The following is a 143,132-nucleotide window of genomic DNA, read 5'->3' on the forward strand; positions in this document are numbered from 1 at the left end:
GGATGTGTATCTCTTCAGTTTTCTTCCTCCCCTGTGAAAGCAGAAGGGGACCTGAGACCATCTGCATTTCAGTTCCACTGCGTCTTAGGCCACCGTCGGGAATCAGAGGAGCGCGAAGATGGGGATGATGAGATAGATAGCCTATCTGGGAAGCTGTCATGGTCCATGGGAAGTGACATCTAAATCTAGTTGAATTCCTACATGATCATAGAATGCTGATCCACAGAGTGTACTTGAATATATTAAAGACTAAAAGAAAAATAATGAACTGACATAGGCTGTCCCTTCTCTGGACCTGTACTGTTGAAAGTTCAGTTCTGGACATCTTTACAGATTGTCGCAGGACGACCGAGAAAACCAAACCTGTGGCTGTGGATGGAACTGAAGCACCATTCCCGTGGCGATTGAGCCTTCTTTAGGGGTCGTGCCAGGATGTAGCTCTTGAGGCTGCATTTGAGAATCTTGCACAACAGCCATACGTTCTGCCTTCATATTTCAAATAAAGGTTCTGTGGGGTGGGGTGTAGCTTAGTGGGAGAGCACCTGCCTGGCAGGACAAGGTCCCAGCTTCCATCCCCAGCATTGCAAATAAAAATGATTTTAAAAAAAGATTTTATAATGTTTCATCTTCACAAGACAAATGAAGATGCAACCCTTTTCCTCCTCATCCGGACGCAAACACAGATTCCGCTTTGCTTTTCTCTTGTTATCTGTTGACTCGCCTGGTGGAGTCTATGCCCAAAGCTTTGGCTATGGGGATGGTGGTCCTGTTCCTACCTGGGGAACTTGAAGGAGTCTTTAACTAGCAAAGTAATCAAAAAACATTGACTGGGAAGGAAAAATAAATCCCTAGCTCTTGGAAAGGTGATGTTGTGATCTGTACCCCAGAAGGGAGTTCAGGATTTTGCAACTGAGACCCAGAGAAGCACAGGCAGGTGGCTGAGGCAGTGTTGGGACAACGTTGTTGTTGAGGATGACATATAATTCACAATTTCTTGGAACCAAGGGATATCTTACAAAGTCCCAGGCTGATGAGAATGTCGCCAAAGCTACAGATACCATTCGTTCCCTCTTACGGAGGAAGCAGCAGGTCAGGATGACATCAGGCTGATCAGCACTACTGAAACACAGGTCCTTTACAGGGAGAACCATCATCCAAGGCACAAAAATCTACAAGGAGTTTTCTTTAGTAGTGATACAAAAGAATATTACATTTTGTGGTCTGTACAGTGTAATAAACCAGCAATAAACCAACAGTGAAAGGAATATATGAAAGAAGACTCCACCCAAATATAGTGAAAGCATAAGGGATCTTTTTTCCAGACAGGACAGGTTTTCTAATAGTGAATGTGGCAGGGGTTCTGCCTAAATGCCAAAGGCTCAGAGGAGCTCTAATTCAAGTGCCTGAGGCTGGCAGCGAGGGCAAAGGAGACTGAAAAAGGGCTTCTCAGCTGGGTGTGATGGAGGTGGAGGCCAGAGGATCGAAAGTTCAAGGCCAGCCTCAGCAACTTAGTGAGACCCTGTCTCAGAATTAAAAAATAAATAAATAAATAAAGAGAGCTGGGGGTGTGGCTCAATGGTAGAGCACCCGGGAATCAATCAATTCCTAGTACTGCCAAAAAAGAAAAAAAAAAAATCTCTGCTTGGTTGCTCAGGGTCTCCTCCATGCCTTGGGCCAGCCACCTGCTGGCCTTCCTCAAGGGAAATCAGAGGCCCCTGGCTCGGGGCACTTTGCATATGCCTTTGCAATCATGCTGAATAACTTGAAGAAGGAAAAAAAAAAGCACTTTCTCCATCTACCTACAGGGTCTTGGTGAGTCAGTCGACAAGTGTGTGACAGGGGTCCCCACCCAGAGAGGGCTCCCTGCAGCATCAATGGGTGAGTGGGAGGTTCTGCAGCAATGCAAATCTGGGGGTGGAGGTTGTGTTCAGTGAAAACCAAGCAACAGAACTAAACCCGGGGGGTGGAGGTAGCCAGAGGCTTGGTGGGGCACACCCAGGGCAGGACAGACAGCAGCCAGAGGGGACTAGACACTCACTACACCCTACCATGGCTTGGATGGATGAACACACAGTCTGGCCACTCGTTGGGGTGGCAAAAGGGATGGGGGCAGCAGAGGGACAGGGACAGTGGGCCTCACAAGAGTTCGTACTGCTTGAGGTGCATCCTCTGGATGATGTCACGGCAGTCGTTGAAGACCCTGCGGATGTTCTCTGTGTCCACAGCGCAGGTGAAGTGCGGGTAGCAGTAGTGCTTGCCATCCCCAGTGGCTGTGCTGATCCTCTGCAAGAGAGAGCCAGGGCTGAGGGCCGGGTGGGCCCATGCACTCGGGGCGGGTCGGGAGCACCTGGCAGGAGGTGCCTGGACAACCCGGAGCTTACCTCTGCCCACAGGTGATCCCTGCTGAGCTGGAGAGACAGCACCCAGGTGCTGTCCAGCCTCAGGAGAGGCAGGCTAAGGTTTCCAGAAATGGGCACCTAAGCATGGTGTGCTGGAACACACGTCACGTTCTCCTCTGTCCTGTCTACTGCTCATGGTGCAACCCAGGGACTGGCCTTAGCTGACGTACTTTTAATAAGCTTATTAAACATCTGGTGTGACTGGCGGTCCAGCAGTGGGCAATGCACCGGTCACAAGGACTCCTGCTCACAGATGGTCTTCAGCATTTGCTGATGGTGCCCTGGGCTGGCAGTGGAATGTCTCCTGGCAGTCTGGGAGCACAGCACCTTGTTGTCCAGTAACTTGGGGGATGCAGGTTAAAGATCCCTGATCATGATGCCTAGAGTCACAGGCTCACGCACACCCTGAAGCTGCATGGGTGGATGAGAAGTGGGCTGTGGCTGAATCTGAAGTCTGAACCGGCACAAGTGGTGTGCTACCAAGAAGAAATTGGACACAGACACAGGGAGTCCACAATGAGGAGGAGGTGGCCGGCTGCAAGCCAGGCAGAGAGGCCTCAGGAGGAAGCAGAGGGACTTCAAAGCTCTGGCTTCCAGCAGTGTTTGGAGACCTGCTGTTCAGGCTCTGGCAGCCCAGGACTGCTCTGGGCTCCTCGGGAATCCCTGAGCCTCCTGCCCCTCCCCTGTCTGAGTGAACGAATCTTCAGGTTCTGTGACTCCTCCAGGGGTGGGTTAGACTAAATTTGAGCACAAGTCAGGCTTCTCTTGAACATTTTTTTTTTTTTTTAATGTGCGGGGAGTGGAACAAGTGCTTCACCAATGAGCTACACTCCCAGCCCCTATTTTTCATTTTTAAACTTGGGAACACCAAAACCAAGTGTCTGTGTGCGCACTCGGGCAGTGCTGGGGATTGAATCCAGGAGCAATCTGCCTCTGGGCCACATCCCCAGCCTTTTTAAACAATTTTTACTTTGAGACAGGGTCTGCCTAAGTTGCTGAGGCTGGCCTCCCACGTGCCATCTGCCTGCCTGTCTCCCGAGCCACCTGGATGACAGGTGTGCACCACCATATCTGGCTGGTTAAATATCCTTTGTGCCCTAAAGCACCAGGTGAGCTATGGGTGCACACAGCGTAAGTGCACCGAGAACAAATCAAAAGAAGGCTGTTTTCTGTAACCACCAGACTAGCTGGTCCTGTCCCAGGGCAATAAAAAAACTGGGGTAAGGAGACATTATTGTTGCAACTTGCAAATCTCGCACAGTTCTCCTCGCAGCACACCTGCTTTGATCACTGGCTTTCACTAAACACGAGGGTGGTAACTGGTCAAGGAGAACTGGCAGTCCCCGGCTCTCTGCATGCCTGGGGCCCTCTCTTAGGAGACGGTGGTCAAGGTGAAGGAAGGCTCAGGGGAGCTGGTGAAGCACCAGGCATCACCTAGGAGGCAGGAAGACTGCCATGGTGCTGGGGTGCCAGGATGCAGCTGTCCACCCCACAGCCACCACACCACTGGGAGGCCAGTCCAGCTCTGACTTGGCACTCCCAGCTGGTTTCCAGTCTGAGGGACAGGATTGTTCCCAGTGACGGGCAGGACCCTGGGGGACACCTGCCTCTCCCACTCCTGGCTCCCTCACTCCAAGTTCCTCCTGCCTGTGGAGATGGTTCCAGCTGACCCTAGGGGAGGAAGGGCCTTGTCGGAGACTCACCCTGGTGGTTGGCACCCTCCTTAGGCAATGACTGTAAAGTGCATCTAAGGAGGATGCTCACCGGGCGCGCACCTGGCTCTCAAAGTGGACTTCCCGCCACTAAGCCCCTTGCTCCTCTGCCCTTCCCAGAGGACTTCTAGTAGGACTAGAAATTTATGGCTCATTGGGCCTTAGAACCTAAGGCTGCCAGTTGAAGCTGATTTTTTTTTTTGGGGGGGGAGGAAGTACTGGGAATTGAACTCAGGGGCACCCAACCACTGAGCCACATCCCAAGCCCTATTTTGAATATTTTTTGAGACAGGGTCTTCACTGAGTTGCTTAGTGCCTCACTTTTGCTGAGGTCAGCTTTGAACTCGCGATCCTCCTGCCTCAGCCTCCTGAACCATTGGGATTTCAGGCGTGAGCCACTGCACCTGGATAGGTTTTTTCCCTTTCCAAGGAAGGAAAGGTTTGTCCAGACAAGGTCTGAATGCCCCTTATTTGGGGGATGGTGTAGTTTGTCTTTGGCACTGTGGATAGAACACAGAGCCTGCTAGGTCCGTGCTCTGCCCCTGAGCATCAACCCCTGACATTTAAAATGGTTCTTTTTTTTTTTTTTTTTTTTTTTTTTTTAATTCTGAGACAGGGTCTCACTAAGTTCCTGAGGCTGGCCTCGAACATGTCGCACTCCTGCCTCAGCCTCCCAAGTAGCTGAATTACAAGTGTGTACCACCCCACCTGGCTTTTATAACCTCCATCTCAATGCCCGACATTTTCATACTTAATTAACATTTAATTCTGATTAAAGCAGTGTTCCATGGGGCACTTTCTAATGTGTCTTATATTTTGAGGTCTTACAAGGTGCTCCTCAAACAAAGAATCCCCGGATCTGCTAGGAACTGAATTGTCTTATTGAAGATGTTTCCAGTATGTCCCCGTGTAGGGAGGCTCTGGGAATCTGACCACCAAACACCTGCTGTGGATTCAGAGCAGCAGCAGGCCCCAGATTTATGTATTTGCAGAAGATTTTCTGGTACCGCCTGTTCACTTCCTGGAGAACTCTTGTCTCTCCGGGCACGGATTTCTTACCATCCTTACTTTCTAAATCAGTGTAGGACTCAAAAGGCAACCTGCCCTTGGAGTGTGATGGCCAGGGGGGTAGGCAGGAGAGCTGAACTGTGGCCCAAGGGCCACTCCTGCGCTGGCTGGGCTAAGAAACTGACCTGTCCAAGAGACAAGGTCCACTGTCATGTGCACCTGCAGTCTCACCAGGAACATGCCCTTGGCATTCCTTGTGAGTCACTAGTTCCAAGCCAGGAAAAACTCACAGCTCGTTATTCAAGAGAAAAATAAATGTAGACATATATACATAGAAACAGCAAATTCGGCAAAATTTTATCAATCTGGGGTCAATTTGCATAGAGTAGATGGGAATTATTTGCATTTTTTCCATGTTTTATGTAAATCTGCAAGGATCTCAAAGAGTTGAAGATGAAGAAAAAAGAAAATATCTTCATTTGAGCGGGTCCATTTTTATGTTAAATTTTTCCTGTTACTGCTTTTGGTGGAGGAAGTGGGGTATCAAAGTATGAGAGCCGGAGTCGCAGCCTGTGCAGCAGGGTTCTGTTCTTTTCAGAAAGCACAAGTGAGTGCTGTGTTACCCTGGTGAGAAACCTGACCTCTCTGATTCTCAGTGTGTGCCGCCGTGAAGGGAGCGAACACACCTTCTCTCGTGGCTCATGATTTTTGGGAAGACTCGGTGAGATCATGAAAGGCTAAGGAATCTGTGAATTATAAGGAGCAACGTAACTTAGAAAATACTGCTTACCAAAAACAAGTCCCGGATAAAGAACTTGGCTCTTGTGACTTTAGGGTCTTCTCCTGCATCTGGTGTCGCTGCGGAAATTAAGAATGGAGATTTAAGTGGTGAAAGAGACACGTGGGTGGAAACCAAGGAGGAACCGGAGCTGGGCTGCCCTGGTTACCGCGTCCACCACGCCAACAGAAGGCTCTTTCCTTCTCCCCCAGATCACTGACATGTCGTTCTTGGGCCTCTGACAAGGCCATTCTTTGGCAGTGCTGTGGCCTGAAAGTGTGTGTCCCTCCCAAGTTCTCTCAAAGCTCCAAAGGTCGGTCCTTTGGAAGGCCATTAGGTCAGGTGGGCTCGAGAACCAGGGAGGTTGGGCACACCTTCCACTGTGTGAGGATGCCGTCAGAGGCTCCATCTGTGAAGCAGAGACCCCAAATCTGCTGCTTCCCAGCCTCCAGTACAGGGAGCCAGAAATTCCTGATGTTTATAAACCACACAGTCTCAGGTATCTTGTCATAGCAGCCAAAATGGGCTGAGGGAGGTAGATACTCTCCACTCAGATAAAACGGGCGCACCTCCGTGCATGCTGACCACAGCTCCAGAGCCGGCTCTGTCCGCAGGCCTGCTCGGACAGGAAGACTGGCAGCCCTGGGCCTTCTGGGGTGAGGGTTGGCACCGGCTGCTGGTGTGACTGCAGCTGGCTTCCACCAGCCCTGCTCTGAGGGGCGGAGGGAGGGGGGCTGCAGCAGGCACTCTGGCCCTGGGTCCTCCTGAGATGGTCTGTGGTCCTGGGACTGGCCCCCCATTTCTGCACGTGGGACATCTGTTCTCCTGTGACTTGGGCTGCGTAGGTGGGCTCACCACTCTGCCTTCTCTACTGAGGGTCCATGAGGACATGGCCACTCTCCTGGGAGCGGGATGGCAGGTCTGCCCTCCAGACCGGCCAGGCTTGGCTGGAGGGAGGGCTGGGCAGGCCATGTCGGTGTAGCAGGCAGAGAGGGCAGCACCCCCAGCTCTCAGCTCAGCTGTGTGGGGCATCACTGAGAGCTTCCAATCCCAAATGACCCTAGGCACACCCCCAGTCCTATTTTGTATTTTATTTAGAGACAGGGTCTCACTGAGTTGCTTAGGGGCTCGCCATTGCTGAGGCTGGCTTTGAACTTGTGATCCTCCTGCCTCAGCCTCCCAAGCCACTGGGATAACAGGCTGCACCACTGCCCAATGGCCCTTCCCTGTGTTGCACGGGAGTGTGAACCATTTACAAGTGGATCCTAAGCCAGACATTGTAATACAGGTCAAGCGTCCTGAGATGCCTCAAAACCGAAGCTTTTTGAGCATCAACATGACACAAGTGGAGTATTACACGTCTGACCTCAAGTAACAGTTAACAGCCAAAACACAGGTGTGCTACAAACCTGCAACCTCACCTCAATCCGTGGTGTAAGGTGGACATGAAGCAATGAGTTCCACGGTCAGACCCGGGCCCATCTCATGATGGAGGTGCAAACATCCCCAAATCATAAAGCCCCTGGGGTCTGAAGCACCTCTGTCCTGTCCCTGGGTAAGGGTGCTGAGCCTGTGTGCCAGCACTTCAGATGGCGCTAGAGGAGAGGGCTAATGGGGACTGGTGGACGTCTTAGTTCAGGAGGTGTTTGAATGACTGGACCAGAGAAGTCGTCACTCCTCCGTCACAAGGACGTGCTGGAGCCTTACCGTCTTCGGGGACGGTGTAGTTGGCGTACTCTGGGAAATAGTCTTCGATCTTCGATTTCCCCGCTAGGACTTTTTCGGCCAGCATGTCCTGTTTGTTCAGGAACAGGATGATGGAGATGGTCCGCAGCCACCTGGAGAGCAGGAGACACAGACTTCACCTGTGCTGGGTGAGAAAGCTCCGGGCAGGGCTGTCGCTCAGAGGCAGAGCGCTCGCCCGGCACAGGCCCGCCCTGGGGTCGCCCCGACATTAAAAAACATTGTGTCTTCCTGGAAATGTACAGGATTCATTTTTTTAAAAAATTTACTTATTAATTTTTTTGGTACTGGAGTTTGAACCTGGGACACTTGACCACTGAGCCACATCCCCAGTCCCTTTTTCATTTTGAGACAGGGTCTTGTTAAGTTGCCCAGGCTGGCCTGGAACTCGCAATCCTCCTGCCTCAGTCTCCCGAGTCGCTGGGATGACAGGGGTGTGCCACCGTGCCCAGTGATGTTCAGGAGCTACAACTGTTTGGTACACCAGTACCCCCTTCCAGCTGTAAGCCAGGATAAACACTGGGAGTTAGTGGAGCAGTTCAGCATTTTCCAATTCAGCTTCACTGGGGACATAAATTTACTGGTACCAAAACCAAGATTCATTCATTAAACAGAGACAGTAGGATTTTTGTGGTGTAATTTACTAATAAAGGGTCAGAAGACTGACACTGGAAGAATCATTAACAACAGCAACAACAACATATCACGACTCATTAGCTCAAGGCAGAGCCTGGTGTGCCCCTCACTGGGTCTCCTCTGGAGCAGTGGCCTCCTGGGGCCAGGATGTCCATCAGATCTGACCCCTTGAATCTCTACCACCAGCTCAGTACAGGGCGGGGACATCTGGAGGGGTCTGTTCTCTCTGCCTCATGAAACAGTATCTGAGAACTGGCTCACAAAGAGTCTAGCAAAGCAAGGAATCAGTACCGCCTTGGGGGCCCTTGCTTCCGAGCTTACTGGTCAGCCCACAGTCATCTATTATAAACTAAAGCACAGGCCAGGCTTGTGGTGCAGCCCACAACCCCCACCACTTGGGAGGCTGAGGCCTGAGGATTCAAATTTGGGGCAAGGCTTAGCTATTTATCTAGACCCTATTTTGGAATAAAAATCTTTTTAAAAGGCCTGGGGATATAGCTCAGTGGTAAAGCACCCTCCCCCCCCCCCCCGGGGAGGGGGGGCAGTCCCCAGGACCACACACACACACACACACACACACACACACACACACACACACAACAAAACCCCCAACCACTTCCACCACAAATGGAAATGGTGCATAGCTTCTTCCAGTTATAAACTACATAAGCTTTATAAAAAGGTTATTTTGAGAGTATTTTTCTATTATCTTAGATTAGTCTTAATTAAGATAATAACTTATCATCTTAAATTATAGAAAAATATTCAGAAAAGACTCAAATGTAATTACACCAGAGAAAATTACTATTAAACTGATCATGTTTTTACAACCAGGCTTTTCTTCTACTCTCACATATATTTATAAAATAAGAACATTTTTTTTTTCAAAACCACTTATTTTTGTTGTCTAGGTGCTGAGGGGGCACCCTGTGCATGCCAGGCCAGTGCTCTGTCTCTCCGCTGGTTCTGTGCCTGCTCCAAACTGCAGCACTGTGTCCTTCCTCCCGGGGGTGAGCAGCGGTGAACTTACAGCCACTCCAAAGCAGAGGCAGGGTTGGCATTTAGTGGCCCGATTTCTTTCCCATTAACTTCTTAGACCACAAAACTGAAGACAGTGTTGGACACTTGATAGAGATACTCTTCCAATGATCCAAGCCTTTTGCAGGGCTAACTTATATTCCTTGGGCTCCTTGGAGACACATCTCAATGCCATGTGAGTAAGCAGTGCCTGGGTGCTGGCACCCCGGCCACAATCACCTCGGCCACCCTGCAGTTGGTAGAATCAGCCTGGCTGCGGCTGTGGTTTTGAGATGCAAGGGCTCTTAGAGACCCTCAGTTACCTGTAGGTGCCTTTTTTTTTTTTTAAACTGGGGATTGAACCCAGGGGTGCTCTACCACTAATCACACCCCCAGCTCTTTTTATTTATTTTGAGACAGGGTCTCCCTAAGTTGCTGAGCCTGGCCTCGAACTTGCCATCATCCTCCTGCCTCAGCTTCCTGAGCCACTGAGATTACCATCACCACACTCTGCAAGTGGCCAGCAAATGCTGGATTCCTAAAATTTAAGCATAGAACAAAATCAATTTTGAACCCCAGATGTAATCTCAGGATTTCAAAACAGGTCTGAAAAATGTCTTGACAAAGCACATTCTGTGTTTAATTGAGCACTTCCCTCATTGTCCACACACTAGATGGGTGAGGGAGGCCCTTCTTAGGATGGTTCAGGGTCGATCAGTGAGGACAGAGTATGTTTCGGGGGGAACAAACATGAACACATTCTTCATAAGAGAAGACATGCAGTCCGGTGTGAGACTGCGTGGGCCCCGCGTGACCTGTTGTTCCAGATGCTTTCAAACAGGTCCAGGGACTCTCGGAGCCGGTTGGTGTTGTTGTCCTCCCGGATCACCATGTTGTAACTGCTGCAGGCCGCCACGTAGATGATGGCCGTGACGTCTACATGGGGAACAGAGGAAAGGGAAGCCTGTGGTTAGACCGAGGCAGTGGTCTGGGGTCAGGGTCAAGCACACGCCTGGTAGCAGCTCAGGCCAGGGACCCGGCCGTCCACTGACCACTGCATGCGTGGTGTCTGGTGTCAGTGTACACCTCACGGGTTGCCCCCGAGAGAGGTCACTTTGGGATGCTTAAGTTCTTTGTGAGATTTGTGTTTCAGGAAGAAGCACAATGATCTGATAAAAAATGCTGCAGTTTGGCTGGGCACAGCGGTGCCCGCCTGCCCCAGAGGCTCCGGAGGCTGAGGCAGGAGGATGGCAAGTTCAAAGACAGCCTCAGCAACTGAGGGAGGCCCTAAGCTACTCAGTGAGGCCCTGTCTGTAAATAAAATATAAAAGAGGGCTGGGGATGGGGCTCAGTGGTTGAGTGCCCCTGAGTTCAATCCCTGGTACCAAAAAAAAAAAAAAAAAGCAGTAGTTTGCATCCTAGGTAGGGGAGGATATCCCACTCAACGCAGTCCCACGGGGCTTGCTGAGCTGGCCCTCTCCCGGGTCCTGAGGGTGCGTGAAAATCACCGTTGAAACACTGGATCCATTTCCTTCTCTCGTCCCTCTGGCCACCAACGTCGAACATGCTGTGGGGAGCAAGGGGAGACTGTTGGGGGCAGCAGGAACCCGGGCGTGCCCACCTTCCTCCTCTGCTGTCAGAATGTCCCCGTTCACAAAGCTGCATCTGCCTCATCAGGGCCACGCGTGGGGCTGCCAGCTCTGTCCCTCCTCTGTGGCCCTGCACAGTGGAGGCTCAGGGAGGGCTCAGACAGGCAGCAGCCTGCAGTGTGCAGGGGCACATAGTAGGTGCCTTATAAATGCAGTGGTTTCTAGTTCACACCACATCCTACGCAGACGTGGGGGCCTCTCTGAGTACATGCCAAGTGCCCACCCAGGGTAGCTCAGGTGACCTGTCCTGGCTCTCAGACATGGTCTCTCTCCTCCCCTGGACAAGGGAGAAAGGCTCCCTGCCCTCCCAGCTGTGTCTATGTCCCTCTGGGCCACTGCAGGCCTCTTCCTGGGCCTGCAGTGGGTCTGGTCCCCTCCTGCATCAGTCCAGATCCCTGGGCCGCCCAGGTCTCCCTCGGGGGCCTCCCCTGCAGCTCTCCAGGCAGCACCCGCCCCTCCCCAGCATCTCTCCTTTAGCACCCCTCCTCCACACCCCCCAGGCTCCTGGCTAAGCCAGACTTGGGCTCTGGGACCACGCAGTCTGTACCAGCTGGCCCGGCAGGCTCATCAGCGACCCTACAGATTTCAGCCTGCTTTGCCTTAGCACATGCTAAGGTGCTTGATGAGCAGCTAAGCCGCAGAGCAGAACACTGTTCAGCAAACCCTGCTGCAGTGGGACGTCTCCTTGTTAGTAAGTCCCCATGCCCGGGACCTGCTGCGGTGTGGGTCACTCCATGACTGTACAGCTCTGACCACAGCGTGGACCTAGCCGGGCTTTATCCAGCCCACACGGCCTGACCATGTCCTGCTGGGTTCTCAAGAAATGCAGAGGAAGTGCACATGCCTGCCCGTGGAAAGTTCTGGGCATCGTGGGAGTCCCGCTCAGGGCCCTCACTACTGACTTGCCACTGAGGTGACGTGGGCAGGGGACAGGAGCATGTTCTCAAGTTGCTGAGCCGCACAGCAGATGTAGCAGAAGCTCCAAGGAGCCAGTGCGCTGGGATTTGAAGGCTGCTTTGACGGATCTGTAGGGTTTGCTTAGCCAGGCAGCATCCAGGGCTTGGAGGACTGGGTGAGCAAAGGCACTGTGGCAGGGGAGCTGGGTGAACTTTGAGGACAGTGACCTGGTACAACCTGGTGAGGTAGAAGACTGGCCAGGCCTATCCAGGTGGTCTGGGTGGGAAATATGAGGGGGCTAGGATGGGCAGTGCAAACGGCTTTGTGGATGGAGAATCAACTGAGGGTCTCAAGGGAGGAAAACAAAGAAATAGGTTCATTCAGTGAAGTTTGTGCATGGACAGCGGGAAGAGCCCCCCCAGGGGTGTGGATGGGGGAAGAGCCCCCAACGGGGGTGGACAGGGGGAAGTGCCCTTCAGGGGAGTGGACAGGGGGATGAGCCCCCGCAGGGAGGAGGACAGGGGGAAGAGCCCCTCAGCGAGATGGACAGCAGAAAGTGTCCTCCCAGTGGGGGGGACAGGGGGAAGTGCTCCTCAGGGGGTGGTACAAAAGAGGTTGCTGGCTTCAGTTCTCAAATTCCTGATTTAATCCAAGGGCCAGTCAAACCTGCGACCAGGGTGAAATGTCCCTTTCCTTTAGGGGAACACTTCAGAATACTACTACTTGAAAGTAGGTGGTAAGATGCAAGATGCCCACCCTGGCTTGAGATCAGATTTCACCCAACAGCCTCACCTGAAAGGATCAGTCTCGTTCAGGCCCCTCCAGCCCCAGGGCGGGGTCCTGGGACCCCGCCCTCCATCCCACCTGAGGCTCCCCTCTGAACAACATACTCACTGAAAATTCACTTTGTCCACTTGGAATCGTGTCTCGAAAATTCCCGATGTCAGCACCCTGCACCTGAGGAGGTCCTGGGAGCAAGGAGAGAGAAGCCAGCTCAGCCCTGCCCTGCTGTGACCATGGTGACTGACCCTTTCAAAGGACAATTTCTACTGTAAAAAAGCAGTAATAGCTAAAGACTCAGATGAACGCTCTGTCTTATCCTCCAGGGAAAATCCACAGTGAATGTATAGATTTGGTCCCAAAGACTTGAGAACTGTGCTTTTCTTTTCTGTTTTTTTTTTTTTTTTTTTTTTTTTTTTTTTTTTTTTTTGGTACTAGGGATTGAACTCAGGGGCACTCAACCACTGAGCCACATCCCAGCCCTATTTTGTATTTTATTTAGAGACAGGGTCTCACTGAGTTGCTTAGTGCCTCACTTTCTCTGAGGCTGGCTTTGAACTCCTGCCTCAGCCTCCTCTTTTTTCAAAAACATTCCCGGTGGTGAACATCTTGCGACTGCTTTGCCCCTGACAACTGAGTCACAGCACTCGCCTCTGGGTAGAGCACCTCTGCTCCTGTTCAGCTCTGGGTGAAGAATACTTTCGGAGAGAAAGTAACTCTGCATTCACAAACCAGGGACCATAAGACTCGATTACAGATTTGCTCCCTTCCTTCCTTGAATATCTCTTTTCTCTAAGATCTAAGATGACATGGTCCCCAGGGGATGGAAAGCCAGGGGGTTTCACTAAGGGGACATCTCTGCTTCCCAGGCAACCTCAGGGTCTTCTCTTCAGCTCCACCTTTGTGATGTTGATGAAGCGCTCACTGTGCTGCCGTTCTGGACCGAGATAGGTGGTCCTGCCATTTTACACAAGGAGGAGTGTTTAGGACAGGCCTAAGGGATCCATCTGAGGTTAGGAAGCCCAGAAGGCTGCAGATCATTTTAAGCCCTTGGAATTGGCTTCAGGGAGAGAGGGACCTTAAGGGAGAGAGAGGACCTCAGGCTTCCAGGGAGGGGAGAGGAGGGAGCCTCCAGGGGCCCCAGGCTCAGGCCCCAGGGATGCAGCTCTGGGGGGGCCTGAATGCATCCCCTCCTATCCTCCTTGGGGCGCACCAGCTCTGGAAGGCCTGGTGGCTGTGGAATTGAGCCACCTGGGCACCCGTCTCTGCACATGCCTGAAGCCTCTGTGCCTACAGTTTGCTCAATCCAAGGGAGACCGTCGGGCACACCTGCAGTGTCCTATGGGACCCCACTGGGCCCAAAGCAGAGAGGCCCCATCCACAAAGGGGAGTTGAAGCCTGGCTTTCCTGCTGCCTGGGCTTCTTTCCAGGCCCGGGAGCAGGGGCTCAGGCTTGGTGACAGGCTGAGGACACTGGCATGCACAGTGAGCATGCAGCAGGCATCTGAAGGATTTTTTTCTTAACCTGTTTTAAAACGGTCACTGAGTCTCTGGGAAGTTGGCCACAGGCTTGCACAGGGTGCTGCTTGCCTACCTGGTCAGTGGGAGTGTAGTCCACCAGGCTGACACTGTCGATTCTCTCCAAGAAGCTGCAAGAAAAGCCATGTACGCTCAGCGGCAGGTTCTGATGCCTGTCCCCTGGGTTGGGGACACATGCTCAGGGCAGAACAAAGTGAAAAACCAGCCTCTACCTCAGAGCAAAGCCTGTCCAAGGACTGACCTTTGTCCTTGGAAAGACCCACAGAGCACTCCTAGGCACATTCCCACCCTGCTAAGTGGTTTATCTACAAATAACAGGAGAGATCTGCTGCCCCAGGTGTCCCTGACTTAGGCTAGGTGGGGATCCATAGCAGCCCCCTAGCAGCCACCAATCAGCATGAGACAGGGAAATACCTGGGATGCCAGATGACCCCCCAGTAGTTTATGGTGGTTGATAACGTGTTGGGAAACCATGTAGTTCAGCATGTACACCCCTCTTGGCTTAAACCAATCAGTTCAAATGCATACCCCTCTTGTAGTAACCAATCTCCCTTACCCAACTTGTTCCTGCCAGTGAATGTGCTAATCATGTTTTAGAGTTGTTATTTGATTTTCCCGCCGGTGTGTGATGGTTTGCTAAAAGAGGTTACGATGTATGTGAAGTCCCTGCCTTCTTCAAAGAATGTATAAAAATGCTGCAAACCCTGGGCTCGGGGCCTCTCATCGTCACCAGTTGCTGTGTGCACGCAGAGGACCGAGCTAGCTCGTAATAAACACCTCTTTGCTGCTTGCATCGATCTTGGGTCTCTGGTGGTCTTTTGGGGGTCCCTAATTCGAGCATAACAAAAGCACACGAGGACTGGGCGGGCTGAGAGCTGAGGTCACCGCCCACCTTCCTTCCTGAATGCATCGGACTGGATAATGCTACTGTCCTGCCGAAGAGCAGAGGCCTGATTCTGGTGTGTGTGTGTGTGTGTGTGTGTGTTGGGGATGAACCTGGCTTCCCACAGGCAGGGGCAAGCACTCTGCCCTTGAGATAAAATTCTAAAAATTTTGAGAAAGGGATTTCCTAAATTGCTGAGGCTGACCTTGAACTTGGGATCCTCCCACTTCAGCCTCCCGAACAGCTGCGATTACAGGTGTGCACCACCATGCCTGTCTTTTCTCTTTCTTCATTTTAACCTCTACCTTCCCTCTTTCTTCTTCCCCAGTCCTACAGGGTTGGGGAAAGGGCCAACTGGAAAATGAGGAAATGGGGGGCCTCCTTTCCAAAGAGAAGACAGTAGAAGTCATCGTGATGTAAATAAAACATGGAAGTTGAGAGATGACCAAAGCCTGTGTGGGAGGAGAGTTATATTGTGCCCGTAGAGACACTGCAGAGCTAGGACCCAGGTGACAGGGCAGTGAGAAGCTGGTGGCCTCTTGAGAATGGTAGTGTGGATCCTTGTAGCTGCCACTGCCTTCCTGGCTGGAGGAGGGAGGGTCTGCCCCAGCTGAGGCCGGTTTGAGAATAAGAGAGGAGGTTGGCTCAGTGGCACTGGCCTCCAAGGTGGCCGTGGTAGAGAGCACGAGGGCAGGACGCCCCGAGTCCCCCTACCCCAGGAGGAAACATGAACAGAAGTCCCTGCCTGTGGCGGGCGCTCAGGCCTGGGGCTGACAGCCGGCTGCTCCCCAGGCCCCGGTGCTCTCAGCATTGACCCAGATGGCCCTGCTGATTTGACACTGGCACCTGGTGCTGAGCACTCCAGGCAGACTCAGCTCCCTGGAGAAGGGAGCAAGGCCGAAATTAAACTGGCACCCAGGATGCAGGGTGTAGGAAGCAATTGACTTAAAATGGATGCACTGGGGCGGAGGCGCCCGGGAGAATGTATTCAGATGGTAATAACCTGTATGAGCAGAAACAGTTGAGAGAGGTTGACAAAAAGCACATCTGAGGTTCTGCTCCAGAACGCAATTAAACACTGCCTTCCAGAGGAAGTGGTGGGAGAACCGTGCTGAGCCACTGTCCTGAGATGCTGGTGGGTCTCCCCCCACCTCCAGGGCAGGCATTGGGCTGCCTCCAGTTTGGCCGCCTGGCCCACGTCCAGGGCTGCCACAGAACGACCTCACTGGGGGCTCCTGAGGTTACATACAGAGGTGAGCCACAAAGGGGACTTGAAGTCACATAGTCTTGCACATGACCACATTTGAAAGGGTTATAACATTGTCTCCTTAAAAATGCCACTGCACTCTATGAAGAAAAATTAAGGAAATCTAAGAATTCCTCTTGCAAACCTTTGACTACGAACTACATACAGAGCTTCAAAACATCATCAAACTGTGAAAAGTCACTTCTGCAGGAATGGAGGTGCGCATGTGCAGTCCAGCAGCTCAGGAGGCTGGGGCAGGAGGATTGCAAGTTGGAGGCCAGCCTGTGAAACTTAGTGAGAGTCTGTCTCACAATAAAAGAAAAAAGCTGTGTGTGGAGCTCAGTGGTAGAGGACCCCTGAGTTCAATCTTCAGTAACCACACCCTCCCCCCAAAAGTCACCTGCATTGTTGAGAATGTAGACAATGTACCTTTTTCTCCTTTTCCCTTTGAAACCTCAGATTACATCCCCATGGAACTCTCTCCACCTGGCACTGAGGCATGCTCTGTTTAGCAGAGTGCACGGCCTTTCATTGTGATTCACTCCCTTCTTAGAAGTGGCGATAGGAGACACATGAAGCATGTGAGCTACACTCATCTTTTTTTTTTTTTCCTTTAAAGACACAAAATGCAAAACCAAACCAAACCAAACCAAACAAAAAATTGCAAAACATTCCTATATTGTCCAGGCTGGTTATTGAACTCCCAGGCTCAGCCTCCAGAATAGATGGGGTTACTGGTCTGTGCCACTGCCCACCTTGCACCAATCTTTTTTTTTTTTAAATATATATTTTTAGTTGTAGATGGACACAATACCTTTATTTTATTTATTTTTTTATGTGGTGCCAGGGATCACACCCAGTGCCTCGTGCATGCACGGTAAGTGCTCTACCACTGAGCCCCAGCCCCCTTACACCAATCTTAAGTGTTCAGTTTGATCTTTTTTCACACCCATGTCCATATTTCCTTTTATGTGCATGTCTCATCTAGTATTAGTGATGCTTAAGGGCAGACACTAAGTTTTTTAATCTCTAGAGAGAAGTGTCACGTAGCTGGTGCCTGATACATTTTGATCTGGTCTTTCACCATGTCCCATCATTCTGAATAAATACCGCTGACCTGTGTGTCCTGAGACTGTTCTGGTAAGAGACAGACTGCCAGCCCCAAGGAGAGGGACAAACATTTCCATCTGGACCAGTGCCGTGAAGGGCAAGAAAACAGGGCTCCCAGCACCATACCCGGGGCTCTACCTGTGCTCACCACGGCTGTTCCCTGCATCCACTGTTGCCATCAGGGAGCTCCCGGCACTGTCAAGAGAGCACCCCAGGGAGGCACACTTGCCCTGGTGCACCAGGAGCTCACGGTATCAGGTGCCAGGCCAGAGCAGACCCTGTGTGGTCCTGCATCCGGTGGAATGACATCTAGCTGTGCAAAGGTGGACTTCGGGAAACCAGGCAGGCATTTGCTAATGGATTAAAATCAGTTAGTTGTTTACAAACATTACAGAGGCCTGTTCATCAGTTTGTTCAAAGTCCCTGGCTTGTAACTTTTGTTAATGGTACCAAAGATTCGAATTTGGGTTTTGGCTACAGAAACACCTTCCAGGTGGTGCTTGTGTACTTCAGATGGAAGGAACCCCTCACTTCAGCTCTTAGTGGGACGAGCTGACCCTGATATCACAGGCAGTAAACAAGATTATCAAATGGACAGTGTGCAGACCTTGTGGTAGGTCCTGTTGAAAGGCATACAGGGTGGCCTGAGGCTTGCTCTGTTAGGAAAATAGCTTTAGTTAGAAAGGTCTTGGCAGATACATCTGGGTTGCTGTATTTAAATAAGTCAAAATTGAAGGAAAGTTAAGTTTGTGTACCTGTTTAACTCTATGTCTCTCCCCATTCTTTTTTTTTTTTTTGGAAATTGAATCCAGGGGTGCTTTACCACCAAGCCACGTTCACAGCCCTTCTTATTTATTTTTGAAACAGGTATTGCTAAGTTGCCAGGCTGGTCTTAATTCAGCACCAGCCTCCAGAGTTGCTGGGGTTACAGGTGTGGCCGCCACACCTGGCTTTCCTCAATAATTCAAACCTCAGGTTAGAAACTGCATTTGAAAGCAGGAAAATAAGACTAAAAGTAATGTTAGTAGTTGCATGAACTGCTTTCCCTGGTGTGTTTAAATTGGACCCAGTCATAGGCTACTGTCTTTGGTCTAGAGACATTTCAACAGAAGATCTTGTTGCCAGGAGAGAAATGAATTACAGTAGATGGGGTAGAGAGAGAAGATGGGAGGGGAGAGGAGGGGGGATAGTAGGGGATAGGAAAGGTAGCAGAATACAACAATTACTAATTGGGCATTATGTAAAATTGTGGATGTGTAACCGACGTGATTCTGCAATCTGCATTTGGGGTAAAATTGGGAGTTCATAACCCACTTCAATCTAATGTATGAAATATGATATGTCAATAGCTTTGTAATGTTGTGAACAACCAATAAAAAAAAATAAAATTAAAAAAAAAAATCTTGTTGCCAGGAAGAGACAATTACTGTAAAGAAGGGATAGACAAGGCTTCGAGGAACGTGCAAGATAATGCCATATTGACCACACAGGAGCTCAGGTGGGAAGACCAGGTTGGGGGGGGGGCTGGTCCGGTCCGGTCAAACACCAGGCTTTTTGAGCGAAATCTACCTCTGGATTCTTTTTCTTTTTTTGTGTGTGTGGGCTGGTGCTGTACTCTGAGCTACATCCCAGCACATAAGCAACTTTTTAAATAGGACCCATACTCATATGCAATAACGTGCAGTTTAAAACAATTTATTTAACAAAATCTCTGTGATTTACATCTTATCATTGCATCAACTCCAAAAGTGAGGAAATAATTCATGGGCCTGTAGTGGTGCTTTTGAAAATAATATTTGATTCATAAAAAATGTACATTCATATAGTATGAAATGAACATATTTTAAGAAAGTTCAAGCATATACAAGAATTGTTTAATCTTACAAAAAATATTTTAATGGGAATATCTGCACTACAAAAGTGTCTTCAACATACCAAAGAATTCAACACTAAGCTATTTTTTGAGTTCTAATTATAATTTTCCAGTCCAAAGAGGGTTTAAGACACATGCTGTACTCACATCAGGCAGGCTTTGCGAAACCAAGCGATGAGAGGACACCCGACCTGCTAAGGGCCTGTGACAGAAGACTCTGGGCAATCGACAAGAGTCCCGTAGAGCAGACTTCTGAACAACACCCCGGCAAATATACTTTAAAAAACTTACTATGAAGGTCAGTCCTCATCTGCCTATGCTTCTTTTTTCCTTAAACATTCATTCACACTGGAAAACATGTTATCTATGTGTACTTGGTGGTGAATCTTTCAAAGAGCTTGGAAAAGTCCCTATTTTCAGAAATACCGGAATTCTCTTAGGGAGAAATCTTCCAGTGAATGAAGGAGAATTTTAAAAACTTACAAGTATTTAACATAGTTTAATTTAATTGCCAAGCAAAATAAGTGCAATTCTCCCTGTTCTGAGCCCAAGCAGAGTGGAGAAGGCCTGCTTTGCTCTTCAGCCAGACACACAGCCTTGGGAAATGACCCAGCCCCGAATGCAGTTCAGACCCCCAGCCCTAGCTGGCTCCCCTTCCCACACTTCCAGCTGGCCGGAGGAACATGCCTTGTTTGCATGGCTAAGTCAAACATTACAACTTGTATTTTTAAGGTTTTTAAAGTTGTTACTTTAAGACAAATAACAAATGAAAATAATTAGAACTTAAAATAATTAGAACTAATTTTATTTCATTTTTGGTTGTTAAAATAAAAATGAAACCTATAAACATACAGTCCCAAGGTTTCCCCAGACCAATCAGCTGTTCTTTGGCAATGTTAGGTGTGTAAAATGACTATCATGCTAATTAACATACTTTAAGGAGAAGTCTGATTAAAGTGATGACATCGTGAAATAACTAGGAAACTGTCAAACATTACATCTAAGTCCTTTAAAAAACTCTCTGTAAATAGAAAATATAAATGAACAAATTTATTTTTCCCAATAAATTAACTTTTGTGGCATTTTTTCCAGTTACACAAACTCCATTATCACATGAAAATTTATAGAATGTAAACAGCAAGAGAATATTATTTTAAGATCTAAGATAATTTTAGAGTAAGTTATGAGAACAAATAGTCAATTGTAGTCTTGCTTTGATGGCAAAAACCAAACAAATCAAAATCGAAAGAAAGGCTATACAGAAACAGCACTGCCGACTGAACGAAGTGTTTATAGCTGTGTAATCAAAATAATCATCCCCTTCTTTAATTCTCACGGACCACCTGTCACTCGGTGTGCCACCAAACACGCGACACACGCGCACACACACACTTGGCCTCGGATGGGACCCTCCTCGGTAGGCAGCGTCACCGAGGGGCCGAGATCCACGCCCACCACTCAACCAGTTCTGTTAAAAGGCGGCTATAAAAATACACGTCACCACGAGCGGCAGCTGCTGGGCGGAGGCGGCCTCGCGGGCCTGTCCGCGGGCCTCCTGCGGCAGCCTCCGGCCCGTCACACCTGGTCGCGCAGGCGGGCCAGTCTCTGCGACAGCTCGTCCTGCTCGGCCGAGGCCACGCTGGTGCCCACGGAGCCGGTCTGGCCCTGCGGCAGCTCCATGTTGAGGTCGAGGCCCGCCTCGTCTGCCATCTCCTGGAGCAGCAGGTCCACCTGATTCTGGGGAGTGGTCAGCGTCGTCGTACTGCTCATCGTGTCCTCCATCTGCTGCGTCTGGACGTCCAGGGTCTCGAACTGGTGCTCGAACTTGTCCATCAGCGCGGAGATCTTCTCCAGGTTCATGGTCTTCAGCGTCGCGTCCATGGACTTGACCACGCCGGCCATCGACTTGGTCACCTTGCCCATGGTCACGGCCGTCTGCACGCGGGCGGCCACGGCGTCCACGCGCGCGCTCATCCTTAGGAAGTTCACGGCCTGGTTCTTCTGGCGGATGGCGTTCTCGGCGTGGATCCGGGCCACTTCCATGTTGCCCTTTTGGATGGCCTTCTTGATCTTGGCCTTTTCGGCCTTCTCCTCCTTATCGCACTTCTTGGCACTCCTGCTCAGTTCTTTGGCGGCGAACTTCAGGTTGAACAGGTGCTTCTCCATGTTGGACATGGCGGGACGCCGCCTCGGGGTCGGCGGCCAGGGCCCGGGCTTGCGCGGAAGCGAGGCGAGGAGAGGCAGGTCCGCTCCCGGCAGCCGCTCCTTTGTTTTGGTCCTACTTCCTGCTTCCACCGCGCGCGACGCAGACGGTGACGTCAGAACTAGGCGCCGGGGCGGGGCCTGCGGGACCGGGACTGCGAGCCGAAGGGAGCCAGGGGCGTGCCCTGCGTGGCGCGAGGCGCGGAGAGGAAGGGCGGGGTGACGGGTCGGAGGGCGCCGGGGGAGGGGTCTGCGTGACGCACGGCGCCTCGGGCGGAGCTGGCTGGACCGCCGACGCCCGCGCTGTGCGCGTCGCCCATTTACTGACCCGAGCGCTGGCTCCGCGTGGCTTGAGAAGCGTTAGCCCGTTTCCAACTTCACCGGAGCGGCGCTCGCAGACGCTGGCGTAGGAGTACGTCCTCTGACGTAAGCGGCTACGCTCGGACCTGCACGCCAACGCAGCCAGGCGCCAGGCCCGCCGGGCTTCGGCAGAGGGTCTGGCCGGGGCTGGAGACCCGCAGGAGACCCGGCGAGGTCAGCCGGTGGGAGCTCTCTGATTGACGTGGGCGCTCTCTGATTGACGCGGGCAGCTCCGCTTTCTCAGGGGAACCTGAGACGGTGGATGAAGGCAGGGTCCGCGCTGACCCACGGTTTGCGCTGCAGAGCGCGGCGGGTGGGAAACCTCAAAACCGAGGCGCTCCGACTTCAGCAACCATCACCCCAGGTCGGCCCGTGGCTGAGGAATAAGAAGACCTGGCTTCTGCTGACACGAGTCTGTCTTTTTGATGTTTTATAAAATACCCAAGGAACTTCAGTCACATTCCAGGTTGACAGGCAGAGGACGGCGAGGTCCGGAACCCCGCACACGGGCATGAGTCACAGCTGTCACTGGGTATCTTCCCCTTTAACAGTAAATGCAGCTTTTGGATGGCAGCAGTGCGCACCGTGACTTTTCCCATTAGAAAAACCCCTCCCACGTAGCAAGAACGAAAGGCAAGGGACGTCCAACCTGTCCGGATGACCTAGGCTGCAGGGAATACTCAGAGGATCCTGTTTACAAGTCATTTCCTCTAGAGTCTCCATATCTCTGGGGCTTCTTGGGCTAGTTTCCCAGTCAGTTCAAGGGGTGCCAGTGCCGGGTGCATCCCCTTGAAGCACAGCTCTGATGATATCTCTTGCTCCAGACATGCAGGTTACACTCCTATGGGGCATCCTGGCTCCTTTCTTTTGCTGCCCGATGCCAGTCAAACCAGGCGGAAGCATGGAAGCTGCTAGTCGGTTGAGTCACTGGACCAAGGCAGAGGATGAGACATGTTGCTCCTCCCCATGTCCTGGGTTTTCTGTCCACCACTTTGCCACCTCCTCCATGAAGCCTTCCCAGGACTCCCTCATGTCCCCTGAGTGCTGCTACTTTTTCTGTGTGGATACCACAGCACAGGGCATATGCCTGGCTCACAACAATTATACATGAGCTACTTGGACGCAAAGAATATTCTCATTTTGATTGCATGTGGACTACTACAAGTGCTCAGAACACCCCAGGCACTGTGTGCAGTAAGGCTTTGCTGATTCCAGCTGTCACAGATAGGGGCTGGGACATGACCCTAATTAGCAGCTTAACAGATTCCCCTGCCTCAAAGCAGAACTCTTTCTCCAGAGAAAACTTCTAGAAATGTGATATAGAAATGAGTAAGAGGGAAGAAATCTCTCTGAAGTGGGGATGGAGCGTGGAGGGCCCCTTCTCTTCTCACCCTCCCCTCCTTTCAGCTCCCTGGCTCTTCTTTCAGTTTGCAAAAACAGTTTAACAAACATGTTTTGTGGGGATTTTTTTTTTTTTTTTTTGGTACTGGAGATTGAACCCAGAGGCACTCTACCACTGAGCTACATTCCTAGCCCTTTTTATTTTTTTATTTTGAGATAGAGTCTTACTAAGTTGCCCAGCGTGGCCTCAAACTTGCAATCTTCCCACCTCAGCCTCCTGAGTAGCTGGATTTGCTGGTGTTCACTATGCGTACCTTCTTAATAACAAATTCTAATTAGGTGAGATGGTTTGGAATATAATCATGAGAGATGATGATGATTGTGACAACTACCATTTATTAAGGACTATGTGCCAGATATTGTTCTAGGTGCTTTCCACGACTTAACTCGCAGCCCCTGTGAGGTGGATACTGGTAACATTGCCAGCCTGCAGATCAGGGAAGGGAAGCACAGAGCCCAAAGGAATTTGTCCAAGACCACACATCTGGTTACATGGCAGAAACCAGGTTCCGTGGATGTGTGAGGACCAGGAACAAAACAATGGGGCATCTGTTCCAGGTAGGTTAGGGAAAACAGAGGATGCTCACTTGGCCTAAAAGAGGGAGGCGACTCAGCAGCTGTCGTGTTGAGAAGAAGGAGGGTTGTGTGGACTGTAGGGACTGCAGGGTCAATGTTCGCTGCAGTGTAGCTGCTAAAAGAAGGTGCCACCACCTGAAGCTGCTCATGGAATGCCCGGGCCCCACCCTGGCTGGACAATGTACAAAGAAAGGGGCAGAGTTCAGAAGCCAGTCAGAGACGGGGTGACAGACCTGGAGGAGAAGGCTCAGTCACCTTGGCCCCTGCTGTCCCCACCCTTCTGGGGAAGTAGCCAAGCCCTGCCTCTAGTCCCTGCCCTCAGGGGTCCCACCTTGCTAGCAGGATCTGGAGCAGGTTTTCCCTCTGAGCTCTCCATCTCCTTGGCCCAGGATAATCTGTGACACAAGACCCTTCGCAGCTCCTCAGGGTGACTCAACTCAGTCCTTGCCCCCAAAATCTCCTCATCTCCACTTAGCCATGGCACCCCCTCCATGGGTTCTTCAGGTCAGAGTCTTAGGAACCCCCTGATGAGGCCTCACCCACATCTGTGTCTAACGCATCTCCATCTCCACGTGTTTCCATTCTCTGCCCCCCGCTGGAGGTGACAGCCTTAAGCCTGTCTTACACTCGTGTGTGTGTGTGTGTGTGTGTGTGTGTGTGTGTGTGTGTGTGTAACGAGCAAAGGGAAGATTATTTGGTAATTACTGTCAAAAGAGACTTCAGGCCTATGACAGTTAAGATTGCTCCTAAGAACCTGCAGGATCTAATATGGGGGATGAAAGTGTAGTTCAAACCACTGGATAGCCGTGGCTGTGGCTCCCGGCACCCCTAGCCAAGCAGATCTTTCTCAGTGAAGAGAAGTAATGTTCTGTTAGACTGCCAACATTTCCAGAAAGCTGTGAGTCAAACCAGTTAATTATTTTCATTATAACATGTTAGGAAATATATGGTATAATTTGGAACTTTTATTTCCCTCTTTTTGAACCCATATAGGTGTTTAATCTTCAGATACACAGGTAGGATATGAGATCCGATTTCATTGGGAAAGAATGAATCATTTGCTAAATCTAAAGACATTAAAAAAAAAGGAGAAAATACAAAATTTAATTTTGTCCCATGTGTTAAAATATTTCAGGAGCCTGGGCTTGGGCTGAAGCTCAGTGGTATAGCATGAGGCCAGTACACGTGAGACCCTGTGTGTTTCAGATTCTCTCAGCCACCGAGTCCTCCCCACCACGACTGCACCCATGTGGCTCTGTAGGTGTCCTAGCTCTGCAACAGCCCTTCCTTCCCCCAGCATGGGGCATACTGGCTTACCACTTGTCCCTGTCCTTCTGCAACATAGCAGATGCTCCATGAGCTCCTGCTGAATGCGTGAATGCAGGTAAAGGAAACAGTTCTGTGTACACAGCCACTTGGTGACCATTTCAAGGACTGTGACTACGTGTATGTGTGTCATATGATACATGCATGTGTTGATATATCCCATATGTCACACACATGTACACATGTATCTAAATTTCCCCCATATCACTGTTCTTTTCCAGTGCTAGGGATCAAACCCAGAGCCTCAGGCATGCTACAGAAGCACTGTACCCCTGAGCTGCATCCCATCATTCATCCATCTACCATCGGTCTGCCTATCTGTCACCTTTTTATACAGGAACACAGCTGTAATTCAAAACCCTAAGACTCCTCAAAGTTTATACAATCTCATGGTCACTACACTCAGTTTATGTTAGCATGATGTCAAGTTTAACCAATAAAAGCAAGGAAGCATCAGCAGGGAACAGAGCCGAGGCATGACAGTGGCCGGCACTGCTTTGTCGCTCCTCAGAGGCCTGGTGACTCGGTTCTGGATGGAGAAACCTGCTCCAGGAGCCCTGAAGGCCTAGTTTGGCATCTACCACTATACTAACAGAGGGATCTACTTCTCTTCCCTGAACAACTTACTGATTTGGTAAGTTTGGGATGGAATCTAAATGCCCTGCTCCTCTAAGACAGTTCAGAATTTCTTTTGGCACTGAGTAAAAGCAGTGACCCCCTGACCCTGGGCCTTCATGGTGGGCAGGCTTTATTCTGTCTTCCTTGGAGTAAAGAAAAATCTGACTGGGCATGGTGGTACAAGCCTATAATCCCATCCCAATGTGGGAGGCCAAGGCAGGAGGACTGCAAGTTACAGGCCAGCCTCAGCAACTCAGTGAGACCCGTCAAAGAATAAAAAATAAAACAGGCTGGCAGTGTTGCTCAGTGGTTACAAAAAGGATACAAGACCGCTCGCCGAGGTTCCTCGGAGTGACTGAAAGCCACCTGCGCACACTGTGTTCACGTCAGACTCCACATCTGTGGAAATGGGAATCATGAGCATGAACTAAGGAAATGTGGTAGGAAACTGGAGACCCACGTGTTACTTGGTCTGTGAAGCAGGCCACATGTTTTCCTTTCTGTTCCTTGCTGGCCATCTTATTATGTCCCTTTTTCCCTTTAGGAAAGCTGTTTCCCTGCAATAGCTGACAGTTGCCTGGCCGTCTGTGGGCAATACCTGGTTCATCCCACCAACGGTTCTGACGCACACTGACCTCGTGACCACACACCCGAGGCTGGACAGGGCAGCACACTGACCTCGTGACCACACACCCGAGGCTGGACAGGGCAGCACAATAACCTCACAACCACGTGCCCAAGGCTGGGATAGGGCAGTAGACTGACCTCACGACCATTCCCTGAGGCTGGACAGGGCAGCACTGGCCCCCTGTGGTGCTGCTTTGCAGGAATGTGGAAGCTGATCCTTCTCATGTAATTTTCTTTTATACCTGAGCCTACAACCCATAAATTAAAAACTCAGCCTGCAGGGTCCAGCCCATTCTGCTGTCTACCAAAACCTCATCTTGTGCCCTGAGAGCTTTGACTACACCTAATGGACACAGACCCCTGGGAGCTGGGCCTCTTCCCAGAGCCAGTGTGGGGTTTATTGACAGTGGATGGAGTGGAGGGAGCAGTGTCCACCCACATCACTGCCCTCTGGGAATGTGTACATGACTTGTGACGTCCTTGATCAGTGCTGCACCTGCCCAACCCTGAGGCCCGACTTCTACTTAGTGTTGTGTCTTGGTTAAATTAAGCTTCAGAAGGGCAAGTGATTTAAAATGGCCACGGTCAAGGGAGAGGAGTGCCCGTTCCAACAGCCAGGTATGCCAAGAACCATTTAAAACCTTTTCAGTTCCTGTCCAACCCACATTACATACTGGGCTCCTTGACCATTAGTGTTCACAGAAAGGGGTCTTGGCCATTTCTTCCGGTTAAGGAAGGCCTGAAATTTAGTTTTTGAGCCCAAACAAAGATATTTTTGTTAATTTAAGCTAGTATCTTTAAGTTAGGAAGAAAAACAGTATTAGAAATCAAATATAATCTATCTTAGGGAGTCCTACTAGAAATTATCCTTTAAAATTTTTTTTTAGTTGTAATTGGACATAATACCTTCATTTTATTTATTTATTTTTAGGTGGTGCTGAGGATCGAACCCAGCACCTTGCATGTGCTGGGCAAGTGCTCTATCACTGAGCCCCAGCCCCAGCCCCAGCCCTGAGGTGATCCATTTTAACACCTCTAATTTGAATGTAAAAGATCCTGTAACAAGGCAGAATATTTCCTATCATTTCTGTACTATCATAATACACCATTACAGTTGCCAGCTTCCTCTGAAACATGAACACTGTGGTCTACAGAGAGTCAAGGGCAAAGTGCTAACTGCAGGAGGCCGAGGCAGGGGGATTGCAATTTAGCAAGACACTGGGCGACTCAGGGAGACTCTGTCTCCAAATAAAAAAGGGCTGGGGATGTAGCTCAGTGGTTAAGCACCCTGAGTTCAATCCCAGTACCCCCACTGCCCCCAAAAGTGTCAACTCTAAAATGATGTTGAACTAAGTCATTAGGTAGGAGGTATCTGAACTATTACAATGGAGATGTTTTCTTCTGTTACCCGGCAGAGGTGGGCTAGAATCTTCCAGTTCATGCCTGCATTCTATAATATCTACCAAGTTCTGGGTTAGTAGAGGTAAATCAAGCATTTAGGCAAAAGCCAGGTAAAGAGGGCACATTTCCATTAGTCCACTCACAGAGGTCGTGATCTCTCCCTGAGTTTCTTGTAATGAAAGTGCAACAGTGAGTTAGAAGATGCTTTTGCTAAAAGCACTGACTTTCTGTGTGGGCATGCAGATGCCCAATGGAGGATTAAAAGCAGGACAAAGCCTGGCATCTCTAATTGTATTTTGTAATTGTCTCCTTTATTACTTTTTTTTTTTTTTTTGGCACTGGGGATTGAACCCAGGGGTGCTTAACCACTGACCACACCCCCTGCCCTTTTTTGTATTACATTTAGAGACAGGTCTTGTAGAGTTGCTTGGGGCCTTGCTAAATTGCTGAGGCTGGCTCTGAATTGTAATCTTCCTGCCTCAGCCTCTGGAGCTGGGATTGCAGATGTGCACCACCATGCCCAGCTTCCTTTATTACTTTATTTTTTTTTAACACAATGCCTTTATTTTTTTTAATGTGGTTCTGAGATTCGAACCCGGGTCACGCCCGTGCCAGGCGAGTGCTCTACCACTGAGCCACAATCCCAGCCCCCTTTATTACTTTAAACCTCTAGTTGGGTTCCTGCTCGGCCGGTTCAGGGCTTGAGGAGTGTCATACAGGTTGATGTGCTCTAAGTTTACCTGACCTTTCTCGTCTTGCCTTAAGACCCAGAACACCAGGCTAAGAGTAACCGAGGTATCTGCAAGATATGCAGAGACATCCAACTGCCAGCCTTTGTGGCCTTTGGCTGTAGACCCTTGCAGCGGTGCCTGGACGTGTCCTGTCACTGCCCTAAACCTGCAGCCATCTTGGGTTCCAGGAACAGCACAGCCTCACAGACAGATGATGGAACCCCCCAAGCGGAGGCAGTACCCCAGGAGAGGAACGGAGGCTGCCCAGCTCATAGGCACCTGGCTGCTCCCTCAGGTCTAGTAAGGACCTCTGCAGAGTCTCCATGCAGAACCAGACCTGAGGTGATGACCGACAGGACCATGGCGTGACCACACTGCCTGGGACAGGGACCCCTCTGGGCCAGCTTTTGCTTGTTACTGCTGAGCTCCTGTCGGGGCCTGCAGGCAGCGCTGTGGTGCTGGACCCCACTCGCCTTCAACATGGCCGCGCTGATCAAAGGTCCTTTCCTGCTCTCCACCACTGCTTTTTCCATGTGATTTCTGGGGTGAGTGGTCAGGCCTGAGTTTTGGGGACCCCCAGAGCTGTGCCTCTGTCCTAGAACTCCAGGAGCAGAAGGGTCTCCTCAACTGAGGGACGAGGTGCCGGCCGAGCAGTCTCAGTGTTTTGGACGAGGGAGGCCTCTGGCAGATATCTCTTTGCAGGAACCACCTAGAAAGCGACACTAGTAGGAAATCAGAGCACATTGGAGGAGAAGTGTCTTTGAGAGTAAGCTTGGGGTTAAAGAGAACTGAAAGCTAACTGAATTCCAACCAGGTGGACACGAAACTGTGAATTCCGCAATGTCACATGCGTGAACTGAAGCAAGGCAGCCCCTCGCTCACTCAGGCCTCCTGCGTCTCCTGTTCTCCCAGCTGCCACCAGGACCTTGCCTCTGCCCAGCTTCATTGCCCTGTAGCCCCTCCATCCCCTTTGGACACTTTCAAGGAAGAAGGAGATGCATGTGGTCAGGACGGGGTAGAGAGCTGTGTTCTGAGGACTTCCACACCAGGGAGCTCCCAAGAGGGGCGCCCCAGAGACCAAATAGGGTCTGCACCCCAAATCCAACCCGCCAACAACTGCAAGTTGAAAATCCCATTAAAAAGGACATTGCCTCTGTCCTCAGCACACAGACACTCTCTCCCTGCCGTTATTCCCTGGACAGTAGAGTATGACCCCTGCTTATGGGCAGTCACACGGTCTTAGGTGTCAGAAGTCATCTAGTGATGGTTTGAAGTCTGCGGCAGGTTGTGTGTCGGTTACTGGCAGATACCATTCCATTTTATATAAGAACTTGAGCATCTGTGGGCTGGTATCTGAGAGGTCTGGGAGCTGGTTCGCTGAGGATCCTTCACTCATACCAGGTTTTAGAAGAAGAACCAGAAAGAGAAACTGACCTTTGAATCAATGTTTACCTTATGCTGAGTTTCTCACGTTAGGAAATCTGAGATGTCATCAAACACGTTCAATTGAGGGTAACACAGAGTTGCCTTTTTTGGCAAAACGCTGTCAAATCCTGTCTCTCTTAGAAGAAGATATATTTAGCCACCACATGTAGCTTAGCAGAGCCTCTGTTCCTTAGCAAATTACCGCCTGCCTCAGGGAGCCAGGAGGGATCCTTCCATTCCCTCCTCACAGAGGTGATGCCCAGCTCAAGGATTTTACTCATATCAAGTAGAATGAGAAACAAGGGCACCCCTGCACCCAACTTCCTCTTGTGAGTAGCAAATGGAAATTCTGTGCTTAGATTTCCTTAGGTGAACATAATAATACAGGAGAGCTTCGACCTCAAATGTAGCTTTCTGCCGGTATCAGAGATCCTGGTGGATCTGCAGAAACAAAGGTATTGAATTCTAATCACTGATGCACATACTAGCTGAAGGAAGGACTTTCTTTCTTCCTTTTCAAATGCTTTCTTTGATAGGAAATTGTTAAAGAGTAGCTTCCTTATACCCTACACTGTTTCAAAGCTTTCATTGCATTTCTTGGTCTTGTGAACACATTCTCACTTTCTCCTGGGAAGAGGGAAGTACTTACATGATCTACTTCCCATTTCTCCAAGGCAGTCAACACTTCTGCTCTAAAGGAAGCCACATAGTAGGGTATATCAGAACCTCATTCTTTTCACTTTGTTTTGTTTTGTTTTTTGATCCTAGGGGTGGTACTCAGAGTCTTATGTGCCAAGCATGCCTTCTACCACTGAGCCACATGTCCAGCCCTGAGAACTTTTCTGTTTTATGCCTGAATAATATTCCCTTATACAGCTGTGCTGTATTTTCATCAGTCGATGAATACTGTTTTCCCCCATTTTTGGCTATTGTGAAGCATGCCACGGTGAACAGATAACAGATAATGTACCAGATCTGGCTAGCTTCACAGAAACATTGATTTTGTTTATAGGAGAGTGATGAATGATGGTGTAGAGAAAGGCTAAGAAGCGCAGTTGTAATATGAAAATCCAGTTGTTGACAAATTCACGGCACAGCTGCTGTGGGGCCAGAGGCTGTTCTAGCACAGGACATGGATTCACCTGAGCAGTCTGTAAGGCACACTGGCCCAGCCAGAGTGGGGAGCTCACAGTCCCTGGTTAGACCCACATGTTCACGTTGTCTGGCTGTGAGAGGAAGGAAGTGCCCCAGCATCTCATGTTGGTGAGCCGTCCCTGCGTCAGGCCCTGCGTGGGGAACGAGTCCCGAGCCTGTCAATCACCTGCTCAAGTCTGAGATTTTAAGACATATATGTTCACTATAGGACCACATCTCGCATCTGCATTTTTACTTTTCTTTCTCCCCTCCCCCTCTTAGAAGAAAGTGTGCATGGATGCTGACGGTTTGGGCTCTAGCTCTGAACAGCACCGTGGCACCCTGACAAGTCACCATCGTGGAAGGGGTCAGGAAAGTCCCTACTCCTTCGGAGCACTCTGTTCACTACTGCTGGGCCTTGGTGTTGGCCAGAAAGACCCTGGAACCAGGCGGACTTAGATTAATGCTACCGATGTGTCCAAGAAAGCACACGATTCAGGGACTTTTCTGTGTGCCCAGGATCACTAGCCCTCTCCACGGTGGCAGCATTTCCATCACTCCAAAAAGAAACCTGGGCCCACTGGAGTGACCACTCGTCCGCTCCCACCCCTCAGCCCTGTGGGACCCCTATCTGCTCTGTCCCTACTCTGTCCCACTCTGGGCATTTCACAGCAATGATTATTTTTTCCTTTGGTGGTACTGGGCAGAGCCAGGGCCTCAAGTGTGCCAGGCAAGTGCTCTGCCCCGACTGCACTGCAGCCTGGATGTTTCATATACAAGGACTCAAACAACATGTGGCCTTTCAGTCTGGCTTCCTTGACTTAGCACAGCTGTTTCATCCATCAGTAGGATGCACGCACTGAAGGACAGCAGTGTCCTTCCCTAGGTGTGTGGCTGGCTCCTTCAAGGGGTGACATGGTGCCGCTGGTGGCTAGCTGCTTTGTCACCTGTTGGCCAGCCCCGGGCACATACGTGGCTGTCCCCACTCTTCCTTGCTGGAGCACTTGTCTGTGGGTTTCCATGTGGGTGTGAGCTGGCAGGTCCTGGGTGTCCACCAGGGGTGGGGCTGGGGGTCCCTTTCTGGAATGGCCATGCTGTTGGCCGCCAGCGTTCCCCCAGCAGCAGGAGGTGCTCCACAGCTGCCCAGGCTGCTTTCAGCTGTTTGGGTTAGAGCCGTGGAGGAGGTATGAAGTGGGGTTCTGGGTCCCTAATGCCCAAGGACACGGAGCATCTTCTCACGTGCTTCATGGCTATTTATACACCTCACTGGGGAGGGTCTACTAAGATGCGTCCTCTGCCATTTAAAAGGTGAGGCATTGGTCTTTTTATGATTGAGTCATGAGAGTTCTGATAAGAGCTCCTACAACTCCATCGCCATGCAGTAGCCTGACATGGAAAGTCAACAAGAGTCACTTCAGAATCTGGGCAAGTGGCAGCCCTCTGACAATCCACCTGGTCAATCCACCTGGGGGGCCGTGCTCGTCGTCGTCTTTGACACTAGTGCCTGGCACCACCTGGCCAGCATTGGAAGGTCACAGAATGCCTGTTGACGTTTTACTCCAAAAGAGTCTCTCAAAATCTTCAGGTTTCAAATGTGAGGTCCTGGCCACATCAAGTGGTAGTGTGGTGCCGTGGAGTCCTGTGTCGCCTTGTGTGACTTTGAGTTCTCCTCTGCCTGACAGGATCAAAGATTCCTTGGGGTCAGTGTGAGGACTAGTATGTTAACTCAGATCCTGTGCATGGAACAGCCCCTCCGTGGTAAGTTTCAACAAATACGAGCGCTCCTCTAGGTGCACGTGAAGCTAAGAAATACAGGACACGCCTCTTAAATTATTCTGAAACTGTATATTTGGTGAGCAGTTGTAGTTAGTGGCTTTCCATCTGAGTTCCCTGGGCTCCTTGGAAGTGTTTCAAAGGATTCTGCAAACATTTGAAAATAACTGAAGAAACCCCTCACATATTCAAATGCCTTATCGGTCTGTAATTTGGGGGGACCTCCAATTTATTAGCTGTGCTACTATGTGACATTTTTCTAGAGACTTCGGATCACATACACTTACATGTTTTCTTCCTCCTACATTTTACCATAAGCATTTCAAACACTAAACAACTTGAAATAATTTCAAAGGAAAACACTTGAATACCTTTTATCTAGATCCTGCCGTTATCATTTCACTGTATTATTATTATTATTATTTTTTATGTGCCTGCTGAGGACGGAATCCAGGGCTCTGCATGCTAAGCACGTGCTCTACCCCCAAGCCATGTCCGGCCCTGCTGGTTCTCTGTAGGACGCAGGCACTGAAGGACAGCAGTTTCCCCCCTAGGAGCAAGACCTAGAAAGGACAGAGGTGCACAGCCTGCTCCTCTAGCACCAGAGGGGCTGGAGCTCCCTTGGCAGGCCAGCTGCCCTCTTCCCAGGGGAAAACAGCCCACTCCAGTGCCGTAAATAGAGTACTGGCGGGATTTCACATTCATGCTATAGGACTGCGAAGAGTTGTTCACGACCGTTAAAAACTCAACTTGGAAGAAAATTTATAATGATTCTCTTTTTCAAATTTCAGCATAATTTAACTTAAAACATTCCTTGTGGCTACAAGGAAAACAAAAATAAAATTATTTTTCTGCTACCGCTTGCAACCAGCCATCTACACGTGCCAGAATACTTCCACACTGCCTCCTGCCCAGCAGGAATGAAGCGGTGTCCAACCTGGCAAAGGCTCCGCTCTCACCTCTGATCACTGGATTTCAATTTTGTTCCTATTAAAATTGGCTAAAGAGGTCTTCTTGTTTACTTGCAATGAGCAAAAGTGTAAACAGAGCATCCGAGATACCCTGTATTCACTCTGATCCACTTGGACATATTTGTTCCAATAAGATACCACTCTGCGTTGGCACTTGCTGTGCATTTTGAAATGCACAGTGTGGCCACCACACCCTGGGGAGCTTGGTGCCTGCAGGCTGCAGAGGGACCCCAGCAGCACCCGGAGGCTGGGTGCTGGAGCAGTCTGGCTTTCCCCACACAGTTCCACTTCTGGGAACGTTGAAATTTACAGCTCGAAGGCATTGAAAGGATGCTTTCTTTTGTTTGTTTTATTTTACTATATAAAACATGATGTTCACAGCTTTTTGCGTGAATCTAGCAACATACAGCAAATGGTAAACACCTTTAGAAGCTTGGTAAGATGTGCAAGGAAGAGGCTGAGGATTGAACCGGGCAACAAACGGGGTGGACTATACCCTTCAATCAAGGCAGTGTTTGTTCTGGGATATTTTATTTTATTTTTGGTACTGAAGATTCATCCCAGGGGGCTCTACTATTGAACTACACTCCCAGCCATTTTTTATTTTTATTTTGAGACAGAGTCTTGCTAAGCTGCTTAGGGCCTTGCTAAGTCACTGAGGCTGGCCTTGAACTTGTGATCCTCCTGCCTCAGCCTCTTGAGTTGCTGGAATTACAGGTGTGCACCACTTTACCTGGCTCAATCTGAGGTATTTAAAACCACTTTTTAAAAAAAAAAGTTTGTGGTAAGTGGTGTCAAGAATTTCTTCTGCATGTGTCAATTTCTTCTGCATGTAGGAGTTTTCAAATGAGGGTAGAAGAAATGAATACTCGCTGCAGGACTTACCTCTGAGATACCCAGTTCACCTGCTTTGCTTCGGCTGCTACCTTTGCTATTCATTAAGTACAATGACAAAAAGACTAATTATACTGCCTATAAGCAGTTCCAATTTTTTCAGATACAGAAAGTCTTGAAATAATGGGTAGACATAAAGGCCAAAATAAGTGCCAAGAGGAATATGTATGTGTACCCAGGTAGTTGTTATGAAGTTAATGAATTTAGTGTATACTGTAATATATGTATTTAAAATTACAGTTTCTTTGATTTTAAAATAACCAACAAAAATAATGTTGAAGCTGAAATTTCATTGGTGTTAATGATTTCCAGATTGTCCTGGAAGCCTAGTATTCCAGGACTTGCCAGCCCTCCTACTGGAGTTGGGGGCCGCAGTGAACATGGTTATGGAGACTCCTGACAAGTGACAGGGACACCTGTAGCCGAAGAGTAACCTGATCTTTTTCCCTGCTCTTTTCTTTTTTTCTGGAATATTCTCTCTGCAAGTATTCAAAACCAATTATTCAAATGGATGCGCTCCTGAGCAAGCTTACGTAGCTGAACAAAGCCCACGAACCTACCCAGAGCCGAGGCATTCAGAGTTACATCAAGCAAAGCCTGACTTTATGAAGCTATTCTGAAGATCCACGTTCTCTGGTTTTTCTCTCTCCTAAAATAGCTGTTTCCATGGCTACGTGATCACTCATTATTACACTCAGAGGAAGTGCATCTTGGGGGTAATTCAGTAGACTGGGTTATGATTTTCACAGCAGGACCTGGGAAATTCTGCATCAAATATGATCTCTGTTAATTTGCACTGCTTACGGCTTCAAAGACGCTCATTTTTACTGAAAGTACGAAATTTCAGATTCAGCCACATGATGATGGTTTCCACAGTCCTCTTGTGGTGGTCCCGGGGCTGGACAGAGCAGCTGGCTGGCTCTGTCCAACCACAGCCCCAGCTCAGAGACACTGCCTGGGTCAAGGGGGCCCAGCAACCTGGCTGGGGGCTGGTGTGAAGGACAGAGTCAGAAGTGAAGTGGCCCAGCCCCAGCAAAACCCATCTCCCTTGCCCCCCTGGGAAGGGAGGACTGGACAGGGAAGGACAGAACCACTTCTCGACAGCCACTGAGTCACCCACAGCCTCCTTGCACACGCAGCAGCCAGCGAAGACCTCAACAGCCTTTGACATCTGTGCTTTATGTGGCTTGGAGTCCCTGGGTGGTTGCCACCCACAGGCCTGGGGCCTGGTGCTGGGCGCTGCTGGTTGGCCTGTCTGAAGAGCAGGCCTCAGAGGCAGGTACACCCTCCCTGCCATGGGGAAGAGCACCCTGGGGAACAGGAGGCCAGAGTGCGAGGCTAGCTTCGCTGAGTCCTCAACAAGATGCGCCAGGCCCAACGTGACCACTGTGTTCCCGCCACGCCCCTGCCTGGGCTCCCCTTCCTCCTGCCATCTTTCTTGTTAAAACTGAGATATAATTCACATAAGATAGGACACAATACACCCCATAACCCCACACCCACCGCTTTGAAGCCTACAAGTCTGGTTTTAGGATATTCGCAAGGTCCTAGTTCTAGAACATGCCTGCTATCCCAGAGACCACAGGCACTCAGCTTCCCCTCCCACTCCCTGCACCACGACTCTCCCTCTGCCTCCGAGGAGGTGCCTCTGTGGACACTTCACACCCAGAGTCATCTACAAGTGGCCCTGGTGTTGCCTTCTGCACTCAGCACACTGTTTTCAAGGCTCATCCATTCTGCAGAAGGTTTATCAGCACTTCATTCCTTTTCGTTGGTGAATAATATTCCACGGTGTGGAATTTCATATGTGGTTTTTGTCCACCAGTCAGTTGATGGGTACGTGGGTTGTCTCCACTTCTGGCTGTGATGGATGAGCCAAGAACATGTGTCTTCGAGTCTCTGTGTCAGTGTCTGTTTTTAGTTCTCTTTGGTGTCCACCTAAGGGAGCACTGCTGGATGCACAGGCAAACTGCCAGATTCTCCCAGGTGCCTAGCTGACGGCTTCCCTTCCCTAGCCTGAACAAGATCCTGACATCACCCAGCATCTGCTGTTCCTCAAGTGTCCCCAGGAGCTGCGCCACAGGAGGCATGACCTCACCGGCCTCGGTACTGGCCCCTTTCTGGTGTGACTGCAGGTTTGGAGTGCAGTGCAGGCCTGTGGGGGACACAGTGCCAGCCCGCAAGTGACACACAGCGACTCAGCCACCCCAAGGTGCAGATCGGGTCTACCCCAGAGCCACTTAGATGAGGGGAAGAAGGTGCGTGGAGGCTGTGTGGGGAGGACGAGCAAGTGCAGAGGCCCATGCACTTCTGAAGGCTGTGGTCAGCACTGCCCGCCAGCAGTGTGCAACCCGGGGCTCTGCCAATCCAGCTGCAGCCACATGGACGACGTTTCCGTCAGTGCCAGATGTAGGCAGGAGTGGCCTCAAGGTGACAACAGAAAAACAGTCTCCATGTCAGTGACCTGGCAGATGCCTGGTGTCCCAGCACAGTGCAGACCTCGAGATGGTGGTGGGACAACCTGCCAGGCACCCCTGGGGGCTTGCGTGTCCACCACACCGTGCTCTGCTGTCACTGCTTTGGAGCACAGTCCTACTCACAGAGAAGGACTTCTCGGTATCATGGTTGGCCGTGTGCGGACGGCCAGCTCCGAGCACCCTGAGCCCATCAAGCCTCCCAGTTGCATGGTTTTCTCTCGTGCTTGATTTAACCTCAGCTGTGTAGAGCACCATGCGCCTGGAGCTGTTCTGCCCACCTCGAACACAGCCCAGGGTGTAGAAGGCCAGGCAGCCGGGTTTTGCGAGTGCACTCCAGGACCTCTGCACAGTGGTGACATTGCCAACAGGCCGTTCTCAGCACTGTGGCTAGGTGACCCACGACTGCATTTCAAGGTGCGTGCACTGAGCACTGGCTTCTGCAGAAGACCCAGCCCGGAGTCGGGCTTCAGAGCTGAAGGAGACTGGTTCCCAGGGATCAGAGCCTGATGGGCTGGACAGCAGGGGTGAGGATCGTGGCCCCAGGCTGCGGGGAGCTCCGTCCCTCTGCTGATCTGCCTGGCACCTCCCTCCTCTGACCCAGTGGAGGAGGTGGGAGACGGACACAGGTTCTACTTGAACGTTTCGTTTGGCAACTACACATGGGTCTGGCGGAGTGACTGAAATGCCACTGGCTTCTGAGCTCTCTCAACCCCAGAACCAAGCATAGAGGAGAATCAAGGCAATTATCAAGAGAGAAGGTTCTGGACTATCGTGATTCCCTCGTGCATTAACAGGGATAAGACGAGGGAAGGCGGAGAAGTGAGGAGTAATCCAGGATCCCCAGGTCTGGCGTGGGGCTGGTTCCCGTGGTTCTGCCGGGCCGGGGACAGAGGCCAGGACAGAGGCCAGCACGGAGGCCAGGACAGAGGCTCGGGCTGACCGTGTTTTACTCCTGACAAGCCTGGAAGGTCTCGGCCTGAGGCCAGGAGCCTCACTTGCAAGGCCTCCTCTATCCGTGGCTTCCCGCGGTGTGAAAGGCCAGAACTGAGAAAGTGAGGTGGCATCTGTGACGGGGCAGCCGTGACCCCACGGCCCTCAGTTTCTGACCCCTGGGCCTCGGTTTCTGTGCTGGTGACACATGAGCGAGAGGCAGAGCTTCTCTGGGGCTTCCTCTGTGCTGGGCACTCTTGAGGGCTTTGATGGCTACTGACTGAATCCTACCAGGGCCAACTGGGCACAGACGCCATGGTCTCTCCCACTGAAATAACCTGCCCCAAGCCCCGCGTGGCACCCCCAGGAGCCAGGGCTGAACCCGGTTGTCCCACTCAACCTTATATTCTCATTTTCTATTTAAAGTTGAATCATCGATTGTACCACCGTGGTGATGCACGAGTAAGCAGTCTGTTTATTTTCCTGTGTGTGTTTAAAAAGAGATTCCAGTGTGGGACTGAGTGGCACTCTGGTTCCCCTGCCAGTCTGTGCTCAGGGCCCACTGGCACAGGCGGACAAAGCACCCAGCAGCAGTGCACAGGGTGAGTGTCCCCATGGTGACGGGCTGAGCCAGCAATGCCCCTGTCCGCCCCCCTGGGCCTTAGCACCCGGTTCTGCCATGGCTTCTAAACGATTGGAAGGAACTACCGCCTGAACCAAGCCTCTGCTGACCCCCATGACATCTCAAGTTCCCCTGGAGCTCTGCAGCAAACCTCCCGCAGCAGCACAGGAGGTGAGACCCAGTGGGCGGCTGCTGGTGGTGGGCAGAGCCCCATCAGTGGATGCATTAATATTCTATGGGGAAGGAGTCAGCTTTCAGGGAGTTCAGCCCCTTCTCACTTCTGCTTGCTTTTCTTTCTGCCACGAGGCCCTTGATGGCACAGACCAGATGCCATTGCTTCATCTGGTGATTTCTGGCCTCCAGAACCATAAACCAAAACAAACCTCTTTCCTTTATAAATTACCCAGTCTCAGGTATTCTGTTACAGCAACAGAATGGATGATTCTCTCTGAGCTTCAGGCTCCTATAACAATGGCCTGCTTGAGGTCTCCACTCTTCATCCCTTTGGCATCTCAAACTTAAAATGCCCAAATCAGAGATCCCTATCCCCCCACCATCCCACAGACTTCTCCCATCTCAGAAAATGGCACTGTGCTGCCCAAAACCCTTTCCTCGTTTCTGCCTCTCGGCTCCCAGTGTGCAATTCCACAGTTGCCCTGACCCGAGCCACTCCATGGGCTCTGCCTCCTCCATTTTATTTTCCCCTATCCAGTCAAAGCCACTCACTGCACTGGAAGAAAACCCAAGTTCCTCGACATGGCCTCAGCCCTGAGGGCCTGGCCCTGGCCCACCTCTCACTTCAGGTGGCCACTCTTCCTGTCCCATCCATGCTGCTGCCTCCAGCGCCCACTCCTGCCATGACCCTTCCCAGCGCTTGTAGGCAGGACCTTGCTGGGTGCCTCATGCCCGCCCCGATGGTGCCTGCACCTCTGCAGGGAGGAGGGCGCGGTGGCCACAGGCCTGCTTGCTCCTGGGGATCAGCACTCACGGTGCAGGTTCCCGAGGGCCAGTCCTGGGGCTTAGGCAGAGAGGCTCTGAGCTCTTTGCTGTCCAAAGGGCCACATGAAACAAGTGTCATGTCCCCTATTTGTGATCAGAGCAGCAGACACTTCTAGAACTTCTCGGTTATTGGACACTCTCCTGGGGAGCCTCACTGTCCAACAGTAACAGAATGAATCTAAAAACAGCTCAAGACATAGAACCTAAACATTTAGGGAAAAGTAAGGAGTCCACCTGCGTCAGGCGTCGTCTCATTACCGCTTTCCCCTCGTGTGTGTCAGTTACCAGCTGGGTCACTGACGAGATGGCCGCGTCACTGTAAGGGTCTGGCCTTGATCTTGGGTGTGGGTATTATTTTAAAATTTAATTTGGAGACCCCCCTGCTCCAAAATGAAAACACAATGAGCCCCTGGCTTACGTCCATTACACTTTACAAACACGCCTGCCACCCCGTACAGAAGGGAAGAAGTGACAGATGACCACACCCTGAGGCCGAGCCAGCACAGCTTTCTGCTCCTGCTGGGCCTCCTGCTCCATCTGCCAGACACACCTCTCGACGCTGAGGCTGCCCTCGGCCCCTGGACCGCCGCCCCAGCTCCCGCCGCGGCGGCCCGGCACTTACTACTGTGCGCAGTCGATGAGCTGGTACTCGTTGGACCTCTCGAAGCAAGCCTTGACGCCCTCGTCGTCCCAGAGCTTCTTCACGTGGTCGAAGAACTCCTGGGAGAGAGAGCCGCAGGTGAGAAGGCGCCCACTGCCCGCCTCCAACGCCAAGGGCCAAGCACAGGTGCTACCTCGTGACAAATCCGCCCCCCACCCCCGCCATGCTGCCAACGTCTGTGGTTCCAGAATGTTCCCCCAGATGGAATCCAGAAGCACAAAATGCCGTCATTATCTAAAGTTCCCGGCACTCAGGATGAAGGAGGTGAGCGGCCACCTCAGCGTGGACACAGGCTGAGGTTCTGTCGCCGCAGCTTCTCCTTCAGCCCTTCCCTGTGAGCCGCCAGCACAATGGACGCGGTCCACTTAGGGTAAAATCTGGCCACTAGGTCCATTAAACTGAAACCTTTAAATTTACCCTTTTTGGTGATAATACGTGTGTGTGTGTGTGTGTGTGTGTGTGTGTGATTTTCCGTTCACCCCAGAGCCAGGAGGGCCATGCTGATCTCACCCACCAAGGCAAGCCAGACCCTCTGAAAGCAGAGCGCTTCTTATCTGGAGGTGGGGGCCCACTTGTGAAGTCCCCTCCCAAGTTACCCAGGCTGAATTAACCAGAGCCGGGCACAACTGAACACGTTAGGTGCGCCCTTCCCACCCTGGCATCTGACCCCTGCTGGGACCCCAGGAAGCACAGGACCACCTATGGTCTGTGTGCAGGGGTTGAGGCTGCGCCTTCCTGCCTCCACCTCCAGCAGACGCCAAGAATCAATCCTAAGTTCCCTGGGGGACAATAAGGGCTTGCTACATGTTCTTAGCCACAGTTCCATTCAAGAGTGGGTCCAGGTATTGTGAGGCATCCTACTACTTAGGAGGGGAGGAGGAGGGGGAGGAGGGGAGGAGGAGGAATGAGGGGAAGATGAGGAGGGGGGAGGAGAGGGGAGTAAGAGGGGGAGGAGGGGAAGGAGGAGGAGAAAGAGGAGGAGGGGGAATGAGGGGAAGATGAGGAGGAGGCGGGAAGGAGGGGAGGGGGAGGAAGGGGGAGTAAGAGGGGGAGGAGGGGGAGTAGGAGGGGAGGAGGAGGAGAAAGAGGAGGAGGGGGAAGGAGGGGAAGATGAGGAGGAGGGGGGGAAGGAGGGGAGGAAGGAGGGGAGGGGGAGGAAGGGGGAGGAGGAGGAAGAGGAGGGAAGGAGGAAGAGGAGGAGGAGGAGGGGGAATAAGAGGGGGAGGAGGGGGAGTAAGAGGGGGAGGAGGGGGAGAAGGAGGAGATAAAGGAGGGCGAGGGGTGGGGAGAAAAAGAAGTAGTAGTAGAAGAAGAAGAAACCAACTCTCACTTCCTAGAATGAAGAGCCATCTTTTGGGTTAGGAGCTGTATCTCTCCACCTGTCTATCAGGTCACCACCGGCAAATCCAAAGTCCCCACAGTTGAAAGAGGAAGAGCCGATCTCTGCCAGAGCCCCTGCTTATATCTTGTCTCCCTGGGCTTAGGCTTCCCTTCTGGAACGTTCCTCCGCTGTTTCCCTTATTCCAGGAAAGGCATTTGTAGCTTCCTTACAAATCCTCCGCACACCCTCCCCCCCCACACACAGACACACACACAGACACACACACAGCAGCCACTGGCTGGGAAGAGGGTCCTGGAAGAGACCCAGAACCCTGCATCACAGTGACAGGCACCTCCAGTCGCCAGCGTTGGGTCACCTGAGTTCTCTCCACGTGGCGGACTACAGATAAATGACCACTGGACCTCAACGTAGGAACCACAGTACACACAGCTAGAAGTCCACACAAGGATGGTCCACTATGATAGGTTTCCAAATGGCGATAAAAATGAGTGTCCACGGTAGGAACGAGCAGCCAAACCCGGTCAGTAAGAAGAGACCTGCCCCTTCGTCTGGTTTCCAGGCATCCGGAGAGGCCAAGAGGAGGGACAGGGGCACTTGTAAACCAGCGACCGGCTCTCCGGGGTCCCCAGCTGCTCAAGTGGGCCTCAGTGGGTCACCCCTGCCCACCGGCCACTCGAGTGACCGTCTATAGGGAGGGCCTGGACCTGAAGGTGGGGGCAGGGGCTGGAGGGGATGAGAAGCCCCCCGAAGGTCAGTGCTGTGACCCCGCCCCACGCGGCCCTCCTCCCGGGCAGTGGATGAACTGCCCTCCGACCAGGTCCAGGCGTGTTGACCCCTTAAACAGGGGGCGACCACTGCAGGCAGCGCTGGCCTGGCTGGAGGTGGCCCGGGTGTGGCAGGCCAGCACAGAGGTAGGGCTCCCGGTCCCCGCTCAGGGCCCACTGGGCTTCCCAGCCTGGTAACTAGGAGCCAGCGAGGGAACGCTCTGCAGAGCTCCCCGGCCTGGGTTCTGCTCAGTGCCCGTACCAGGCAGCCGTTTGCTTCCCAGCACCCGCTCCTGACTCGCTCTGCATCCATGTCCTGGACCTGAGAGTGAGATCCTCGTTGGCACCGCGTCCTGCCCTTGAGTTCTTAGGCGGGTCTTATTTTGTTGAAGGCCCTGAGCACGATATTCTAGCACACATGATTTCCTTTGTTTCTCCCAAAGATGGAAGAGGTAGATGGTCTTCTCTGTGTTCAGAGAAGCCGAGCAACTCAACCAAGGACAAACAGCTGGTAATGGCAGGATCTGTCTTATTCCACAACCTGGGTTCTGTCCACCACCCACACTACCACTACCACCCTTCATGAACACAGGAAATCACCTTCTGTTCTCTAGTTTCTGACCAGAGTTCTTTGAAGTCACTATTAATGTGATCTAGTAAACCCACTCAACAGGATACCCGCGTACAAGGGATCTAGTAACTAGCTGAGGCACCAAGTGGACATTCAGGGGGTTCCTGGAAGCTCCATAGAGCTGGGCAACCTAGATCCTTCCACAACTCAGGCCTATGAGTTTAGTTCTGGGGTAGGTGGTCACCCTCTCCTGCCCCAGGGGACACCCACTGTGAGGCTGGACACGCTGGGTTCTGCCTGAAACCTTCAAGGCAGAATTCATGGGATGTGTTCTCACAGCAATAGTGAAATAAACAGGAGCACTGTGACTTGAGACTCATCTTGCTTTTCCAGCAGAAGCTTCTGCTGGAAGTTTCTTTTGGATAAATGCTCTGGATAACACTAAAGAAAGCAGCGGCAATCTCTCCGGGCTTTGGCTCACTGGCTAATGCTCGTGGGTGCTGATGGAGGACTTGCGGGGTCTTTGGGATACCACATGTGTACTTTTAGGGTTCTGAAGTCTTTGTCGGGCCTGCTGCTACTGCTATGTCAGTGCACTGACTAAGTTTCAAGCTTATGGAAGTAGAGAGGATAAACCCGGGTGCCCTTCAGCCTCTGCGTCTGTGAACACAGCTTTCTTTAATCTCTGTCTTGTCCCCCTTAGCCTTCACCTTCCTTGTGTGTAGCGGATCTCTGAAACTGTATCATTGCATTTCAACATTATTGCTAAAGGATTCAGACAGCCCAATACCACTGTTTCCACCAAAACCACACAAACAAACTGAGAAAGGTTCTTTAAAGTCACTACATGTTCAGTCAGTCAAACAGCTTCCTTCGCTGTAAGCTGGACATGTGGCCTGGCTGGCGAGGGTCCAGTGGGCCTCGTGCCCCTGGAGGTTGTCTGGAGCAGAAGGCCGCTGAGAACTGCAAAGGCAAAGAGAATGCTCCCTTCCTGTCTGAATTCCTGAACCAGGACAGCGGGTTGCTGGGCAGAGCCCTCCTACCCACCCCTCTCCCCACCCCTCTCCCCAGAACTTGTAGCCCCTTCTCCAGGACTTCTCTCCCTTGTTAAGGTGGCACAGAAGCTCCGAATCACACTGGCTCTTTGGGGAGTGCCATTTCTTTTCTGTGATGCCTCTGCATACAAAAAATCAAAGCTGTCACTGAGGGCTGGGGTGGGAGAGCACATGATGTGTGTGTGTGTGTGGGTGGAGAGACGCTGTGTGTGTGTGTGTAACATGGGGGCCCTTGGTTTGATCGCAACACCCCCCACACCCCATCTCTCTCCACCAACACACACACACACCATCTCTCTCCACCAACACACACACACACACACACACCATCTCTCTCCACCAACACACAAACACACACACACACCATCTCTCTCCACGAACACACACATACACACACACACCATCTGTCTCCACCAACACACACACACTCATACACACCCCATCTCTCTTCACCAACACACACTCACACACACACCATCTCTCTCCACCAACACACACACACACACACCATCTCTCTCCACCAACACACACATACACACACACCATCTGTCTCCACCAACACACACACACTCATACACACCCCATCTCTCTTCACCAACACACACACACACCATCTCTCTCCATCAATATACACACACCCCATCTCTCTCCACCAACACACACACACACACACACCCCATCTCTCTCCACCAACACACACACACACACACCATCTCTCTCCACGAACACACACATACACACACACACCTTCTGTCTCCACCAACACACACACACTCATACACACCCCATCTCTCTCCACCAACACACACACACACACACCATCTCTCTCCACCAACACACACATACACACACACCATCTGTCTCCACCAACACACACACACTCATACACACCCCATCTCTCTTCACCAACACACACACACACCATCTCTCTCCATCAATATACACACACCCCATCTCTCTCCACCAACACACACACACACACACACCCCATCTCTCTCCACCAACACACACACACACACACCATCTCTCTCCACGAACACACACATACACACACACACCTTCTGTCTCCACCAACACACACACACTCATACACACCCCATCTCTCTTCACCAACACACACTCACACACACCCCATCTCTCTCCACCAACACACATTCACACACACCCCATCTCTCTCCACCAACTCACACACACACACACATACCCCATCTCTCTCCACCAACACACACTCTCACACACACCATCTCTCCACCAACACACACACACACCCCATCTCTCTCCACCAACACACACTCACACACCCCATCTCTCTCCACCAACACACACTCACACACACACCATCTCTCCACCAACACACACACACACATCCCATCTCTCTCCATCAACACACACTCACACACACTCCATCTCTCTCCACCAACACACACACACCCCACCTCTCTCCACCAACACACACTCACACACACACCATCTCTCTCCACCAACACACACACACATCCCATCTCTCTCCACCAACACACACACACCCCATCTCTCTCCACCAACACACATTCACACATACACCATCTCTCTCCACCAACACACACACACACACCCCATCTCTCTCCACCAACACACACACACACACACACCATCTCTCCACCAACACACACACACACACCTATCTTTCTCCACCAACACACACACACATCTCTCTCCACCAACACACACACACACTCCCCATCTCTCTCCACCAACACACATACCCCATCTCTCTCCACCAACACACACTCACACACACACCATCTCTCTCCACCAACACACACTCACACACACACCTATCTCTCTCCACCAACACACACACACACACACACACCCCATCTCTCTCCACCAACATACACACACACCCATCTCTCTCCACCAACATACACACACCCCATCTCTCTCCACCAACACACATACACTAACTTGTGGAGACTGGCCTTGAACTTGTGATCTTCTTCCGTCATCCTCCCGAATCCCTGACTACAGGGGAATGCCACCTTGCCCAGTTTAAAATTAGGTAGTTTTAAATTCTCCAGCTTTGTTTTTCTGTTCTAACATTGTTTTAGCTATTGTAAGGTCTTTTTAATTTTCACATACACTTTAGAATTACCTTATCAGCTTCCATAAAAAAGCCTGCTGCTATTTTGATTGGGATCACATTGACTCTCTAGGTCATTTTGGGGAGAATTGTCATCTGAATCATGAATCTTGTAATCCATGAACATGGTGTGTCTATGTATGTCTTATTTAAGTCTCCCAATAGTGTTTTGTACTTTTCAATGTATAGATACTTTAGATCTTTTGTTACTAAGGCCAGGTGCAATGGGACACACTTGTAATCCCAGAGATTTGAGAGGCTGAGACAGGAGGATCACAAGTTCAAGGCCAGCCTGGCCAACTTAGTGAGGCCCTGTCTCAAAATTAAACAGGCTGAGAATGTAGCTCAGAGGTAGAGCATCCCTGGGTTCAACCCCAGTACTGCAAGAAAAAAAAAGTCTTCCTAAGAAAACTTTTTGGGGTGTTTTTTTGAATGCCCATGTTTTAAAAATGTTATTTTTAGACGTTTTCATGGCTGGTACATAGAAACAGTGATCCCTGTGTTTGGTCTTGTCTTTTGTAAACTGCTAAGTTTACCCATAGTTCTAGTATTTCCAAAGGCATTTTCATCCTGGGGCAGAATTAGAATTCCACGGGGCTCTGAAGTATGGGGGCTCACCAAGGGACCCCTCAGCACCACAGCCAGCTCTCCTAGTCTTTGTGATTCTTACCCTTCATTTTTAAAGATTCCCAGAGCTTCTATCTTTTGTTCCCAAGCTGTAAGCTCACACACAACCATGATAAGTCTAAAGTTTCAGTGATCAGATCCATGAACCACAGTGGAGAATTAAGTCTACCCTGTTGTTATGGGAACATATAATTTTCCTTAAGTTATCTTTTTTCCACAAATTTTTTTTTTTTTTTACCTTTTGAGACTTTTCTTTTTGCAATACTCCCACTCCTACCCCTAAGATCCTCTCTGTAACATCCTAATTCTCTGAGAAAATTGCACAATCACAGCATGCCAAAGACACTCAGTAGAGAAACTTATTTGTGTGGGAATAGAAATACAATAATTAGATATTTTCATTAGGGGAAGAGACTGCAAGAATCACGACTTTAGACTTTGCTCCCAGACAAGGTGCTAAGTTATCTGACAAAACCCCCAGAGCATCAAGCTGGGATTACATAACATTTTAAGGTATTATTCTCCTCCTCGGTCTTCTCAGTCACTGTGGGTCTTTCTGCTTTGTGTGCTGCAAGGCAGAATGGAGAAAGGGGGCTCCCTCCTTTGGGGAGTGAGGTTGAATTCAAAGAGAAGGTTGGCATCAGCGGGTTTGTGTTCCTGCTGAGAAGCACAGGGTCGAATGGGGGGGAGTCATAAAATAGTATGGGGGTGGACTTTGGTGTCTGAGGGCTCCGTTCAGTCCCAGCTGTGTGTGTGTGGGGGGGTTCTTTGTGACTTTGGAAACTCAGTTTCCCCTCCTGTCTGGGGACAGCATGGAAAAGACAGTTTATCTGGCAGGTGGTGCAGTAGCAGGCTGAGCAGGTCACCACTCACAGAACTCCAGGTAGATGGGGCGACAGGCGGCGGGCACAGAAGTTGAAGGGAGAGCAGAGGTCAGCAGGGGCTCAGACTTGGGCCCTCTGCAGCCTGGGCACGGGGACGCTCCAGGAACATGGCCTTGCCGCTCTGGTAGAGTATGGCAAGGCCCACATTCCAGCAGCCTGAGAGGACACACAGGGAAGAGGCTGGAGTCCTGTGGCCTGGGGATGGACCACCTGCAGGGCATCTGTGTGAGGGACAGAGGGGCGAGCAAGCTGCCCTTGGCTGGACTCCCACTGCCTCCTGCAGACTGCTGCACTGGCCATGCCTCAGACCCTTCTGGAAGGACTTGGGCACTAGAGCCAGGCCAGGAGCAAGGACCAGACGAAGCCTGTCAACGGGAGGGTGACAAAGTCCCTTGTGCAGACTGCAGGGACTTTGGGATGGCCTGGAGGGCCCTTGCTGTAAACTGAGCCTCCAGGCCCTCCTCACAAAAAGGGACGCCCAGGCCCCTGGAGACCCTGGCTGAGCTTCCAAAGGTGGTGACAGGCTCGGACCCATCCAGCCCTGCCCAGCCCACTGTGACCTCCAGCTCACACCTGCCAGTCACCCTACTGGGAAAGGCCAGGGGACCCTGTGGAGCAGTCGGGTGGAGCCAGGAGGGACAGTGTGGGCACAAGCCATGATTTCTGTCTGCCAGTGGACAGGCCACACCCTAAGAGCCAGCGGGCAGCATCCTCACGGGAGGTATCCTCATGGGAGGGCCGAGAGCAGGTAGGCACACGACCCCACCGGCTGTGTGGGCCTCACTGTGCCCAGGAGACCTGACACGGGCTCCTGTGGGAGGACAGGCTCGACCCTGAACTCGGAGCTCCAGAAGTTGGTCCGCGGTGGGCCAGCTCCCTTGCCCTGGGCCCAGGACGAGGCAGGACGTCCTGGCGCAGGGTGTGGGGAGGACACCTGCTCAGCTCATGGCAGCCAGGAAGCAGAGCAGAGCCAGGAACAAAACCTGCCCTCCTCCAGGGCTTGATGCCCGTGACCTTCCTCCTCCAGCCACACCACCCCTCCAGTGGACAACCCTGAAGAGGCGAAGCTCCCTGGTCTGGTCACCTCGCCTCTGAACGCCCCTGCACTGCCCGACACAGGAGCTTTGGGGGGATGCCTCGGATCCAGACCCTAACAATGAGGATTTTTGGAAAATCTGCACATGGATGGGAAGTCATCGGGGCTGTGATGAAGAGGATCCGACCTCTGCCTTGGGGACAGGAACGCGGGGTGCAGCACAGGCCAGTCTGCAAGGCGGACCTAGGGAGCACAGGGGAGATGGGCTTGGAAAGAGGCCCCCGCGGGGCTCCTGGCTGGACGACCAAAGGTGTCCGGAGGGACTGGACCTGGGTGGGTTGGGGCTAAAGACTGGATGAATTTGGGGAAGGGTCTTTGTGTGGCTGATGGTTTAAGTCCTATGCTGAAAGAAGACACTGGGGGTGAATAAGGAAGAAGGGACAGTGGGACCCTGAGACCCTGGGACATGGAGCGCGGGTCGGAGGAGAAGACTTAGGAGAAGACACCAAATGTCCCACGAAGCCAGAGCCCACGTGGGGCGGGGCCATGGTGAGGTGGGATCCCACACACCACAGGTCACAGTGGGGCACACAAGGACCCCTCCTTCCAGTCAGCGACTCCAGTCAGAAACCAAGGGCGACTCCGGGGCCCGCATGGCACACAAGCCCCTCACAGAAGACGGGACTCTACTCGCCCACCTTCTAGGGCGACGACGAAATGGGCAGCAGCAGTGGGGGCTGGGCAAGGCACAGAAGCACGAGCTTTGGCTCCTCGACTGTTTTGCTAACTTGACTCTTACTATCAAGAAAATGCCATTGTCTTGTCAGGCGGTCTGCAGAGAGTGGACCGACGAAGGCGTCTGACAAATTACAGGAAATAGGAACGTTGTTCTTGTCATCTTTGTCTGAAGCTAGATTTTATTCCTACCACAAGGAAAATGGCCCTAACCTTTCAGGGAAGCAGGTGGCCAAGTTCGCATTTGAGAAAACAGAAGCTTCAACAGGGCTGTGCGTCGCGTTGGTGGTGGCTAAGGCTGTCCCGAGGACCTGGGCACTGCCTACCCTCTGACCACATGGGGTTTCCCCCAAAGAGCCTTCTACTCACAGATGGCAGGAAGCTCCCCACATCCCCACTGGGGTGGACCTGAACTCCCTGCGGCCAGGGCTGACCTCCGGCTCCCCCAACCTGCTCCGCTGCAGCCCCAGCATCTCAGCGGAGGGTGCCATGGTTTTTCCAGTGGCTCAGGCCAAACCATGAAGCCGGCCTGGACGCTCCTCCTCCTGTCATGTTGGACGTGTCTCCTTTCCATACTTGGAAACCTCCAGACACGTCACATGCCCTACCTGGTCTCTTCACCTCCACCAGTGTGGGCTGGCCCAGTCCCTCCCCTGGCTCCACCTTCTCCAGGGGGACCCTGGTCACCGAGGACCCTTCCTTTTTGTCCCTTCCCCACCTCCTGTCCAACCTGGCCACCTCCTCATCCTCCTGGCTCCCTGCTCCAGCCACAGAGGGCACTTCCTCTGTTTCCTGCACCCTGGGGTGCTCCCGCCAGGGCAAGGTCTCAGCACTTCCCCCAGGCACAGCCCCTCCTTGGCTCAGCCCTCCGTAGCCCCTCTCTGACCACCCTGTTCCAGGCCTGGCCTGCTCCCTTATCTCTGACCTCTCTGCTACACAGCAGGCCCCACCAGGGTGTTTCTCCTTTGCTCTCTGAGCCTGACTCTGACAAGCACTCACCATTGTTCTGGGCACATACCTGGGGCACAGTGGAAGACCGTCTCAGAGCGAGTGGATGGGAAGCTTTGCCGGGAGCTGTCCCTCTCTGTCCCCTGCTGAACCGCAGGGTCTGTCACCACAGAGCTGTGCTCCTGTGGTCGGACACTCACGCCACGTCTCAGTTGGTGACCTGACTGGTGGGGCTGCGCATTTTGACACTCCCTGGCCCGTTCACCAGGGCTCTTCTCCATGGTGATTTAGAGACTCCTGGAGTCCCCCGAGCAGAACTGGCCTCTGGAGTTCATGGGCAGCTGATGGGCAGGGGAGGGGGATGCACTCTCCTTTCCACACAGGCTGTGGCCCCTTGGGGTCTCAGCTGTGGCAGAACCAGGAGGAGCAGTGACGTTGTCAGTGCAGGGTCATTGAGGCCTCGAGGACAGTGGCCCAGGCAGTGGGTGGCAGAGGACAAAGTTCGACTTGCCCTCAGGGCCTGGGGGCAATCTCCAGAGTGGGTGACCTCCACCAGGATTCAGCCCCTCCTCTCCACCGGCAGCACTCTGCCCCCCAGGGTGCCCATGGGGACTGGCATTTCTGCCTGCTCAATCCTTATTTTGACCTCTGCCGGGACGATCTGCAATACCTGGGTTCATCTGTCGCCTTCACACCCCCCACAGTCCATCCCAGGAGCCCAGTCACTGGCCACTGCAGGGGTTGGCGGAACACCTACTGCCGTCACTTCATCTCTCTTTTCTCGTTCTGTCCACCAGCCCACCTCCCTTCCTACCTGTCATCCTGTCACCTATGCAAGTGTGACATAAGCACGTGGGCAGATGGACACAGCCTCACACACCGCTGTCCATCCATACCTGTGGGTTTGACATGGGTGGATTCCACAGCCACAGGTAGAATATTCTGGGGGAAAGGGCTGCATCTGCACAAAACACGCACAGACTTTGTTCTTGTCATTGTCCCTAAACGATATGGTATGACGACTATTTATATAGGACTTGCATGGTATCAGGTAGTCTAAGCAACCCAGAGATGATTTAAAGCATCTGGGAGGACGGTGCAGGTGACGTGCAGACACTGTCTGTTTTATATAAGGGACTGAACATCTGCAGATGCTGACATCGGGTGGGGAGTCCTGGGACTCAGCCCTTCACTCTCTCTTGGCTGTGTGCAATGACACCAGTTCACTGTGACCAAAGGCTGTGAGCTTTCCGATTTCTCCCCTGTGGGCCTGTGTTATCATTACTATTTTAAATTACATGCCACATTGGGACAGACTCATTTCTCTCTGTTTTTCTTTCCTGTGATGCTGAAGTGAACCCAGGGCCTTGTGTGTATCAGGCAAGCACTGAGCTACACCCCAGTCTGGATATACTGCTAAACTCAACGGGAAGCTTGTTTCTTTGACAACCCTGTCCAAAATGGTGATAGAAAAAGAATATGAAACAATCAAGTTTGGTCACACACTGTGTAAGACATTTTGTAAATGGTGGGCGCAAAAGTGACCCATAAGATCACACTGCCCAGTGACGTCCTAGGTGCTTGACCTGTCCAAGTCCACTCTATGATATTCACACACAGTAGAAAATATCTGACAACAAAATTTTCAGAATGTGTCTGCATCCTCAACACTATATGATGTAATTCAAGAAAGGAAACTTTCTATACTATAAACAAAACATTTTCTTCTAACCATCAAGGAGAGTTAAAATTACGTCAGTCCATAAAAAACCAAACCAACCAAACAAAAAAAATCCCAAAATAAACAATGATACAAATTAAAAGGTTTAAAGACATCTCTAAGCTATTCTAGTAGGAATTTATCCTCAGGGGAAAAAAAATCAGAGGGTTGTCAAAGCCAGACGCACATTCAGTATAACATAATCACAATTAAACGTCTTCAGTGGGGAGTTTCTCAGTGAGTAACGGGATACTCACAAGGAATAAATAGTACGTAGCCATCAAAAGTCAGGCAGTACAGGCGTATTGAAATGACAACAGCTTTTAATATGCATAAAAAGCAATTCTGAACAACAAGCAGATTTGAAATCAGTGGCCATGCTAGGATTCCGATTTGATTTAAAATTGTCCCCTTCAGGCGGACAGTAGGGGCTCTCCCAGATGTCTGTACTGTCTTTCTCTGGGGGCCTGGGGCCATGAAGGTTCCAGTTTCCCGTGGGGGTACTCCCCAGTGTTAAAGGCAAACCAGTCCTACTGTCCTGCTGCGCAGACTGAGGAGCCCAGCCGGCCCCCTCCCCTGTCCTTTGCTGAGCCTGTCCATCTCTCAGCAGGTGGCTTGTCTGCACAGCAATGAGGACTGCTTTACACCCATGTGAGAACTTCCTCCTCTCAGGTGACCACCTGGGTGCCCGTTAGTGACCCCAGCTTCCGTGAACCTCATAGCTGGGTCCCCTGCTCTAGGCAGGAGCCAGATCTGCCGTCCTGGGAGCTCTGTCCTCACCTGGGCTGGTGAGGTGGGGATCCTTCACTGTGCACTCAGAATGGCCAGTTCCTTGGGAGGGACGGCTCTCCCTAGAGCAGAGGGTCCTCCTGCCACCCCAGGGTCTAACCCTCAGGAGGTGCCGGAGGCTGAGCAGCCGGTGTCCGCAGCTCTCATAGGACGAGGGCGTGGACACCCAAACAGTGCAGGGCTCGGGTTTCCAGGAAACACCTGTCTGAAGGGGCCCCTGTGTTGGCTCAGTACAAAGCCTTTGAGAACATCCACTCCTCCGTTGCTCCCTTAAACCTGTGCCTGTCGGGGGTGGGTCCCTGGCAAAACTGCAATGTTTATAAGTGACTTTAATCTCTCCTTAACAAAGTGGAAATGTAAGAAAGCTAATTTTCCCTGAAGATGGGTGAGAATGTTGTCGAAATGCCTGTTTTGCGCGTCTTTGTCACGTGTGTGCTTTTAACTGAGGGCAAATCCACAGAACACAGGACTGCCCACGTCCAGGTGGGTATGCAGTGGCACTAGTGTATGCACGATGCCTGGTGATCACCACCTCTATGCAGTCCAGTGATATCTTCATCAGCCAGTGAAACCCTGTGCCCACTGGCCTGCCCCTCTCCAGTCCCTCTGTCCCCCAGCGCCGGCAGCCACCACCATAGAGTTTCCAAAGTAGACAGTTCATATAGAAGGAAGCACACACAGCTGGGCTTTAGTATTGGGTTTCTTTCTCTCAGCACCAAGACCTGAAGGTCTATCTGGGCTGTGGAGGGCAGGGCTACTTTACTGCTGTGTGGGGCTGGGTGGAATCCATTGCCCTGTGTCCCTCATGATTGTCATCCAGCCTCTTGGGTCGTTCAGCTCTTTGGCTATTGTGAATCAGCGTGTAGACCTGTTTGGGACTCTGCTGTCCGGGACTCTGACTAGCCTTACAGTATTCTGAGGTTCAGCTTTGGGAGCTGTTTCCATGGGGACAGCACCATCTCACATCCACAGAAATGCGGGACAGTTACAATTCCCTACCCCTTGCCGACACTGCTGTGCCTGGTCTTTCTTTTGCTGTGGTTTCAATTTGCATTTCCCCAACAGCTCATGATGCTGGGCGTCTTCTCGTGAGCTGGCCCTGGCAAATCTGCTCTGGAGAGACCTCTGTGCGAGGGCCTTGTGCGTTTTAACTGGAGTTGTGGGAATTCTTCCTGTATTCTGAGCACCAGGGCCTCTGTGAGATGCGCAACGCTGGTGCATGTGCCTCTCATTCTGTGGGCCGTCCTCCTGCCTTTTAGATAATGTCCTCAGGCACACATGTCTTTAATTGGAAGAGGACACACACTCTCTAAGTCCACACTGCATAATCACACCTAATTTTATGAAAGAAATCTGTAGTTTCTTCCCTTCTACAAATAGAACACAAGGAATCTCCTAGTAAAGCTGTGTCACCATGTCACTGGGTCCGCAGTTTGTCACAGACATTTTAAAACAAGAATCACCTTTTCTTTCAAACTTGTCATTGTGCCACACAGTGCCCAGGTGCCCACTGGGCAATGATCTTCAGTGCTTGCTGCGCTCCACTCCGTGTTGGTTCCATGCTGGAAGCCGGGGCATGGGCATGAATGAGGGAGGTGCCCTGGGCTGCAGGCGTCTGTGTGTGGTAGAGCACTGCCCAGCACACGGGCAGCTCCTGGGGGTGGGGGGGATGGGTCTCCCCCTGCTCTCCGGAGGCGCCCTTTACTAGGGCATCCGCTACTCAGATAATCAGGACATGACTCCTGGCAGGAAGCACTGAAGTAACACGGCCACTAAGTCAACGGGCGTGAGAGCTGAGGAGTCCAGGGGAGAGACGTCCCTGTGTCAGCACAGGCGGACACGTCTGCACAGGAGGTGGGCTTGACCTCCAAGAATAATCAGGGAATGAAAGATGGAAGCAGTAGCGGTCATTACCCAGGGTTCCCAGCCCTCGGGCGGCCTAGCTCTGCTGCAGGGGAGGTGTCTGTCAGAGAGCCAGGAGGGCTGAGGCTGTGGGCTGCACTGTGTGGGGAGGTGGCCCCTGGGGGGCTTTGCATACTCCCTGCTGGAGACCAGGGAAAGCTCCCTGAGGCCAGCCTCCTCTGCCTCCTGCTTCTGTGCATCTCGTCACCAAGACACAGGAGCCGAAACGTGGGTCTAGGTGACAGTCCCTGGAAGCCAGCCTCCCTATTCTCCAACAAGAGAAGTGGATGTGTGTGTGTTGTTACTCCACGTCACTGTGTGACCTTAGTCTTTTATTTAGGTAGTGCAGAGTTGGCTACAGCCTCCCCCACACCCTGTTCTTTTTAAAAAGCTTTTATAAAATGTTTTACCATGAAAAATACCCAGGAGAGAAATCAGCTAATTTATTCTAAACAAACAGCATGATCTCTTGATAACCGGCCTTCTGTTTAGAAGGCGAATCGTGTCCCCTGAGGCTTCTCTGATTTCACCCCTCCTGCCTGGTGTCTCTGGTGCCCAACAAGGGAGCATATTCTTCTGTGGCTACAGAAAAACACCTCTGGTTCCTTCCCCGTCCTGTGGCTGACAACAGGGTTGTGAACAGGCCGGGATCTACAGTGACTGTGGCCCAGTGGGTCTGTGCGAGCTCCTGCCTCGCTTCCTTAGGACCCGGCCAGGCTTCAGAGCCCGCATGACCACTCAGGTGTCCCCGTGTCCAGAGGACAGCTCAGCAACACTGCTTTGGGCTCCCCATCCAGCCATGGAAGTGACAGCTTACTAGAAACCAACTCTGGGAGTCGGGACTCTCTGTTTTCCCAAATCTGGATGTTCTGGAATGGTTTCGATGGGAAAGTCAGGAGGAGGACTGAAAACCACCCATTTTACATTCTGTTGCCAGAGGGGCTTCCGCACATCTAATGCCAGCACGTACTCCGACCCCCTTGTAGTGCTAAGAATTGCTTAAAGTGGTGAAAAATGTCTATCCAAAGAAACTAAAATATAAAGGTTAAAAATAATCTAAAATGCTGATGAGTCTGTATAAAAATACTTAGTTTGAATGTGACATATCGTAAACATCATGTCCCTGAGGATACAGTGATGTCAGAGGTTCAAAGCTGAGGGACAGAGAGGAGCTGGTGAATACCTGGAGAGTTCTTGTGTCCCAGCAGTGGTGTGGCAAGTCCCCCAGGGGACAGCCAGCTCTGAAACCCTGCCTGATGGGCACAGAAGACAGCTCTCAACTCCTCTCTGAACACCTAACATTCAAACTATTAAAACTATTCTCCCACTTCAATTTTTCTCTCTTTTTGGTACTGGGATTGAACCTAGGAGTTCTCTACCACTAATCGACATCCCCAGCCTTTTAATTTTTTGTTTTGAGGCAGGCTCTTACGAAGTCAGAGGCTGGCCTTGAACTTGTTGGTCCTTTGGCCTCGGCCTCCTGAGTTCCTGGGGTCACAGGCAGGTGCCACAGGTCCAGCCCCCACTGAGGCTTCCCCTGTGAATATGTCTGAGCTTTCATTGTGGTGAAAGAGAACCCTTTTCCTGGTCTCCAGGGGCTTTCTAGAAAATTAAAGCCTTTAGCTTCGTTGCCTGGAATGTTCTTCTTAGTTTCATCCATGACGGAGGTTTTCCTTCTTCAAGTAATCCTACACATTGCAAGTAAGGAGACTTGTTTTACTCCACACAAGACGTTTACCTGCATCTGAGACTTTGACACCTAGTCCCATCAATGACTCGGAGGCACCTCTTGACGAAAGGCACTGTATCGATAGCATGAAAGATCCTCAGTCTAACATCGTTCCTGACTCCCGGTGGCAAACGCCAAGATAAAAGTGGGAATAGAATTCAAGGAGACAGAAAGAGAACCCAGAGTACTTCACTAAAATAGCCCACTCAAAGGATGTTGTCACTTCTGTTTAGCGTCTACGGAGGTGTGACGTTGACTGGCCACCTGTGGCTTTCCCACCCTCCCGGCTGTGACCTTGTGTCACGTGTGCACGGGATCATCAAATGCCTGAGAGGTCGTGAGGAAATGCTGTACGGAGGTGTGTAAGTCACCTTCAGACAGGGCCAACCAGGCTGGAACCTGCCCCCTGTAGCCTGGTCATGGAGAACCTGGAGTAGGGGGTTTGCTGGTACAGTATTGGAGGCCACCGTAAGCTCGCTGACTGCCCTCTGTTCACCCAGGCTGACACACCTGACACCTGGGAGTCACCAGGTAGGAAGTGGGCTTTCAGCAGACTCCACGGCTCACCTGGGGCTCACCTTGGCTGACTCACTGGTGAGCCAAAGCTGAACCCTGCACCTCACTGTTAAAGACGGGCTTCAGCTCTCTGGCTCTCCTGTGTCCCTGGAGGGTGTGACTTGACAGAGGGTGTGAGTTGGACCCAGTGGGGAGGTCAGTCAGAGGTGGGAGCAGGTGCTGGATCTGGAGACAGAGCCAGCTGTGGTACGGAGCCCCCATCACAGCCAGCACTTAAAGGTACCTGACAAACTGTTTTTAAGTGAAAATACTGTGAATACCTTTTCTAACTTCAAGGCTTAGTTGTAAATATAAAAGGGCTATGGGAACACACCCTGGTTATTAGGATTGGGGACGGGAACTACGAGAAGGCAGAGGGTGGGTGTTGGGGGTCCGGTGGCTAGCCGACTCTCAGGGAACCTGCAAGTTCATCCTGGGTTTGGGCCACGTCCTGACCCCGGCTCCTGTTGACAGCCACACTAGGTGTTGCGTGGCCAGCGCCAAAGCTGGTGGTGCCTTGGAAACCCTTGGGGAGCCTTTAAAACAGGCTTGCAAACCGTCACCCAAGCATTCCTGAGTCAGAATTGCTGGGAATCCTCTGAGGATCTCTGCAGGGATCTTGCGTGACAAGCTCCCAGGGGGTTCTGAAGCACAGCCCATTAGGAACAGCACGTCTATCCTCTACGGCCCAATTAGGATAATGGCTCTAGGACTAATTTACTGGGCACAGCAGGAAATAAAAGAGGGGTATTGCGGAAGGAGCGGGAAGTTGGAACGTCGGGGAAGCCGGGTGCCTGAGCCCACGCAGGCCTCCCCTGGTACCTCCACTGCAGGTGCCTCCCATCCCACCCAGCAGGTTCCCTAAACACACATGAACTTCAGCAAGGAGTCCACAGAGGCAGGCAGACCTCCGACATGGCGGAGCGGTCTCCTGGTTTAACGTCCCTCAGTTCAGTACAGCTGCCAGCCAGCATTTGATCCACACACAGTGCTCCATGCTTCCCTGATGCCAGTGCTGCAGTCACCGAGGGGTGACATCATGGCAACGCTGGGAGTGCTGAGCAGCTTCAGCCACCTCACAGGCGACCACACTGCCAGCCCCAGGCACAATGAGTGCTGCCCCAGAGGGCTGTGACCAGCAGGTCCCTGTTCTGCGTTTCTGCATCACGAGGAGATGCCAACTCCTTTTCACGACTGCTGGTCCTTTCCTAGTAGCTCTAGGTGAGGGGTTATCTTCAAATCCTCCATCCCCCCTCGAGTACCTGACCCCACGCCCTGGACAGCATGAGGTAAAGCAGACATATGTGAACCCATATTTTCATTAGCTTGGGGTGTACGACACGGAGTTGAATCAACAGGGACATTATGAATTGATGTCCCCAAACAGAGAGTCACAGTGGAAATCTGTAAAGGCCATCCCTGGCATTCCCTCAACGACACGTAGCAGAATCATCGCGAACGCTGCTCTTCCCTCCGAGCTGACCCCACGTGCATTCCGTTTCACGGGGAGTCTGGGTGCTCAGAGGAATGGAGAAGATAGGCCTCTCCCACGCCTCATTCTCCTAGGAATGTCGGGGTCTTGGCGCAAAGCTGCCCTGTGAGGACCTCTTCCTGTGAACCTGGGTTCCCCGTTAGTCCAGGACGTCCAGTACCACGCAGGCAGTGGCAGGTGCGGGGCCTCCCCTCCTCCTAGTCCCTGGGAGGCAGGTGCCCCTCACAGGAGGGAATGAGGAAGGAGAGACAGCCCCACTCTCCCTCTCTCTCCTTTTTAGAACACGGAACAGTCATTTTCTCTCACTTTAATAATTTCCTCCCTTGCGAGAGGAATTCAAACGTCTTTCACTTGCAGGTGAGTGGGAGGCGGGTGGGTGGAAGTCTCTAGAGACCTTCAATAACAGCTTGACACCAGGGGAGCTGGAGGAGCTGGCACTTAACCCCTGCAGGGCCGAGGCCTTTGCAGGAGGGCATAATAAAAGCAGGGGTCAGCGATCCCTGTTGGCCTTCTCACACTAGCCGTACCAGCTGGGGCCCCATTTAGGAAAAGGAACATTGGGAAAAACAAAAACAGTGCATTTCAGTGACACCGAATTCTGTCACCCACGACCATTAACTGCCTGCTAGAGAGAAAAAAAAACCTGGAAATCCTTGTAAAGGCTGTGTAGGGTGTTGTGCAGGGTCTGGGTTCTCAGAAGGGAGTGGCAGGTGACAGGGCCCTTGCTGGCCTCCTTGCTGGGCTCCCTCTGGACCCCAGTGTTGTGGCCCCATGTCCCACTCACTCCTCATCATGACAAGTGTTTGAAGTTCACACCATCTGCCTCTGTCCGCAGGTTCCGCGTCTGTGAACCAACCCAGGATCAGAAGCACTTCAAGCAGATGCCTGTGCTGAATACACAGAATTTCTTGTCATTGTTCCCTAAGCAAGGCATGTGGCAACCATGTACACTGCACGTACATGTCCTGGGTACATAAATGACCTGGAGATGATCTACAGCACATGGAGGATATGCCCAGGACACATGCAAAGCCGTGTGATTTATATAAAGGACTCGAGCACCAGGGATCTGGGCCTACCCAAGGGTGACTGCATTCCAGGCTTATGGCTCCCTACAGGGTGTCCCCAGCTCCACGAGCCCTGTAGACACCCCCTCCACACTTGCAGGGTTCCCTCGGGGTAGCATTGTGAGAAGGGTGCAGACTCAAGGCCCATCTGCTCAACATTCGCCTCTCACCTTTCCAAACTTTGCCAAGCCGGATCTGGTAGAAAACCACCCAGAAGACCTTGCTGGTCTGAGGCAGGGAGGCAGGGCCTCTTTTCAGGAGGCCAAAAACTGAGCCCAGGGACAACAAGCACCAGGTGATAGCTCCAGACTTGAGAAACTAAAAATGATATATTATCTGGAACTTTCTTTCTACACTCAGGTGCTGGTTGTCTTCCCAGGTTTAAATCCTAGTGATTGAGTAACTCCTCTTGTTTATTCCCTTTTCCAAAAGCCACTTCTTTGTGCACTATGAATCACAGATTTCCTCCCACACTCCGGGCTCCCGTGGTACAGCACGGGGACCTGTGCAGGCTGCTAGTTGGGGTAGGCCACGGAGAGCGATTCCTGTAAGACCCCCCACTCAGGTCCCAGCTTTCTTTTCATTTCCCCCCAAATCCATGGAGCTGGGAAGCAGCTTACCTCATGTCTTCTACTCACATTCAGAATGTAGTGCTTTAAACATGCACGCAGGCCACAGCCAAAGCTTGGCTCGGAAATAAAATGCTAATTTGTGTTTTGAGTGGATTACTAAGTACCCTAAAAAGTACATGCATAAAACAAAAAGAACAAAATTACACAACCTGCTCCTGCTTGAGCAATGCAAAACACACATGGCTCTTTTTGAGCAAGGGATCAGGGATGCGTTTTAGGGCCAGGTGTGGCTGGGGTGGAGCCCTTTCCCGAATGTGTACCCCGAGTCCCTTCCCCAGCACAGCACCAAGCTTTGGAAAGCCATGAGGGTGTGACAAAGTTAAGTCTGGCAGTCACACCCGCTACCCACATAGGGTCTGGCTGACTACAACCACCATGCAGGGAGGGACGAGGGCCACCTGGTTAGATTTGGTCTGGTGGGTGACACGGGAGACTCAGAAGCAGTCCATTGGGCTAGGGTCACAGCCACTCTGGTGGACACTTGTCTCACCAACCTGGAGACACACAGGCCTCTAAGAGCAAGAGGTTCTTGTCAGCACCAGGAGACCAAAGGCACGTGGTCTGGGCCATGTCAGGAGGAAGTGTGGCTGCCAAGCACTGGGCAGTGCCCACGCCTCAACTAAGACCACCGACTTTTATGTGCATGAGGGATGCTCTTCCTGAGAGCAGGGGCCGGGGGGCCAAAGAGGCCTTCAGCCAATGAGCAAGTACAGACAGAGCCCACACCCAGCCAGCACTTTCCAACCACGGACACTGAGGCTATCAAGGAAGACACCATTGCAGGCTCCTCCTCTGGGGGAAGGAGGATGCCCAGATCCTCAGGTGGCAAAATAGTCGCATATAAACTACAGAATCCTCCAGTATATTCAAATCATCTCAGATTATTTATAATACCTGACACAATGTACATACTATGTAAATAGTTACTATGCTGTATTGTTTAGGAGGAAAAAAGTTTGTATCTGTTCCACAGAGAACAGATACAGTAACTGTTTTCTCTCTGCAGCTGGTTGAACTTAAGGATAAAGAGCCCAGGATGTGTGTCCTCTGGTTCCCACCTGCCCTGTCTGAAATAGTGGCCACTAGAAACAGGTGGCTTCTGAGCACGTGGGGGTGTGGCTTGTGAGGCATGTGAATTACACACTAGATTTAAAAGATCTATCATGAAAAAAGAATATAAAATATCTCATTAATAATTTCTAAAAATTACATATAGAATAATATCTTGGGTATAGTGTGTTAATAAAATGTATTGTTTAGAGTTTATGTTATTCTTTTTATTTTTTGAAGAATGTGGTTACTAGACAATGGGAAGTGACACGTGTGGCTGGCATCTGGGGCTCACACGTGGTGTCTGCCTCCTGTGTTGGTCACTGCTGGTGGAGAAACATGTCTGTCAGAACATGCTGGCCACGGACAGTGGCGGGCTTTTTCAGCTTTGCAAATGCAGACCATAAAACTGTGATTTAAACATGATTTTTTCTGAATAGCTAAGAGGGGCTTATGAGGTTCAACCTTTGAGCCTGGCCTTTTAATCCTTATGGTTCTCATGCCCATTTCAGAGGACAAAGAGAGGGACCTGAGGTGACGCTGCTTGGAGCAGCAGAGGTGGGCTCCATGCTCACGGCTGGCTCCAGGGGGAGCCTCCCCACCCCGTGCCTGCCAGATGTGAGGTGGTCAGCAGACACTGCTAATATAACCTGGTCACGTTCAGGGTGAAAAGGAACAGGCATGCCCTCGCCTCCCGAGTTAGTCTGACTAACTGCAGGAATAAGGGCTAGAAACCTACAGCATGACAGTTAGTCACTCTACCAGGTGCGGATCCTTCTTCCCTGCCTGATAGTTTGTCTTTTTGCAGGTAGCACCCCATGAACTTGGTGGTAGCAATTCTGAAGCATTGTCATCCATCACAATCAACACAAATTCCAAATACGATTCTTGGGATTTAGAGTCCTCTTCATTGCATGTGCTCACATAGGGCTTTCAATATGAGATACAAATATATATATATATATATATATATATATATATATATATATATATATATTTTTTTTTTTTTTTAAGAGGACATGAGGGCATGACAGAAAGAAGAAAGCTTGTCAATAAACCAGGGCTGGGGTGTGGCTCAGTGGTAGAGTGCTTGCCTGGAATGTGCAAGGCCCTGGTTCTGTCCCCAGCACTGCAAAAGCAGAACAAAAGCAAACAAAAAAGGAAAACTTTAATTTCTTTTTAGTGTGTCTGCAGGAGATCATTCGTTTGTTAAATAATGCAAGGACACCCTGAGCCCCTCCCAGCCCCCACAGCAGGCCTGTGTTTGTGCGGCACAGTGTCATTCTGCTTGTTCTGAGCTTTCCGGGAGCATCGTGCTGCGTACGATCTTAGCAGCGTGCATCCTTCACTCTGCGGAAGGCACTGAGACCTGCCCCGGTAGGGCGAGTGCGTACAACCCATTGGCTGCTGTTTTATTTCAACGTGTGAACATTCCACACGTTGTGTATCTGCTGTCCCATTATTGGGCATTTGATTCTTTCTTTGTTTTGGTCTTGCAAACAGTATCGCTATGTATATTCTAGAGCATGTCTCCTGTTACACATTCTTCACGACAGCATTTATTTAACAAATTTAATTTTCCATCCATTGTAACCCTGTTCTCTGCAGCACCGTCTCCTAAGTTTTATTCAAGCAGCAGAATAAACTGCAAGGCGGTGGCTTAAGATGTCTGTCCTGTGCAGCTCAAGGTTTGCTTTCCTGTGGCTTCACGGATGTAGCCCTGCAGCCTGTGTGATGCCAGACAGCCCAACACAGTTTGCAATTCTCACGGAGGCAAGGTTAATCTCCCCAGAACCCAGTAATTCACTAATTTGCTCCTTATATAAAATGACATTTTTAAAAGGATTATGCAATTAGCTAAGGAAATGTCTACAACTGCAGTTTTCTTTTTTCGAAGCAATCTGATGCTTAATTTTCTACAAAATGATATATTTTTTTTTCCATTCTTGATGAAGCACTGTTTTAATAATAGATTTTTGAGGGTGTGGGGGTGTATGGGAGGAGAAACGCTATGACATGAGATGTGCATGTCTATTATAAGATACAGAAATCACATATTGTGTGAGGTGCATGTCAAGATCGCCCAATCCAGAGGTGGGCTTCCTGGCTCTGGTAGTGCAAAGGAACTCAGGCTGCAGAGCTGTAGTGGGGACTGTGGGACACTCTAAGACCCATCATGTGTATAAGTTGGGGCATGTTTGTTTGCAAATACTGCATGTTGCCAAGATGCATGTAAAAGAAAACGGAGATTAAAAAAAAAATAAAACATTTGTCTGACACTTAAATTCACTCAAAACGGCCCCCAAGCCATGAGTATTAATTATAGCCCTAACTGTATAATTATAGTAGTTGATATTTAAAATTCACTTGCAGCACATCAATCCTGTAGTCAAGTCCCGGGTCAGCTGAAAAGCAAAGACACCTGGGGGTATCAGGTTGGTCCTGCTACCAGTCACTGTACCCTGGTGTGACTTGGGTTTTGCCTAACAGTGGACCTCTGGGAACGGGGCTGCCCTGTCAGTGTGTCAGCGTCTCCTGGGTTTCTGGATAATTTTCATTGCAATTCAGGTCCCTTTATGGTTCCAGTCTGTGACCTGGCCATCAACCACAACAGTAATGATTCACGTGTACTGGTTCTTCACCTCCCCAGCTGCTCCACGCACCGATCCAGTTTATTCCTCAGGGCAAGATCCTCATCTACCCATTTTCCAGATGGGGAGGCCCAAGGCAGGCTGGCTGAGAGGCCGTGCCTGGCGGAGGACGGACTCCAGTCCTTGCAGGTTTGGGATCCAGGGTCCCACACTTCACAGGGGCTGACTGGAATAGTTTTGAAATCTGTGTGGACGGAGAATCACGCTCCAGTTTATGGCAGAAATTGAAATATTTTTCTCTTAAGGGATCAAAGAAGCTTCCACCAGAAAACCATAAACATTTTTAAAAGACCTTAAAATATTTACATCCCAGAGTTGGCAGTCTTACATTTAACAAAAATCTTTTTAAAATAAGACAGACATAATAAAAATTTCAGATATTTGCTTTGAAAGAAGACCTACATACAAGAAATCCAACAGGATAAACCCCTGGGCCCGAGTGGCTGTACAAAGACACCCTGACTTCCGGGTTGGCTTCATGGCCTGTGGAAAAACTTCAGGTCACGGCACACAGAAAAGAGGTTAAAAAAATCAAAGATAGAAATTTGTCACAGAGATAATTTTGTCTTACCCCTGAGAAGTGTAACCCAATCCACCAGAGTCCCTGCAACACATGGGGCATGACAGCAAGGCCGGGCCCAGCCTGAGCGAGGGATCTGAGTTCTAAGGGTCCCACGTCATCCTGTCCCAGGGTCCCAGGTGTAGGGAACACGTGTGTGAGAACTTAAACACAGTCCATAGTGTACAACGATATGGCTCAGAAGGTTATTAGTATGCACAACGTTGATAGCGCACGTGCGAGGTTATGATTCCCAGCCTATCTTAATGCTCCTGGGCCAATTTTGTAGAACCCGTCACAGAACTGAAAACCTGGACTCAACGAAGACATCCTTTTCTACTCAGTAAGCAGAAGAAGGCTTCTTCAAGCCGTGGAAAATGACCCCAGGTTGGTATTTTCCATCCCAATCTTCACTAATGGCGGCACAATTAAATTTTATAGAATGATGCAAGGCAACGAGGGGAACTGCAAGCGGCCCCGGGGGTAAGTGGCTCACTGCTGGCAGAAGCTTGCCGAACTCCTCGGGGAGGGACTGTGCCTCGGTCACTGTGACAGCCCAGTTTCCAGCCCACCCGACACAGGAGGTGACTGGGGAATTTACCCGAAGGCGGCCGGCCCAGGGACACCCCCAAACAGAGTGACTCCTAGATCTGAGTTTTTGCTGAATAGTCAGGTTGTCCTGGGGCCCGGACCTGGTGAGCTCCCTGTCATTCCAGGTGACTTCCCCTTTTCGGGTTGCGCAATGAAGCCTGCTCTGCCACACAGGCTCATGTCAGCGGGTCCTCTGTGCCTCAGGCCTGGAGCCTTTCCGTTGCTTTACCTGCCTGCAGCCCGGCCACGTGCCATGTGCCCCTGTGAACACTGGTGTGGAAAGCACGCTTGCATCCGGGGGAAGGAGGCTCGGGTGGAAGTCCCAGGCAAGAGAGGCGAACTGCCGCAGTCTGCCGTGGCGCCTGCCGTGGTGCCTGCCGTGGTGCCTGCCGTGGTGCCTGCCGTGGGTCAGCGTCTCTGGCCTTCCCTCTGCCTCACCAGAGACCCCCATCTCCAAACTGCGGTGAGATTTCCTCTGTCTGCCAGAGCCACTGTTGCAGGCCTAGGAGGGGCTGGCCCTTCCTTTCCTCTGCATTCGCCTCTGGCTCTTTCTACAATTTCCAACTCTTGCTGTTGGGATGCATCTCCCTGACGATGCCGGAATTTGGTAAAAACAGGGTTTGCTTCTCTTCAAATGTTCATCGATGTGCTCACTGTGTGCATCCAGGAAGACCTCTGTCGCGGTTCCCTGGGTCCCAGAGCTGGCAGGCTGCTCTGTATCCCCTGGCCCAGAGTGTCTCCGAGTGACATTCCATGGCTCACAAGCATAGGGAGGGGGGAGGGAAGACAAAACCCTTCCGTAGCGTTTCTCTGTGACAGCACATGGCCTCTGAAGATGTTACCCAGGCCCCAGACCGACCCTTTGGGATGCCCAATCAGTTGGTAGTTGACACCATTTTTGAGGAAATAATAAAAATAGGAGGAGGAGATAGGACGTCATGTGACGCACAGTGATCTGACGGGACAGAGCCACCAACAGGGCACGGTTCAGATACCCCAGGGAACTGAACTCACCTTTGGTCTTCAACTAGGGTTTATCTGTACCAAGGGTGGACATTGCTTGGGGGCCACAGAAAAATCCCCAGCGCTCAGGGCAGGTAACCCAGGAGGTGAAAGCCAGCCTAGCTCGGCAGTCCCAAGTCACCACACATTCAAATGTCCGTGCACACTGGGGTGCCCTTATCTGAGGAGCACGGCATGGGCCACGATTAACTGTGGGAAGGCAGCCGTGCCATGGGATGTCAAGCACGGGACAAGCTGTGGGAAGGCAGATCTGTCCCAGGGGCAGCCAGTGAATGGGAGAAGAGCACAGAACAGATTCTGGGGTTCCCATCCTGAACCCTCCGCCGACGGGCTGCTCGACTTCCCTCTCTGCACTGCAGTTCCCTGACAGTTCCTGGTGGGGGCGCCGTGAGGACCCAGTGAGCACTTATGTCTAAAGCCCCAGGAAGGAGAGGGGGCTATGTGACGGCCCATCCTTCTGTGTGGGGTGAATCCTCCACAACTTCAAAACCTCTGTGGCTGCCCATCTGACTAAATGGTCTGAAAAGAAAAGCATGAAGGGTGTCATTAGGGAAAGCACTTTCCGAGGGGTGCCCAGGCTGGCCTTGAGCTGGTGGGCTCCAGAGATCCTCCTGCCTCAGCCTCCTGAGTAGCCTGCACCATGGCACCCAGTGGGAAGACGTGTCAAGGGTGCTAATTAAATGACTGGCAAGGGAGATTGTTCTTCGTTGTGTCCCTCAAGTCTTGAGGCCTCTTCCTGTCCAGTGCTCTGTGCTTTCCCACTAGCCTGTGCAGCCGGAGGTGAGGCGCAGAGATAGATGTACCTCCAAGTTCACTTGCTGTGCAATGTCCTCGTCATGAGAAGCAGGTGCTCACTGCGTTCAGGACACAGGGTGCTGTGAAGCTGGCTCCATATCAGCTGCCCGTCACTGGCCTTCAGGAGAGCGGGGCACAGAGTGCTGGAGTTTCCCACAGAGGCCAGCTATGGTTACACAGGATTGGGTTTTTTGGTGGTCCTGCGCATGGAACCCGGGGCCTCATGCATGCCAGGCCAGTGCGTCACCACTGAGCAACACCCCAGGTCTGGAGTTGATTGTGGGTTGGGTGGTTCGTTGTACCTTAAAAGTGAAGGATTCTCACTAGGGCGGCATCGTGGACACCTGAGTTATAGGAATAATGGTCTCAGGAGGAGGAGTCCTAGCATCTGGTTTTGGTTTTTCCACCGGTGTGGTCTACACCTGGACAAGGCCCTCCATCTCCTGGATTCTGTTGCTCATCAGTGAACTCCCTTGGACATTCTCTGAACCAACTCCTATGCTTATGTTCAAAAAAGAGGACCAAAGGATAGAAGAGTGGTAAAAAGATGTATTTTCCTCCTGACTCCTGATGTTGAGAACAAGAACAACGGGTTTTTATCTTGATCTGAAGCCTCTGCACAGTGAAGACCCATTTGGTTTTTGGACTTCTGGAGTGACCTCCTAGGAGTCCGGGAAGCGGTCGGGGACCTGTGTGTAGCCTTCCTCATTCCTAGTCGATAACCAGTGATGAGCAGAAGCCGCTTCAGCAGAACTGCAGTTGGTCCAAACTCAAGGAGGAGAGAGCACTAGTTAAGTCCCCATCAGGGCGTCCTCTCTCACCCTACAGGGAAAGTTGTGCCCCACGAAGGGAGCTCTCACTAACACACACTTTCCAATGAAAAGAACTTCTTTTCTCAACAGCATCGAATTCTTCTTCCTAATGAGCAAACTGGAATCTGGACGTTTTTGCAAAAACGTCCTGTAGAGTCCACTTGGAAGAGGCTGGAGAGCCCGGGTTCCAGCTGTGAGGAGGAGGAATGTGGCATAGGGGCCACTGGGTGTGCACACTGGGGACTCTGCAGGGTCTCTCCCAGCAAAGGGACACCTGACTTCTCAGATGTCAGCGGGGAGGCACTGAGCAAGAGCGAGGGATGAGGAGGTCATAAACGGCCTCCTCCTGCAGCCTTCTTGTCGGGCCTTAACTGCTGTGGTGGACCTCAGGAGAGCAATCTCAGTGAACGAGATGACAGCCCACCATCCAGAGCAAAGCTCTCCAGGTGCCCAGGTCCACTACTGTGCTGTGCTGGGGACACAGAGGCGTCCCAGGAAATGAGTCTTCGTATAGAATGCCTCAGAGGATGTGCTTCTGAGCTCTGGGTGTGTGCCTGAGCACATCTGTCCCTGCCTGAGATCACGGTATAGTCACGTGCCATGAGGCTCAGTCCATGATGGTCGCATGCACCATAGTGGCCCTGAGAGATGACCATGGAACTGACGAACTCCCTCACAGTGACAGCAGCTGTCTCACGCTGCAGCATGAGGTTCCACTTGCCTGCTCACAGGGGCACTGGTGCACACCGACCTGCTGCCCCCAGCAGAGCCATGTACTGCCACGATGCTCCAGGGCCACCGTGAACACCGATGTCACTCACTTGGGAGATCACAGCCACAGCGAGGGAGTGACACACACCACCAAGACTGCACAAGTACCCCGTGATGCTCACGCACTGACAGAAGGGCCTAGTGACCGTTCCTGAGAGCAGTGCGAGGCCACTCTCCTCCTGGCCGTCCTTGTTCCTAGCAGGACGTGGGCCTAGGGAACTCCCTCAGAGTGTGGATGACACCTCCAACATCTTGCTGAGAGTGGCTCTGGTGCTGGCTCCCCTGGCATAAGCACTGTCCCTCCACCTGGCTTTCTGTCCTCTATACAGGGCCTGGGACAGGCTGTCCCTCCGCCTGGCCCTCTGTCCTCTTCACAGTGCCGGTGACAGGTAGTCCCTCCGCCTGGCCTTCTGTCCATTTCACAGGGCCATTGACAGGTTGTCCCTCCACCTGGCCTTCTCTCCTCCTCACAGAGCCGGGGACAGGTAGTCCCTCTGCCTGGCCTTCTGTCCTCTTCACAGGGCTGGCGACAGATTGTCCCTCTGCCTGGCCTTCTGTCCTCTTCACAGGGCTGGTGACAGATTGTCCCTCTGCCTGGCCTTCTGTCCACTTCACAGGGCTGGGGACAGGCTGTCCCTCTGCCTGGCCTTCTCTCCTCCTCACAGGGCCAGGGCCGGGGACAGGCTGTCCCTCTGCCTGGCCTTCTGTCCTCTTCACAGGGCTGGCGACAGATTGTCCCTCCGCCTGGCCTTCTGTCCACTTCACATGGCCGGGGATGGACTGTTTCTCCGCCTGGCCTTCTCTCCTCCTCACAGGGTCAGGGACAGGCTCCTTGACAGGTGTGCTAGGAGGCAGCCCATGGACACCACAGCGCTGAGCAATCAGGACTGGATCATGGCTCTGACGCCGGGTCTGACTATGTGGGCACATGGAAAGCCGGAGGGTACGGGCAGGTGTGGCCTTGAGGCCTGGCCACGGCGGTGTCTGCCCCCGCCCTCCTACCCAGGAGTGTTGGCAGGAGCTCCTCAGCCCAGGTCCCTCCAGGATCACTGGCTGTGGCTGGGAGGTGCCCCACAGTGACTCCTTCAGACTTAGGAAGCCACTGCTGGTCGAGGGGAAGCTCAGCAGGTCTCTGCCACACAGAGTCCTCTGCAGAGGGATGGCCACTGGCTGCAGGGAGGGTTGTCACCATGAGATGCAGAGGTGCCCAGCGGGGTGAGCCCACCACCCTGTCACTCTGCTCTGTGCAGACCCAGGGCTCAGGCTCTGTCACACACCAGCAGTTCCCATCAACCTAGGCTCTGAAATTAGGACCACAGGAGGGAAGGCCAGCCGATGGACGACCCTGCCTAGAGGCAGGGTGCCAGGGGATGGGGAGCCACTGAGCTGTGCGGGGGCAGGTTCTGGGTCGACTGCCTGGGCTAATTCGACCACCTCCCCAGCCCACCGACTCCTCGGGTGGTCTCTTCCCATGTAAGCCTGTGTGAACGGCAGCTCCTGCAGGCTGTGAGTGGCCATCACCTTCGCCTACCAGGGTGGGGCCCGTCACCACCACCACCAGACACCCAGAGGATGGAGCGGAAGCATTTCTGTGTGCACGTTTATCAGAACTACATGGTCTATCCCAGGCCAAGGCACTTCCTGAGGAATGGGGCACTTTGATCCTTCCCGCACAACGCCAAGCTCTGGAGGGCCACCAGAGGCCCAGTCCCCTGGAAACCCACAGACTGGTCATTCATCCTGAGCCAGGCGTGTTCCTGGGCACCCTGGGCACGTGCGTGGCTTCTGGCCACCTCAAGGAGGCATCCGACGGGGGAGTTCCGTGCCACCCGTCCATCTACCCGGGGGCCCATACTGCTCCCTCAGGAGTCCAGCAAGGACAGGAGAAGCTGCCCTGAGTCTCCAAGGAGACAGGGAGAGCCTTGCTGTCACCAAGGCATACGTGGGCTGGAAATCAAAACCCCAAGACTGAGTGTGCAGAGCTTCAGAGCTCAGCGGCACTCAGGACGGCAGCGTGTGCACATTTATAAGTGCCACGTTACAGGGGCCTGGGCGGCATGTGACCCTCTGAAGTTCACGCTGCTGCCCACAGCGTGCAGCACTGTAGATTAGTGCACTTGATTCCCCCAAACAGGCATTCCCGCTACCATCCCACTTCGCAGACGGGGACACCGAGCACAGAGATGCTCTTGAACCCACCCAGGGCCGAGAGACGGAGCAGGGCGCAGGCCAGGTGAAGGGCAGGTCCATACCCTTTTACATTAAGGGTGGTTACTCCAGCCACCAACATCACAGACACCAGAGCGACTGAAGGATCGTGTGGGGAATGATTATTCATAGAATTTTGGTTCTATTTTGTTTCCTTTCTTAAAAAAAAAAAGCCCCAAGAAGCGACCCCAGGTGGACTGTGGGAGCAGCCCCAGGGGCTGGCTCTGCAGAGTGTCCACCTGTCCGCCTCCTGCCCCAGCACACCCTCGGGACCCTTGGGTGACGTCACTGCCTGATAACTGCTGCAACTGCAGGAAAGGGGACCAGTTCCTGCTTAGCCACCAAAATTGGGATGCTTGGGTGCTGGGCTGCTGTGGTGACGTGACACAGGTAGCTAACTGGGAAACTGCCACCTCTGGTCCCACAGCAGGGACGCTCCAGGACAGAGGAGGGGAAATGGGGGGAGGGGATGTTGCTGACCGGCGGGAGGCAGGAAGACCCATGCAGGGGCTGAGAGCTGCAGTGTCAAAGAGAAGGGTCGGACGCGGTGGCAGGACTGCAGTGGTCCCCTCAGGGCACCTGCCACACATGGGGACAGGGGACATAGGGATGGTACCAGAAACTGATGGGCACGTGCCACCTAAAGGTTGCTACCTTATAGCTCAACATGGCCAAATGCTGGCAGCTTCTTAGGGTCCTACTCACGGAGGACGCTCTTTCTCCAGGGAGGAGCAGCACTGAGCCACAGATGGATGAACGTGGACGTGTTCTGAGTGTGCCTCCAGGTCAGCACCCCCCTGGTGGCCACATAGGCCTTCTCAGGTCGTCTGCACGAGAGCCCAGCTCCACTGCTAGCTGAAAGGCCGGGAGCCTTGCTGAGCCACCATACTGCTGTGGGTGGAGAGGTGGGGCCGAAGGTGTGTGAGAAGCCACTGCGCCGGCCCCTTGGACCTCTGCTAGGGGACAGTGCTGGGCCAACTGTTGGGCCCAGAGGAAGCACTTGACATAGAAAGCCTGGGCAGACCTAGCCAACCCCAGGGCAGCATGGGAAGCCATTGGATGGAGGGGCTTCCAGCGCTCTCAGGAGGGCCAGCGGGACAGTTGAAAGCAACCTTTTTATGGGAGCACAGAGCTGGTCTGCGCTTCCTGTAACCCTCTTGTGTTATGCGCACTGGTTTTTATTTATTCTACTATAATATTCAGGCCACATTCATGCTGTAAGAGTCTCCACTGCAGCAAGGGCCAATATGTCCAGATGGATTGCCTGAAAATTCAGTCCAGAGAGGCCTCCTCCTGGGAGAGTTCTCCCATGACCTTCCTGTGGGGCTGGACTCTCTTGAAATCCTTCCTGAGAGGCAGGGTTTCTGAGGAGGAGCCTTGGGTGTGTCCTGACTCACACCTGGCACTGCCCTGGCCATGCCTCCAAGGCTGCCCCTGGTCACCCACTTGGCTCCAGTGCTGGCCTGGCCTTCCCTGGGACAGGCTGCTCCCTCGGGGCCAAGCCCACGCTCCTCTCACCCCCTCGGGACAGTGTGTCGTCATTATTCATTCAAACCCCGTGTGTCCTGCTGGAGTTGCCGTGGGCACGTATGACGCAGCCATCTGGCACTTCTGGCGCCACCACGCTCACAGGATGACACTCCTCCCAGGTAAGTTTTAACAGGAGACGTAAGAAACACTGGTGGAAATCGTCACAGGCTCAGTTCAGATCTACTGTCCCAGTCGCGGATGCCAGTGGGTGCCATCTTGGTTTCTGGGGAAGTCGACTGGAAACCATAAAGAGACGACAGCTTGGGGCTGGTAAAACAATCCATGGGGAGTTTGAAGCGGAACACTCCGAGGTGGAAAGTCATCCCGTAATGTGGCACCACATTCAGACAGTGAGGGGCAGAGAGGCCTGAGGGAGGACGGGGGAGGCTGGTGGGCTCCAGAGAAGGCCTCTGTTGGTGCTGCCACACCTTGGCCAGCAGGCACAGACACAACCTGACCGCAACGTCACAAAACCCTGAATGTGGTTTTCGATAAAAATGAAGACTCAAGTGACAGTTTTCATTTGTCTACAAACATACCAGTTAAATTCTCCTCATTAGAGACCGCACAGACGGCTCTAGACACAGTTAAACTATGGCTGCTAAAGCTCCTGCCATTCTCATCTGGTGGTGGGAGAGTGGGAAATCAAGAGGAGATGTGTATTTCCTGTTTTTGGGTTTAGAGCCAACTCTAAATGTTTTTGCTATGAAGAGATCTTTCATTCTTTTTAGACATTCTTGAAGAACAGTCACGGAGCTGGCTGTGGTGTCTGGGTAATATTTTCAAAGCAATGTTCAAAATGCAGGTAATTGCTTGGCGCGTGATTCAGGCCCATGTGTACGTGTGTGCACATGTAGGCATGTGTGTTACAAGTGTGCATGTGAATAAATGGGAAGAATGAGCAAGATTAGGGAAGGTTCATTTTACCTCAGTAGGGACGAGGAAGTTCAAAAGGAAAATACGTGAAGTAAGGGGTGTCCATCTCTTCTTGCTCTAAGTTTGCAGGCTTTATAAAATGAAAAGACATCTATAATGCAATCGGTCTTTAACACCAGTGGTCCTGAGCGTGCACAGTAAGTGGACAGCCACAGTGAACTGGCCACCAGGACTTCTCTGCTCTTGTGAGCGCTGTGGAGGGAGCATGTGGACTCAGCTTGTCTGGGGTCCCAGCAGAGTTGACAGTCCCCACAGACGGGAGCCCTGAGGCTGGTGATGGACGTGCCTTCCTGACCTGGCAGCCCCGGCCTCCTAAGGTTTCCTTCTTGCTTTGCTGTCGGCAGCCACACCCCAAGCCTACAAGGTGCCACATTTAAAAACAGGAAGCATGTCCCTCTCCTTGGCAGTCCTGGCCCCTCTCTGTCTCTGCCCCCAATGCCCACCTTGGGCCCGGGCAGAGGCGGCGTCTTTCTTCCACAACCTTGAGTGAGACTGTCCCTCAGCCAGGAAGTCCCACCGCCTCAAGTGCTGCCGCGTGAGCTCGTCTGCTCCAGGGCCCTGACCTGCACACTGACGTCCGCGCTGAGTCCTGCACCTTTATCTGTGCTACGTGTGAGGTATCACACACGCCTGTCTCTCCATCAGGCCGGAGCTTCCGGAGCCGCGAGGGTGTACGGTGGCCTCCTCTGTGAGACCCATGTCCTGAGTGCCGACGGAGCGTGAGCGGGTGGCCCATACTTGGTTTCGGCACCCACTTACTGAGCACAACTGTGTGCCAAATGCCACGCCAAGCAAGGGGAAGGTGGGTCCTGCCCCTGATCAGGGTGCACTAAGTGACGAACCCAATGTGACTAACCACACCACGAGCTTCAAGAATGAAAGGGCAGGCACCGAAAAATAAATATTTCAAATTATGCCCACACAAATCTGCTTTCTAAATAAGCCCAGCCTTGGCAAATGGAGAGACTTAAAAAGCAGGCAACTAACCTGTTCTGAGTTATCACTCGGCATTGACTGACTAGTTACCAGGTGGTCGAGATTGTCGTTCTGGCCTCTGGCAGATGAACGTGCGGATAAGGACAACCACATGCTTGCAGACTGCGGTTCTGGGAATCCGAGTTGATCAGGAAGAGGGAGAAAAGCAGCAGGCAGGGCAGAGGGGTGCACCGGGGACTGAGCCCAGGGCTGGCACATGCCAGGCCAGTGCTGACCACTGAGCCGCACCCCAGCCCTTCTTATTTTAGTTTGAGACAGAGTCTCACTAAGTAGCTGACGCTGGCCTTGAGATGCTCCTGCCTCAGCCTCCTGAGTCCTGGGTTCTACAGGTGTGGCCACTGCGCCCAGCCAGGTTTGAGGAGGTGGGAGAAGACCTGGTAGGAAGGAGGGGAGAGTGCAGAGGCACAGAGGGGCAGGTGTGGACAGGAAGGAAGCCAGGGGTTCTTTCTTGGGCAGAAGTTTCAAACTGGGCTGAGACAGAAATAGACACAGGTGGGCAGAAGACTCTAGATGGAGAGTTTCGGCCTGAATGGCAGCTACTGGGAGGAGGACCCCTGCAAGGACCTGAGCAAGTAGGAGACATGTCCCAAGACCTGCCGGCCACTGTCCAGGGCCAGTGGCCACCACACGGGACCCAGAGGTCAGCTGCTCCCAATGTCCTTCTGCTAACCGTGGGGTTCCTCTGGGGGAGGAAGCCCGCAGCTGGACACCTCAGAACAGGAACACGGGGGGTGCCCAGTTGGATCTTCCCGCGTTTCCAGGCCCCACAGTCCCATACGACTCACTGTAAGGTTAGATTTTATGTAAAAAACATGGCAATTCCGTACAGATATTTCTCCACTAATGAGGTTAACTGTGATTACAGTTCATAATAGATGATCTTCATTAGAAGATAAAAATATGTAAAGGGCTCCTGGGTTCCTTCCCCAGCACCTCACACAAAAAGTTGTGTGTGTGTGCATGTGCTTGCGTGTCTGTGTGTATGTGTGTGTGTACATGTGCATGTGTCTGTGTGTTGGTATGTGTGTGCATGTGTGTGTGTGCGTGTGTCTGTGTTGATGTGTGTGTCTGTATGTGTGCATGTGTGTTTGTGTGTCAGCATGTGTGTGCATGTGTACATGTGTCATGGTATGTGTGTATGTGTGTATGTGTATGTGTGTGTGCATGTGTCTGTGTGTCCATATGTGTGCATGTGTGTGCATGCATGTATGTGTTGTGTGTGTGCATGTGTTGTGTGTACGTGTGTGCGTGTGTGTTATGTGTATATGCATGCATGTGTGTACATGTGTGTGTATGTGTATGTGTGTCAGCATGTGTGTGCATGTGTGTCTGTGTCAGGATGTGTGTGCATGTGTGCATGTGTGGGTGTGTGCATGTGCATGCTGCGTGTGTGCATCGGTGTGTGCATATGTGTGCATGTGTGTGTCTGTGTTGGTGCATGTGTTTGCGTGTGTGAGTGCATATGTGTGTGCATGCATGTGTGTTTGTGTGTCAGTGTGTGTCTGTGTGAGTGTGTGCATGTGTCTCTGTGTTGGTGCATGTGTGTGCGCACATGAGTGTGTGTGCATGCATGTGTGTCTGTGTGTCAGTGTGCGTGTCTCTGTGTGTGCATATGTGTGCATGTGTGCACGCGTGTGTGTCTGTGTGTCAGTGTGCATGTATGTGTGTGTGTGCGTGTGTGTGTGAAGAAGATGGCTGGGGTGCTCTAACTGCTGTTGTGCCAAACTCTCAGCTGCTGCACGTCTCACCGGCTGCCTCAGGTGAGGACCTGGGGGTGGGCAGCAGGAGAGACCCTCTTCGTTCCATCCTCTTTCCTGTTTTTGGCTTTTTTGCCCACACTTATATTTCCTATTCCAACACATACAGACATGATTTTAAAATGGAAATTCCTTCCCTGGGGAGGACATTATGTGAAAGCTGATTGAATTGCATGTACACGGCATAGCAAGTGACAGGAATTATTTTAAGAGGTGAAGAGACCCCATGCCTTCATGGAGGGCGTCCTCCGGACAGCTGGAGCCCTGTGCAGACCTTCCAGGGCTCCCCAGCCCCTCGACACCTCTGCGCTCTTGTGCCACCCAGGCTGACTCACGTCGCCTGCTTCCTGCCCCTTCTGCCATTTCCCAAGAGACAGCTCGACAGTTCAAAATATTTTCTCTCAGAGTTACATAAGGCCAGTGATGACAGGGACAAAAGGCACTCATGCTAAAATATCTTCCTGTCCTGTTCCACGAACTGCAGGTGTCCTTAGAGGCGAAGGCAAGTCTCATTACTGGTTCCAGGCTCGTAAACCCAGGGAGCCTGGATACAATGTCACACTTTCCTAGACTGGACGTCTCAGAGCTCTCTCATCCCAGGGATTGCAAGAGTACTGCCTTAGTTACTCTAACTTCAAATGGACCTCTGTAAGCATGAGCCCTTTAGATAAAATCCACAAGGCTCAGCTCCTAGCATCATGGTGGGACACTGCCAGCTTCAGTTGCGTCTCCTTGGCACATAAGAAAGCAGCAGCCCGGGCCCTCTGCCTCACGTCCCCTGCAGGATTCACAGAAGGAGGACCAGAGGGCAAAAGTGTCCCCTGTACGTGTTCAATGTGATTCAGATTCACTAGTGTGCTAAAACCAGCACATGAGCGCTGGGGTAAGAACACGGCATTTATTCTGTCCCCAAAGACATTCCTACCTTTACTTAGGAATGACTCTGGGATCAGGGGCCCCTTGCAGGGACCACCCCACCTCAGCTCCGTGTGCAGAGTTAATTTCACAGCTACACTGAGAAGGAATGGAGATCCCTCAAGCGTCCTTCTTGCCAAACACAAAACCCCACCTGGTCACCAGAAAACATCGGGAGCCCTCAGCCAGGGCTCTGACCAGGACCTGCCACATCCCGGTCAGGACAGGAAGAGGTGGAGATGGGAGGTCCTGCTCCATCCTGGACGGGATTATTGGCAAGATAACAGACGGTAGCTGATAATTACTGATAGCTGAGCTGTGGTTACACAAGTGGATGACCTTGTTCTGGGGACACACACTGCCATGGGGGGGGGGTGTGTGCCACCTCTCAGGTGTCAGTGGGAATGTGCCTTAGAGCAGAGAGTGAGGAAGCACCCGCCCACCCGGGGAAGCAAGGACGGACGGGAATTTGCTGGACTATTTTTTCTACATTTTGGAAGTAATTTCAAAATTATTGTAAAATAAAAAGAGTTTATCAGGAAGACCCCTTATGACAGTATTTTAAAAAATGGACTTTTTAAAAAGCATCTTATGGAGCTCTAATACGCTTGACACATCTAACTTCAATATTCTCTTATTAGCATACAGGATATGCAAAGTAAGAAAGATAATGACGATAACAATGCTCCTGGGGTCCCCCCCCCCAGCATTCCTCATGGCCCTGTGGCCTGGAGACAGGGTTCCAGCAGAGGAGATTCCCGAGCCCCATCGAGACCAGCTCCATCATGCCGTCCCTCCGCAGCCTCGCTGTGAATACAGAAGAGACTGTCCCAAAGGCAACCAGCTCTCTGTCCCTGCCTTGAGGGAAACCCCTGACTGACAGGGTCTCTGCACCCGCGAGGAGGAGGGGCCCAGCCCCTGCCACGTTACACAGCCCCATCCAACCTGCTGTCCAGGTGTGGGTGCCTGTCTGAGCTGCTGCCTGCAGGTCACCAACCTGTCCCCTACCTCTGGTGCCCGTGCTTGTCTCTGCCCACCTTCGCACCTGACCCTTGTCCCTGCAGGCGCTCCGGCTCAGCACGAGCCAGCTGGTGGGGTCCTCGGGTGTTCCCAGAGGCTCGCTCTGAGCGCAGCATCTCGGGACGGCACCACCTCCTCGTCAAGCCTGAATCCCCTCCAGCCTGAGAAAAGTGCTGCTCCTTATGAGCCTCCCTGTGCTTGGCGAAGGAGCGGGCTCAGTCCATGCCACCCCCGGTACAGATCCCTTCACACCTGGCATCCGTAGTCAGAGCCCAGGGACCTCAAGGCCAGCCCTCAGTAGACCGCTGCTTACAGAATCCCCTGGGAAGTCCCACTCCATCCTGGCCCAGGCCAGGGCACTCCACGGACATCCCGGGAAACCAGCGGATGTTCCCAAGTCCTACCTCCTGGTTCCTATCCTCAGCTGGGACATCACACGACAAGGACCTCAGTCACAGTCTCCTCAACACACACCAGTTTCAGTTTCAAAGTGTGACTTCTAGAATTCTCTATGGACTCAACATGGCCTGAATCTGACAGGCAGGTGGCCCTTCTAGCAAATTCCAGGAGAGAGAGGCTATCAGAGGTGCAGATTAGAGAAAGCAGCTCTAGCTTAGAGAAATGGCTCATTTAAAAGGATCTTTTTGGGGACTTTTAAAAAACCAATGGAGACACCTAGGATATTCAGAATCTCTCATTTACAAAAATTCTAAATGCTGACTACCTTCCTGAGGAAATGCCTGTTGCTTGAAAGCTGGTCTTTATTTTAGTGTTAACTAGCCTTGGCGGTCAATTCCAGACACCTCTCACCTTTCTCTCTTCAGGTAGCATAAAGCACTTTGGGGTGAGCACCCGGTCGGATTAGCTCAGCACTTGTTAGAACCCGAAGCAAAGCTGGGCAGACCCTGTAGCCCCAGAACAAGGTGAAAGGTGGACGAGGCCCAGCAGAGCCAGCACAGGTCCAGTGCGCTGTGGGAACCTGGGGCCCATCACAGAACCAGGCAGGCCCCAGGTGGGAACCGAGGGCGAATAAGTCGGTTTAAGAAAGTCGGACTGAAAGCAAGACAGAGAAGTGGGTGGGGGTCCCTGGGACACTCTAGTGACAGACCAGACAGGAAGCGAGGTCCAGGCACATCATTCAGTGGGGGTGTCCGGAGGACTCTCACACAGAAACCTGACCTCTGAAGGGAGGCAAAGGTTAGGATTCCAAGCACGGGGCCAGCGCTGTCCCCAGGGCCACCTCCCCAGGATGCTGTAAGGTGGTAGGGACAGTGCTGGTCTGTGGCAGGGGCTCAGAGGGCTCTGCCTGCGATCCAGAGGGGATGGGATGGGGACTGGGTGGTGTTTAGACCACCAGGATCTCAGGACGCACGAGATGGGAGGAGCTCAGGAGGTTTGGGGCCGAGATGATACGGGAGGAGAACACAGGGCCCCTGACCTGCCGTGGGCTGGCTCGCTGTGGCCTTGGGCAGATGGCAGGGCTTCACCCAGCTGCCTGCCGCCCATGCTCCTTCTCAGGCAGAGCAGGCAGCTCATGTGGAAGCTGCCACTCCCGGGGACCAGCCACCGCCCCAGATCGGCACCCCTGACAGCCACATGCGGTCGGCCTTGTGATCACTGCTGCTGAACCACGCAGAGCAGACAAGCAGCGAGCAACCCGCCCAGGTCACGGCAAGAACAGAGCAGGGCTGGACTCAGAGGGCAGCCGGGCTGGCTCTGGAGTCTCCCCTCCAGACCTGGCCACCATCCTGCCAGAGATCCCAGAGAGATGTCCTTACAACACCTGTACCCCTCCTGCACCTGACAGGCCCCGCCCCTGCCTCGGGCCCACACAGGCAGCCCAGTCCCTTCCACCCCATGGCTCCTGCTGCGGCAGACGGTGGGGCCTCCAGAGGAGCCACCCTCACTTCTAGCCACACTGAGCACATCTAAGACGACACCTATTCTTCGCGCCATACGTGAAACTCCTCATGCATTTCAGCTCCCTGTGGAAAACAGCCCCAGGCTTCCCTGCCTTGGACCCTGCTCTGTGGCTTCTTCTCTGTCTGTCCTGCTCCCGGGGCTGGGGAAAGATCCCGGGACCTCATGCACACCAGTGCTCTACCCCTGAGCCACACACTCCCGGTTCCCAGGGCCAGAAGAGGGTGGCTGTCTCGACATCATTTTGAATTTTAGTGTGGGCCTCATTTGCCTCCTCTAGCCAGCCCACCCCGGCAGGTCATGCCCACAGGTCCTCAGTGAGCAACAGGCCTTTGGTGACATTTTCAGTGTACCCAGACATAAGATGCAAATTCCAGAGCCAGCTGAGGGTGGGGGTGGAGGCCTGGTCCCCAGCTGTTCTTGGGGAGCTGACACAGAAAGCCTGCATCTCCCAGCAGTGACGGGCTGAGTGGGGAGGGCCTGGGAGGAAGGTCCAGGGGAGCACCACTGGAGGACAGTGCTGGGGACCTGGGCTCCCACGGAGGCACGCACTCTTACCCGATTTACACGGTGGCTTCAAATTGGCTGATTGACACAGACAAACAGAAACAGCAAGGAAAGCCCCTAAGCTGGATGACTGCCCTGTGTTCTAGAAATTCTGCACTCACTCGCCACCGAGGCAGAGCACACAGGCGGGCGTAGCTAAGAGGTCATGCCCCCAGAGACGGTAGAGCTGAGACCCACATTGGCTAGCCTGGTTCCCCAGACCTTGCTCCAGTCCCTGGGGGGTCCTCTGCCTCTACTTTAACTGAGCACTCACACATTAGCCCAGCTGAGCACCACTGATGAGCTAGCTCTCTGGATTTTTAACTTAGGAGCCATCTGATGGTAACGATGGGTCATCGACTGCCAGATGGAACTACATTTTGTGGGGGGCAATACTAGAACTGAACCCAGAGTCGCTTCACCAATGAGCCACGTCCCCAGCTCCACTTCCCTTTTATTTTTTATTTTGAGACAGGGTTTCACTAAGTTGCTTAGGACTTTGTAAAGTTGCTGAGGCTGGCCTTAAACTTGTGATTCTCCTGCCTCAGCCTCCCCAGCCACTGGGATGATAGGCGTGCGCCACAAGGTGAGACCGCTTTTGCATTTCTTATTAAGACTCATTTATTCTCTTCCCCTTAAAATTTAACGAAACATAATTTTAAAAGAGCTAATACAATATCACATTTGAAGAAGAAAAAATTAACAAATAAGCACTTCAGTTTATCTCAGCAGTGATTTTGCTTAGTTCCACACCAAAGGCTTTTTGGGGACTTGGAGCAACTATGACATTTTCCTATTAATAATCGACCCATTGATCTTCGATCTCTTGTGATAGTCACTACAGCCTATTCATCTCCTCTCCCTCCCTGTGGATACGAATCAGGTGGGATCCAAAACTGGGTTGCAAAGACCTGGGGCCAGCCAGGGAAGGGGTCTTGGGGAGAGTCAGTGCCCAGCCAGGGTGATCTCAAGTCTGGACACACTGATGGGGAAAACACTATCCCAGGCAACGGGGGCTGGATGAGTCGCCTTGGACCAGCACCTTCCCTTTCCCTTTGGATTTACATGCGGCAAAGCGCTTTTTCATTTATTTTATTTGAAATTCAAATCCAACACATTGTGCTGGGCTTGTCCCCAGAATTCCACAGTATCCAGCAGTGAGCCTCTTGCTGGCTTCGAGGACAGCTGGATCGTTTGCTTCTCATGTCTGCAAGAACTCCCTGTTTACACTGTTGGCTGGTGAAGGGAATAACTGTGTCCTGGGGCTTGAGGTCAAAAGGGCTCCACTGTCATCGTCCACTGAGCTCAAACAAAACCACAAATGGCAGGCGGGTTGGCTCTGGATGATTCCCACACGAGACAGTCATCTTCACCTAAGTCGCCAGTTTGCTTTAGCAAACTCTGTGCCACCAAATCTGAACCCTCACCTGGCCTGCACCTGCTGCTCTGCGCTCCCTCCTGTCCAGTGGCAGGTAGTCTGTCCTTCTGCCCTGTCAACAGCCATTCTCCGCCTGGACTGCCACTTTCTCCTGCTTCACCAGACAATTCAGGCCGTGTGTATCCAGCTGCTTCTAGATCTTTCATCTCAAGAGAAGCCCTCCCTGGCCTCTGTCGCCCTTGGACTTGCTGCCCTGCTTCTCAGCTTCCCATCACAGGAGGACCTTTGGAAAGCCTGATGCCCTGCGGCTCCAGGGTCCCAGGCGGCACCCTCTCCTTGACACTTGCCAGCCCAGGACAAGGGCACTGGGGACCTCAAGCTGCCAAAGCCATGATACCCCAAGGCCCAGTTGAGTCCTCAGCCCTGCACTGGCCCAGCTGCTGTCCCTCGACCTCTGGCTTTCTCTGGCCACCTCACCAGAACATCCCTGGTCTGAAGGCCCTCAGCCTCCTCCACCCTGGGCTCCACCCACGAACCAGGCTTTCCACCCCATCCGCAGGACAGGTGTGAACAGCGTCTCCAACCCACCAGGAGAATTCGCGGCACCTCCTCACACCCGCCTCTGCCCGCCCGCCCTCTTTCTACCATCTACAGGAAATTCAGGCCAAACCCCTGGCCTTGTTGATTTCTCCATCTCCCTCCCAAACCACGTCCAAACATCAGCCAGTCTGAGTGGCTCCATTTCCACAGTGAATCCTAACTCGGGCCATTTCTCTGGGTGTCCATGGTCACCAGCTCCCACCAAGTCACCCCATCACCTGGCATCTGGAATGCTACCTCAGCCTCTAAGTGGCCGCCAGAGCTTGCCTCCTCCCAGCCCCCTCCCCCATGGCCAGCGTGATCTGGACCAAACACAGTGGCCTCCTGAAGCCCACTGCCCAGCACGTGCTCAGCACCTGGCCCAATAGGCCAAGACCTGGCCTCTAGCTCTACCCTGCCTATGGCGGTCCTGGCTTCTAGGCAGGGACACATTTCCCTTCCTCCCTTCACCCCTGAAGTTTCAGAGTTCAAGTGAATTCAAAGAAAAGGCAGTAGGAAAAACGGGGAACCCACCTGTATTTCTAAATAAGTTATTCTTCTAATTTCTCCTGCTGAACTTGAAGAACTCAGAAATTTGATTTGTTCTGTTTGGGGGCCTGGGCATGGAACCCAGGGATTACGCATGCTAGGCACGAGCTCTGTCACTGAGCTACCGGCCCAGTCCCCAAAATTGATTTTTGGCAATAGAGTACATTTGGTTCAAAAGTTATTTTACTGGGGTTGGAGATGTGGTTCAAGAGGGAGCCCCCTTGCCAGGCATGGGAGGCCCTGGGTTTGTCCCAGCACCGCTAGAACCAAAGGTGAGAATCTAGAAACTTATGATCCAATAAAAGAAGTAGTGTGACTATTTCCAGGCACTCTGGGAAAAATGGATACATGTCCCTGGAAATCGTGTGCATGCATCATAAAATAAAAATAACATTTTCAGAAGGAACACTATATATTTGATATTAACTTCCTTATTTGTGTAAGTCTAAGTTGTAAATAAAACATACTCTCATTTGACGGGAGTAGACAGACGGCAGAATGTCAACATTACAACGGGACTGGAGTCACCCTGGAGAAGAGCCTCATCTCTAAAAGAGGATTACATTACATTTGTCTCTGCTACTGCCCAGTTCTCTTTTATTTTTCTGAGAGTTAATTATGGTTTCTGACCACCAATTTTAAGTAACCTTAAAAAACAAATGTGAAAGTACATGCATTCAAAGGAAATGGTTCCTCAAGTTTGTATATTTTTATTTAAACTAAATATAATTTAACTTAGAGACCACGTTCAGGAATCAAATGGACTCCTTGGATAATACCGACAGTTTCTGAATAGACTGAATAAAGCTCCCTTCTCTGTGAGTGCGTCATGAGGAGAAAATGGTGTGGAACTGATTGATGCGTCTTGACCTATTGACACATGGAGAGATGACTTTCTTTACTGAGCATGGAACGTCACTCTGGGTAGACACAGCAGAACTGATGTCCACGTTCACATGTGGTCTTTAAATGTCTATGGGACACCACTGCTGCTTCCAAACTAGACCCCACCGTTTTGAGTGATTTCTCCAACATACAAAATGCCACAGGGACCTAGGAGGACACCATCACGCTCTGGCTGGTACAAGGGGGCTCCTGGTGTGGCTGATGTGTGGCCCTGGCCTCTCTGGCCCCGCCTTCCCTTCAACCCTTCTCTGCTATCCAAGTAAAGACAATTTTAGAAGACCAGTGTGCCCCTGTGCCAGGTGCCCAGTCCCTTCCTCTGCCTGGGTGCCACCCCAAACTTCTTTTCAAAAATTCTGGTGGTGTCACAGGCTAAGCTGGGGTGCTTGTCAGAAGCAAAATATCACAATAGAAGATGCAAATAAGAACGTAGTTGTTATTCCTCATACCAATACAGGGCGTGCGGACAACAGAGCCTTGCTAAGAGCGTGTGGGCCAGCGGGGGTGCCCGGCCCTGCAGCCAGGGTGGACGGAGCCCTTCCACTCACAAACTGGTGTCTACACAAGCTGTCCTTGAAGACAGGATTCCGAGAATGAAGGCTGTCTCCAAACCACCAAGCCAGGCCACAAAAATGCTAAAGTACTTTCACTGATCTCTCTCTCTCTCTCTCTCTCTCTCTCTCTCTCTCTCTGTCTCTCTCTCTCTCACACACACACACACACACACACACACACACACACACACAGGCTCTTTTGGTGCAACTGTAGCCAAAAATGGCTTTCTGAAGAACTGAATATTTTTCCTTTAAAATCTGCTTCATGGAATTTCCAACTGGCAATATTTTTAAGAAATGCTAATCCACCAAACAAGAGGCCACTAATACTGAAAATTCCCCTCTACACAAACCAACTGCCAAGCAGTGATGAGGAAGGCAGCCTTCGGAGGGTTTAACTGGATGCAGCACACCTGTGCACGAGGTCCCCTCTGAGAGTCCGCAGGACTCTGCCCTTTCTGTTACTCCAGGGAGGTGATTGCGTACCATCAGTATTCTTCTCTACTAACGTAATCTCTGCTGTTGAGATCTGGGATGCTGCTTAATTGTTCATTTTAAAGAATACAGGAAAAAGCTCTACCAAGATTCCTAAAGGCATGCTGTCTTCCCATGAAATTCATGAAAGCACTTATGATGGTCCTACTGTCTTTAATTCTTTTAACAAACACGAATATTTTCTTAAAGAGGAAATATTTAAAGAGCTAGATTTTGAAGAGTTAATAATGAATGAGCATTAACACTGATTCTCAATAAGCCATCCCATTAAAAACAGTTATTGAAAATATTTCAGGAAGGATTTACTTACCTGAGAATATTCAAAGTCAGTGATAGGCGCTATGCTCTTGATATAATCTGATCGAAACTGGTTTTCGGGGTTGGCCAGTGGGACTGGAGGTATTATAGTACTCATTGCTGAGACGATCGTCTAACGTGGAATGAAGAAAGAAACAGAAAGAAACGTGACATGTAGGCCCCACGTGTGATAATCTCACACATGTAATCTCCACCTGTGTAGTTTTACAGCACAGACTACTTAATCTTTCTGGTAAACATTAAGAATATTTCTTACCACAATAGCATCTTTGACATTTTTCCTGATGTCCAGAATTTTCTGTTTCTTCTCCCTATGTTGGAAGAAAGTTATTAATTTAATTCTCCCTCAGCACTGATTGGTATCCAATGAGTGGGATTTTACACCTCATGGCAGCATTGGTAGAATTTGAGGTCAGAATTGACTCTCAGGACAAAGTTTTTACCAGGGAAAGGAAAACAACCCTTTTCTAATTTGTACTCTAAACAAACTTGAATGCCCCAGTCTTATAACTAAAGCAAGCAGATCACACAAAAACATGGCAACATTGTGATGAGCACTGCTTGTAAATGCAATGATTTGGCTACACTTAAATCTACCCATGGGTACAAACAGATGTGAGCAAGAGAGACTACAGAGAAAAGTATATCTTAAAATACCGCTGGATTCCTTATATGCACTCCACATAGGTGGAGTCAACTGACTAGATATAGAAAATACAGGGGAAAAGAACCACATCTGCACCCAACAGACTCCCCTGGTTATTATTTATTAAACAATTATTTATTTACATAACATGTACATCATATCAGGTATTATGAATCATCTAGAGGTGATTTCAAGTGTTTGAAAGGATGTGTGTGGGTTACATCAAACCCAGGCCATTTTATGTAACAACTCAGTCACCCCAGGACTTCTGGTATAGGCAGGTGTCCTGGAGGCAATCTCCCACCCTCCAAGGACCAGGAACCAGTGTATTGGTTGAGTGCTCAGAGCAGTGCCAATATTGCACATCAATACCCCAAGAATACCTAACAGATCATATTTTGTTAAACAAGTTTTTTTTTTAAACTATGCACTGCCACAAGAAAGGTTTGCCTAAATTAAGCAGATTCAACAACAGAATTTCTATCCCCCCCCCACCCCGCCCCGCCAAAAGGACTCTTGGGTCATCAAAGGAGCTGCAGAGAGAAAGGAATTGCTGGGAGAGCTGTGAGAGAAGTCAAAAAGTCTGCATGCAATTCGGTAGCAAAACTGAAACTGGGCTTTCTTACTCGGGATTAAATCCGTTCACGTGCAGGATCCTCATCTGTTTGACGATAGTGCTTTTCCCAGACTCTCCAGCCCCTAGGAACAAACAAAAAGAATGCTGTCAACTGTACGCTCACCGCGTGGCCACCCCTCTCCGCTAACCCTATTATTTTCCTGCCCCTACGTGGGGATTTTCGCGGACACGCCGGTTGCTGTGGAGGAGCTCGCCGCGGTCGGCGGCGTCGGGTCTCGGTCCCCTCCCGCTCCTGCCCGCCCCGCCCGGTGCTCGCTGCAATCCTGGACGGGAGCTCGGCCGTGAGCTCCGCGGGTGCCAGGCGCGCCGGGCGGAGCGGCCGCGAGCCTCCGACCTTACCCAGCAGCAGCAGGCGGTGGGTCGCTTTGTAGGCCAAGCGCTCTTTCTGCAACTGCTTCTCGATCTTTTTGTTGGCCTCACGTCGTTCCTTTTCATCGACGCCCTGGTCTTCTGCGGTCTTGCTGTTGCCCAGACAGCCCATGCCTGCCCGCTTGGGTGGACGTCAGGCACAGGTAGGAAGGCGCACCGAGAGCAAGAGGGAGGTGCAGGTAGTTGTGGGTCCTGCGAAGGCGTCTTTTCTCCACGCTGCAGAAAGAGATGGTCTGGTCTCCTGGTGTTTTCCGATCGCAACGGGCGGTTCTTCTCCCTCCCTCTGCCTACCGCAAACTCCCAACCAGGAAGACGCAAGCAACACGCGCGGAGGAAAACGCTTTTTGAAGGGACTTAGGAATCTGCTGGATATGCACCGCACAACGCAGGGAGCCGGGGCGCGGGCGGCGGGCGGCGGGCTCTGCGGGAGACAGCCAGGGAGGCGCTGCGCCCTCGGTTCGCCCCAAGGCTCCGCGCCCGCGCTCAGCGCCTAGTCCGGTACCGCCCAGCGGGGACCTCCAGGGCGGCGAGCTCGGCCGGTGCCGGGTTCCCGCTGGTATGGTGGCCGAGCGCAAAGCAGTGGGACCGAGTGCGTCACCAGGTCCCCGCTGGGCGACTGTGGCCACCTTCCTGCGCAACCTGCTCAGAGCCTGGGACACGCGCCCCCTCCCGGGTCTGCACTCCCCGTGGGGGACAGGGGAAGGGGCAAGGGAAGGATGTAGGTTCGGCGGGCAGCCGGGCGCTGACCCCAGGGCTCTAGGAGAGGGGCTGCGGTGCGGGTGGGGTCGGGAGCGGGAGGAAGGGCAGGACGCTTACACTGGCCCTCGTGGGTCCCGAGCCGCAGCCCGCTCCGCCGGCCGCGGCCGCCTGGCTGTCTCGCACCCCGCGCCCGAGAGTGCGTCTGGGCGCGCGCTCCCCGCCTTCCTTGGACGCCTCCCCGCTCCGGGCGGGCGGCGAGGCCTCGCTCAGGATCATGCATATTCTATCAGGGAGGAGGGTCTCGGAGCGCCAGTCACTCCGCCTTTGTTCCCTGCAGTTTCTAGACTGTTCCGCTCACCCACGCCGCCGCCTCCCTGCTCGCTCGCTTTACCTCCAGCCCAGGTTTCTCCTCTGCAGTTGGGGACAGCTCTACTACTTCTCAGAAGGCACCATGGCGTTGAATTCTGCATTGTGGCCGCAGAGCAGAGAGGGCACCTGTTGTCCTGCTGGGTGACTGAAGTCCAGGGCTCTCCATTCCTCCGCAAGGCGAGCAGCAAGGGGTCAGCAGCTTTGTTGAACTCGCGAGGCAGGAGGGCGAAAGCCACAAGGCGCGACTTGGCCAAAGTCGTGGACACCAGCATCCAGCCCTGAAGATCACTCTTCCATGTGTGGACAGATTGCTTTGAGGCCAGCGGGACCTGGGCACTGCTCACCAAATCCATGTCTTTGCTCAGATGTTTAAGCCCCCGCCTGCCCTGCCTTACCAAACCCACACCATCTGCCCGCAGTTTCGTACACTGGCCTCTGTCCTGAGGGAGAAGCCAGGCCTGCCAGTACTTGCACTTTCCACGTGGCGGGGATGGGCTTCTGTCCTCTGCACCCTCCAGCTCTCCATCTCCTCAGCCTCTCTTCCCACACCCTGGTTTCCCTCAAGCAGGCAGACACATGAAGCTCTGTCCCATTATAGTCAAACAAAACCTCAGTCTGGCACCTGGTCAGTTCCACCAGCTTTCCTCCTGCACTGGGCCTCTGCCAGCATTTCCTGCTTCCTGGTCACTCTGGCTTTAGCCTGTGTCTTCCACCAAAAACATCCTCTTTAGTGGGCTTCCAGGACCTGGGCCTCTTCAGGGGAGCCAGCTCTGACCCCTCCTGGAGGCTCCTGCCTTTGGCTCCCCATGCTGCCCTTTGGCCTCTGCTCACCCCTGGCGGGGGGGACTTGAGCTTTGACTCCCTGAGCCAAGTTCCTGGGGCCTGGCTGCATCCTGTGGACTCCATATGCCCAGTTCTGAGGACATTGGCATCAGACCTGCAGCCTGGTGCACCCTGTCACTGTCCCTGAACTCACCGAGATCTTCAGGCATCTCCAGTTAGACTTACCCTGGACTGAGCAACCCCCCCCCCCCCAGTGTTGGATGGGCCCTCTCCCTCTGTGCTCTCTCTGGAATAAAGGACCTTGATTTCCAGGACCAGGGGCATCATGTCGGACTCCTTTTTCTTCTTGCAAACTCCCAAAGTGACTGCGTCCCTTTGGACCTATGCCCTGAACTGGTGTCCTAGCCTCTTCACTCATCTGCCTCCACTGAGATTTCAGCAGAATCCTGACCCTTTCTACCAGGGTCCTCCTGAATGGTTGAGTCCAGTGCACCTGGCACAATGGTGTCACAGTGACAGTGCAAATCCAGCCACGCCACTGGGCCCACCATCTACAACCCACTGCATGGCCCTGCCAAACCTCTAGCTTCAGCTCTCATTTCTCCCCTTCCCACCCCACACTCCACAGTTCAGAGCAGGTGGTTCAATGTGCCAGCCACTCCCTCCTGGGGAATACCTGTGGCCCCTCTTCTCAGCCAGCTCCTATTTACGCCCATCCTTCAGTCCACATGGGCGCCTCCCTCATGGCCAGGGTTAGGCACCCTCTTGCACTCTCACTGGGCCCAGGTGATGGCTTGCTACTGCCCCCTCGAACCCCACTGGCTGTGACACTGCCAGCTGGGTTGGGTCTGCCCACCTGTACTTGCCTCAGTGTCAGAGTCACGGGTGCTCTCTGGGTCCTTGTTCAGTGGAATGACAAGTTCGCCAAAGCCAGAGATAGCTCCTGGTCAAAGTGCGGATTCTCGCTAAAGGAATCTCATGATCACACTTTAAATTTGTAAAATAGTTCTCCATTGTATCACTATATGGGAAATAATACTTTAAAAATGAAAAAATAACTCTTCTTTTAAAAATTTTTATTGGTTAATTACAATCACACATTACAGTGGGTTTTGCTGTTACACATTTGTACATGATACAGTATAACCCTATCCTCCGGCCCACCTCATCCCTGGTGCCTTCCCTTTGCCTCCCCCACCCCCCGTCAGCTTCCTCTGCTCCACTGATCTTCTTGTTATTATCATGGGCTTCCCTTCCTCCTTTTCTTCCCTTCCTCCTTTTCTTTAGCTTCCACATATGAGAGAAAATGTACGACCTAGACTTTCCAAGTCTGGCTTTCTCCTCTTAACTTGATGGTCTCAAGCCCCATCCATTTTCTTGCAAATGACATAATTTCATTTTTCTTTATGGCTGAATAAAACTCCATTGTGCATATAAACCCTACATTTTCTTTATCCATTCATCCGTTGATGGACACCTGGACTGTTTCCATAGCATGTTGATAACCCTTCTTGACATATGCAGACACAAATGCACAGCGTCACACTCCGTCCTGAGCTAGGCTAAAGTTCTAGTTTGTGAACCAAGAGTACTTAGCACAGGTGCCACACCTGTGAGTGTGATAGCATGTCCTGCAGGTGATAGCATGGTATGCCACACCTGTGAGTGAGCTAGCATGTCTCTGTACAGGTGATAACGTGGCTAATGGGGAGGGCAGTCAGAAGCTGAGAAAATATACATAAAAAATATAGTGTGGGGTGGGGAGTTTGTAAAAGTATGGGTTCTTTTTTAATGACAAGATTTCTATGTGTTGTTAGAGAAAGGGAAACAAAAAATTCTGTGAAAACTTACGAAGGGATAATTCAGTTAGAACTCAGAAGCCACTGTTTTAAGACAAACTGATATTCAGTTACCCTGAGAATATAACAATAGGTTTTGATGTGTTCACATTTAGAAATTAAGGTTAAAGACAAAAATGTTTGGTATTTAAGAAGGAGTAGATACAGAGATTCGATGAAACACACACTCTACTGGAACATGCATTTGTTTATCAGCAAGAGAGTGAGAATATCTGCCCTGTAAAACAGCCTCTAGCTATCCATCAGGGTGGCAGTGGGCTTCATCTGTCCGTGAAAAACTTTATTCAGTGTTGGAAATAGTCCCCAAAGACAGGGACCATGGTAACATCACTTTAAGGAGCAGAGGGGTGAGTGAGAGGGTAAATGACTGGCCACAATGTCAGTGTAACATCACCTACAGTGATGCCTCCACCCACGACAGATGTGACAACCCCAAACATTCCTGTACCTTCCTTGTTCATGGGAGAAACGTTTCTTGTGAAAACTGCGAAGCCAGCATTTGCCTATTACCAGATAGGAGCTCAAGACCTGTCCCCTCCCTCCCTGTCTTCTTCCCTTGGTGCTGCCTGGGGAACAACATGAGGCAAGTGCCACATTCCCTGCCCCAAAACTTTTTTTTTTTAAACCCAATCGTCTGGCCCTCTGCTATTTAAGTGTGAGAAAACGATCCTCATTCGTTTCAAGCCATTGGATCAGATTCCAGAACACTAGCTTGCTTATCGGGAGCAGAGGAGTGGAGCTGTCGGGGAAACAGAGCCGCTGCTGCGCAAGCATCGGTTGCCAGGCAACCACAGCAGAGCAGCATCAGGCTCCTAGGCAACCAGCGCCCGCCCGCAGGGTCCACCCTGTGAGCAGCGCCAGCAGAGGGCGCGAGCGCGCAAGATCAGGGAACCGCCAGTTCCCCAAAAGCAGTGAGAGAAGGCCCTGCTCACACCTGCTCACACCCTGCTCACACCCAGAACGTGAAGGGCTCAAGACAGGAGGCAAAAGGACAAAGGCAAACCAAGCAGATTCTTCCTCACTCTCGCTGATGTTTCAGACATAAAGAATATCTCAGAAATTTAGTGCATCTGAAAGTTTTATTTTAGTCTTATATTTGGTTTTGTGAATTTCAAACAACGGTTTAAAATTTTGTTTTGGTTTGTTTCCATTCCTCTGACTGAAGGTGGCAAATGGTAAAACCAAAACAAACAAACAAACAAACAAACAAACAAAACAACCCAAACCAGTGGTTGTTCTGGGGGAGCTGAAACCCATGCCCAGGAGAGCAGAGGAAGGGACGGTGCCTCCTACCAGAAGGAGGCCCCACAACTGGGTGAAAAATCCCAGAGGGCTGCTCCAGTTAAGGACAGCCCAGGCCAGCAGAGCAGTCCAGGGAGGACTCATGTGGCGTGTTTCATGTTAACTGAAGTCAGCACAGACATGTGTAACACCTCGGCTGCCTACGGTATTCACGCCGTCACGAAGACCTTGACACAGGGGCATCGAAAGTCATGGAAGAAAAACTAGTTGATGGGAGGCCAGGGGTCACTTCAGGAAGCAGACAGCCGAAGCCTGAAGGTCACAGGTGACCGGCCTTTTCTGCACAGGCTTTGTGATCATATTTAGGATTTATTGCAATACTCTATCTCCCTGTTTTCCTCCCAAAGCCAAAGTAATGCTAAGAAGCTCTCAGAAGAGCCATGCCCAAAGAATACCAGCCACCTTGAGCGACAGCTTCAAACACCAAAACAGCTGTGTTAGTAGGAAAAGCCTGTTAACAGCTCCGACTCCACTTCATGTCCAGAACCCCAGAGTGAAACACCCTTAGAACACGCCTCGGCTCAGAGGGGAGCTTCGTGCCTGCGTTGTGACTGAATGTGTTAAAAAGCAAAATAACAACGCAACAGGCACATCTGCCAACAGATGAAACTGTCAACGTTCTAGTTAAAAAACCAGTGAAAGCCACCCAATGGGCAGCTGTACTACAGTTGAGCTGTGTGACCCCAAAGGCTCACGTGATGATGCTGGCCCCAGCCTGAGGCCCTCCTGGGAGACAGGTGAACCCTAAGAGGTGAGTCCCAGTGGGAGGTCTTTGGGTCCTTGTGGGGTACCCTCAAAGGGCACACGGGGACCCCAGGCCTGCCTCTTCCATTCTTCCTCCTCCCAGCCAGAAGCGATGGTTCTGCCATGTGCCATCCCCTGGTCCACTTTCTGCTTTGCTACACCACCAAAAGTAACAGGGCCCCCCAGCCACAGACTGGGACCTCTAAAACCAGGAGCCGAAAGAAGCCTCTTTATACGCTGAGCATCTTGGCGGTCTGTCACAGTAACGGGAAGCTGATATGCTGCAGAGGTGGTGGCAGAGCCCATCCGGGGACTAGAGTGACTAGAGGTAACCGCACACTTTAAAACATATTTTACAACTCAGTGAAATTCAGGGGCTCCCTGGTGTAGGAGGGGCAGCCCTGGAAGTGGAAGTCAGGGTTCCTGTTGATTTCATTCAGCTCTTCACCTCAATCAGCCTAGGGAGGGCTTGGACGGCAGCAGATATTCACACACACGGTGCTTAATTGATATGACTGAGTACTTGTGTGAAGTTGCAAATAGTCGGCTAGCTTTAAAGACAGTTCTTCCCTGACTAACAAGCATTAGATGAAGTAAAATGTAAGCATTTTGCATATAATTCTACCACACATGAACAAAATCTCCATCTTAAGGAATGTTTATGATAAAACAGATATTTAGCACTTTAGATGGTTCTAGATCCATGAGTTTTCACATTCTCAAATGATCATATTCACTAACCTATTTTCTTACCAAGTGAATCAGACCCCATCAAGTCCCTTGATTTGGCATGAAAAGAGAGACATGTGGCCCCCCACTGTAAATGCTTCACAATGCTCTGTGTTGGTGAGAGCTTGGGTGGGATTTTACCAACCAGAGAGCAAACAGAGGGGTGCAAGGATGTAGGAGGGGCTCCCTCCAGATCTTATTCTGCTCTTTGCCTCAAATCACCCACACAACTTTGGACCGCAGCAGACACTCACATGCTCTTTAACTGACATATTTGAATACTAAGCATAAGTCCCCAAAGTAGCGAGGCCAGCTGTGAAAGCTGCAGTGCATGAGTTCCTGCATGGCACCCTGGTTCTGTGCCGCACTTCAGACTTCTCCACCTGCCTGCAACTGTTCTTGTGTTTTAGCAAATCCCGTGGCAACACGCTACGAGGGAAGCCAGTTCACAGACTCCAGGTCCACGTCTGCACAGCTCAGGTGCCTGTCATTCACATGTCTGCTCCTTCCGCATCATCTGATGAACGTGTTACAGATCGGATAAGAAAAGTGTAAGGCCCGTCTCTTACCTTCTTCAACAGCTGGGGATATGAGACTAATTGTGAATTTAGCATCTCAAATCCCTAAATCCAAAATCTGAAACTTTTTTGAACAATGTTAGGACACCACACCTGACCTTGAATGGCAGACAGGTCATGGGTTGTATAAAACGACCTTCGGGCTGAGTGCATAAGGTGCCTGTCAGATATAAATGAGTTTCAGGTTCAAACTTGGGTCCCATCTTGGAGGAATCCAGTTATGGGTATGTGAGATTCCAAAATCTGAAACACTTCCTGAGCATAAGGAGTGCTCAATTGGCACACTCCAGTGCTGCCGAAGCCGCACGTGACAGTGCGCATGTACCGAGGGCCAAATGGTGTGGAGGGGACTCTGCTGGGCGTGTGAGGGACAGAACTGGGAAAGGCTCAGGAGGAGGAGGGCTGGAGGTATGTACTAGAGGAGGCACAGGAGCCAGGTGAGGAGGAACCCAGGCGTGGAAAGCAAAGGTCAGAAGTTTGAGCTGCTAGGAGCAAGGTGGACAGAGAAGAGGACAGAGCCTTGGAGACTGGGTGGACCCACGGGGCCGCAGGAAAAGGCCCATGCTTGGTGTGGCAGTTTCTCACAGGTGTAACCTCTCCTGTGAGTTGTGCGGCCTCGCAGCTGGCCGGGAAGAACGCTAGGGTTCCAATCCTGCTGCGTGTTGTTCTGTTTCCACGGCTGCGAACGGTGAGGACAGTGTGTTCACTCCGTAGGGCTGAGGACAGCGTGACACGGATGATTCCAGGTCTCAGCCAGTGCAGGAGAGCAGGAGGCTCTCGATCAACGTGGAAATCACATGATCATTCAGCACTAGTTCAGCAGATACACGTCCACTTTCTCCCTCTACAGGGGACACGCTGACGTCCTTGGGGACCTCCTGCCTTTCTTCTGCCAGGGAAACTCGAGAACAAACTGCAGCACAGTCAACAGCGATGGACTGAGAACCTCCCACGCTCACTGACCAGTCCCAGCTCCTGGCTGGGACCATAAAGACCCTGCCACACGAGCGAGCGAGCCAGTCCTAGAAGTGGAACAGCTGGGGTGCAGTTCCACTATTGGAGGTCAGGCAAATAGGCAGAGACAGAGGCATCCGTGGAGCCGGGGGCTGGGGGTGAGGATACCAGGAGCCTGTGGGGAAGTTCCAGAGACGGTGTGGTGACAGTCATGTAACGATGCCACTGTTCTTGATGCAGCGGACCGTATACTTCAGAACGGTTAAAATGGGGAGCACGGGGGTGCACGGCTGCAATCCAGCTACTGGAGGCTGAGGCAGGAGGATGGCAAGTTAGAGGCAAGCCTAGGCAATTTAGTGAGATCCTGTCTCAAAAAAAGGGGGGACAGGTGGAGGTTGCTCAGTGATAGACTGCCCTTGGGTTCAATCCTAGTATCAAAAAAAAAAAATAGTTTTAACCTTTTAAAGGTAAATTTTATGTTTTGAATATTTTGCCAAAACTTAAAAATATGCCCTTGTGGCATCTCCATCACGGCAATGGTGGAAGAGAGGAATGCTTCTCAGGTGATGACATGTCTGTGGCTTTGGGATAGATTTCTTCTGACTTCTGGTGACAGGCAAGTGACCTCAGGCACAGTACTGTAATTACAGGTTATGGCCAGCAGGTAGCAGCACAGAGCCAGAAGACTGGCCGCTCAGATCACTGAACTCTCCCCATTCATTGATCAATCAGAGCATTTTAAAATTTAAAATTAAAAAAAAAATTCTTTTGTAGTGCTGAGGACTGAACCAAGAGCCTCCCACATGCCAGGAAAATTGCCTACCCATAAACCACACTTCCAGCGCCATAAAGAATTTTTTTTTTCTTTTGGTACGGGGACTGAACTCAGGGGAACTTAACCACTGAGCCACATCCCCAGCCTCCCTCATATATATATATGTTTGTATTTTTATTTAGAGGCAGGGTCTCACTGAGTTGCTTAGGGCCTTGCTAAGTTGCTGAAGCTGGCTTTGAACTCACAATTCCCCTGCCTCAGCCTTGGAGCTATTAGGATTATAGGTGTGTGCCACTGTGCCTGGCTCTCCATAAAGCACTTCTAAAACACCTGCTGGATATCTGGTGCGTTCCCAGGCCTGGATCACCAGGACGAGTGAGATGATGCCCTGATCTCACCTGGAACAACTATCTAGGAGAGGGGGCTAGCCTACAGCTGACCCCACCCCACCTGGACTGGTCATCTAGTGGACAAGGCTAGCCTGCAGCTGCTCTGACCTCACCTGGAGTGTTCACCTAGGACAGGTGGCAGGCCTACATCCATCCTGACCCTACTGAAGCAATGGTGTAGGGGATGGGGTACCCTGCTTTCGAGTCCCCTAAGCCTTCTGAAGATCACAGTGGGAGCACAGGGCAGAGGACATGGTCATTTCTAAAGGTTTAGAGAAACCACCATTTCTTTACTAGGGAGGCCCTTGCTACCCTGTGCAAGCCCTCTTCCTCTCAGTTTGTAGGAGACACTGAAGGTGCTTTGTCTTCGGCATCTCATTGGCCATCACGAGATGCACATTGTCAGCCACAGATGGTCTGAAGGTAGCATGGGGGTCTGAGAAGAGCCGTGACTCTGATTCTCAGAAGGAGCTGAAGCCTCTCATACTGAAGGAAATGACACCCTTCTCCCTTCCACTGATTTCAAAAAGGGGGAAAAATTAAAGAAATCTTCCTCCTTTCCCACGCAGGCAGATTAATCTGCATACAATGACTGTTGAATTCATTATCTCTTTGCCTGGTTGCCTTAGAAACGGGTTTCTTTTAGAAGTTGGTTTAGTTGGAGTTTGAAGCCATTGTGTTCCTCATAAGAGAATGTCACCTTGTGTATGAAATCAAACCCAGCAGGCCTGTTTCACCCCAGGTGGGAACCATGTGCCTTTCTCCTTGGACGGCTTATCTTAACACTGGCAAGCTGGTTACAAAGAACGAGAGGTGCAGAGCTCAATGTCCATCTGCATCTGCATCTGTTTGTCACCAAGTAGCAACCACTCAGTGGGGTCCAACCACAGAGAGGGTCCAGCACAGAGGTCCAGCACTTTCCAGGCAGGTGCGAAGACCTGGGCTCCCCCCCCCCACTCACCCCCACCCCCACACCAAGGAAGGAAGGAAGGGAGGAAGGGAGGGAGGCAGGGAGGGAGGGAGGAGTAGGCTAGACAGGAAGCGTGACCAAGAGGGATCCTTTCATTGAAGACCAATCTTGAGCGAATGTCCATGTGCAACGCCGCTGAGCAAATGAAGAATGGACTGATGTCTTGGTTCAGGGCAGGACTTTCTGGGAGAAAGAAGGACCAAGAGGAAACCCCATGGGGATGGACCAGAAATGTGGAGTTGACGGGAACTCAGGATTTCCAAAGTAGGCATGGACATGTTCATGAATGTGTCCATACAAGCCTGCGTGCACATGTGAGCCGTGTGTGTACACGTGTGCACATATTTCCTAGTTCTGTCTGTAGAGAGTTCAAGAAGTCAAGACTCCCAGGGGATACGCACCAGGCCGAGTCCCTGGTCCTCAATACTGTTCACCACTGAAAAGCACCAGGGCCCTCCCTGCAATGGCTGGTTTGGGGCTGAGGGGACCCTGGAGCTATGGATGACCTGAGAATGATGAACCGGAAAGGAAGGACGTGTCAAAAGATGCTGGGGACACTTCATTAGATCACAAGAGCCACATGGAAGGGCTCTCACTCGGCCAAATCTGAGGCCATGTCACTAGAATGCAAGTGCCCCGTGGAAGGGCTGTCACTCAGTAAAATTGGGGGACATGTGACTAGAACACAAGGCCCCACGGAAGGGCTGTCATTTGGTCAAACCTGGGATGGTTTGAGCACCAAGATTGTTAAGCCCACTGATGAATTCCAAACTGGGGTACAGGAATGCCAGGGGACCTGCCACAACCAGACAGGTAACTGGCGGGGAGGGGCACTGTTGCCCATGGGCAGCTGGCCCAGGTGGGAGGCAGGCTGCCAGGGGAGAGCTGGCGCTTGCCACCTTGTGAGGTTGGCATCAGGCAGAACTGCCAGGATGCTGGGCCCAGGGAGCCTTTCATGAGGAGCAGGATGGCAGCAGGGTCCGTGTCCCCACAGAGCGCTGACTGGTTGCTACAGGGTGGAAAATCAGGTGCCTGGTAGTGGAAGGGACCCGCCAATGCAGAGGGCTGGACCCCCCCCCCCCACACCTGCTTCCAGATGTGGGGCCCGGGAGGGACAGTCTATGTGGTGTCTGGCCAGGGAGGCACAGGAATCAGGGGAACATCAGGCAGACCTCACATGAAGGAAGGGAGGGAGGGAGGGAGGGAGAGAGAGGGAGGAGAGACAGGTGGAGGGGGAGGCCTGTATTCTCCAAAAACACCCGAGTCATAATAAACTAGCTGATGACGATGGCAACCATGGGTGACATGGGAGGCTGAGGCAGGAGGATCTCCAGCCTCAGCAACTTAGTGAGGCAGCTTAGTGAGGCCCTGTCTCAAAATAAAAAATAAAACAGAACAAAAAAAGAATGAGTCTGTGGGTGTCTTCTGCTTGGGGTCAGGTGGTGTCCGTTCTGGAACCTAAAGCCTCATCCGTAGAAGGCCTGTGAGATAAGCAGGGTCCTGGGCCAGCCCGCGAGCAGGCCGCCACTGAGGCCACGACCCCAGCCTCAGGGCCCAGAGCCAGCCAGTGTCCCCGAGCCCACGCCCTGTGCCATCCGTGGTGTGAAGACAGGCTCCTGGTCTCCCTTGGTCCCAGTCCCACAGGAGGCCACTGAGCCTCTGGGAAGGAAGGGGGCTCCCTGGGAACCCTGAGGGGCTCAGTGAGGCCTGGGGCTCCCCCTCCAGCACAAAGTGGCCGTGGGTTGGCAGAGTGACAGGGCCGGCCAGCAGCTGCAGAATCTCACGCACAAATAGGGCCTGGGCTGGCTTTTAAAAATCTCTTGTAAACATAGAAACAATATTCCTGAAGGAGAAAGAGCACACCAACAAGAGGCCAGGACACTCCCACTCCAGGGTGCTGCTCAGGCCCCGGGAAGGCCGCCTGGCCCACCCGTGGGTGCCGACGTCCAGCTGGGCCACTGCCTGACATTCGTTCCCTGAACTTGAGATGAGACACCATCATTTCGCAGAAGGAAAGCTAGCCCCCTCCCCCCTCCCCAGACAGAGCAGAGCCTTCGTGGATGGCCTCCGCCAGCAGAGCCAGCGTTCTGGCGCACAGTGGGTGGCTGAGAAGACAGGGATGGCCCCCGCTGCTGTGCGACAGCACCACCCTGTGGCCACTTTGGGGAATGACCCAGCCTGAGCCCAGGTCTGTGCAGGGTTTTCTCCTGCAAATCTTGCAAATCAGTTACTCCCAGCTCATAAAACTCCCCCTCCAGGCCCCATGGCTACAGACACCCACTGTGCCTCCGCCTGCTTTCTTTCCCCATTTCTGAACCTGCTATGGGCCAGGCCATATGGGCAATGACCAAACAGACTCCATTTTACCCTGAGACTCCATATCATGTAAGAAATGCTTCTTCTCTGGGAAAGCCCAGCCTCTGTACCCATTAACAGTTACCCAGCACAGCATACTTGGCAACACAAAGTAGCAATTCTTATACAATGTAAAATTGTTCTCTTTGGTTTCCATGTTTCTTGGGTGATATACCCTGTCAGAGATTGATTGTCTAGACGTTAGTAACCATTCTCTAACTTGTACTCAACTAGGGTCATTTTGACCCACTTTTCTTCTGTTTGCTTGCTGCCATGCCAACCTGGAAAGTCCTGTGGGAAATACCAGTGTACCCACTGCATTGCCTCACTAACTGCCCAATCCAGCTTCTGTACCTGCTTGCTTACAGCTACGTCAACCTGGATGTGGTTTTTGCCTTTAAATAACTTGAAATGCTCAGGCTTGGGGCTGTTCCTTGCAGAGACAGTTATGGGTCCTCTGGGGAGCAGTCGCTGGCTGGCCAGCTAAATAAAGACTCTTCAATTTGGACAAAACAGGGGCTTGGTGTGTTTTCTGAGCGACCTGCCCCACAACAAAGCTGCAGTTCCTGCCCCTCTGACTTCCCTGAGCTCTGCTTAGGTTGCTGCTGTAGCTGTTAAAGCAGTGTCCACCCTAATGGCTAGGTCCTGCTGCCTTCACACTCACATGGTCAAACAGTGTTTCAAAGTATAAGGACGTTTTGTTTAGAAAATTCCAGTGTCTCCCCAGACGTGGGAATGTTGGCAGGGTCTGATTCAGAGCCCTGGAGTTAACAGTACGTTGAAATGACAAAAACAGGTGAAGCTTGACAGTGTGGCCTGGGAGCGGATGTCCTGGTCAGGCCTAGGGTCCCGTGTGGCTGGTGCAGCCTGGAACTAGATGCTCAACATCACTAGGACAGAGAGCTCAGTTGACATGTGCACATGCTCTGGACAGACACTTCTCTAGGGGACATGCACATGAAGGGCACTCAGCAGTGTTAGTCCTCAGAGGTTGCAAGTCAGACGCTCTGTGAGCCCTGTTCACGGGGGTGGGGGGGGCAGCTGCCAAGGAAAAGAAGGACCAGCAGGCAAGGCCCTTATGCTGCTGGTGGCCATGTGAGATGGCTGGGTCTTTGTTTTTTCCTTTCTCAAACCTAAACTGCCTGGTCGGATGGCCCAGCAATCAATCGAGCTTTCAGGAAGCACTGGAGGGAAATGGAGCTGTGTCCAGATGAAAACCTGTACCCAAGTGTTCACAGCCACAGTGGTCGACATAGCAACAGACGGGGCCCAGGAACGCTCACAGAGGTAGGCAGACACGTCAATGCGAGGAAGTCATCCACCACAGAAGGAGTGGTGTGCCAGACAGTGGCCCATGGGGGAAGGGGTGATGTGCAGTGTGTTGCCAAAAGCTTGGTCCTTGCCCCTAAAGCCAGTCCAATAACAAGATATGGTCTTGAGAAAAAGGAAAAAGAAGGTTTATTGCTTTGCTAGCAAAGGAGAAGCACAGGGGACTCCGGTCCCAGAGGCTGTGATTCTGCCATCAGCAGGAAAAGGAGGGGTTTTATTTTTTGGGGGGGCAGCGGTGCCTGGGATTGAACTCAGGAGCACTCGACCACTGAGCCACATCCCAGCCCTATTTTGTTTTTTATTTAGAGACAGGGTCTCACTGAGTTGCTTAGCGCCTTGCTTTTGCTGAGGTTGGCTTTGAACTTGTGATCTTCCTGCCTCAGCGTCCTGAGTCGCTGGGATTACAGGGTGCACCACTGCACCCCACTAGGAACAGGAGGTGTTTAAAGAGGGGCTTCACAGGCTGCACTGTAGGTGCTCTCCGTCGGAGTTGACTTCACTTGTTAATTTGAGACCTGAACGACTTCTTTCCTGTGGTGGGTGTGTGCTCAGGGACCGACACACACCCTGTGTGTGACCCTGTTTCCCCTGAGATCAGGGAGAAGCAGGGCGAGAGGAAGAGAAAGACATACGTCTGCTTTAAAAATAAGTCGCAGTGGCAGAGCAGGGTTGATCAAAGCATAAAGTGGCCACTGCCACAGTGGAGCCAGAGACTACGTGCCACACGTGTATGCCACGTACCACACACGTGGACACCCAGCAAGGGAAACCCACAGGGACGGAAGGCAGCTGGTGGCTGTGGGTCGGGCAGGGGACTTGGGTGGGCCTGCCAGTGGGGACCAGGTGTGCCCTTGGGAAGGCAAAACATTCTGGGCTCAGAGTAGGACCTGCCACAACCTGTGACCACCGACTCGCAATGTTAGGAAGGGTAAATTCTGGCGTCTGTGGATGGGATTTGCCTGAAGGGGAGAAAAGCCAGTCCTTCTGGGCAGAGACTAGTGATGCCCACTGGGGGGCGCCAGGCAGACAGGGCCTCCCTCCCAGGAGCCTGCTGTGAGGTGCTCCAGGTCGAAGGTCGGAAGGCCGGGACGGGTTGCCTGGAGCCAGGCCTCCAGGTCAGGGGGCACCTGAGTGGTCGAGCAGGGCAAGCACTGCAGGGCTCCGGAGGGACAGCAGCATGGCATGGACAGGCCAGGCCTGCCCCTGGATAGCCAGCAGCGGCTTGGAGAGGACTGCATGGCCTGTTGCAGGGAACCCAGGGGCCGTCAGGCAGAGCTCCCGAGGCGTCCTGGGGGGGCGTGGCTGGGGGAGGGCCATGGGGCTGGGAAGGAGCTTCCTGAGTGCGCCTCCATGGCAGTGACCCACACCGAAGCCCTGTCCTCCAATGAGGGCAAACACCAGGCAGGCAGAGGCTGTGTCCCCAAAGCCCGTGGCCCTCAGCACAAGACCTCGTCCTTTGGGAACTGTGACTTTGGAGCCACTGTGACTGACGGGTGACAAAGCCACTTCCACAAGTGGCCAGGCTGACCTCATGCTAGGGAATCCTGCCCCTGGCCTTCGGCTGGACTCTAGGACACTTGGGGTCAGCCTCAGAGGTATGAGGTATCCTCAATCGCCAGGGAAGGCCAGCCTCCCTCCAGGAGAATTGTTCAAGGACACAGGGACAGAGGTGACAGAACTCATAGGGAGTTGCTCACCTGAGAAGGGCACAGCAGGGCCGGAATCCCATGCTGTGACCACAGCCTTCTCTCTCTCTCACCATGGGTGCCACTGGTCACCTGCCCAGCCTGGACGGCGAGGCCTGTGCACTCCCACCCCAGGTGTGCAGCCTGCTGTCTTGGAACCAACCTGTGGCTTTGCTGAGTCTCATTTTACAAGACAGCTGGCGGTGAAATGTTGGCCAGGTGAGGTGATGCACGGTGGGAATTCCAGTGGTTTGGGAGGCTGAGGCAGGAGGATTGCAGGCTCAAAGCCAGCCTCAGCAACTTAGTGAGGCCCTGAGCAACTTAGCAACATCCTCTCTCTAAAGAAAATGTAAAAAGGGCTGGGGATACAGCTCAGTGGTCTAGTGTCCCTGGGTTCAATCCCTGGCACTAAATAAAACAATAAAATTAGTATGATCACTCTGGAATACAGTGAGGAGATTCCTCAGAAGACAAGTAACGGAGCCACCAGGGGACCCGGCTGTGACACTCCTCAGTGTTTATCCATAAGAACTAAAATCATCGCACTGTAGAGACGCAGCCGCATCCGCAGCAGAGCTCACAATACGCCAGAGAACCAAGAAGTCCTCCTGCAAAAGCAAAGGTGAAAAATTCATCCTAGGTGTGTAGATGCAGGAAACAGCAGACACTGTGATTTCAGGCGTCCAGCAGGACCTTAACCTTTCCCCCACAGATAAAGAGGGACTCCTGGGTAAAGCCACAGTCTGCTGCTGGAAGAATAGGCCCCCAGTCAGTGGGCCAGAGGAGCGAGCCCAGAAAGAGAGCCACATGGACTCAGGCAAAGGACGTTTGCCAAGGAGCCAGGAACGGGATGGGTCGGGTAGACTTTTCAATATGTGGTGCTAGAACCGGAGAGTCACCGTGGCTAAAATCCAGGCCAGCGACCACATCAAGTGCTGGCAAGGAGCGGGAGCCACGGGACCCTCTTCAGTGCTGGTGGAAACCAAAATGGGACGGACAAACCCTAGTGCTGGATGCCTTCCCACGACCCAGACAGCGGAGTGGCCACATCAAACCCACACGTGTGTGCAGCACTGGGTTCACAACCTCCCTGAGCAGCACAGAAAGACGCAGAGGAACCTCACACCCCGGCCACCGGGTGAGAGAAGCCAGTCCCAGGGGCCACGTCCCATGTGACCCCGTGTGACCTCCTGGGAGGGCAACGCTGCGCTGAAGAGTCTCCTAGGAATGCTGTCACTGAGCGCCACAGACTCGGGCCGCACACAAGTCCATCTCCTCACAGACTTGGGGGTTAGAAGCTCTTGACCACGGTGTGGGCAGGGTGTTCCCCTGGGGCCTTTCTCCTGGGCTAGCAGGTGGCCATCTTCTCCTGTGTCCTCAAGGGGACATCCCTTGGCCTGGCGTTCCGATCTCCTCTTCTAGAAGGACAGGGGTCCTTCTGGATTGGGGCCCACCCACATGACCCCGTTTTGCCTTAGTCACCTCTTCTCTGCATGCAGCCACACTGTGAGCTGTTGGCGTTGAGACTTGGGGACAGGGTACTGGGAGGGCGCACCTCGCTCCCGACATTGGGTGCCACTCTGGTCCTCTTCTTGGGGACCCACAGAGCTGCTGGTTTGAGTGAGATCCAGAGCAAGAGGTGGCTCTGGCTGGGAGTCACGCGGCCCAGCTGACCGGTGCCTGGCAGGGTGATGGCAGGTCCCAGAGCCTTCGCGGGCTCCTGGGGGTGAGTCCCCGCACAGACTCGCAGGATTCTAGAACAGAGCTCTCCTCTCAAGGAGCCACTTCTGAACGCTTGACCACGGCCACAAGTCACCCTGGCACCTCAAATGTCCCTTGTGTCATCTGACCCGCCAAACCCTCGTGCTGGGTGCCCAGCACAGCGTCTGTCCTGAGAGGAAGTGGGCCGTGCCGGTCAGCTTCCTCACGCCACCAAAGGACCCGCAAGAGCAGCTCAGGGGGAAGGTTCCTTCTGGCCCCTGGCCTCAGGTGTTGAGTGGCAGACCAGCATGGCAGAGGCAAGCCCTCAGCTCACAGCAGCCAGGAGGGAGAGGGAGGTGCTGTCGGGAGGGCGGGGACACGAAAAGCCCTTCCAGGGAGGGTGACCTGCTCCCCCCTCTAGGTCCTGCCTCCCAGGGGTATGTCCAATGTACTATCTATCAAGAGGATTGACCACTAAGGGGGGCAGCGCTCTCAGGACCACTGTCCCTAGAAGCACCACCTCTGGGCGTCCCTGCACTGGGACCAAGCCTCAAGCACACAAGGGACCGTCCAGGTCTGACTGGCCCGACCCAGCCCTTCAGACCCAAGCAAGTGTGGAGGAGTGGCCACAGGCCCGCGGTCCCCACCCGCACTACGCTGCCCCCCCTCTGCTGTCCTCACCTGCGCTCGTGGGCACCCCCTGCAGTCCATCCACAGAGAACAGGAAGACAGGCCGCATGGACAGACAGCTCTGCCCAGTACCCAGGCACCCCCGGAAGTGGACAGCTACGGCACCACAGCCCCGGCGTGACGTCCCCGAGGGATGGTCATCCTCCTGGGCAGGACCTGAGAACACAAGCTGCCACGTGGTCTATGGGACGCTGCGGGGAAGCCTTGGGAAAGGAATGCAAATCCTCCCAACACAGGAGTGCCGCCAACCTGGAAAGGCACCTGCCCAGGTGAGCTTCTCCACACCAGACTCAAATCGAAGATGCTCCCAACCCTGACGCTGTGAGAGCCATGACAAGATGCCACGGAGGAGAAGCCACCCTTGACGTCACGTAGCGGATCACAGGTGTGGCCTGGAGAGGAGCATGGGACCCCGCGCCACTTCCTGTTCTTCTTCCTCTCCCCTGCCCCCCTTCCTCCTCCTCCTCTTCTAGTTTGGTTCCATGGATTGAACCCAGGGGCACTTAACCACTGAGCCACACCCCAGCCCTTTTTATTTTTTATTTTGAGACAGGGTCTTGCTAAGTTGCTTGGGCCTGCTAAGTTGCTGAGGCTGACTCTGAACTTGAGATCCTCCTGCCTCAGCCTCCAGAGCCACTGGGATGACAGACATGGGCCTCTGCACCCAGCATTTTTTTTTCTTTTGCTTCTTTACAGTAAGATAAATAGTTGTCTCCATCACATGCTTCAGCCACAGTGTGCTACCTCACCACAGCTCCAAAAATGATGGGGTCCATTAATCATGGACTGAACTCACAAACTGCTAGCCAAAATAAACCTTTGCTCTTTATAAGTTGAATACCTCAGGCATTTTGTTACAGTGATGGAGAGCTGACTAACACAGTTTCATATACACCCTCAGAGGCGTTGGTCTCCTAGGTCTTGGCTCAAGGGTTTGCAGTTCTAACGAGCTCCTAATATTTTTAGTGCATCTAAATTTTGACTATGATCTGCTGAGAAGGCCTTGCCCATGCAGGAGAGGAAGGGCCACAGTCAAGGAATGTGGGTGGCCTTTGGGTGCTGGAAAAGGCCAGGATACGTTTCCCTGGATCCCTCAGAAAGGAATACAGCCCTGCAGAGCCCCCACGCCCAGGGCGGCGAGACTCCTAGAGGACTTCTGACTATAGAAGTATAAGACAAAGTGGTGCTGTTTCCATACACTACATTTGTGGCCATTTGTTACAGCAGCAGCAGGAAACTAATACGGCAGGCCCTCCGCTGTGCCCGTCAGAGTCCCACCCTCTGCTGTGCCCGTCAGCATCCCCACCATGGCAACACACACTCCAATCGGGGAAGGGAAGGGTGCACTTTGGCTCACAGTTTTGGAGGATGCGTTCAGGACAAGTGGCCCCGTTGCTTTGGGCCAGTGGTGGCGCAGTACATCATGGCGGGAGCCTGTGGTGGTTGAGGCCTGTTCACCTTGTGGCTGGGCATGGAAAGAAGGGGGAAGAGACCAGGTGGCACTGTGCCCTCTGGGGCACACCTCCAGTGACCTACGACCCCACTCGACCCACCTCTTGGAGGTTCCAGCACCTCTGGAAGGTCCATGCTGGGGCCATTTGAGGCCAGCACCCCCACCACCCCACCCAGCCCCACCCAGCAGGAATGTAGGTGGAAAGCTCCTTCCCAGCAGCAGCTCCTCCTCCCCGAGCCGGACCCTTTCCATGCTCAGAGGAGAAGGGAATTCTCTCTGTGAACCAAAGGGCTCGAACAGAGGGTGGCGGGGACGTGCCACCCTCCCATAGGGGCCACTTCTGGGTTACACCACTGACCATCCACAAGGTTGCTCAGGAAAGATGTGGAGTGACTTCCAGAGCCCCGGGCGGAAAAGAGGGGAGTGATTGAGCGGGCTGGGGCCTGAGAGGAGGCCACTGTCTCCTGAACGGGGTGACATCAGTGGTAAGGGTCAGAGTACTTGGTTGGGATCACCCCTGTGTGGGCAGGAGCTGGGCCAGTCTTCTGTGCCTTCAGTGAACACTGAGTGTCTACCCCAGGCCTGCTCTGTGGTCACCAGGGCGGGTATCCATCTCCCCGGGTGAAAATGATCTTTCAGAGTGATCGGCTCACATGTGTGGGGTTGTCTGCAGGGTCCAGACCTGGGCTAGCAATGTGGCCTGTGGGTGACCCTGGCTAGATGCCTCTGTTTGTATGAACTGAGAATGTTTCTCCCCTCAAATTCATATGGTTTTTCCCCATGTGTCCCCCCCCCCCCATATTTACATGGCTCATTTGTTAGCCAAGCAAGAAAAACCACCTGCTGGTATTAATTAGATGTTTGATTGCAGCAGCAGAAAAAAAAGAGTGTCCAGGGAAAATAAACTACTAGCCATTTGCCAAGAACAGTTGCTGAAGGAATCAAGGATGCTGGCAGCAAGATTCATAGTTAATTAAAAACGAAGGTGGTTTTCCTTGGCTTGTGATGGGCTAGGTGTCAGTACTGGTAATGCTCAGTTGTAATTGTTTACTCAAGGCATCAGTGTTGAGTGCAAAGGGACTGAGAGGTGACCTCCAGGAACAATCTTTGTAGAACAATCATGGTGAAGGTATTTTCAAAGACAGAGAAAACTCGGATTTAGTGCCACCTCGAGTGGGATCCACTAAGATGAGCTAACGCTACTAAGGGAGTAGAAATGAATGAGGAAGAGAGAAAGGCTTAGTGGGACAGACCTGCAAAGCTTGTGAGAATATAGAGTGTTTGCATCTGAGGGCCATTGACGGTACCAGCAGGTACTCTGCCATGAGCTGCTGGACTCCCATCAGCAGCTGTGGATTCTGCTTGCTTTAGTGGACGTTGTCAGTTCCATTAATGTTTGGCACAAATAGAAGCTTCTTAGGTTACAGCACTTCAGTGGCTTAGCAGTGGTGATGTTTCCGTGTGAATTCCTGAGCTCAGGGATGAGATGGAAATTTTTATGGAAGAAGAGAACCCTTCACGATCTTTATTAATGAATGTTGGATTGCTTTGGGAATTAGCTTTTAGTGAAGACTTGTTTCTCAAGTAATCCAACCTACAATCATGAAGCAAAACTGCACTTAGATGAAAATCTTATATTGTCAATAGGCCACATCCAGAGGACACTCATGTTTGAATCGCAAGTAATGCCACGTGCGTTCCCTCACACACGTCCGGTGCTGTCAAAACCCCAAACAGGATGTGACGTCTTCATTCCCATCCAAATTTACGGCAGGGACATTTTGCAAGCTCAAAGGACAATTTCAGGAGTATTTTAAAGAACTTGACATACATGCAAAGGAAATTTCCAAATTTCAAAACCCATTTAACTGTGCAACGGAAGAGATCCCACCTAACTTTCACTTGGAGGTGATCCATTTGCGATGTAATGGAAAGCTGAAAGGGAGACATCAAATGATTCATAAGCTCAATTAGAGTCCTATGCTGGAGTATCCCTATGAGAGGCCGGGCCTCAGGAATGGGTCCCCAATGTAGAGAAAGTATTGAAGGAAAAGCCTGTGTTACCTTATGCCACAGGGTCTATGAGATGAACTTCAATCAATAAGAACTTGGAATGTAGACATGTCTATCATGATTTATTGTGATACATGGTTCTCTAAAATTCTTTCTTTTTTTTTTTTTTTTGTATTGGTAAGGATTTCCAAAGATAGCTTATGAAGAAAGTAACCACTTCTCATTTAAAGGTGAAAAATTGGGTTTTCTGTTTCTAGCTTGAGTCATGTACACACACACACACAGACACATTGTGTGTATATCATATATCTTATTAACACTTTTTTTTAACATCTATAAGTTGCTAATATTTTAAAGTGTCAAAATACCTTCACCTGGTGTCAAATAACACCACACCTTGATTTTGCTGATACATTGAAAATACTGTGGAATTTCTCTAAAATTCTGATTTTTTTCATAATTCCCCAAACCAGGGCTGAGCTTACAACTTGGGTTTCAGACTTTATCATTGAGGAGATGTAAAAAGGTTCCAGTGACAAACACTTAGTCCCTTCAGTAATATCTGGATCATGGGGACTGGTGTGCCTGCTCCTGTGACCCTCCTGCCCTGCACCTCAGCAGTCCCCTGTCAGGTCTGACCCACCGTTGTTGCCGGGGCCCCTGGCCTCCCCGTCTTTGTCACTGACCACATAACGTGAAGGACAGCAATGCTTCTGGTGCAAACGCCGATCAAGGCTGTCGCTGTGTCTTGGGGGCCCTCACCCCCAAGGGCCCAGGGTGAGGCTTGGTCTCCAGGGTAGGTGCCATCTCTAGGAGGTGGGGCTACTGGGAGTCCTGAGGTCCCTGGGGTGTGTGCATGGAGGGGACCGTGGGACCCCGTGTCTTCCTCTTCCTTTGTGCTTCCTGGCTGGTGAGGTCTCCTGTGAGGAGAGTCAAAGGCCCAGTCCATGGGGCCACGTGACCTTGGACCTGACACATCAGAACCCCGAGCCTTCACGGCTATTTGCATGGCAGTGTGAACAGCTAACATAGGCGCCACAGTTTGACTCCTGAACGTCCCCCACAGGGCTCTGTGCCAAAGGCTTGGCCAGCATCCTGTGGTGCTCTGAGAGCTGGTGGGACCTCTAGGAGGTGAGGCCTGGTGGAAGGAAGCTAGGTCACCAGGGATGTGCCCTCGAAGGGGAATGGAGACCTGGCCGCTCTGGTCTCTTTGTGCACCAGCTGCCATGATGGTAAGCGGCTTCCTCTGCCACAGACCCCCAATGACAAAGTCAACCAGCCATAACTGAACCCTTTGTAACTGTGACCTAAAATAAATCCTTCTGTCTTTAAGTTGTTTCTCTCAGGCGTTTTGTGACAGCAGTGAAAGCCAACAACACATAGGAAGTTAGCTTTTTATTTTTTGCAATGCTGGGGATGGAACCCAGGGCCTCGCACATGCTAGGCAAGTGCTTTACCCCTGAGCCGCATAGCCAGGTTTTAAAAATAGAGTGACCACGACAGAGTAGGTGCCCACTACCATGTATTGTAAGTCTCCAGGGAAGTAACAGTGAGCAAACTCGAGTACTTGCTCTCTTGGAGCTTCCGAGGGAGGGGGAGAAGCACGGTGAAGAGCGAGCCCGGTGAGGCCGACTGGGAAAATAGAGCGAAGGGCGGGAGAGGCTGAGCTCTCCTAGGCAGGATGGTCCTGTAAGGCCTCTCTGCCAAGAGACCTGGCTGAAGTGGGCAGTGAGCACGTAGCTTCCAGGCGCTGCGCTGTCCACGTGAAGGGAACAGTCAGAGCAAGGCCCTGGAAGAAAGCCGGAGCACGGCCACCGAGGGCCACATGCAGGACAGGCCCAAGGTCACTTTCTTAGAGGCTCTGAGCGAGCAGGAGTTCATCACAGTGGACGCCGTGGTCACGATGGAACTGGGCACCGTCATGTTGAGGCTGGGTCACCTTCCGTGGGACTCCCGTGTCAGTGGGGTGGCCAGGCCGAGGGCAGCGGGGAGGCCCTGGAGAGTGGAGGGTGCCCACGGCCAGGAGGACAAGAGTGAGGCTCGGTCAGGAACACAGGAAGGCTCTGTGGCCGGTCCCCAGGAGAGCCAGGAAGAGGGCAGGGGGCGAGGCCCACGCACGGTGCCAGTACGGAGCCTTCGCCATGGTGAAGGATGGGCATCTTTAACTCAAGTGGTCATGAGACACCCAAGAAAGTCTGGTTGAGAATTACACAAAGTGGTGGGGGAGCTTGGAGGGAGGAGGGGAGGCAGATTTACTGTGGAATGTGCTCCCAGGAGCCAGGTCTGAAGGGCTCTGTCCACCCGCCCCCACCTCCCGTCCTACAGTCTAACCTGCTGCCTGGCAGGAATCCCTGGATGCATTTGCTGGTGGCAGAGGAAGGCCACGTTGAAAGCCCAGACTTACTCATGTGCAGGATTTTGTTTGGCAACAGAAAACTTCCGTGATTTCACAGCAGATTCACCGTTTCAAATAGAAAACAAGAACAGAGGCTGGGTGTGGCTTGGTGACAGAACCTTGACTAGCATGGAGTCCTGGGTTCCGTCCCCAGCACCACAAAACACATACCACCTCCCAAACACCGAAGCAGCAAAAACAGGAGCTCAGCACAAGACGTCTCCTCGGGAAGGGAAAGTGACCCAAACCGCCTGCGGCCAGTGTCCACCTCCAGCACCCCCCCCCCAGGTCTGCACAGACGGCTGCGGGACGTCTCTCGGCAGGTCAGCGTCACCAGAAGGACATTCACGGTGGATTCAGACCACAGGGAATGCTGGCCGTGAACCCCAATTAAGTGAAATCATAACTCCTCCCAGACACGGTTCCGATCTTCTCGTTAGACTTGTCTTACAAAAGTCATAGCAATTATTTTCATTGTATTTGATCTATCACATTAGGATTTGATGATTTTTTTGCAAATTCGTTCTCTTTTGTGACTCACGTATCTGCATGACAGACAGCACCTTTGACCTTACCTTGTGGCCTAAACTGTCCCTCTGCAGAAACAGCTGATGCCTGCTCCAAGCTCAGCTGGCCCAGGTGCTGGCCCTGCAAGCAGGTGTCCTGCGACACATCTTTGCCACTCTCGGTTTTCTCTGAAGCAAGCAAAAAATATGAATTTAAACAATTCCAACTCAAAATTTGGGCATGGTGGTGCACACCTGTAATCCCAGCTACTTGGAGGCTGAGGCAGGAGGATGGCAAGTTTGGGGCCAGCATCAGCTATTAGTGTGGCCCTAAACAACTCAGTGAGATCCTGTCTCTAAATCAAATTTAAAAAGAGCTGGGGATGTGGCTCAGTGATAAAGCACTGGTCACCATGTGGTGGGGACCTGGGTTTGACTCCAGTAAGACCCAAACAAGACAAAACATCCCCTCAAATCAAACTGAGATCACACACCTCTACCTTTAACCCTCAACAACCAATAACCAATAACCACGTGATGCTATCTCAGTTGAAATTGTGAGGACTCTTTTTTTTTAATCTCTGGAGGTGGGGAGGAAAGATAAATAATTGATAAAATTGATAATTGACTAAAAAAATGGAGAGAAGACTCAAATGAATAAATTCAGAAAGAAGAGACATCACAACTTATACCACCGAGACAGAAAGGATCATAAAAGATGACATATGCCAATAAATTCAGTCACCTAGAAGAAATGGATAGATTTCTAGAAATATACAACTTGTGAAGTCTGAATCATGAATAAATACAAAATCTGAACCCAGACCAATCCTGAGCAAGGAGACTTGAGTCCGTGATTCCAAACTAACCAACAAATAAAAGCCCAGGACCAGGTGGGCATTTGCTGAAATTCAACACTCTTTTTTGACTAAAACTTCACTGGAGAAACTTACTGAACCCTTGAAGAGTTAACACCAATCCTCAAACCCTTACACACAATTAAGAAGAGGGAACACTTCCCAGCTCACGGTATGAGACCAGCATCCCTCCGACACCAAAGCTGCACAAAGATGCTGAAATCAAAACCATAGCTCAACGTCCCTAGAGGCCATGCACACAGAGGTCCTCAGCAGAATCCTGGCAGACTGGACGGAGAGCACATGAAGAGAGGGGACACCAGGACCAACTGGGGTGACCCCTGGGGTGTGGGGTGAATGAGTACGCTTCACACCGGCTGGACACATGGCAATCAGTGCATGTGACAGACCACAGGATCAGGTCCTGCAAAGGTCACATGACCTGCCAATAGCCGCTGAAAAGACCTGACAAAGTCCCACACTCTTCCATGATCTGAAGTCCGAATGCCAGGTGCAGAGGGGCTGCATTTGACATGACGAGGCTGCCCTCGAACTCAGCAGTGAAAGACTGGAAGCTAGTCCTCCAAGACCAGGGACAAGGCGAGGGTGCCCTCTGTCACCAGTTCTATCCAGCACCATCCTAGCAGTGGCAGCCAGAGTGATGAGGCAGGAGACAAAGGGCATCCACCCTGGAAAGGAGGAGGCACAGAGATCTGTTTGCAGATGGCGAAACTTATACAATGGAAACCCCGGGCTCCTCAAAAAACTGTCAGCACTGTTCAGAGAATTCAGAAAAGTGCAGGATACAGAAAAAATGTACAAAGGTCAGTTGCATTTCTTTATATAAACAAGGAACTATCCAAATATGAAATTAAGAAAACAATCCCATTTCTAATAACATCAAAAATATCACCCCCAAAATGCACTCAGCAAGTGGCCAGTCTCCAAAATACCTACCAAGTCCTACAGCTCAACAGCAAACAGCCAACCAGCTCGACCTAAAGACGGGCAGAGGATTTGAAGGATGCTTCTCCAAAGGGGACATGCAAATGGTCAATGGGTTATGAGAAAATGCTAATGTTATTCATCATCAGAAAATGCAAGTCAAAACCTCTGTCAAAAACCAAAAGAGGGTGAGTGTTGGCAAGGATGTGGGGGTTGGGACTCTTGTCCACTGCTGGTGGCCACAACACGGCACTGCTGCTGCTGTGGAAAGCTCAAAAGACAACCACTGCAGTGCTCAGCGATCCTGATTCTTATATATGTCCTCAAACATTAATCTCTCTGTCAAAGAGAGAGCTGCATTCCTGTGTTCACTGCATTACTCATAACAGCAAGCCACAGAAACCACTAAATGTCCATGGGTTCATGAATGGATGATCAAAATGTGGTATACATATGCCATGGAGTATTACACAGCATTATAAAGGAGAAAATTGTCCCGGGTGTGACACCATGGATGGATGAGCCTGGAGGACGTAATGCTAGGGACACATGCTGGTCACAGAGGGAAGGGAGCTGCCTGCCTCAGTCACATGTGGAGTCCACATGAGTCCAGCACAGAAGTGGAGAATGGAATGGCGGTTTCCAGGGGTGGGAGGAAGGCAAAGCCTCAGTCACACAAGAGGAGCAGGTTGTAGAGAGCCGGATGCGACACTGTGCCTGTGGTTAACAGTGCTGAGTGACACATGTCGAGAATCTCCATGAAAGCAAACCAAAGGGCAGGGGGAGACCTGCAGGTGGGGGATGTGCTTATTCCTTGGTTGTAGGATGATTTTGGGGGCACACGCATGTTAAACTCATCCAATCATCCACTTTAATATGTGTAATTTTACGTATCTCAATTACAATATCAGAAAAGCTGTTAAAATTTAAACAACTTTTGGTAATGGACTTAATAATGCTTACCCCGATTAATAACTTTATAGATCTGCGTCACATGTTCCACAAAAGGGCAAGATTTGATAAGAAAATGTGGACCCTAAAGAAGAGCTAAGAGTGCAGGAGGTGGTGTCGGAAGACCCCCGCAGGCTACGTGGCTGTGCGGTGGCAGGTCCCTTGGCACGGGAGCAGGGCCTGCCAGAGCCCGCCTGCCTCCCTCTGACCTGGGCTGGCAGGAGATGGACACGGCAGGGCTGGAGAGGGTAGCCGGACCCCGAGGCTGATGATGGGTGGCAGGGGCGCTGGGAGAGGCTCCCACACCAGCATCAGGGCGAGAGCTGGCATTCCTCCAGACAAGGCCAGAGCCAGGGCCCCGCAGGGACCAGGGCCAGCATGTGTGCTGGTCTCCGTGTCCAGCAAGGTGTCGATACCATAGAGCCAGCTGGAAGCCTCTGCTGCTGGGGACAGTCACCCAGAAAGGCAGTCAGCGGGCTGTGGGTGATGTTCTTCCTATCACAGGCTGCGTCTTCTAGCTACGAACACTTCGTTCCTGATCTGGCCAACCTACCTGGGCTCTTTTGGAGGAGGAGGTGGTGTCCGTGGCCCTGAGAAGCTTGTCAGATGACCTGCTCTCTGGCTCTGCGAGTCCTCCTCCCCATCAGCTCCCCCAATTCCGGGATTCCAACCAAGTCTTTTCACCCACCTCTTTTCCTAGTAACGAGTTTTTAGAAACAGACTTTCTAAGAGTAGTCTTGGGTTCAGAGTAACCCAGAGCAGCTGGATCAGCTGTTCCCCATCCCCGTCCCTCAAGGCACTGTCACCATGTCTGGAGCTGTCCATCCGGTGCTATCCACAGGGCTGGACTAGACACCATTCCCGCCCAGGTCTGGGCTGCGCTTCCTCTTTGCTGGGTGTTCTGTGGATCTGCACAAATGCACAAGGATGTGCATGTGGAGTAGCTCCACGGCCCCAAGTGCTCCGTGCTCTGCCTGTTCCTCCCTGGAAAGGGAACTGAAATGATGGGACAGTTTCCACCTGACTCTTGAATACAGGAGCCTGACGCTGCTCCAGTTGGCACCACCTAATTTTCAGCCAAAGGGTGATTTCAGTTTGGAATCAACCAGCACTGATATTAGGTATGAGTGAATTACACAGGAACTAAATTATCCTGGGTGCTGGGAGATGAGGAGCAATTCTGTAGGGTTCTTTATTCTTATTTAATTACATAGTGGTTGCCAGGGTTTTCATGGGAGGCACCCCCCAAGGCACCTCTGTTAATGTGGAAATGTTCTGAGGTGAAGTGACTGGATTGTGAGAGCCGCGGAGCGAATCAGTCCATTCAGACTAGGAAGTAGTCTAATGTGACTAATGGTGTGGTAGCTTAGGCAGGGGGTGTGGCTGGCTGAGGCAGGTCCTGGGGGGAGTTCTGGAGGGTGCCTCTTCCCTTGGCCCCTTCCTCCTCTCCCCCTCTCTCCCTGCTTCTGGTTGCCAGGGATAGAGCAGTGCCCTCCACCACGCCCTTCACTTGGGCCCATAGCAATGGACTTGGACCCCCGTAGACTGTACCTCTGGAACCATGAGCCAAAATAAACTCTCCCTCCTTCCTGTGGCTCTTGGCAGGTGTTTTGGTTACGGCAAGGCAAGCTGAGCAACACACTGGGGAAGTCTCCTGATTGCCGCTTTCAATGTCATGAGCTGGTTTCAGGCCCTACCAGGTAGGAGTCATCCTTGAAAAGGCTTATGTCTGGAAACCTGGGAAGATGGGGTCAGCAAGGGAACTTGCTGCCTCTCCTGGTCCCATCTGAACTGCAAATCCTGTGTGCTACTGCAGGATCTCACTGTAAATTACAGACGTATGCAACAGTGTGGTGGAGGGGCTGGGTTGGGTCTATGCCCCAGTGCTGCGTGGTGGACTCATCACCAGCATCAAAGCAGAGGCTACAGTGATCAGGAACTTCCTGAGCTGGAAGACGGTAGTTCCTCCCCCACCTTTACCTTCCTCTTAGGAGGAGTGCCACTAGGGCATCCTCTGTACCCTCCTGAGCCACCTCTCTGTGGGCACCAGAGAGGCACCGGGGCAGCTGCTTTGTCTTCTGCAACCAAGTCCACCCAGAACAGGCACCGTGGGTGTCCACGCTCACACTGTGTCAATCTTCAGCCTGCTCCTGATCCCACAAGCAGCCAGGCCGATGGATCACCTTCAGAATTATCTTTGAGCTCCTGGTTGAAACTGCTGGGCGCTCTTTTCCTCCCAAGACCTTTCCTTCCTGGTTTTCCTCCGGTGCCTCTGGATGGCTGCAGTTCCATGATCCCCTGTCCAGGCCCTTCCCTTCGGCTCTGCACATTCTTCCCCGGGTTGGAGGGCCCATCCTGGGCATCTCTCTGGCTCCACCTGAGCGTTCCTCCTGCTGCAGACCCCCAGGGACACCCAGCCCCTTCATAGATCTGCCATGGGAGCCCCACTGCAGCTGTTTCCAATGCCCAAAGCAAAGCTCCTCGTTCTCTGCTCCCTCCACACCTCTGCCTCTGAGGTTCCTTGCTGAGGAGAATGGTGGCCCGGCATTACCGCAGCCAGAAGGCAGAGAGATCCAGGTGTCCGGCCACTGGCTCGTCAGTCCCCAGGGTGTTGATCCCCCACGAGATGCGCCATCCAGCTCTGCTGTCCCCTCTCCCTCCTCATTTCTGCCCCTGCCTACATGCCCATCCTCGTGTCTCCCGAGGGACCACTCCACTGTGCAACCTTCTGCCTCACCCTGCAGGGCTGTGACTCTTGTGTGATCGTCCTGTGCATCACGGAGAGCATGAGTAGCACCGGGAAGAGATTCTGTTGGTACAGTTGGATTCGGGGTTTTGAGACCGGTCCACCTTCCTGAGTGTGAGCTCACAGAGATCACTCCAGCCCATTTTGCTGACTCCTTCCACTGAGTCCTCACACTGGAATTAGTATTGGCAAGGGAGCTGAGGCTCAGAGAGGCTCATCTGGTATGTGCAGGGACTCCCAGGGGAGCAATGACCGTGGGGAGGAGAGTACCCGAGGACTGCGCAGCCCTGAGCTGTCTAGCTGGCAGCCCTGCAGCAAGGCTCCCTCCTGGAGCCTGTGAGTGCTCTGACCCCCACGCCAGGCTCCCCACTCACTTCCAGAACCAGTAGGCAGGCGGGGCAAGGAGAAGCAAGCATCTGAGGACATCCTTGGTTGCATGTCAGGGCTCTGATTCAAACATTGTTTGCTCAGTAAATCCATCGGGAATGCCAACAAAACCAAGAACCTTTCTGTGTTCAAAACTCAAATGTTAAGGTCTGTAAACAAGTCAAAATAACACCTGGTATTTTGCCAGGGGAATGTTAGAGTTCGTAAACAAGTCTGGATGGTGCCTGGCAAAATGCCAGAGGGAGTGGTTTGAAAAGTAACAAAAGTGAGCCATTAAGTGTGGAGATTCCTTATTGGTTGACTGATGTATCTAGTTTATGCTAATTAAGATAAGCTGTGCAAAATGTATAAATAGCTCTGTTGTCCTACAATAAACGGCTCCTACTCCTGCTGTATCAACATACACAAGTTATTCGTCACCCCCAGCTATTTTGCTGCAGCCAGACTGCGGCACTCAAATCTACACAACACCTGACAAACAGCATCAGACAGAAGTAACAGCCCGAGTTACAGTGTGATGTCCTTGGGTAGAGAACTGGGCACACCAGTCCTCTCATTCAAGGGCAGGTGGCAGGCTACGTTGATCACCAGCTCCACTAGGCCGGAGATAAACAATGTTCATGCGTGTGGTCATTCAAAACCTGTTCAAAGAATGGGCTGCTTAGAGCCCATCATTCTGTTCTTCAGACACTACCTCCCACTTCTCTTTCCCAAAAATCAGGTTACTAAATTTTTATTATATATTCATTATTTCTATGATATATAAAAATTACTAATAATGTTATATGTAACAAAAAAACTAACATATAACAAAATAACAGTAATTATTATTTCATCATTATTTTGGTGCTGGGGATGGAACCGGGGCCTGGTGGCACACTAAGTTCACAGTCTACCACAGAGCTACCGACTGTCCCAGAACTGCCTTTTGTTATTTTTTTAGAGATATGTTTCACTATACAGTCTCATTAAAACTCACAAGAAGAGTGAGTAAACATAATAAGACTTTTGGGGGGCCACATTCACATGATTTTCATTACAGTAAGTGGTTAGAATTGCTGTTTTGTTAGTCATGCCATCAGACACATTATGAAATAAACTTTACCATAGGTGTGTATGTATAGGGAAAAGCAGGTACAGAGAGGGTCTGGTGCCTACACTGTCCCAGTTATCCATGGGACCTTGGATCAAACCCCTGCAGATAAGGCAGCACTCTCATATTTATTTTGTGTTATTTATTTGAAAACAATTCTCTTTGTTTTAGAACTCAGATATTTTCCCATGACACGGCAGCAGGTTCATGTTGTTTTAATCATTCTTGCAGCAGGTGAGTCCTTCTAAATTCAATATTTATTGTTGTCTAGATTTTAAAAGTCACCTTCATTTGTAAGCAGGCTTTTGACTCCAGTCATGGGATAGCTCCTTCCCCCTCGCACAGCAGGTCTAGACCCAAGTAGACTCCTTCCTTCTTGTCACTAACTTGAGATCAAAAGCCCACGTCACTTTGTCACTTTTTCCCCTTAAAGTTTAAAAGGCAACAAGTAGAGTCAAGAATTCAGGATCCCCGCCGCCCCCCCCCCCCATCCTACAGCAGAGCGTCCAGGAAGTGACTCTAGCCGCTAACTGGCATTGACACACCTGTGCTCGCTAACGCTGAGCTCGGCTGGGACAGAGCATCCGTCACGCAGCGGCTGGGCGCGCTCGGTCCTCCGCCTGCCTGCAGCTGATGCTGGGACAGCTGTGGGATCTGGGTACGAGGAAGCGTTCCTACAGCGCCCGGGCTGCGCGGGGCGCCGAGATGCCCTGTATGCGCCGGGGGCCGAGGCTTCGGACGCTGACGTTATTTCCCAGCAGTCCTCGAGCCACACTCGCCGGCCACTCTTCTCCAACACAGGGGTGGGAAGGAGAGCTTTGTGGTCAGGTTAAGAGGCCGTGTAACGCCTTTCCTTGCTTCTTGCCTGACGCCGGGGGCAGGGCGCGGAGCGCACTGTGGGAATCAACCCGAGGACGGGAGGGAGGACGCTTCCCGGGAGGGAGGATGCTTCCCAGAGAGGCTCATTAATTACTTACAAGCGCGCAACCAGCCGGCATCGCAAAGGCGCAAAACCACCCCTGTGCATGTTCTCAGTGGCTGCAGCAAAATACTGTCCGGATAAAGCCTTTCCAGGCCAGTCTCAGCCGGCGGTCTCCCAGGCGGTCTGACCCGCCAGGACCGCGTCTGCGACCGTCGCCCACCCTGATAGGAGCCGCGCCCTGCGCCCCGCTGTGCCCGCCCGCGCGCGGGACCTACCCAGCAGCAGGAGCCGGTGCGTCTGCTGCAGGTCCCGCTTCTGCTCGCGCAGCATGCGGTCGATGCCGCGGCTCACTTTCCGCGCCTCCCGGGCGGCCTCGCGCTCCTCGGCGCGCAGCTGCTCCGGGCGCCGCCGCTTCCCCTTCGGCTTGTCCGCGCTGGGCCGCGCGCTCGCCGCTCTCTGGCCGCCGCCTCGCGGGAGTGGGGTCCCGGCCGCATCACTCCCCGCCGCCCCGGCCGGGGCCGGGTCGGGCCGCGCGTCCTCTAGCCGGGACTCGGGGTCCGCGCAGGGGGCGTCCTCGGGGTCCCCGAAGAGAATCGGCCGCAGGCTGTAGCACAGACCCATGGGGGGCGGGGGGCGGGCGCAGGGCCCCGCGCTCAAGCCGGGCGCGGGCGGAGGGCCCCGGCCCCTCACCGCGGCCGAGGGCCGTGCCGCATTGTCCGCGGGGTGCGGAGAGGCGGCCGCCTCGGCTAGAAACCGCGGGACTCGGAGCCGCGGGGCAGCCCGCTGCCGTCAACCCCGCCGCGGGCTCGCCGTCGTTACCGTAAATATCGCCCCCGGCTGACCGTAGACTCGCTCGCGCCCCGGCCCTCGCTACCGTAAATGCCGCCGCCCAGTCGGCGCGCAGCTGCGGACAGGGCCGCCGCCGCCGTGCGGCCACCGCCTGGAGCCGCGGGCGCAGCGGTCACAAAACCAGGGCAGCTGTGGTCTCGGATGGCGGTGGATGAGCATCTACAGCCTGGCGTCGGGACACAGCTCAGCTCAAGGTCGTTCTGCTCCCAAGTGTGGCTTGCAGGGACGCATCGCCTTGTCGCTCTTTTCCTACCAGTCGTTCACCCCTCCCACTCTTGATACCCACTTTAATACTTATATTCTTTTTTTTTTTGTTTCCATTCTTTTTTATTTTTTTATTTTTTTATTTTTTATTGGTTGTTCACAACATTACAAAGCTCATGACATATACTTATATTCTTTGATCTCGACCAAAATCCCCAATGAATGCTGGAAGTCCAGGCGTCGCACTTGCAACAATCTCTACAATTTCTTAAAATATTAAAAACCCGAGCTGGGCGCGGTGGCGCTGTGATCCCAGCGGCTTGGGAAGCTGAAGCAGGAGGATCAGGAGTTCAAAGCCAGTCTCAGCAATTTATTTAGTGAGGCTCTTAGCAACTCAGCGAGACTCTGGCCCTATTAAAATATTTAAAAAGGGACTGAGGATGTGGCTCAGTGGTAAGTACCCCTGGGTTCAACCCCAGTACCAATAAATAAAAAATAAAAACCAGCACATCTAATTGTCATGTGTTCAACATACGTGCGAAAGTGAGGACACTCACATTTCATTCCTTAATCTAGGAGGCAGCACAGAGAGAAGGGGTGCACCACACTGGGTGTGTACTCTCTCCTTGCCTCTGCAGGTGCCAGCCCTCCAGGGTCCACCTCCCCAGGTGGGGCAAACTTCAACACATCATTCTGAGTGTCACAGGTACGCTCGCCTTCCCAGCAGAGCTGGCAGCTGCCTTCCTCCCTGATGTCCAAAAGGTTTCAGACATGTGACTTGAGTTTCATTAGAAGGAATAGTAAAATGGAAAGGGGGTGGAGCTCTTAAGGGAGAGAGTGGGTCCTCTCAGAAGACAGTGCACCCCCTGGTCCTCCACTTTTACTGGAGAGTCTCACCCAGGTCCAGCTTTTGGTGGCAGGTGCCAGGGTTTCCCCCATATGCACTCCTGCCCTTGCATTTCTCCCGCAGATCCAGGTCTTTGCTCCTTTTGGCTTAAGACAGGCAGGCTACACGTCAACTGCTTTTAAGAAAGCTGTTGGGGGTCAGCACAGTGAGAAGCAAGGTGACTGCAGCATAGAATTGGCACAGACCACCTCTGGGAGAAGGCCGTGGGGGGTTTCAGGGACACCGAGTTCCCCTGGTTTTGCCCTTAGTTAGCTTTCACTTTTGAATAGCCCTCAGCAGATTTTGTGAGGGGCTTGATGTTTTAGTTGCCATGGTGATGGGCAGAGGTGACATAGTTGGTGGTAAAGGAGGGTCCAGGACCTGACAGGCTGTGACCTGATCTTGAAAGAGTCCTTAAGTAGAGTAACTAGAGCTGGGGGAGGTTTTGACACCCCCCAGGAGCTTGCCTGTCAGCTAAGGCTCCTGTGCTTTTCCGTCACCTCTCACCACCTTTCCCTGCTCATCCACTCGTGGCTGACCAGCTACCTAACCATAGGTGAACATTTCAAAAAGGTTTTTAAGACCCTGCTTATGTGTTCTTAGCCGGGTGCAGTGGTCCGCCCTGTCATCCTAGCTACTAGAGAGGCCGAGGCAGGAGGATGGCAAGTTCCAGGCCAGCGTGGGCAACTCAGCAAGACCCTGCCTCAAAGTAAAAAATAAAAAGAGCTGGGGATGCAGCTCAGTGGTAGAGTGCCCTGGGGCCCACCCCAACATGCCCCTCCCCACACACACACAAAAGAAAAAAAGGAAAGCATGTTCTTTAATTTTGAAGACAATGACAGGGAATCTCATAACGGATAGTTAAATGCATCTGATGCGAACACTAAGGACACAGCAGATTAGGCCATCTAATGCAGCACAGTGCTGCGTACATTGTATCAGCTGACACTTGTCTTTGATTTTTAAAGAAAGAAGTTGGAGACCTGGGATTGCCATTTCTTCTGGAGCCCTGCTGATAATACACGTGCTATGCAGTGCCTCTGACCTAGCACTACTTCACACAACTTGCCCAGATCACGGCATGCTTTAGGTCTTTGAGTAGTAGGAGGAAGGGAGACAAAAAAGTTACTAGACACTGAATTTTCACTCTTCATTCAGTCTTTCATCCATTGACTCATTTGATAGGGAACAGACAGATGCCGGCAGAAGGAACCCGGGGTTAAGGGGAAGTCCCATAAACTGGGCCACTGTGCTGAGCCCCACATGCTTCTTCCTTTCCTTTCCCCTCTCTTCCATGTTTCCTTTCTTTTAAATAAAATGCCGTTTACCCGAAACCCTGCCTGGCTTCAGTTGACAGGACATGTCACGTTCCTCAGTGAACAGCCTGTTACCTGCAGAGGAACACACGTTACCTCAAAGCGGGGGGTACTTTTGTGACCTTTACACAGAACAGATCCTGGAACAAAGGGAGACAAGGATAATTTACTCTAACCGAAAACCTGAAAGAACAAGTTCCATTAGAACTGGTCAATGTGGGCCAAAGTGACCCCGAGTGGTCATGTGCAGTGGGAACTTCAAATGTTCCAATGTCATCATGCTGTCAGTCAAAAATCAAGAGGTGGACCCAGTGGACTCTCTGGAAACTTCCATACCCAACAAAACTGGAGGGTAAGAGGGGTGCCTGCTGTCTCCCTGGAAAGCGTCCCCTTCCCCTTTCCTATCCTAATAAAACTCAGGCCTGCCACTCTGAGCAACGCAACTTTAGTCTTTCTGGTCTGCTTGCAAGAATCAGGGTGAGAAAGGGCAGCAGTGCCCGCCTCAGCTCGGCAGCCAGCCTCTGCCCTGTGATGTATTCACTCTGTGTTTGTCAAGCACTGACCATGTTCTAGGCATACTGGCCATTGGGGGAGGAAAAGGATATGGGTTCTTGTAGAGTTTATATTACCAGTGAAGTAGAAATATGTTGAATCACAAAAACGTAGGTTAATGTATCACTGTCCATTGCGATTATACATGAGCCATGAAGACAGATGGCAGGATCTTACAAGCAGTACGGGAAGGTCCGATTTAAATTGGTGTGCTGGGGTGAGGTTTGTGAGACAGGAAAGGCCTTCAAAGGAAGGGGTGGCTGAGCTGAACCCTCAGGAGTTGGTAGCAATTACTTTCCCAATATAACTTAACTAGCTAAACTCTCATGTCACATGAGAAGGAAAAGGCTTAGTTTATATATTAGAGCCAGCTGAAAAACAGGAGCAAGCAAAGCAGAGATTTTTCAAACTTAAGTTTATAAATTAAAATGTGGCCCCTTGTTGAAAAATTAAGACAGAGCAGAGCATTGAATCCAGTGCCCTGGGTAAAGTTGCAGGCCACAGACCCATGAAACTGGCCTTGCTTTCTGGCTGGTGATGTCAGAGAATTTGGAGCTGGGAAGTCCTACAGATCTGTATACAACACCCTCTCAAAACACTGACAGGCCACTCAACAGTGTGGATAAGGGACACACTAGTGGCTAACTGAAGATAACCAAGATGGCAGGTGCTTTTCACATCAGGGAAGGCAGAGTTGGGATCTGAGTACAGCCAAGTGAACCAGTTTACAAAACAAAAGTTCACTCAATAGAGAAACACAACAGCCCTAAGGCCCTTCACTATATAATTTGTAATGTCTGAAGTCCAACAAAAAAATCACTCAACCAGCCCTAGACCGGCAAAAAAAGCAATCAATATAAAGTGATGTTTAAATGGCAAAGATGTACCCATTATCAGATAAGGATTTTAAGGCAGATGTTATGTATGAATGCCTAAATATGACACATATATTTATTTGTTGTAATAACATGTATTTATAGGGTATGTAAGGATTTTAAAGAAGATGCAACCACAATAAAAAGATAAAAAGCAAAATTGGAGCTCTACAAGAGAAGCAAACACAGAGTCAAACTAAAAAGTACAATAACTGAAGTAAAAACCTCACTGTAGGTGCTTAACAGCAGAGTGAAGATAGATCAAACTGATGAATCAGAAAAAAAAATCAATACAAATGATCCAATATGAAGAACAGAGAGAAAAAAATCAATGAAGAACAATGAACAGAAGAAACTCAGAGACCTATTAGCCAACACTGTCTGGTATAACATAAGTGTAATAAGAATCCTGGAAAGAAAGGAAAATAAAATGGAAGAAATAGTGGCCTCAAATTTGGTAAAAAATGCATTAACTTATGAATTAAATAAATATTTATAAATTAAGTCAAATATGGTAAAATGCATTAACTTATAAATTAAAAAAAACAAAAACAAACCCAAGACTGAATCAATATGCAGGACTATAGAGCTTAGGTATACACCTAGGAACATAAATGAAGTCCACACGCGCAGGCACCCTGGTGACACCGTGGAACGTGAAGAGAGGGCTGGGAATGTGCCTTGGCACACAGTGGCCGAGCACATGGTGATGAGTGAATAGCCTTGGCTCTTTGCCAGAGCGACCGAGGCCAAAGGCGGCAGAGCAGCATGGCCAGGTGCTGGGCACTGGCATCGCACCAGTAGTCCACTCTCAAGATGCAGACGTCCAGCTCAGGTGAGTGGGGCCAGAGAGAGGAGCACAGGGGCAGGCGTCACCCCCAAGGCTACCCAGGATGAAGCAGGGGAGTCCTGCTTCTCCCGAGCCTTAGGGTGAAAAGTCCTGCCACCGGAGAGGCAGGCTGCCCTCCTGAACAGAGGCCGGTGGACTCATCAAATGGACCTAGACCTAAGTCATCCTGAGTGTCAATGGTCGGCTGAGAGCCCACCCAGCAGCCGTGCCGAGAATGCAGAGCGGGAGCCCAGGGGCTCTGAGAAGGCTGTGTGAACCCGCCTGAGCTTGGCCTGGACCCCACTGGGCCTGACCAGCCCGTGGAAGATGGCAATGGAGCACATTTCACCCGGGGAACCCAAGATGCAGGGGCTGGAGGGAGGCTGACTTTCCCCAACCCGAGTCCTGCAGCCCAGCCTGCTCCACATGCCACCTCCCTGCCAGGCCCAGCTGCCCCAGCCTTGGCCTCCCACCTGGCAGCAGCCCCACCAACCCACAACAATTTCCCAAGAGGGGAGATTGGGAAGTGGTCAACCCCAGCCTTCAACTGGGTGAGTGACAAAATTAAAAGGAAGGACTGGATAGCCATGGCCCACACTCCCTCCCTTAGTTCATCCCTCAAGAAGAAAGGTAGACAATCAGCTGGGCACTCATGGCCAGGCACGAGCTCACTGACTGTTATGTCCACCATAGTGGAAAAGACCCCATAACTTCTTAACTTTTCACCAAGATTCTTCCCACTCCCTACCTTTTTTGCTGGTATTGTTTTGTTTTTGGTTTTCTATATTTGGTTTTTGTTCTATTTGAATGTGAATTGACTGATTCAAGGACTTCTATGTATGTAAATTTCTAGCCTTCTTTTTAAAGGTGTTATTTTCTCATGCTTTGTATTTTGAGGGTTAGGGGTTTTGATCGGGATATTTTGATTTTTGATTTTGTTTTGTATTATCTTTGCCACTATTCTATCTCCCATCTCACTCTCTTTTTTCTCTGGCTGAGAGCCAAATTCCATTCTCTCTCTCCTCCTTTATATTCCTACTTTTATTTTTTTCTTTTCCTTTCTCATTAACAACATATCCTAAGTTAGCACTGCGTCTGCCCCATTCACTTTTTGAAATTGCATACACTTTTCTACCCTCCTATCTCTTCTTCTTTCCTCATGCTAAATTCTATCCTTAACAACTCTTAGTACTAATGTATATACCGTCTGCCCCTACCACCAAGGTCACAGCAATAATTAATATCTCACAAGTCATAGACAACACCTATTGTCTAATTTCATGCCAGACATAAATCATGATTATTTACTGTTTTTACTGATGGAAATTGCTGATCCTACTATTTCTGCATACTGTACCGATTAACACTGTGGGTATCAAAACAGGAACAAAGTGCCTAGACTACTGCTATATATTGTTGGCATAGATTGTTGCTATCATTGGACTCCCCCTCGCACATCTATGAGATACTAGCAACATAAAGAGTCACTCTAAACTTGTAATGTAGGAACTCTACAGCTTCAGATCATAACAGATGGGTAGACACAGGAATCATAAGAAAAAGTAAGAGAACAAACCATCCCAAACAACACAGAATACCTCAACAACAGACTCCATTGACACCACAGTGGAGGAAATGTCAGAGATGGGATTCAGAAAGTCCATGGTTAAACTGACCTGCAAGGTAAAGGAATAAAATTAGACTAAAAAATACAGGAAATGAAAGTTCACTTCAACAAAGAGAGATTCTGAAAAAAAAACTAAGCAGAAATCTTCAAAATGCAGGTATCAATAAACTAAATTAAAAGTTCAATGGAAAGCATCGCCAATAGACTAGACCATATGGAAGACTGAGTTTCAGGCCATGAAGACAAAATACATAATCTTGAAAATAAAGTTGACCATGAAGAAAAGATATTAAAAGACCATGAGCAGAACTTCCAAGGAATATGGTGTAGCGTGAAAAGACCAAACTTGAGATGTATCAGGAAAGATGAAGGCACAGAGGCACAAACCAAAGGAATGCACAAATTTTCAATGAACTAGTATCAGAAAATTTCCTAAACTTTAAGAATGAAATGGGAAATCAAATACAGGAGGCATATAGGACCCTGAATATACAAAATCACAACAGACACACAATAAGGTATATTAGTTTGAAAATGCCTAGCATACAGAATAGATAAATTTTAAAGACTGACAGAGAAAAATGACAGGTCACATTTAGAGGGAAACCAATCCAGATCTCAGCTGATTCTCCACCCAGACCCTCAAGGCTAGGAGATCTTAGAATAACATATACAAAGCTCTGAAAGAAAATGGATGCCAGGCAAGGGTACTAAACCCAGCAAAATTAAGCTGTAGAATTGATGAAATAAAAACTTTCCATGATAAACAAAAGTTGAAACAATTCACAACTAGAAAGCCTGCACTACAAAACATACTCAAAAAATATTTCATGAAGAAGTTAAAAATAAAAGTGAAAACCAGCAAAGGGAGGAACTACAGAAGAATAGGAGAAAGTAATCCAAGTTAAAAGCCAGAAATAAATCAAAATGACAGGGGATAAAAATCATATCTCAATAATAACATTGAATGTAAATGGCCTAAACTCTTCAATCAAAAGACATAGACTAGCAGATTGGACCCAACAGTATGCTGCTCCAAGACTCACCTCATAGGCAAAGACACCCACAGACTGAAGGTGAAAGGATGGGAAAAAAACACATCACTCATGTGGATCTTAACAAACAGAGGTTTCTATCCTCATATCAGATAAAGTGGACTTTAAGCCAAAGTTAATCAGAAGGGACAAAGAAGGCCATTTCCTACTGCTTAAGGAAACTATGCACCAATTGCATACAAAAGTATATTAAAAAGATAGAGCACCATGATTAATTGGGGTTCATCCCAGGGATGCAATTTTGGTTCAACATACAGAAATCAATCAACCTAATTCATCATATCAATAGATTAAAGATAAGACTCATATGATCATCTCAATAAATGCAGAAAAAGCATTTGACAAAAATTCAGAACCCCTCATGTTCAAAATACTAGAAAATCTAGGGATAATAAAAGCATATCTCAACATTGTAAAAGCAATCTATGCTAAACCAAGGCCAACATCATTCTAAATGGAGAAAAACTTGGGCTGGGATTGTGGCTCCATGGTAGAGTGCTCACCTCGAATGGGTGGGACCCAGGTTTGATCCTCAGCACCACATAAAAATAAAGGCAATGTGTTATGTCCATCTATACCTAAGAATATATAAATATTATAAAAAGAAAATCAATGGAGAAAAACTGAGAACATTCCCTCTAAAAGCTGGAACAAGACAGCAATGCCCTCTTTCACCACTTCTAGGACTTCAAGGACTATTCAACATAGTCCTTGAAACCCTAAGCAGAGTAATTATACAGAACAAAGAAATTAAAAGACACAAATAGGAAAATAAGAACTCAAAACTATCACTATTTGCCCAAAACACGATTCTACATATAGAAGACCCCCCACCCCCCAAAAACCTCAGTTAGAAAGCTTCTAGAACTCATAAACAAATTCAGCAAAGTAGCAGGATATAAAATTAACATCCATAAATCAATTTCACCCATGGTGAATCAGCTGAAAGAGAAATCAGGAAAACTACCCCATAGTTTAAATAAACAAGCAACAACAACAGAAAACAAAAAAGCCCCACAAAACAAACAACAAACAACAACAAAAAACTTGAGAATCAATCTAAAAAAGAGGCAAAAGACCTCTACAATGAAAACTACAGGACACTAAAGAAAGATATTGAAGGAGACCTTAGATGATGGAAAAATCTCCCATGTACTTAGAAGGGTAGGATTAATATTGTCAAAATGGCTATGTTACCAAAAGTGCTATACAGATCAAGTGCAATTTCTATTAAAATTCCAATGACATTCTTCATAGAAATGGAAGAAGAAATCATGAAATGCATTTGGAAAAATAAGAGACCCAGAATAGCCAAAGCAATCCTTAGTGAGAAAAGTGAAGCAGGAGGCATCACAATGCCAGGCCTTAAACTATACTACAGAGCTATAGTAACAAAAACAGCATGGTATTGGCACCAAAACAGATAGTGTTACAGAATAGAAGACACATGAGACAAACCCACATAAACACAGTTATCTCACACTAGCAACAGGGCCGTAAACACACATTGGAGAAAAGGTAGCCCCTTTAACAAATGGTGCTGGGAAAACTGGAAATCCTCATCCAACAAAATGAAATTAAACCCCTGTCTCTCACCATGCATGAATGTCCACTCAAAGTGGATCACAGACCCTGGACCTCCTGGGAGAGAACAATTCTCCATCATGTCAGCTGAGGAAACAGCTTCCTCAACAAGACCCTTAAAGTGCAAGAAGTAAAATCCATAATCAAGAAGTGAGATGGTATCAAACTAGAAACCTTTTTCATAAAAAGGAAAAAAATCAAGAATGTGAAGAGAGAGACCATAGATTGGGAGGGAATCATTGCCACCTGCACTTCAGATAGCACATTAATCTCTAGGATATAATCTCAAAAACCTTAACCCCTCCCCACTAACCCAATCAACAAATGGGCAAAGCAACTGAACAGGCACTTCACAGTGAACAGGCACTTCACAGAAGAAATATGAAAGGCCCAACAAATATATAAAAACATGTTCAATATCTCTAGCAATTAGAGAAATGAAAATTAAAACTACACTGAGATTTGACCTCACTCCAGTCAGAATGGCAATAATCAAGAATATAAGTAACAATAAATGCTGGTAAGGATGTGGGAAAAAGGTTCACTCATACTTTGTTGGTGGGACTGCAAATTGGTGTGACCACTTTTGAAAGCAATATGGAGATTCCTCAGAAAACTTGGGATGGCATCACCAGTTGACCCAGTGATCCCACTCCTTGATATATACCCCAAAGACTTAAGATCAGCTCCCCCACATCAGGTCTTAAGTCTTTTGGGTGTATAATGTTTATAACGGCTCAGTTCACAATAGCTAAGCTCTGGAACCAACCTCAGTGACTCTCAACAGATGAACAGATAAAGAAAATGTGGTCCATGTGCACCATGGAATATGTGGGACTGGAGTTCAGCCATAAAGAAGGATGAAATTATGGCACTTGCCAGTCAATGGATAAAACTGGAGACTGTCTGCTAAGTAAAATAAGCCAATACCCCAAAACAAAGGTTGAATATTGTCTCTGATATGCGGATGCTAACCCACAATAAGGGGGGCTGGAGGGAGGGATAGAAGTTTATTGTTTAGACAAAGGGGATGAAGGAAGCTAGGGGGGGATGATGGAATAGGAAAGACAGTGGGATGAATGGGACATCACTGTCCTCTGTTCACAGGTGAACGCACCACCAGTGTGACTCCACATCATGTGCAACCACAAGAATGGGATCCTCATTAGAGTAATTATGTTTCCTGCATGTATACCATGTCAAATGCACTCTACTGTCATGAACATCTAAAAAGAACCACAACAGAAAGAATGAGGGTGAAAGAATATTTAAGATAAAAAAATTCAGGGAGAATTTACCGTCAGCTCACCCACATCAGGAAAGATGTTAGGGAGAACTCTTCAGGCCCAAGGCCTGCGACAGGAGGTGGTGTCCAGTCAGGGGACGGTGAAAGGCCACAGAAGTGGCACAGAGATGGGCAAGGGTACAGAGCCTGTCTGCTTCTCTAAAGCTCAACAAAGGAAGAGGGCTGGGTATCTTGGGACCTGTGACACATGCAGGAGAAACACCTGTGCAGCTAGGAATAGGTTGTGAAAGGTGGGTTTCGAGTCTGAATCCATGCCCTGCTGAAGGGCTTGTACTGCAGGCTTGGTCCCCAGGAAGCAGTGTTCAGAGGTGGGCGTGGACCTTGGGCACTCTGACGGTTCCAGTGGATTCATCCATACCTGGAGGGCTGGAGGGGAGGGGCTCTGTCTCTCTGCTTCTGGCCCCTGTCACAATGGCCAGGGGGCCAGCATCTCTCTCCAACCCACTCCACCTTGTGCTCACCAGAGGCCCCAAGCAAGTGACCATGGATTAACACCTCCGACACTAACACCTCCGACAGCAAACCCAGCTCTCCTCCTTCCCCTTGTCTTGCTCCCGTATTCTGTCACAGTGACGAAACACTGAGCGGCACAATCAGACTGGAAAAGCCATATTCTCACACAATCCCAGCATTTATTTCACATAGTATAATATTAACCATAAGTAGCTTGTGATGAGAATCACCTTCCACCATGAGAGAAATATTCCATATCTGCCTCGATCTACGGACTAGCACACCTGTGAGGTCATTTCTGCCTTGCCCTCTTGTTAAGGTCTGTAAATAAGTCAAAAATAACACCTGGTATTTTGCCAGAGAAATGTTAGAGTTCGTAAACAAGTCTGGATGGTGCCTGGCAAAATGTCAGAGGGAGTGGTTTGAGAAGTAACAAAAGCGAGCCATTAAGTGTGGAGATTCCTTATTGGTTGATGGATGTATCTAGTTTATGCTAATTAAGATAAGCTGTGCAAAATGTATAAATAGCTCTCTTGCCCTACAATAAACGGCTCCTACTCCTGCTGCCATCAATCTACAGAAGTTATTCGTCACACCCCCCCCCCCCCCCCCCCCCCCCCCCCCCCCGGTTATTTTGCTGCAGCCGGACCCCGGCACCCTCTGAGGTGCCTTGTAAGACTAGCCACATGCACTCGTCAAACTCTTGAAATGTGAGGATTGTGGCCACACAACTAAATTTCAACTGTGACTTTAATTAACTTAAATTTAAATAGCCATATCTATGGAACGAGGCTATTATTTTGTACAACGCAGGCCTAAACTACTAAAAACCAACGCAAAATAGCGTACCTTAAAAGCCAACGGGGAAGAAATACCATATAATCCAGCTGCACACTTCTCAGTATTTATCCAGGTGAACTGAAGGCAGCACCCTTCAGAGCTGCCACGCATGCCTGTTACCCTCCCACCCCTGCACACCTGCCACCTGGAGGGATCAGTGTCGATCAACGTGGATGGAGGAAGAAAGGGTGGCATGTACACAGGTGGAGGTTCACTCAGCTATATAGAAAATTGAAATCATGTTGATTGCAGGAAAATGATGGAACTGGAGCTCATAATGCTGAGAAATAAGACTCAGAAACTGAGAAGTACTGTGTGTTTCCTATGGGAAGCCAGAGGGGAAAAGAGGGACAGACACTGTGAAAGTAGAGGGGAGACCTGGGGGTAGAGGAGACCAGGGAGAGGTCAGAGGGAAGGGTGTGGGAGGGACAGGGCAGTGACACTCACCAAACTTGTGCCTTCACCTGTGTGTGAAGATGTCACAATGTCCAGGCACGTGGCCCATGCCTATAATTGCCAGTGGCTCTGGAGGCTGAGGCAGGAGGATTGTGAGTTCAAAGCCGGCCTCAGCAACTTACTGAGCTACTAAGCAACTCAGTGACACCCTGTCTCTAAATAAAGTACAAAACAGGGCTGGGCATGTGGCTCAGTGGTCGAGTGCTCCTGAGTTCAATCAAAAGAAAAAGGGAAAAAAAAAGTCATAATGACCACACTGTTCTCTAAAATTAAGGGTCACCATGGAAAAATTTCAGGATCTTCGATAGCAACCCCTTCACAGTGGAGATTATACGGAGTTCCATTCCCACCAGGATGGGCTGTCTACAGTATTGTTTCTGATGCCAAAAATCTACAATTACCAGAGCTAAAAATGCCTTCATGAACTCAGGGAGGAACTCTCTGCGAACAAAAGTCATGTGTCCTGTCTTCTTTTGATTGCACTGGCACAGTACAAAACGCCAAAATCCATGGATGAAGCTCTGAAAGAATACCAACTTGACATTTAATTAACATCCCCATCTTTTTATAGCACTCATTTACCTCCTATATATCACATATTTTGATTATCACCGCTTCAAAACACCCTTAATGCTTAAAAAAATGCCAGTATGGAATTAAAACTGAAATGCCAGAAAAAATTCAATGAAGCCCTTAGAAGGATGTAAGAGAGGGAAACAGAAGCCAAGGTGGCCGACTCAGATCCAGCCACATTAATAACATAAACGGACTAAATCCCCAAACAAAAAGTAGAGACTGTCAGGGGGAATAAGCCCAAGATCCAACTGCACGCTGTTAATGAGAAGCACACTTTACATCCAGACACAAGCAGATTGATGTTAGAAAGAAACAAGAACAATGTCCTGAGACTCTGGACTGCATGTGTCCACCTTGGTTTCCACGTCCAAGTCCTTATCCCCACCTGATGGTGTTTGGAAGTGGTCTTTTGGAGCTGAGGGGCCAAGGGAAGTCACGTGACTTCAGGGAGCCTGTTCACAGTCTCTCTGCACCTGAGTCCACAGCCAGACCGAAGGCCCTCACCCCACAGACCAAAAAGCTGCTCCCGCATCTCAGACCTCCAGCTTCTGCTGCTGCAGGAAAGTGAACTTTCTCCTGCTGAAGTCACCTCGCCTGTGATATTTTGTTTTGTGGCATCAGCTAGGCCATATGTGTAGCATATTGTTCCCTAGGACTTCGGGGACAAATCGCCAGCTGGGAGACCTCACTACCGCATAGTCTAGAGGGCAGTCCAAATCTCAGGAGGGCTGGGCCAGGCTCCCCTGAAGCCTCCAGGGAAGAGCTCATCTCTGCGCCCTTGGTGTGTGGCAAGGCCATGCCGCTGTCTGCCTCCATCTCCTCCTGGTCCTGTCTTGTTCTGTCTGTTGTGAGGACAGTCTCACTGAACCTAGGGCCTAGCTACCCAGTGTGTTCGGATCTTAATCCTTGCTATAACTATGGTCTACAAAGACACTTTACAAATAAAGTCATCTCCTGGGGCTCCAGAGGGATGTGCATTTGGAGAGGAAGCTGTTGGACCCACGACGGGTGGAACATCTAGTCATGAGAAGCCTGCAGTGTCTATGAGGATATCAAGCAAGACAGACGTCGAGGGCGAGGCCGATTGGAAACAGGGCTACTCCACTGTGATCAAAAGGTGAGCACATCAGGAGGACGTGACAAAGAAAAATGCCTCTACAGAGTTTCAAAATATCATGTTGGACAGAACTTCAGGGAGAAGTGAACAAATCCACTCTCGTGGTGAAATCTCTCAATGTGCTTATCTCATTAATAAAAAAGCAGGAGGTCCAAAGGATGCGGTGAGCCATGTCTATGTGCCACGTTCACCAGGAGAGACCAGATTCTGGGCCAAAAGGTAAGTCTTGGTCAAAGTCTGATAGAGCTTGCTTCCTGTCCTCGTTGGAGTTACCTAGAGTAAATGAAAAGCATCTCAAAAAAATCCCCAAATGTTGGGAAATTAAACAAGAAGCCTCTGAACAGCCTGTGGCTCTAGGAAGAGGCACAAGGATGCGAGAAGGGCTGTGCCTGAAGGGCAGACAGAACCACGAGGGGCCTGGGGGACGGGGCTGGAGCTGCTCCTGCTGGTCACCTGCAGTTTCCACCACTTTCGCAGGACACGACAACAAGTAAAATGTCAACTCTCCAGGGCACTTACACAAAATCCTGGAACAGAATTCATTCAAGTTGAAGCAGTTATTATGATGGCTGCTCCAGCGCACAGTATCCATTGAGAAGGGTCATAGAGTCGGGGGGAGACAAAATGTCCATCATTTACATGGGATGTGGGTTTATATTGACCGACCGTTGTTCAAAATTATACAAAAAGACGTGTGCGTTCCAATGTATGCCAACCTTACCTAAAGCATCTAGTCAGTGGGCTTGGGTGTGGGCAGGTAGAGTTGCAGAGGTCAGAAAGATGGCCAAACACCATGACTCTTGAAGTTGAGTGATGAGCTTCAGCATCTGCCGTGTTTAGTTTGTGCAGGTGACCTGGGTTTATGACAAGGTCTCAGCCCGACACACCCACTGCAAACTGAAAACATTGTAAGTTGGAATGGCTCCCTTATCCTGTCCCTGAAAGACTGATGGCTTGAGCCAGACTGCTTCTTGTGACCAGTCATGAGCACTGTCCCCAACCTGACCCAGGTGCAAATGGGCACCAGGGTGTCTTTCACCCCAAATCGACATGCTCAAGAGCGTGCATCTTGCAGGTAGTGTTGATGGTATTCTGCTGTGTGCTAGGCCACACTTTCCTTGTCCCTCCACCTGTTGGTGGACATGCGAGTTGGTTCCCCATTTGGGCTCTGGTGAATAGTCCTGCAGTGGCCACAGGAGTGCAGGGGTCTGGGATGCATGGCTTTCAGTCCTTTGGTTCCACACCCAGCAGAGAGACCCTGAATCCCGTGGGAGTTCTGTTTTTGAGATTTCAAGGAGCCGCTCTACGACACCGTACATGGCTGCAACTGATGAGCCGAGACTGCTCAGCCGTTATCCTGCTAAGACCCTGGCTCCCACAAGGGTCCAGCCTGGGCGTTGTGCGTTCCAGGGGCTGGACACGTCTCCATAGTGCCGTCTTTTCCAGGACCTTGCTTCCCAGGCTGGCTAGATTCACTCTGTCACTTGTGGTCAAGGCACCTCCGTGTCTTTCCATGGCTGGACAGCACACCTCTTCCTGGGGCAGATCCTCTTGCCTGGCCTGGATGGACCAGGTTCAGGGACCCACTCACCGACTGAAGAGCGTCTTGGTGCTGGCCACAATGAGCAACCTGCTGTGGACATCTCGTGCAGGTCTGGGGGTTCGCGGTTCTCGGCTCAGGTGGCCCAGTGCCCTGGAGGGCCATGGCTGGGTTCCCTGTGCCATATCTCCTGTGTGTAGGACCCCTGACTCTCTGCTAGGAACCTGGCTCTCCTTGTTCCTCCATTTTGACCCCCTCTGACGGCTTCTTGAGAAAGGTTCATTGAAAGTTGATTTTTTGAGACTTCTGCCTAAAAAGGCCTCTTGCTCTGTTTAAATTGCTAATTTGGCTGGATATGGAATCCCAGATTGGAGATTTATATATATTTAAAAATGTTTTTATTTCCCCCAGCACTGGGGACGGAACCCGGGGCCTTGGGTGTGCCAGGCGAGGGCTCAGCTCTGAGCTGCACCCTGGCTCTGTGGGACCTTTTAAGGCTTCGGGCTGTGCCTGCTGGGGTTCGGCTACTGGGCGAGTCTCCATCCTTCACTGCCCCACCTCCCCTCGCCCGCATGGCTCTTCTCTGGCTTGTGGGGTCCTGAACTTCCCACGCAGCCCTCGCTGCGGCCGTCACAGTGTCCCTCTTGCTTAGCACGTTGTCTTCACTTTAGCCTCTACCGACTGTTCTCCTCTAATCTACAAATTCAATGCTTCAAATTTGAGAAAGTTTTTAGTTTAATTCATAATTTTTCTTCTTCTTCCTCCCCTCTTTCTTTTATAAAGAAATAGGGTTATTCAGATGTTGGACTTCCTGGCCTTATCATTTTTAAAAATTTCTTATAATTTCTTGTAATTCTGTTTTTGCTTTTTTTGTGTGTGATTTTTCTCAAGTTTATATTCCAGATTTTCACTGATTTTTAAAAATAATACACAAGATACAACTCACTTGTGATAAAATCTACCCTTTCCAGGGGGAGTGTTTTGGATTTTCTGGTTTGTTCTCCGTGTGCTTCCCTTACCAATTTCCAGTTCTAGAACATGCTTCCCACTTCCATGGACACCCTGGGGCCCTGGACACGTGGAACCCCTGGTGGTGTGGTCTTCGGGGTCTGTTCCATTCCCTCAGAGTGCGGTTCTCAGGGTCCATCCATGTGGGAGCATGTATCTGTGCTTCATTCCTCTTCATCAAAACATGAAACCCCATCTCCTGGAAACGCCGCCCTTCACTGACCCATCGTCAGCTGATGGACGTTTGTCCTTTCTGGCCAACATGAATAATGCTGTTGTGAACACCTGGCTACCAACTTTCATGTGGACACTGGTGTCCATCTCTCTTGGGAATCACCGTTTCAGTGTGGCTTTTGGAAGGCCTCCGAGTCTCTGGCCTGCCGAGGCCGTGCTGTTTTATATGCCTCTTCCAGCAACAGGTGAAGGGGCCAGCTCTCCCCCAAGCTCACAGATGCATGCTACTCCATTATAGCTATCAAAGTGGGTGCCTTGTGCACCTCGGGTTTTGATTTGCATTTCTCTAGTGATTACTCAATCTTCAAGTTTTTTTTCTTGATGTATGTATGTATCATATCTATGTTTATATATCTACATATATACACATTTATAAAATCATTCTATTCTTGTTAATGAGTATACATCTTTCCTTGCCTCTGCAAGGTTTTTAATTTATTTTTTTTCAGAGACAGAGGGAGAGAGAGAGAGAGAGAGAGAGAGAGAGAGAGAGAGAGAGAGAGAGAGAGAGAGAGAGAGCACAAAGGAGAAATTTTCTTATTCAAGAATCTGCTCCAGATTTCTCTGTTTCGGCATCTTTCATTCTGTACCTCTGTCCTCAGGCTGTACAACCTTCAGGAGCTTGGGGGGGGGCCTGCACACACACAGGGTACTACTGCTGGCCCTCCTCCTCCTCCCGGGGTGGGGCTGGAAGGGGTCTCTGTGGGGAGGAGCCCTGCTGGGCACCTTTGGGCCTTTCTCCTGGAAGGCCAGACTCCCCAGGAAAGCCTTAGGCATGGCTTTATCCTGAGTCTTAATTGAGAGCTTGGCTCCAGCAATTCCCGTGGTTGGGCCACGGGGTGGCAGGGGGCATCATCATTCCCCTGCAGAAGTTCAGCCAAGCCCCCCACTTCAGAACCCAGCCTCCGTCCCCTGTGTCTGGAGCCTCCTTTCAGACCCCCCCGCACCTCGGGGAGGACTGGCCCACGGGGGCCTGGGGCAGCTATTCCACCGTGTGGCACAGGGGACAGGGGAGGAACCAGGCCGTGAGGACCGTGGCTCCAGGCTCCTTCATTTCTACATCTACGTGACATACCGTCCCCTCCTGACCCTGGGGTCCAGTGGGGGCCTCTGGTTGTCCCACCGCCGCCCTCTGCTCTGCTTTCACAAGCTTTATCTATGACAGTCAATCCATCTGATTTCCTGTCTCCGAAACTTTGTGTTTTCTTCTCAAACATCATCTTTCACCTTTTAGGTTTATGCAGTCCAATGGGGCTTGGGGACACAGCAGACATTAAGTGCCCTCAGGCAGTTTTAGACTAAAATGAAGACGTCTCAACAAAGTCCCTGGGCGTCTTGGATCACTAAGCACACCTTCCTTTCAATGTAAAGGAGCCTCATGTGGACCCCGCTTCAGGGAGTGCAGCCCCCGGGAGAGCCCGGTCAGCCAGGCTTGCCTCTGTCAATGCCACAACTTCTGAAACGCAGGCGCCCCTGGGGGACACCCAAATTACAGCAGGACATCACTTTAGTTCATCCAGAACTCTGCAACAGCCGACATGTAAGGGACGTTTGGATTCCTGGGACAGTGACCGTAGATCCAGCACAGCTACCTGCCCCCAGTCTTTGTCTCCAGCGAAGACGCATTACTGCCCGCTCCACATTTCTGAATCTGGTGTCAATTATGATGGGGACACAGGGAGTGGGTGGAGTGGTGATCATCTTCTGTTCTCAAGATGGCTCTTAATAGTGCTTAAGAGTCCATTAAGCCTGGCCTTGCTTCACTTTTCACTAAGAAGTTAGGGTCAATAACAAAACCCAGGCCTTATCTCATGGCCACCTGCCAATGCACTGTCCTCTCTGTGTCCCGGCTTCCTCCTGGTGGGGGCCATGGCAGACACCCCTGCTCCCTGGGAGGCTGATTCCTGCGGCCCAGGGAGCCCTGCCCATCAGCCCCACAGCCTTTGCCTTCACTGGGCACCCTCTCTCCTCCACGTGCCTTGCTTTCCAAGAATCATTCCCAGCAGGAACTTGGACCCCATTCGCTTTCCACCCCTTCCTTCCGTCATCCCCAGAGACGGCTCCTGCCATGACGAGCCAGTCTCCATGCTGCCAGGGCCAGGGCCACCGCTGCAGCATCCCATGACGATAAGCCTCCGTGCTGAGCCAGCCTCTGTGCTGAGCCAGCCTCTGTGCTGAGCCAGCCTCTGTGTTGCCAGGGCCAGGGGCATTGCTGCACCATCCTGTGATGAGCCAGCCTCGGTGCTGCTAGGGACAGGGCCTCCACTGCAGCATCCCATGATGAGGCAGCATCGCATGACGAGCCAGCCTCCGTGCTGAGCCAGCTCCGTGCTGAGCCATGCTCCATGCTGCCCGGGCCAGGTCCACGGCTGCAGCATTGTGGGACTAGGCTCCAATCTTAGAACCGGTCTGTCCCCTTCCCTCTGCCTCTCCCTGCCCTTCCTGGTCTCCTTGGAGGTCTGCTCTTCCTTCACTTGATCTCTGGGTGGTGGCAAGTCCCAAGCCTGGGCTCTGAACTCCCCTCTCTTTTCTGCCTCTTTCAGGTCATGGCTTCAATTCCAGCCGTGGTGCAAATCCCACCTAGGCAGGAAAACCCACCCCAATTTCCATCTCTGGGCTCAGCCATTGCCCTGAGCTCCAGGGGCCATGTTTTATCAACACCTTGGCCATCCCTTGTCGGTCAGTGACCATCCCATTTCACACCTGCAAATTTGCATCCCGTGTCCCCCTAAATAGCCAACTGCTTTCCCTCTCTTCCCCAACTCAGATGAGGAGACTGCAGCCTGTTCATGGCTCAAACCCCGGACTCAGGAGGGCTCTTGCCTCCTTTTTCTGTGTGACCAGGGCCTGTCCCTTCAACACCCTTTGAGTACCCCAAGGACTTCTGTCCCTACCACCTCAACACTAGTTCAGATGATTCCCTTCTTGTACTTGGTTTTTTGGAGTCCTGAGGTCCTAGGGATTTCCTGGCTCTGCTGCAAAGTGGTTGTACTCATCTTTTAAAGGTACAAATCCAGTTATGACACTCTGCTGCTTGGAAACCTGCCACGCTTTCCCTTGACGTTTGGAACAAAAGTTCCCCCTCCTTGCTTTTCCCGGCTTTTGTGACCTGGTCTCTGGCTCCTGCCTTGGCCCCCGACATACGTGTTGGTCACCCTACAGACTTTTTATTTCTTAAACCCCAGGTTCGTTTCCACCTGCAGCCTTTGCAACTGTCCTTGCCTCAGCCTGGAAAACTTGAGCGAGCAGCGAGTGGCTCCTGACACTCCCGGCTGAACGGCTGGCTGGTAGCCAGGAGTAAGAACCCACGTCAACTCCATGGGAGGAAGATTTAGTGTTTTAGATTCTCTGTCCCCCAGTGTCTAGCTCAGGGAATGGAGAAAATGTCTTTTATTCACAGCATTTCCCCAAAGTAAGTGCCTGGCAGAGGGATGAGAAGGCGGAGAAGTATTCAGGAAGAGAGGGTTCAGCAGACCCACTGCACCCACCTCCCCAGGGTAGAGAGGAGTAAAGACACGCACCCTGCTCCCAGGGCTGGGGCATATCAGCATTGCAGTGAGCTCTCAGGAGAGGATGACCAAGGTCACACTACAGGTGATGCTGTGGAAACAGGTTACCCACAAGAGTGGCAGGCAGCACCCTCAGACCTCAGGGGCCGCGTGGCCTTTGTGGGAAAGGTCTCCATGGACAGGTGAGTGGGGAGGACAGCCACCACAGCAAGGCCACAGCTCGCCTCTTGTCAGCCATGTGGGACGGGCTGGGGCCAGGTGTGTGGTAAACTAGGGCTGGTTGTCCCAGCTCCTGGGAGCCAGTTACACACACAGCACATCCTCCCAGACACACGCCTGTGACCCCTGTTCAGTGACATCATATGGTAGCTTGGAGTTGGCCATGGTAGAAGAATTTATAACATGGAAACTGGCAAGTTCTAGAAGCAGGGCTCTTTCCTTTCTCCCCTGCCAGCTCCCTAGCTTCCCAGCACACCACTGGGGACACACTCTTAACTGAGCCATTTGCCCAATCTGAGGAGGATAAAATCTCTCAATAGAAACTCGTGTGACTTGTAGGAAGGTACGTGTTATTCTTTGCATGCCAGGGGCTGGCCACCACCATTCTCTTTTACTTTTCCAGGTTGGGGACGGTTTTAGGTGGGATGCCTCAGGAGCAGACTCAAGACCAGAGGCTGGGTACAGTGATTTGTTAGGAAAGTTCTCCTGGGAGGAAGAGGTCAGAGAGGAAGGCAGACAGGCAGGACGGGGCCACGCGTGGGGCCCAGGTCCTTTGCAGTTTCAGTCCTGCCTGAGGCTGTGGCCTTGCTCTGGCCGGTGGCTCTGGGCTGGGCTTCCGTCGACCACCCTGGCTGGCTATGGCTGTGCCAGGTGGGATGCTCGCCCAGGTGCCTCCAGCCTTTGGCCCGCAAGCTGCAGCCTGCCAGCAGCCTCGGGGGGGGGGGGTCTTCTAAAGGAGGCCTGGCACAGACCCAGGACTCAGGGAGTGGTCTGCACAGGGAAAGCACCAGGAGGTGGCGCCGGGGCTGCCGTCTCCTGGGTTCTTGGCACACTGTCACCCTCTGTCACCCTGGAAGGTCCTTCTCTCATTTCGTTTTTGCTGCTTTATCCCCAGCCCCCCTCACCATCCTCGAATGTGTTGGTGCGTGGAGATCACACCCCTCACACGGGGACACGTGGGCAGAGGACAGGTTTAGCTATGGGAGGGGGACAGGGTGCGGCAGGAACTCAGGAGGCTTCAGTGTTAGAAATGGCACACAAGCCAGAGGGGAGGAGCAAGGGGCTGGGTCACCTGCACATAAACACAGGGCCCAGGTGTTCCTCAAACCCTGGCAACTCCAAGGTTGGGAATGGTTGAGGAAGGTTCCTGGCCACACGTCTGGGGAGGCCAGGCATGGCCGAGGTCAGCATCAGGGTGGCTGTTCAGGGCAGCAGCTAGGGAAGCACTATGAGGAAGCTCTCGAGAGGGCGTCCGGTCCACTGCCCAGTGGCTCCACCAGATGAGTGCCAGACATCAAGATAGACCCCAGGACCAGCAGGGAGGGCTGAGTTCCCACAGCTGTGCCACTTTCGTTACCCTTCTCAAGAGCTAGAGCAGGGAAATGGGCAGGAGCATCCTTCTGTCTGTGCAGAGACAGACGCAGCCTGCCGCCTACCTCGGTGGCGGTTCGGAGTGGGCCTGCCCCTTCTGGTTGGCGAGTTTGTGTTCTATGACTCCATCCCATGAGCCTGCTGAACAGGGTGCTGGGCTCCCAGGAGCTGGGTGCAGCTATAGGGAATGAGAGGGACGTCAGTTTCCAGAAAGAAATGAATGAAATAGGGAACGGTGCTTCAGGGCGGCAGAGGCAGGGACGGGGGAGACACTGAGGGCTTTTCCGTGCGGGTTCCAGCCCCTTCCCAGGCCGAACTGTGATCCTGGCCTTGGGGCCTGGGCGACGAGAGCCCGCACTCTGGTCTTTCTACCTTGTAAACCTGGGGACTTGCTCTTTTGCCTTCCCACCCCTTTCCTTTAGCAAAGCCCCTCGGCCCTTCCTGGGCTGGGCGCGGGGCTCCCCTTCTGAGTTCCCCGAGAACGCTTAGCCTTGGTCCCCCTCCGACTCTGAGTTTCTGGACAGGGCAGAGGTGCTCCGTGGCATGTCACAGGACTTCCAGGAGGTCCCCAGGGGAGGGTGGCTGGAGCAGAGGCGGGAGTGCTGAGAGCAGCAGCTGTGAGGAAGGGGACCCCCGGGGAGCGGCGCTCCAGAGAGAGAGAGGGAGAGAGAGAGAGAGAGAGGGAGAGAGAGAGGGAGAGAGAGAGAGAGAGAGAGAGGGAGGCCGGTGGGCGATGAATGACCTACAGAGTGACAAGAGAACCCAGGCCAGCAGGAGCCCAGGGCACTGGCAGGACAGGCTGGCCGTCCGCACAGGCCTGCCTACCCTGACATTCTGCACAAAAGCTGAAATGATACTTTTCTGGACCTTGAGTCCCAGGTCACCCTGTGGTGTGGAGGGAGGTGGGAGGGCCCGGCAGACCCAGGACTAGACTTTAGACGCAGCTCTCAGGAGTGGCAGGCCACAGCAGCGCCACACGCAGCAGCGTGTTCTTTATAAGGAGAAGGTCCTTCTGTGGCCCCGAGCTGCTTTGGGCAGTCATCTCTATGTGGGTCCCCAGAGGGTCTGTGCGTGGAGAAGCACGAGGCCCCTTCATAGAGATGGCAGCCAGCCCTAGTGCCCCTGAGAAACCGTCTGAAAGACAGGCAGGTCCTGGGGTGAGAACTGAGGAGCATCAAGAGGAAAAGATCAGGGATGGACGAGGGGGCCAGGCCCAGAGGGCGGCGGCTGGCGGTACTACTGAGTGGCAGTTGCTCGGGGGCAGTTGATGGGCAGCAGTTAGAACCCCAGGCAGTTGGACTGGTTCCGCTGCAACGGGTAGGAAGGACCCTGACTGCTGGGACTCTAGAGCCTCCTGGGCTGAGGCCAGGGAGGCCGGGGCGAAGGCAGACTGCTGAAGATGCCTTTCTTGGGCCTTCAGACCCCCAGTGCCACTGTGGGATAAAGAAAGACCCAAGAACATGGAGAGCTGAAGGGGCCAGTGCTCTGCTGGCCCCAGGGACTGGAAAGAGTTGGGGGAGGGGTGAAGAGCTTGCTTTAGAGGTTTGCTTTCTTCTACAGCCATCCACAACCAGTGGCATCTCTACACTCGGAGCCCAGCTCAGTGCTAGCCAGCGGAGGCCTGTCTGGCCTTGGGAACAGTCGTTCCTAGAGAGAGTTCTTGGCAGGGGCA

General features: G+C 51.5%; 2 protein-coding genes across 3 annotated transcripts; both read right to left on the reverse strand.

Moving 5' to 3' along the window:
- Positions 1–2,136: 2,136 nt before the first annotated feature.
- Positions 2,137–119,675, reverse strand: Gnal (G protein subunit alpha L). Of its 2 annotated transcripts, none has more exons than XM_026415493.2 (12): positions 119,330–119,675; positions 86,496–86,568; positions 85,480–85,534; positions 85,216–85,335; positions 40,359–40,456; positions 14,213–14,267; positions 12,734–12,807; positions 10,802–10,860; positions 10,109–10,229; positions 7,605–7,735; positions 5,910–5,977; positions 2,137–2,283 (listed from the first exon to the last, which is right to left on the reverse strand). In XM_026415493.2, the coding sequence occupies exons 1-12, from the start codon at positions 119,673–119,675 to the stop codon at positions 2,137–2,139; spliced, it is 1,347 nt and encodes a 448-aa protein (XP_026271278.2). The 2 variants fall into 2 exon arrangements, with proteins under 2 accessions (XP_026271278.2, XP_026271279.1); XM_026415494.2 differs by lacking the exon at positions 119,330–119,675 and adding an exon at positions 86,846–86,987.
- On the reverse strand, positions 19,608–21,581 carry Chmp1b (charged multivesicular body protein 1B). The gene has a single exon (XM_026415495.2). It carries the CDS (start codon positions 21,442–21,444, stop codon positions 20,845–20,847), a length of 600 nt encoding a protein of 199 aa, XP_026271280.1. The 5' UTR covers positions 21,445–21,581; the 3' UTR covers positions 19,608–20,844.
- Positions 119,676–143,132: the final 23,457 nt, after the last annotated feature.

The sequence above is a fragment of the Urocitellus parryii genome, chromosome 13, assembly GCF_045843805.1.
Source record: "Urocitellus parryii isolate mUroPar1 chromosome 13, mUroPar1.hap1, whole genome shotgun sequence".
In the NCBI taxonomy this organism is placed as follows: domain Eukaryota; kingdom Metazoa; phylum Chordata; class Mammalia; order Rodentia; family Sciuridae; genus Urocitellus; species Urocitellus parryii.

Bases quoted from the DNA above. Each gene is read 5' to 3' on its own strand.
- Gnal (XM_026415493.2), bottom strand. From the start codon at position 119,675: ATGGGTCTGTGCTACAGCCTGCGGCCGATTCTCTTCGGGGACCCCGAG. The intron at 40,457-85,215 runs GTAAGTAAATCC...TCTCTCTCCCAG, and splicing joins CTGACTTTGAATATTCTCAG to GAGTTCTTCGACCACGTGAA. The intron at 14,268-40,358 runs GTAAGTGCCGGG...CTTTTCTTGCAG, and splicing joins CTCATCGACTGCGCACAGTA to CTTCTTGGAGAGAATCGACA.
- Chmp1b (XM_026415495.2), bottom strand. From the start codon at position 21,444: ATGTCCAACATGGAGAAGCACCTGTTCAACCTGAAGTTCGCCGCCAAA.